Source organism: Felis catus, chromosome B2 (assembly GCF_018350175.1).
Source record: "Felis catus isolate Fca126 chromosome B2, F.catus_Fca126_mat1.0, whole genome shotgun sequence".
NCBI lineage: Eukaryota > Metazoa > Chordata > Mammalia > Carnivora > Felidae > Felis > Felis catus.
In genome coordinates, this window is record NC_058372.1 from 131,710,970 (window position 1) to 131,855,148 (window position 144,179).

The following is a 144,179-nucleotide window of genomic DNA, read 5'->3' on the forward strand; positions in this document are numbered from 1 at the left end:
TGCCCTCCCCTACTTGGGTTGACCAGGGGAGTGGACCTAAGAATAGAGTTTGTCTCTTTCCTACCTCCTGAAAACTAGTAGGGGGTCCTATCCAACATGAACAGTCTTTCACAATGGCATCCATTTCTGACACCACTCCTGCCTCCCAAAAGCCTGACTTTCCTTGGACCTATGAGAAACAGCGTACCAAAGTGGTTAATAATGCAGGTTACTGCCTGGGTTCCAATCCCCGCTCCATCATCTACTAAAGCTGTTTAGTTTTAGTTATTCAACCTATCTGAAATCTCAGTTTTCTAACCAGGAACATAGAAGTAATAATATACTTAACCCTTTGAGTTGGAAAGAAAATCAACTGAGAACATAGTAAATTCTTGGGAAGAATGAGTGACAGTTATGTTGACGGTTTGCTATCCCCATATTCAGTATGTCTGATCAAATCCCCCATTTTGAATGTCTGTGATTATTTGGACCGGCATAGAACTAAGGAAGTACAACAAGGGCCATATTACTGTATTGCCCAGCTGCCTCTTCGGGTGCACAAGGAGATTACTAGAGATAATAGCAATTTGGGGAAGAAATGCTTTAATATATATATTTTTTACTTTCGAAAGTGACCTTTTAGAAAATTTGAAATAACATTAGACACAAGAGGCAAAAAGATTGCTACACAGAAATACCAATATACCCTTTATCCAGAGATCCTTTCAAGTTTTGCTCATTGTCCCAGCCATGTCCAAGGATATGACAACATGGACAATAGCACCATTCCCAGATTCCATTTGGCACCCAGCTGTCATGTGTCTCTAGGCTCCTTCAACTGGGGGCAATTTCTTAGTCACATTTTGACCTTCATGACCTTGACATTTCTGAAGTTGCTGGGCATTTCTTTCGTAGAGTTTTTCTTATTGTAGTATTGCTTACTGTTTCCTCCAGAAGAGAACCACATTATGCATTTTTGGTGAGTATATTGCAGAAGGGAGGTAGGTAGTGTTCTCATTGAATTCTACCAGGTGGCACATGTCCCATTACTGAGGGCACTAATTTGATTCCCTGATAAATACAACGTCTGTGAGGATTCTCCTCTGGAACATTACTTTGGAGTTACTAAGCATTTTTCTGTGGAGAGACTTTTGTTTCATGCAAATGCCCCATTCTTCAGCACACTTTCACCGCTAGATGCAGTAGCTATTGAATTTATTATCAGCACAATGCATAGAAGTGGTGGTTTTCAAATTGCAATACTTTTCCTGTATTTATTATTTGATAGTAAAGAATAGTTTCTTTAATCTCTACTTATTTGTATTAGTTCAGTGGCTTAGTTTCTTTAATCTCTACTCATTTTTATTAGTTCAATGGTTTATAACCCACCAATATGATTATTTATTTTGATGCTTAAATTTTTAGGAACCCCTTCGAACTAGATAATTTCTCCTAACGTGTTTCCTTCATTCTTTCAGGACTTCCTTTGTTTTTGGCACAAGATGTTCCAAGTTCATTTTCTACTTTCCTTGACCCCAATTGGGATAAGCTACTTCTCCATGAAGGCTTGGTTCTTTTAGTGGAGAATAGTATGTAGAAATAGAAACAGAAATAATAGAAACCAGGGTCTAGATGTAAGGTATGTTCATTGATACTGGGGCCTTGATGTCTGACGTGTGCCTTTCACTTACATTTTCTATTAAATCTCTTATTTCATTCTACACTACAGAATTTATAATTCATTTGAATCTTCCTCTGTTCCATATTCGTATTTACTTCTTCATCAGTGAGAAACCAAGCCCCGTCATCCTCAATATATTTCTTATTTGCTCAATCCCCTTATGTAGGCAAGTTCCCAGCTTACCAAGTTTCCTCACCCCCACCCCCACCCCTGATACTCCATCGTGGCACAACCACCATTACTGGACCTGCCTGATGTCAGGAAGGAAGGAAGGGAGAGAGGGAGGAAAGAAGGAGGAAGGGAAGAAAACAGAAGATTAACAGAATTGTCTTAATTTGGTCATGGTTTCAATGCGTGCTTATATTACTTAAAACATTCCTAAAACTACCGTTAAGTTTTACTTTTGTTGATCATTCCGTTCCTATGAAATTGCTGTTGGTTTTGTCTTTTGATTATTATTTAGTTCCTCTCACATTCTTTGTCATGACTAGGTTCTCAGACACTGAAAGTAATAATGGGAGGGAGAGGTAATCAGTATGGTAGGTCATGCACACAAACCTTGGACCTTTCATTGTGCCTGGATGATAGAGTACTGAGTGACAACTCTTAAGGAAATCCTATGCTGTGTGTGTGTGTGTGTGTGTGTGTGTGTGTGTGTGTGTGTGTGAGCGTGTGTGTCTGGGGAAGGAAGCAGAGAATAGCTTGTCAAAGGAATAGTAAGGTCTATTTCTAAAAGAAGGAAGAAAAAAATGTGTATCTTCTTTTCAATCCACATCTCTCTCCTGATTCATTGTGACAGTCTCCAAACTCATCTTTACCTTTGATCTTCTTAGCTTTTTTAGTGGAGGCCATTCATTATTCTCCACCAAGCTGACAACACTTCTTTATCCTCTACCACTCTGGGTCCGATTTTGCCTGGTGGGCATCTCCATTGTATCATTAATGGCACTAATTTGAATTTTGTCGTTATCAAGAAACTCTGAAGTTCTCCGGAACAGGAATCTTTTGATTCACTTTCAATCCCAAGCCTGAAAGTACCTCGAATTTAATAAGTGCACAATAAACATTTGCTGAATGGATAAATTAATGGATGTATGAGAGTGACCTAAGGAAGCTAGAGTTAGATACTGTCATCTCTTCCTTTGCAAGTTAGTATTTACAGTTGATTATTTTGGAGCAAGGTTCAGGAGTCTGCACTTTTAACTAGAGTCCCCAAGTGATTCTACTTAGGTCACACTTCAGGAAAAATTGAGATATGCTTCCATGTTCTTGATTTCAAATTTTAAAAACTAACTTCATTCTCCAGTGCCACCATTAGAGCACTTTCTTGAGTGCTGAAGACACTAAATGATTATATGTTTTAAGAGGCATTGGGATGCAACCCTGATTACCTATTAGCCTTCCGGGATGCACATTAACACAGCATTATTTTCCTTCTACTATATCATGTAGGCCACTTAAATATTTCTTTACATTCTTCCAAATAGCTCTTCGCTACCTATGCATTTCACAGCTGAATCTAAAGTGAAACTTCCCATTTCTAAGAAATACGGACATACAGTTACTCTCGATTTGTAAAATGCAATAAGCAACCTTTTAGGATTACAAAATTGTTAATGCATGAGAACAAAGGCAATGGGCTTAAAAGTATTGACACCTAAAGGACATTTACAGATAACCTGGTCTCATAGACTATGCACAGGACTAGATAAGTGGCAAATGTGTTTTTTTTTAAATTTTATTCATTTATTTTGAGAGAGAGAGAGAGAGAGCACAGAAGGGGCAGAGAAAGAGAGGGAGAGAGAAAGAATCCAAAGCAGGCTCTGTTCCATCAGTGTGGAGCCCTATGAGGGGCTCAAACCCAAGAGAACTGTGAGATCATGACCTGAGCTTAAGTCAGACACTTAACCAACTAAGCCACCCTGGTGTCCCAACATGTTTTGTTATCATGGCATATTTTTTTTCCTTTCTAAGTATTCAGGCTCATATTAATAGATTATATAGTTTTCTGAATGACTGGATTGCTTTATATACTTTCTAACTAAATGATCCCATAAGGAAAACCAAGATTTATTCCCACTTATATCCACATTTTGTTCAATAAAAAAACAGAGAGTTGTGAAAGTTATGTATGAATTGCATGTTCTCTTTGCCTAATAAGACGGACAGTGTTTGTGTTTGAAGAAACATAATAAGAAAAAGCAGGCTTGTTTATGTCTGTGATGTCTATAGGTATGAGCATGTCAACTGGTGAGAGAAGAAAGAGTCTGCACTCGTTCCTGTGGGAGGATTCACTCTGGAGAGTGGGAATCTTCAGTGACAAGGTTTTACCCCAGGTCAGATCAGCCAGGCACTTGGCTTCTTGCCATTCTACTTAAGTGGCTGAAGTAGGGAGGTCAAGGCCATGGCCACCACTTCAAAGCCCCAGAGCCAGGCTCTGGGCCTCTCACTGAACCAGTCACATCCCATTTTCACATCTGATGCAAAGAGTTGTCTGTTCCATTCACCTGCTGGCCTTTGCATTTTATCATTGTATTTTATAGCCTCTATTCTTCCCATGTCTCCTCTTTCCCTCTGCACATGGAAGTTTACAACAGAGCCCCAGGTCCCTCAATAAGTGGATCATACGCTCAAAGTATGATGCCTATTTGGCAAGAGGAGTTTGAATGGCACTCCTCCTACACCGATTTACAGAAAGGAAAGAAAGGACATTATCACAGATAAAATCTGTGGATTAATCTTTCTCTCTCTCTTTCATTCTTATTTGAGAGGGGAAAAGCGGGCCACATTTTAGAGAAATGGAGTCAGAGAAAGCATTTTTTAAAGTCTATCACAATAGAAAAAGTGGAAATAAACCACTTGTACACAGTAATAGCTACTGCAGAAGTGACTAATATAGTATATCTCTATCATTGCTCAAACAATGACACAAAAATTCTACCACAGCCACAATATTTATAGAATTTTGAGTGTCAAGCAATGCCAAAGCAAAGTGAAATTGAGTCACAAGCAGCTATTAGTCAATAAAGGTTACTCTCTGGATGGTGCATTCTCCTAAGGGGATCTCTGCATTAGAAGCTACGGTTTCAGAGTCCGGTTATCCCTGAAATTCTCTGCCTGTGTTAATAGATGTTTATCCTCAGTCACCAGTTTATTCAGTAGACTGTTGTGTGCATGTGGTTACTGAGTGAGTGTTTAATCAGTGCTCACTAAACTGGCAGAATTTGGCTCCAGTAACAGTAATGCTCTCAAGAGAGAATGTACTATTAAGACAGTTCATTAAGAACAACAGGGACCAACTACATTTCTTTCATCCTTGAGTATACCTATTCAACCATGACGAACCAGCTGGGCTGGTAGTCAATGAAAAAAAGAGAAAAAGCCTAGCTTATGTTAGTCTTTATTCTGCTAACTTGTTTTCCGCAGATCAGGCTATGCCACTGACATTCCTCAGGAGAATTAGCAATGTAATTGCCACTTAATTACAGTGCTCTATCATAGATCAATTTTTACTTTAGAGAATTATGCTGGGAAATGTGCCTTAGGAGTCTTATTTCTCTGTACATATCGAGAGAGTTTCTCTTTGCTATCTTAAAATAAACATTTCACAGGAAAGATAGACTAAGGCTGTTTGTATCAGAAAAGCCAGAGCTGTCAAAGCTCCCTTAAATTTGATTTCTCTAGAAATGGAAGCATTCACAGAACCACAGGACTGGGAGAAATTTAGAGGAAGCTGCTCACCATGAAAGAGAGGGAGAGGAAATGCTCAAAGCTTGTCTTCAGTGAGCAAGGAAAGAAAAGACAGGCATGTTTTGGAGAAAGGGAGAGAGGGAGTTTTTTGCTTCTTCCTACCTCGGATCCCAGATCAGATTATTCCCCAGAATGCATCAAAATCCATTAAGAGACCATCTCTCATAGCAGATTTGGGCAAGATTTCATAATGAATGGAAGCGTAGTTAAAGCCATCCTCACCACTAACTTGCTCTGTAACCTTGGACAAATTTCTTAGTATCCTGGTACGTCAGGTTCCTCATCTATAAAATGGGAATAATACTAGTATATACTTACAACAGAAAAGTTTGTTATAAATATCAAAGAAACGAATGTGCATAAAGCTTAGCCTCTTGGTCAGACTCTTATTGTTTGGTTGATTTTTTTTTTAGTAGAAGTTAACATAAATTAACTTTTTAAAGGTGAAATGTATTTGACATATGACATTATGTACATTTAAGGTATACATGTTAATTTGCTACATTTATATATTTAATATGTTTGCCATTGTAGCAATAGTTAGCACCTGTATCACATCACATAATTAACATTTCTCATTTTAATAACCTCTTTTAATGTTTAGGCTTAGCGTTGCAACTCTCAATTATATTACTAAACTGTAATTCTGTCATTCTTTTGTTCCTCTTCAATGGTAATTTTTGCCAGCAGTTTGAATTTTTCTATCAGTTCTTCCTCTAGTAATTTATTTAAAAAATCAGAGGGGCGCCTGGGTGGCGCAGTCGGTTAAGCGTCCGACTTCAGCCAGGTCACGATCTCGCGGTCCGTGAGTTCGAGCCCCGCGTCGGGCTCTGGGCTGATGGCTCAGAACCTGGAGCCTGCTTCCGATTCTGTGTCTCCCTCTCTCTCTGCCCCTTCCCCGTTCGTGCTCTGTCTCTCTCTGTCTCAAAAATAAATAAACGTTAAAAAAATTAAAAAAAAAATCAGAATTGTGAAAAAAATTGAGAACTGATAAATTTAATTTTAACCGGACAATTTATCTTACAGAGCAAAACCATGTTTTTGGTACAAGTAGGTAAGGGCAAGTAAAGAAATTAATATTTACTAAGTTCCCTCAACATCTACCACATTTCCATATGGTAGATGATAAAATTTCTTTCCATAGTGAAAAAAAAAATCAGGCTCAGGGAGGTAAAATGGCATTTTTAATGCATCAATAATTTTCTAAGCTTTTCAATGATAAGGACCTTTCCAAAGACGTAAAAATATCACAGATCACTTTGTCACGATAGTCATAAGCATTGTTATTGTTGAATGAGAATAAACATAGTGATAACAGTTGAGTATAATTGTATATTATATGAATTATAATTGTAGCAAAATAAAAATGAAAAAAGCAGCTTATATTTTTATTCAGCCTATAAATTATGGTGTACACATTAGTCCAAACCTAGACTTCTTGCAATAACTCTGCGTGGACCTCCAGGGCTTTTTAATCAACAGTTTTAGGAACCTCACCCTATATAATTATGTATAATTATAATTATTAATTATTATAATCATTGATTATATAATCATACTATTGATTATATATTATTATATTGCTTATTATGTAATTGATTATATGATCTAATCATATAATCATTGACTATGTAACATGTTTCACAGCAGTTTTGAAGCATTTTTAAATATTTGGTTTTTTCACAATTTCATTTAGATTACGTTTACTAACAATACAATATTTATATAAATGAGATTTAATAAATATCAACTTGAATGGATGTCTTTCATTGCTATTAAAATAAGCATTTACTCACGTAGAGTATGTGTGTTTTAGGGAATATTTTTGTGGGGCCTCACGTTAACAAGAAAAACAGTTTTATAAGGCAGGGAGTAACAATTTTAGATCCAACCATTAGTCAGAAAGCTTTTTTGTAAACAAATCTGCTTTATATTCTAGTCACAGTAACATTATGAAATGAGTAGTTATCATAAACATTGATTTAAAAAATCACCAGCTTGGGGTGCCTGGGTGGCTCAGTTGGTTAAACATCCAACTCTTGATTTTGGCTCAGGTCGTGATCTCACGGTTCATGAGTTCGAGCCCCCTATCGGGCTCTGTGCTGACAGTGCAAAGCCTGCTTGGGATTTTCTCTCTCCCTCTCTCTCTGTTCTTCCCCCATTTGCATGCTCTCTCTCTCTCTCAAAATAAATAAAAAATAAATTAAAAAAAAATCACCAGCTGATGAATTCCTTTTGTTTGATCTGCTTTAAAGTTCTGAGAAGAACTGGAAATTTCATCCCCTCTGACTCTATCTTATCTTATCTTTTATCTTATCTTATCTTACATCTTATCTATCTATCTTATCTATCTTTTAAGTAGGCTTTGAGCCCAGCCCAGAGCCCAGCTCGGAGCCCCGCATGGTGTCTAAACTCATGACCCTGAGATCAAGACCTGAGCTGAGATCAAGAGTCAGACACTTAACGGACCGTGCCTGTCTTTATTACCTGATATGACTGACAGTGTTGACTTTCAGATACCACTTCTTCTTCTCTTTTTTTTTTTGAAGCAAGAAGGCAAAACACAGTAAAATACATACTCTAGCACTTCCTTTACTTTTGTTCTTTCCATTTGTATAATTTATGTAGATAGACCATAAGAAACAGAATATAATAAGACTACTGTACCATACCTTCCTAAAAGCAGTTGACAAAATCCATACATTAAGAGAACAAAGCAGTATTGTCTCATGACAAATGACTATCCTGACATGTATAAAGCAGAGTAAGCTACTAAACTTGTATAATTTACTCAGTTAACAACTAATGGCTTCTTTTTTGTTAGGAGTTTGCCACCAGAACACAGGTCTTAGGAAAACATCACTAAATTGGAGCCAAAATGGAAAAGGAAAAGACTCATATCATATTGCTATCATTGGACATGTAAATTCAAGCAAGTCTATTACTACCAGCCATCTGTTCTACGAATGTGGTGGAATCAACAGAATAACCATCAACATTTTTGAGAATGAGACTGCTAAGATGGGAAAGTCCGCTTTAGATATGCCTGGGTCTTGGAAAAACTTAAAGCTGAGTGTGAATATGGTATCACCACGGGTCTCTTCTTATGGAAATTTGAGACCAGCAAGTATGTGGCCATCACTAATGCTCCAGGACACAGAGACTTTATCAAAAACATGATCACAGGCCTATCCCAGGCTGACAGTGTTGTTCTGACAGTTGCTGCTGGTATTTGTAAATTTGAAACTGGTGTTTCCAAGATTGAGAAGACCAATTAGCATGCCCTACTGGCTTACGTATTCGGTTTGAAACAACTAACTGTCGGCCTTAACACCATGGATTCTACTGAGCCACTCTACAGTTAGAAGAGAAATGAAGAAGTCAGGCTCTACATCAAGAAAAGTTTCTATAACGTTAGCATGGTAGCATTTGTGCCCATTTCTGGTTGCAATGGTGGAACATGCTGGAAATAAGTGCTCAAGATGTTGGTTCAAAAAATGGAAATTCACTACAAAGATGGAAGTGCCAGTGGTGCTACACTGCTTCAAGTTCTGGAAATATCCTGCCACCAACTCATACAATTGACAAGTCCTTCATCTGTCCCTTCGGGTTGTTTATAAAATTGGTAGTATTAGTATAGCTGCTGTGGGCTGCATGGAGACTAGTGTTCTAAACCAAGCATAATGGGGCACCTGGCTGGCTCAGTGGGGTGGAACATGCAAATCTTGATCTCAGGGTCGTGAGTTCAAGCCCCAGCATAGAGCTTACTTAATAAAAGAAAAATAAACCAGGCATAACAACCATCTTCACTTCGGTTAACATTACAACTGAAGTAAAGTCAATTGAAATGCATTTTGAAACTTTGTGCGAAGCTCTGCCTAGGAACACCACGGACTTCAATGTCAAGAACACGTCTATCACAGAGGCCTGTTGTGACCATGTGGCTGATAACAGCGAAAATGACTCCACTGATGCAAGCAGCTGTCTTCACTGTTCAGGTGATTATCCTGAACCATTCAGGCCAGATCAGTGGGGACTATCCATGTGAGCTGGAGTGTCACATTGTTCACATTTCTCGTAAGTTTGCCAAGCAGTGAAAGAAGATTGATAGCTGCTCTGGTAAAAAAGATGAAAGTTGGCCCTAATTCTTGAAATCTAGTGGTGCTACTAACATTGAAATGGTTCCTGACAAAATTGTGTGTGTTGAAAATTTCTGACTATTATCCTCTGGGTCATTTTGCTGTTCCTGATATGATGGAGACAGTTATTATGGGTATCATCATGGCAGTGGACACCAGAGGCTGCAAAGTCACCAACTCTGTTCAGAAAACCCAGATTGGCTGAATGAATATTATTTAGAACATGGCACTCTGTCTTGGTTGCTTGTGGAAGAATGTCTCAGAGCCGTTTGTCTCGCTTGGCCATTTCAGTTTAATACCTAAAGACTGGTCAATGATAGAAGTGCTACGTAAAACATACAGAAAGGAAGGAATGTTTTCCCGACCATTTTTTGTGGCAATTTTAAGTTGTTAGATTTTAAAATCAGTACTTTTAAAATAGAAATATCTTGACCAAAATCGGTCAGAGAATTTTGAGACCAATTAAAACAAAGTGTGATAAACCTGTGTATTCTTTTGGTCAGCACCAAAGCTTCCCATAGAATTTCCTGGGCAAAGATGTAAGGAGAAAATAATGTTGTCCATGATCTATTTCTGGTATTCCATTTGCCAGAACTTGATGAATTGGATATTTTAGAGTTAAATGATTATTCTCAGGGCAGTGATTAAAGTGTTTTTTCTTCACTTACATCTAATAAAGAGGATCATCTCTTGATTTAGATACTCCACGAAAAGTTATGGGAGGGATCTGTCATTTTTGATTTTCACATTTCTTAGGATAGAAGAACTAAGAGTAACTTGTTATGTTATGTATAACTTCATAAGAGGGCCAAAATTCTGCAGTATTAGAGCCATGTATGTGACATAGAGAATTTAATTTTATGTATTCTATAAATATTTAGTTAACTTGTTGGTACAATCTCTTACACTTAGTTTCCCGGTTCTTAAATGCATTGTCACATTTCCAAATAATGCAGGCAAGTTTATTAAAACAAAAGAGTCTGAATTATAAGGTTAAGTATTTTGGATTGGCCTACTTCTAAGAGTTAATGCTGTCCAGTTTCTAGGAAAATAAAGATACTAAAAGTTGAAAAGTAAAAAGAATAAAAGAATAAAAAGAATAAAAAAGAATAAAATAATTCTTTTTCTTCTAAGGGTGGAATAGCTTGTTGCATATTAGTACCTTTACCATAAACCAATAGAAAAGCTGGAAAAAAAAATCTGTTTGATACCACTGAAGAGATATCAAGGCAACTAAGATTTCAAGAGTTAGGATCCTGGAATAAAGAAACAAAAATTAGGGTAAACCCCACATTATAACTAGTCTAAAAATTTTACAACTGCTTTTAAAATGCCCTTAAGGCGTTTTAAGCACTTTAAGATAGGCTAAAAGGACAAGCAGAATGTGGTAATAAGAAATTAGCAAGCTGAATAGAGATTCCGGCAACTATGTGGGACCATGAAAACAAAAATTACAATTAGGGCCAGTGAAGGACATTCTGACTTCCAGTTTATATCTAAAAGGTATACATTCTAAAAATAAGATCAATCACTGAGAAACTTAACAGAAACCCATGGGGGAGGGGAAGGAAAAAAAAAAAAAGAGGTTAGAGTGGGAGAGAGCCAAAGCATAAGAGACTGTTAAAAACTGAGAACAAACTGAGGGTTGATGGGGGGTGGGAGGGAGGAGAGGGTGGGTGATGGGTATTGAGGAGGGCACCTTTTGGGATGAGCACTGGGTGTTGTATGGAAACCAATTTGACAATAAATTTCATATATTAAAATAAATAAAAAAATAAAAAATAAAAATAAAAATAAGATCAGTCAAAAATAGACTAACCTTCATAAAAGAGTGAAATCCAGCTTTGAATCCTATTTAAACTGCCTCTATTTTAATAGCTTTCCTGAAAGCAAAATTACATACTCTATGAAAAAAGATAATGTCAGTAAGGGCCTCAAATTATGTTTGCAATTATATATATAAGTTATCTGAAATTCGACAAAAAATGATCAAGTATGCCACAGGAATAACTAGCCAAAGAAAAACAAAAGCACAAGAGTTAAAAACAATTAAGAGTGGATCCATCAGTGATTATAGGTATTGGAGTTATCAGTTGTGAACATTCATATAATTGATTGATATAGTCAATAAAATAGATGACAAAATGAAGAAATTCAATATGATATAACTGGAATGTATGAAAATATTCTAATGGAAAACACAAAATTTAAAAATATACAAATGGCATAATAAACTTTTTTTTAAAGGGTACACATTTAACAGTAATTTACATGCAGCAGAATTGAGAACTATGAACCAAAAATAAAGTCACTAGAAAATATATAGATTAAAGCATGTCCCCCAAAAAAACAAAACAAAAAAACAAAGAAAAGCGCCCAAAAGATGAAAATACAAAAAAATACCTTAAGCAATCCATAGGTAAGAAAGAAAAAAACCCATTACATGTGAAATTGCAATTTTAGAAGGAGGGGAGAGTGTGAAAAGGCAGAGGCAATTGCTGATGAGATCAGAGCTGAGAATTTTTTTTTAAACTTAGAAACCATAACAATCCACAGATTAGAGAAATTCTATGAATCCCCAGAAGTGTAAATCAAACAAAAGTGTACCTAGGAACCTGGGAAATTTATATTAAAATTTATGAAAACCAAAGGCACAAAACAAAAACCCTGAAAGCAGGCAGAGGGCAACAAATCATATAATACTTTCGGTCCAAAGCCTGACTTTTCCACAGAAATTATGGAGGCAACTAGACAATGAATCACAAATTTTAAAATGTAGAAAGGGATTAACTGCCAGCTTAGCGAAAAGGTCCTTCAAAATAAAGGCACATCAAAGATACTTGCAAAGCAAGAAAAATTTGGGAGAACCATTACCAATAGCCTCACACTAAACCAAAATAAAGCAAAGGAAAAAACACACACAGGGAATTCTTCAAGTAGAAGAAAAATATTACAGTTGGGAAGTAGAAATACACAACGAAGTGATGAGAAATGAGACTCAATAAGTACTGGAAGTATAAAATAATAAAGTATTTAAAATATATGTAGAATTAAAGGGCATCAAAATAATAACACCAAGTTTGGAGGGAAAAATGGAATTAATCTAAGATTCTTATATTGCCTGGAATTTAGTATTTGTATTTAAAAAAAATTTTTTTTTTCAACGTTTATTTATTTTTGGGACAGAGAGAGACAGAGCATGAACGGGGGAGGGGCAGAGAGAGAGGGAGACACAGAATCGGAAACAGGCTCCAGGCTCCGAGCCATCAGCCCAGAGCCTGACGCGGGGCTCGAACCCACGGACCGCGAGATCGTGACCTGGCTGAAGTCGGACGCTTAACGACTGCGCCACCCAGGCGCCCGTAGTATTTGTATTTTTTAAATATTATACCCTATAAGTTAAGGAAGCATGTAATAATATCTAGGATGATAACTCCAAAAGGTGAAATAATTAATAAGCTAAATAAAGCAAAACTGAAATGAAAAAAATGATATCAAGACAGTAAGAAAGTAGAGAAATACATCCATAATGGAGAAACTAGTATTGGCTTATACTCCTATAGTCAACAATTTAAAAAGGTAGAGCAAAAATAAGAGCTATAAAATTACATTAAAAATATAAAAATTATAAAATTATTAAAATTTATGAAACTTATTGGTGGCTTCTGGATAGCAATTAGCCAAATGCTATGATATTTGATAGAAGGAAAGCCTATGAAAAGAACTTCATATCTCTCCTGGCTTTCAACTTGAGGAAATTTGCAAAGTGCAATGTAAGACCCAATAGAAAGGGATGATCTAGGTGGGCAGAAGAAAAGGGAGGTTGAAATTTGGGGCTGACAAGACAGCCGGGATTTCTGGGCCATAATATTGAATGGGTCAAAACTGCATAAAAGTAGCCCTAAGAAAACCTAAACTGAAATTCATCTCAGGCCCCTGAGCATATATATGCTAAAACTCTGGAAGGCATGGCAGAGAAAGGCCACTGGGAAACTGAGGAACTGAGTGAAGACTTCAGATGTCAGTAGGTGTGGAGAAGATATAAGTGTTCAGCATAACCAGAATACAGAGACCATGGAGAACACCATGGGCTTTTAAATGAGACTCAAGAAAGTAAGAGTAAATTTCAGATCCTAGAAAGAGGCATAATTAAAATAGACATGTTCTAACAAAGCCTAAAATCAAGCATCAACAGAGGCATAAAAGATGACCTATGTCACTAGTTAAACTGCCTGAGGTGTAAAACCTAATACTCTTTAGAAGAGTATAACACAATCCATAAACTCTACACTAAATCTTCCACAATCTTTAGCATATAATAATTATTACTGACCTTGCCAGAAAACTGAGGGTAAAGAGATACAAGGAAGTAAGAGCAGACACAGAGGATGATCATAGTATTGGAATCAACAGATAAGATTTCCAAAGTTTCTATGATTAATATGTGAGGGAAATAAAGAAGATGAAGAATTTTAGCACAAAATTAGAGTGTAGAAATTGAGTGTTCTAGAAGTAAAAATATTCTATAGTTGAGAGTCTAGTGGATAGTTTTACATTCAAAGGGCACAGCAGAAAACAGGATTAGTAAACTCAAAAACAAATTAATAGAAAATATGCCAACAGAGAAAGTAGAAAAAAAACCCCAGAAAACATAAAAATCACATGCGTAACTAGAGTCACATAAGGAGAGGAGAGAGAGGGCAAGGCAGAACAAATATCTGAGAAAGTAAAGGAAAAACTTTTTTTTTCCAAATCTGATGAATGACATGGGCCCATTAATCCAAGAAAGTCAGTAATCCCCAAGTAGGATAAAAACAAAGAAAAATACAGCCAGGTATATCATTAGGCAACTGTTAAAGGAAAAAAAATAAGAGATAGAATACATAATAAATAACGAGATAGTGGATTTAATCTCAACTGTATCAGTATCTTGATTACAAATAACTTCTTTAAATATCATAATTAAAGTAGGGCGCCTGGGAGGCTGAGTCGGTTAAGCCTCTGACTTCGGCGCAGGTCATGATCTCGCGGTCCTTGAGTTCGAGCCCCGTGTCGGGCTCTGTGCTGACAGCTCAGAGCCTGGAGCCTGTTTCAGATTCTGTGTCTCCCTCTCTCTCTGCCCCTCCCCCGTTCATGCTCTATCTCTCTCTGTCTCAAAAATAAACGTTAAAAAAAATTTTTTTAAATATCATAATTAAAAGACAAAGACTTTCATACTAGATTAAAGACAGTGTAAACATAAGGCCATCCAAAACTTAAAAATAAAAGACCAGTAAAATATCAAGACATGCAATCACTAACCAAATTAAAGCTTGTTGATATAATCAGATAAAGTACTTTTGGGGTAAAATACACAACTAAGGAAGGGTCTTTGTTAAACATATTTAAACAACTGCAAAAAGCACGCAATTCAGAAAAGAAACAAATAGCAAAAAGTTTCAGCAGACATTGCCCAAAAGTGTCTATCCATTTGGCCGCTAAACATAGAAAAAAGTATCTAACTTTATTAGTCATCACAGAAATGCAAGTTGAAACCACAAAAAACTATCACTACACACTTACCAGAATGCCTAAAATGGAAATGTCTGATGATACTGAGAAATTGGAACTCTCATAAACATGTAAGATTATAAAAGAAGAAAAACCGAAAAGGATCTGGAAGACATATTTACTCTAGTGATGCCTGGTAAAGTCTCTTGGAGGTTCTAAATCAATACTAATGTTATACTAGAGTGTTTCTTTTTTTAAGGATCTGACATTCTTTTTAAGCAACACACACACACATATACACATCCATTTGAATATATTCAAACATACAATCCAAATATATATTCCTATACATATAAATGAATATCGATTCATATATATAAACACACATACATATTTAAGATAAATATTTAGTGACTTTTATTTAGTTCTCGTCATCCTGTGGATATGTTCATTCTCCGATAATGACTTCCTGGTCATCAGACCCCCTCAGTAGTGCTAATTAGTAAGTATACTCATTAGAGATTCAGATGTCCCAAATATGTGCACCAGTAAAGCCTCACACCTTATATATAGTGTGTACTTGAGTAAGACCTGTTCTTCTCTATGACTGTGAGTTATTTTAGAGATGTCAGCCTCCAAAACACAGAAATAGCCTCTCATTCCCTAAGTGAAGAGAAAAATTTCAGTTTGCAAAGCATTATTTTGGCATCGTAAAAAATGGAATTTAATATATTATTTTCTAATTTTAAGGCTAAAGATGCTTAACTTCGTATGATTAGAATCTTCTCCAATCCTCCAACATTCTGGGGTCTTTTCCCTTCATGTTCAACAAAACTATTTGATATCTATCTCAATCGTTGTAAGAACTCTTAGCCCGCTTCTTAAAATCCCCAGAGACTTTCAGGATTCTTCACATCGCCTTGGGCACTTCATACATCCCTCTTACCATCCTTGCTGTACTTTTGGTCATCCCCTTCAGCGTTTCGCTTCATCTCTCCCCCTGTCCTCCATTTGCAGAGCTTTACTCCAAATCAATCTAGCCTTTTCCTCTTTTCCTAAGGCGCCATCAACATAAATTTTAGTGAAGAATTGCTAGTGGCATTGCACGGAAAAATATTCAATAATAAGCATTAGACACCACTGTTCAGAAAAGTAGTGTGACCTCGCTCTCATTCTCCCAAGACTTGATTTCCTGCTGTGTTGTCTTTCGCTTTCTTTCTCCCCAAAACACTCTATGAGCACTCAAACCTCTCTTTAACAGCCAGGGAAACAATCCCAAATACGTGTTACTCTACCATACAGAGAAATGAATCTCTTTTGTCTTCTTATTCCTCCTCATTTTGGCCAGTCCTAGCCAACAAGCATTTCCAAACATCGACCTCTCAAGACACACATACACCCACATGCGTGTTCCCAGACACACATTTGCCAATCTAGCATAGCAATTTTTTCACAGGCAAATACATCAGGGCTTCTATTTTCCAGGATCTCACCTGCCTTGAGAGAGATATGTCAAAAAGTAATTACATGTGTAGGATGAGAAAATAAGGAGATAAAGAAGGCTCACCAGAAATAAATCTTAAAGGAAGGCGAACGTACATTATCAATAAGTAAGTGGGATTCCAGTAAGGGAACTCAGAGAGAGACAACGATGTGGGAAAGTCACCTTGTCGTCAAGGACCATGACATGTGCTGAAAATAACTAGTAATCTGAAGTTATTGGTGAAGAAATGGTGTGTGTGTGACATTTATGGTGAGACAGTCAAGTAAACACATACAATTAGGTATCCCAAAATAAAGGCTAGTGCCCCGGAGACAGATGCAGACTAGATATCATCTTCTGAAAAGAACAAAAACAAAAACAAAAACAAAACCTTTTTAAATTTTTTTATCGTTTATTTTATTTTTGAGAGAGAGAGAGAGAGACAGAGTGTGAGTGGAGGAGGGGCAGAGAGAGAGGGAGACACAGAGTCTGAAGCAGGCCACAGGCTCTGAACTGTCAGCACAGAGCCTGAGGCAGGGCTCCAACCCATGAAAGGTGAGATCATGATCTGAGCCCAAGTGGATGCTCAGCTGACTGAGCCACCCAGGTGCCCCCCAAAAACGTTTTAAAATGCAAAATCAGGGGCGCCCGGGAGTCTCAGTTGGTTAAGCATCCAACTTTGGCTCAGGTCATGATCTCCTGGTTCACGAGTTCAGGCCCCACATCGGGCTCTGTGCTGACAGCTCAGAGCCTGGAGCCTGCTTCAGGTTCTGTGTCTCCCTCTCTCTCTGCCCCTCTCCTGCTTGTGCTCAGTCTCTCTCTCTCTCTCTCTCTCTCTCCCTCTCTCTCAAAAATAAATAAAAACATTAAAAAATTTTTAAAAATAAAATAAAATAAATACACAATCATCTCAGAAGTATGGTAGCAGCACACTATTTAAATGCCTAATCGATATGATTTCTTAGATGATGATAAGACAAATAGACTGATCCTGAAAAGGCAAATTTGCCAGGAGTAGAATTCATCTGTTTGGGTTGATTCTATAAAAGGTGAAAATCATTTCTGCCATCATCAATATTGTGGAGGCAACAAACCTTGAATGTATAAAACCAAAGTCTATGGGGAGTATCTAGGGGACTACTTCCTCCAACTCTTTTAAACAAGAGAATTTGAGTATTGTCTTATATAAAACATGGCTTTTTAAAATGTCTATTTATTTCTGAGAGACGGGGAGAGAGAGAGCCTGAGCAGGGGAGGGGCAGAGACAGAGAGAGAGAATCCCAAGCAGGCTGTGCTGTTAAGGCAGAGCCACACATGGGGATTCAATCTCACAAAGCATGAGATACCGACCTGAGCCAAAATCAAGAGTCAGGGCACTTAACCGACTGAGCCACCCGGACCCTCCCAAATACGGCTTTATTCAAATGAACCATTGACTGCTTCATTATCACACAAATACATTTAATAAAATTGCAAGCATTTATAACATTTTCTGATAGAGTGTGCATGATTTAATTTTCCAAAGTATTAGATTCTTAAGTTTCAGATATAACCTTTAGTAATACAATAGCATTTCCTTTTAGCAGTTGTGATACAGAAAACATTTTAGGATTTCATCCAAGTGTGTTTTGGCAGGGTGGGAGGGAGGCAATAACAAAGTGTTTTTCTTCTTCCCTTTTCCAGTAGTACCTTAACCATTAAGCCTAAATTATGCAACTTGAACTTTTCAGGGATGAATAGCGTAGGGACAGTCTAAAGCCAAGCAGTCATTCTTGTAAATACAGAAAATAAACTGATGGTTCCCAGGGGGGGGGTGGGGGGGTGGGGGGGTGGGGGTGGTGGTGAGCAAAATGGATGAAAGGGAGTTGGAGATCCAGGCTTCTAGTTATGGAATGAACAAACTGTGGTAATAAAGGCACAGCATAAAGAATACAGTCAATGGTATTTAATACTGTTGTATGGTGACAGATGGTAGCTACACTTGTGGTGAACTTAGCATAATGTAGAGAGAAGTTGAGTCACGATCTTGTGCACCTGAAACCAATGTAATTGTCAGACTCCAAGAAAAATTTTTTAAATAAAAATAAAAAAGAAATAAAATCAAGTGTCTATTGTTTACCCTAGTTCATTTGAATCCTTACTATAATAGTCTTTAAAAACCAGAATTCACAAAGGATTTTGGAGCTTTTAATAGTTTCCCTTACATAATAGGAGGAAATAGTTTCATTACCACCATAGAATTTTACCATAATTCATAAGTGGAAAAAAATACAACAAATAAAATGTACTGGAATTCACACTCAGATTGTATTGGGAAAGAGGGGACTTTGGAAGGGGTAAAACAGGGCTTGGATGCTCATGGATTAATTTCTCCCCACTGCCCGAAGCTGCATCTCAGCAGGGCTACTGTTAGAGCAAGTGGATCCAGTGTGAATTTTAAAAAGAAGAGGACATTGACTAAAGAAAAAGCCAAAACAAAGGAAGGGACCTGATGTCTCATGTATGTCCAATATTCTGGGAGCACCGAGTGGCTATACAGGGTACCCATGGCAGAGCAGAATTGATAGCGTTTTGTGTTTGGACCTCTTTTAAAAGTGAGCCACACCCAAGGATGTGGAAAAAGGGGAACACTTACGCACGGTTGGTGGGAATGCCAACTGGTGCAGCCACTCTGGAAAACTGTATGGAGGTTCTTCAAAAAGTTAAAAATAGAACTACCCGGCGACCCAGCAATTGCACTACTAGGTATTTATCCAAAGGCCACAAAAATGTTGATTCTAAGGGGCACATGCACCCCAGTGCTTATAGCAGCACTATCGACAATAGCCAAATTATGGAAAGAGCCCAAATGTCTACCGACTGATGAATAGGTAAAGAAGATATATATATACACACACATACTGTATGTACAATATATATGTATATATAGGTGTGTATATACATGTATATATGTGTGTGTGTGTGTGTGTGTGTGTGTGTATAATGGAATATTACTCAATGATCAAAAAGAATGAAGTCTTGCCATTTGCAACGACATGGATGGAACTAGAGTGTATTTGGCTAAGTGAAATAAGTCAGAGAAAGACAAATCTCATATGATTCACCCATATGTGAAATTTAAGAAATATAACATGAACATAGGGGAAGGGAAGGAGAAATAAGATAAAACACAGAGGGAGGCAGGAAAACCACAAGAGACTCTTAAAAACAGAACAAACTGAGGGTTGCTAGAGGGGAGGCGGGTAGGGGGATGGGCTAAAGGGGTGATGGGCATTCAGGAGGGCACTTGTGGGGATGGGCACTGGGTGTTATATGTAAGTGATGAGTCACTAAGTTCTACTCCTGAAACCAATACTATGTTATATGATAACTGAGTCAAATATAAATAAAAATAAATAAAATAAAAATAGAAATGAGCCACACAATCTTCAGTTAGAAGCCTTTAGCTATAGGGAAGAGATCTGAAAGCAAGCAGGGTGAAAGATTGAATGCCTCTGGCTTAACAGCAGGTTCGGGAGATCAGTAGAGACAGCAGCATGAGGATCAACCCCTCCCATAACATCATGAAGAAATATAACCTGTTTTTCCTAGTCCTTCGGAGGAGGGGGTGTAGGGGGAAGGGGAGGGGGAAAGTGAGGGTAGGGAATTTGAATCTTTTGTTGATTTATTTTTCATTAAAAATCTCATAAAAATAAACTTTACTTTTAGAACAGCTTTAGATTTATAAAAAAAGGGAGATCATACATAAAGTTTGCATGTACCTCATACCCAGTTTCCCTTATTACTAACATGGTACATTAGTGTGATACATTTGTTATAACTGATGAAGAAATATTGGTACATAATTCTGATTGCCTTAGTTTTTACCCAATGTCTTTTTTCTGTCTCAGAACACTCATGATCATTTAGTCATCTTGTCTCTACTCAACTTTTTGAATACATAGAATATATTTGTAGTAATTTGCTTTAATGTCTTTGTCTCCTAATTCTATCATATGTTTCAGTTCTTGGTACATTCATATTATTTAATCCTTACAAGAACCCTATCCAGGTTATTATTATTATTATTATTATTCCCATTTCACAGATAAAGAAACTGGGGCAAAGAGAAATCAAGTAACTTGCCTAAAGTCACACAACAGTAAATGATGGAACCAGGACATGAACCAGGAAATCTGGCTCCATGGGAGTGAATGCAGACCAAAAATGTATTAGTCCAAATTATCTCAAATTTCTTAATGAGACTCTGAAATTTTAGGTTCTCATAGTTCCCAGAGTTCCTGGGCTCCTATAAAGAAATGGCGACAAATGAGCTCCTGGACATCACATCTGACCTATAAGACAAACCAGACTCTTGACCCTCTTCTGTGTACCTACCGCCTCCAGTCTTATCTGTCTAGCGAGGGGAATAGACTAGTGTGTCAAAAACATCACATCTAGCTACGATCTGTTATAAGTCAATGAGAAGATAAAATCCGGTTCTATTGTTCTGAGCATTTCAAGCAAGATCAGCTGAGGCTATGGCAACTCAGAGATTTGTATTGGTTTTCGTCTCTAAAGAATTATTTTATTTCTCAAAGCTCACTTTGTCTATAAAATGTGGTACCATATAATGTATCTTATTGGTTATTATAAGGACCAGAGGAAATACATATAAAATATCTAACATGTTAGTTTCCTTTTCTCCATCATCATTATACATGGAGTAGTCAGAAAACAGAAATGACTCCTTGTAATCCTACAAAATGGTAGTGATTTTTCTAAGAAGTTTAAAATAATAAAGTCATAGTAAGTACAGGGCTACAATCTCCAGGAACTGCAGGTCTGTGACTCATCAGTTTGCATGCCAACGACTTTCCTCAGTCTCCAGAAGCAAAAGAAAGTACCAGCAGACATACCCTACTTAGAAACATCACCCTTCTTGTCTTTTATTGTTTATTAAAAATTGGGGTGCCTGGGTGGCTCAATCAATTGGTTAAGCATCTGACTCTCGATTTTGACTCAGGTTTGGGATTCTGTCTCTCCTTTTTCTCTCTCCACCCCTCTCCTGCTCATGCTCACTCTAAATAAGTAAATACATAAACAAATACATATTTTAAAAATCTTTTATTTATTTTTTAAATTTTTAAAATATTTATTTATTTGAGAGAGAGAGAGATAGGGAGGGAGAGAGAGAGAAAGAAGTGTGAGAGGCAGAGAGGCACAGAGAGAGGGAGACATAGAGTCCTCCGAAGCAGGCTCCAGGCTCTGAGCTGTCAGCTCAAAGCCAACTTGAGGCTTCAACCCATGAACCATGAGATCATGACCTGATCCGAAGTCAGACACTTAACCAACTGAGCCAGCCAGGCACCCCTTAAAAATCTTTTAGATGGCATCTTTTATATTAGATGCCTGATGTGAGTAGTCTGTGGATTTACAGGGAAAGTACAGTTCATTTCAGGGATACCGTTGGAACTTTCTTTAGGTTATAATAACTCCTTTTCTATGCTGCAAACAAACCTAGGCTAGGTTAAATCTTCTAATTCATGACATATTAGCACAGCTGGGTTAATATATCACTGTCTATCCTAGGCAAGTGGCTTTGACTGATGCAGGAAGTGAGGAACTTAGGGCATTTGAAGAAAGGAAAAGCCATGAACCAGCAGACATCTGATTCCACAGTCTCTAGTAACCCCTGCCATTAACATTCCAAATGACCTCCCCATATCTTTATTATAGGTATTGGAAGGTTCACTGACTTTGGAAACTTCTAGAAAATCTTGCCCATGAATTCTGAAGGTGGCTGGCATTTATACACCTGTTTCATATTGCAAACATGGCTTCTTTTCTAGCTTTTCTTATATTCATCATCCAAAATAAAACTACTGTTTCTGTTTTAATAACTGGATGACAGATGTGGGATTTTCTTCCAAGGCTGGTAACAAAAGAGTAGATCTTTTTGACTGCCCTCATGTTGAGATGGCAGCCCTACCCAATCCCCCTTGGAGATTAATTTGAACATACACAAATGAGTTGACTGAGCAGTACAGGAAGTGGGGTTGTATCTGATACATTTCTTTCCCTCTGGGATGTCAGAAGAAGAAATTTCAGAAGATAACTCACTTGGAAATGGAACCACTATTCAAGAATTTGAGAGAAAAAATACCTTGCTTTTTACTATCAAAGAATGTTGATGTCACATAAAAAATTAATGTGATCTTACTAGGTAAAAGTTAGCGATGGTAATTTCGCACCACAGATTGTTTAATTCTGATCATTGATCAGGATAAGGACAGGAGAGAAAGAAGAACGTGAGGCTCAGGGGAAAGTCTATACAACGAAGCTAGGTACTTACTTCCATTCAGATTCAAAACTGCCTTGATTACTTTGCTGTTTCTTGACCTTTCATGAAGCAGAATCCCCCATTCTGATTGAAATAATCAAGCTCTGAATATTTAATACGTATAGATTTCAGATAGCAATCAGATTTATTGAAATTCTAATTATGATCCAGAAGAGATTGCATTTGAAGATATCCAGAAGGTAACATTCGAAGACCTACCGGTGTAAATGACAAGTGACACGTGGAAAGGAAAGAACCAGTCTAATGTTGAAATTGTGCACCTAGTTTATCAGAAGTAAGTAATCTCATGAGACCAGGTAATGAAAATTGTAGCACAGGAAATGGGTAGCATGAAACATTACCATTTTAAAGCCTTTTCATGGTTATGCATAGAACAAGACATGCATAGAAAAAGAAAAAGGGGGAAAAAAAGCCGTAGGCAGAGCAGATGGTTTGATGCACACTACCAGTGATTTGTATACACACAGTTTAAAATGACAGTCTTTATTGTTCCCTGCACATGACTTCTGATGACAGAAGCAGAGTCAACAGGCTTAAAAATATGCAGACGTGTTAATATAATTTTATAAGTGGAGATTGCACTTCATCTATTAAAAAAAACTCAAGGTCACTCCTTACCATATGTCTTAAAGATATTGGTTTTACTGATAGATGAAAAATACAATCTGGAAAGAGCTATGAGACAGCAGTCGCTGACTTCCAAAATAGACTCATGAAAGAAGGAAATACTGAGGGACATTTATCTTTGAAAAATACTGTGGCTACCACTAGAATGCATCAGCCCCAGCAAACCCATTTCAATTTGGAGTGCAAAACCAAAAATATAAAATAAAATACAATTAAAAAAAATTAGAAAACAAAAGCAAAAATACATACAGCACAAGATAGTTTGCAGAATAAGCATCTGTTTCTAAAAAAGATTATTCAATAGAAAATTTTGAGAGTGTTCAGGGGAAAATCTAGGTATAAAACTGAAATAAGAACTTTTTTCTTAATAAGTACTGGGGAAAAAGTTAATCCAAGTTTGCCTATATGTTGAACACACTTTCTTTTTTGGAGGGAAAAATGAGGTAAAGTGAGGGATATAATGCTGGACATTAATATTAATATTAACTTTATATTAACATTCCAAATAGGAATATAAAATGTATTCAGTAAAGATAACAGAAAACCCAAACTACATTTCTCTTTCATATTGTGCTCAGTGAAAGGAAAGAACCAGAAAATTCTGGAATAAAAGAGAAAAGGATAAAAGAAAGCTGGGGAAGGAAAGAAAGATAAGGAAGAGAAAAACCAACAGATTTTTCACTTATGGATGAAGAGTGGACTGGTACTAAACCACAGAGAGGCTGATGTCATAGATGGTGCTGGAAGATCAAAAGGCAATATGTCCTTTGTCTGGTTGCCAAACGGGGCCATGGGAAAATAAATGGAGGAATGTTTTCACACGTTACCTATTCTCATCCTGTACATGTTCACAGAGAACTAGAATATCTACTTCTGTCTTAAATGTAAGAACTCCTGGGCTCTGCTACAGCCTGCGAAACTGGAACAGATTTAAGCTTGGGGCCCCAGAACCAAGGTGATAATAGTGTATATGCAATCTGGATGTCTCACTCTTTCAGATAATGCTATCAAGATGGAACTTATGGATGGATTCTGGGGGTCCACGAGCCCCTTGACATTGCATGCAAATATCTGATTTGCATTCTTCATTTGCATTTTTCTGGAAGGAGAGAGTACACTTGCATCAGATTTTCACAAGGGCTCAATCAAAACAAAATGTTCAGAACCACTGTAAAATAAACTGAACTTGGTACATAAAGCAGGTGGGCGTAAGGTAAGAGCTACGTACAGACCATAATGCTAGATTTATTGACTACCTACCTGTGTTAGCCACTGTTATGATCCTATATTTTATTCTCCAGTTTAAAAATGATAAAACTGAGGTCTGGGTAGATTAAAAAAAAAAATCAACTGTCACACAAGTGATTAACTCTTAAGGCTCTTGATTTAGTCTCCATTGTAATTGTTAGTGTCCCACAGGGCTCTGCCCTAAAGCCTGTCTCATTTTGTCCACTTCTTTGAGCATTTTTTCCTCTGAATTCAATTGCTATGTCCATGTTGTTCGTTACCAAAACTGTACCTTAAGGATACAACTTCCTCCTAAGCTCCAGGACAATAAATACATAAAATTGCATATGAAACTTCTCTTGTTATAAGACCTCAAAGTCTGTGTGTTTTTCATTCAAAATGAGATCATTTTCCACTAATATTCCCCTTCAAAGCATCTGGAACCAACACTATCAACCATCTAGTGGCACCAAGAGAAAAATTAAAAACAGAACTAAAAAAACAGAACTACATTTGATTCTTTATTGTCTGTTAACACATACATCCAGACACTTGTCCTGTTCACTTGCCTTCCTAAATATTTCCAGAACGTATCACTTCTGTGTTCTCCCACTGCTTAGATCTACCCCTTTTTTCCATTTTATTGAGATATCAATAACATAACATTATATAAGTTTGAGGTGTACGATGTATGATTTGATATGTGTATATAGTACAAAATGATTATCACAATAACCATAGTTAACACATCCGTTACCTTACACAGTTATGTATTTTTTTCTTGTGGTGAGAACTTTTAAGGTCTACTCTCTTAGTAACTTTCAAATATACAATACAGTAGTACTAACTATAGTCATCATGCTGTGCACTACATGCTCAGAACTTACTTATCTTGTAACTGGAAGGTTGGACCTTTTTTTACCTCCTTCACTCAATTCTCCCTCACCGCCAACCTACCCCTTGTGGCAACCAACAATCTGTTCCCTATATCTGTGAATTCAGTGTTTTAGATTCCATATACAATTAGGATCCTATAATATTTGTCTTTTTTTGTCTGGCATTTCACCTAGCATAATGTCCTCCAGATGCACCTAAGTTGTCGAAAATGGCAGGAGTTTCTTCTTTTCTAATGATTGAATAATACGTATATTTATAACATTTCCCACATTTTCTTTATCCATTTGTCCATCAGTAGACACTTATCGTTGTTTCCACGTCTTGGCTATTGCAAATAATGCTGCAGTGAACATAAGAGTGTGGGTATCTTTTCAAGAGTGATTTCATTTCCTTAAGATATACACACAGAAGTGAAATTGCTGGATCATATGGTAATACTATTTCAACTTTGTGATTGTTGTAAGGCCCACCTTCACATCTCCATCCCAATCTAATCTCTAATTGTTAAGTCCCTTAGATGCTCCTGTGATCCCTCTGAAAAAAGATTCCAGTGGACCTCCCATGTAGTGTCCCTCTATGCTGGGGGAGCTGGATGTCCACTGTAGACTCTCTTTTTCCCACTGGAGAATCCACAGGCCCAAGGGGCCCTCTCAGTGCAGCTTTGTGCCAGCTGGGGAAAGGGACTATCCAGTTGGAGTGTAGCCATTCCTCTTACCCATCTAATGTGGTCCTTCCTGATCCCCGCAGTGCAGAGAAGGGTGCTTCAGCCTCATCCTGGGTTCTGGAATTTTCACAATGGCGCCTTGTCTATGATAGTTGTTAGTTGGTCTTGTAAGAGGGCACTGAACTCAAGGATGTTCTATGTCACTACCCTGATGACCTACTTATATCTTTTATGCAAATTTGATCACATGATCTCCTCCATATCTATCTTTGGCTTGTTGAGCTTTCTGGAGATTCCCATTTCCTTTAGGATAGCATCCAAATTTCCTGCTTCCAAGGCCCTTCGTAATCTAGTTCCTGCTTCAGACTCGTCTTTTGTAACTCCAAACTCCAGTCTCAGTGAACCATTCGCATCCTCCTGTTCAATCTCATACATTTGTTATTTCCTCTACCGGTAGCACTTACCCTGCTCCTTCCTCTGACTGACTCCTACAAATGCTTCGGATTCGGATTTAGTCAGATGCTCAGGGAAGATGTTTTGACCCCTCTGGAATAAGTTGGATATTCTTACAATGTGCTCGCATAATACTCCGTGTTTCCTCCACCACAGCACTTATATACAATGGTCTTATTCTCCCACTAGGCAGTAAATATATTGAACAGCAAGGTCACATCTGTCTTGGTCACTCTTGTACTCCCAATGTTGAGCAGAGTGTCTGGCAAATGTTAGGTATCCATTAATCCTGTTGAATGAATAAATCTAACTCAGTCCTACGAATGGGTCGCCTTTACACAAGCCTGACTGATGCTAACTTGTTTGGGATTGCCAGATAAAATACAGTTTGCCCCGTTAACTATGAATTTCAGATAAACAATGAAAAAAATTATGGTGTAAGTATGTCTTAAATATTGCATGGGACATACTTATACTAAAAATATACGTGTTGTTTGTCTGAAATTCAAACGTAACTTGGTGACTGGTATTTTTATTTGTTAAATATGACTAGCCCATTAATTTTGGCATTTGCCTGCTCCCTTTTCAAGGGTTTTGCAGGTCTTTTTTTCCCCCCACCAAAAATGCATCTCCCACAGGCTTCAGAGGTGGTCAAAATTATTTGCCAATAACTTTCAAAATGTACTATCTGAACTGCTGAGGCTCTTCCTCTGGCTGACTTCCAACTTTATTACTGACTTACCTTCTGGGTTTTTCCTTACATAGCTCCTGTGCCCACTTATTTTCCCAGTACTGACCATGACCTAATGAATGCATCCTGATGACATTTTTTTCATTCACTCATGTCTACCATTATGCTACTAAGTCTATTTCCTTGGACTCTGCCTCTCCTATACTCTACCCTTGGAAGATCACAGCTAAACTGACGAGAGCTCCCAGATTCCCTGTTACATTTGTGGGTAGTTCTAATTGTTAGGGAATTTTTGCGTTAGACTGAAATTGTCTTCCCTGAAGCTTTGACCTATTTGAGTTTCAATACAGTTTGCTCCTTGAAAGTAGAGAGATATCTTATTCACTTTGGTATCTCCAACATCATTGACAGTGACTGGCACATAGAAGGTTCTTATAAATGTCTGCTGAATAAAAATGAATATTATTGCCTTTGGAACTATACTGTGTACGGTGAATCTCTTATCCACAGTCGGTTTTTCAAATATGGGAACAATGTTATAGAGAGAGGTCTGCGTCAATCTTGTCTGCCATAGGCTGGGTCTTCCCATTTCCTTAAATCATTTTTCATTTAAGAAGTGTGCCTGGAACAGAAGAAGCACTTGAAAAATATTTATCTGTTAAGAATTTATCCATATTTAACTTAAAATGGCAAATATTGATATGAAAACATAATGCTAAATATAGCTTCAAAGAAATAGACTTTACTAGAGAGTATAGGTGAACAAAAAATATTAATGGTCAAAATGATCATTATATTCCCTAACAATGTATATCATGCTAACTGTTCCATGAAAAGGACACTTAACTAAACATATATTGCCTAGATCTTTTGAAAATGCATGTGTGTGTACACATACCCCAAAATGCCCATGATATATTTTAATTTTGAAAACATTTCTCTAATTTTTGTGTTATGTTTTAAAAAATTAACAATGCTCCAGTCTTATTACTTGCCCACATGCAGTGTTCAGGTACAATTGGCCTCAACATTTAACATGTCACAGGAGAGTATCCAGTATTTGTTTTTTATGAAACCCATTTTTTCCCATTTTCTATTGAAATAGTAAGCAAGACGAATGATTATACCATTCATTGTTTTTTTTCCCAAAGAGATCTATAGAGGAATAAATAAAGAAGGAAGAGAAACCAATGATTCAATGCAATAATTGGAACAAAAATCATGCTAGAAAGATGGTAAAGTGCACATCTCGGTGCTAGATACACCTTAATTAGGTTATTAAAAAGGGAGGTAATTATCAACATATCTTCAAAATTGCATACTATCCTTCAGCTCACTTATTAAACTGAACAGCTATATTTGATCATTTATAGCCACTGGAGAAACTAAGATTTTTTATTACTAAATTATTATTTTGAACCAGAAAACTTTGAAGTAGAATGAGACACTTAACACTTTCCTGCCTTTTATTTAGAACCCATGCCAGTTGCTAAGATGGCATATTGACATATTCTTTATTTAAATCTGACTTGAGGTTGTATAATAGTCTGCCATTTCCTTTTTAAAAAAAATAATTTATTTTGAGAGAGAGAGAGAGGAGGAAGGGCAGAGAGAGAGAGAGAGAGAGAGAGAACAGCCTCCAGTGCTGTCACTGAGGAGCCCGACATGGGGCTCGATCCCACCAACTGTGAGATCATGACCTGAGCTGAAATCAGGAATCGGACCCTCAACTGACTGAGACACCTAGGTGCCCCATCATCTATCATTTTTACTGTCTTAGCAATATGAATGGGTTGGGAGGAGGAAGAATCTCATTCCTCAGTAAGATTTTCACGTGGCCACACTACCAAACCATGACTAGAAACTTCGGGCATAATTAAATGGATGGAAAATAAACAGGATTCCTCGCAGCAAGATTCCCTAAAGGAAGCATGTATTCATCACATAAACAGGGGAAACTGCTGAAGAAATTTGGTTGCACCTTACCAATAGTCAAAGGTTAAAGACAACAGTTTCTGAATAGAAAGCCCTGGTATAGAGTGTGAGCATGGGTGTAGATGGGTGGGTGAGTCTACTTACACAGAGAGGGAGAAGGCAAAAGGAGAGGGGGATTTCACCCACCGTCATGCTATAGTATCAAACTATATAGGAGCTTAGCTCTGGGAGTAATAATGAGATTCTGCACCATATGAAGTCATTTCTATCTTAGTCTAAACATTTGCTATCACAAAGTGCCACAGACTGGGTGGCTTATAAACAAAAGAAATTTACTTCTCACACTTCTGCGGGCTGGGAAGTCCAAGATCAAGGTGTCGGCAGATTGGGCATCTGGTGAGAGCCTACTTCCTGGTTCATAAACAAGTAACTTCTCTGAAGTGTCCTCACCTGGTGGAAATAGGTGAGACAGCTCCCCGGGGCCTCTTTCAGAAGGGCACTAATCAGCCCCCAAAGTCCCTGCCTCCCAACTCATCACATTGGGGGTTAGGTTTTAACACATAACTTGTAGGGGAGCCATAAACACTTGCTTCATAACAGTCTTTTCCCCAGCAAACGCAACAGCCAACATGTGTCAGATTGTAGGGGAGGCTCTGTGTTCTGGCTACAGAGCATGTGTTTATCTTCCCTAAGGGACTCAACATCAGTCTCCTTGCCCCTGCCCTCTCTGTCACTCTCATATTGCCTCTGCTCCACTAGTAAGCCCTTTTCTTTTTCTTTTCTGTTTCTTATAAAATGCTTTCCCTTTGCTTTTTCTTATAAAATGCTTTCCCTTTCCCTTTTCTTTTTCTTATAAAATGCTTATTTACTTATTTTGAGAGAGAGAGAGAGAGTGTGTGTGTGTGTGCGTGTGCATGAGCAAGGAAGGGGCAGAGAGAGAGAAGAGAGAGAGAATCCTGTGTGGAATTGATCTCATGAACCAGGGAATCATGACCAGGAAATCAAGAGTTGGATGCTTAACTGATTGAGCCACTCGGGTGCTCCTATCCTTTTTCTTAGATAGAAGATTTGAGGGGCATCCCTGGAATAGATTATAATAGGTTGCCAGAGAAAATGCTTCTATTTTAAAAGAAAAACAAGATTCTGCTGGCTCTATGTTACTCCTTCTGACAAACTGATGCTTAGAAAGCAAATCTATGGCTCCTGCCACCGGCCAGAGTATCTGGAAGACAGTTGTGGGAGAAAACCCCTGTACTGAAGAATTTTCTTTTCTAAGGGTACAGTGTGTGAGGAGTGGTCAACTTCCCATAAAAAAAAGGAGATGAGGGGTCTGTGCCAGAACACTCTTGGGAAGACATACATTGCGGGTCCTGTTTGACAGAAGATAAGAAGCCCTCCAGGCCATATGTCACAAATGATGGTGACATTGAATTGCTTTCCTCTCACCTGACGTTCTCCTGCAGTGTCAGAACCAGGAAGCCTGAGATACTTAGAGTTTTATTTATTTGAATTGTTGCATTTGTTCAAACTGTGTCCCTAAACCCCTGACTGAGCTACTAAAAATAGTATGACTCCCGAGACAAATAATGAATAATACTCAACACAGCCATAGGAGAGGGAGGAGAATGCTTGCAGCTGAGATTTGGAAAAGAAGTATCAGTGAGGGAGAGAGATTCAAAATGACTGCCAGCCCTGAGATACAAGACACTCAGGTCCCGTCCAGTTGTCTTGTTCCGTCTGCTCCCACGGATAAAACAAATGAGCTTCAGAAACACTCAAAGATATTGAAGACATCCTCTGAGAGTTGCCCTTGGGTAGTTCAAGAAAGAGCAATGTGAAATGATTCTTAAAATAAAAACATGATATCCGGGGAGATGTACACGACCTTATTGATTAAACCACAATTTATTCTTGTAAATCAGAAACACATATAAATTGCAAAAGGTTTAGTTCTAATTTGAACAACTTGATAATGTCAGTGCCATAAATATACATACACAAAAGCTTACCCTGGGACCCAGTTTCACTCTTTTGGAGAAAGAGGAACAATCTAATCATACTCCAGCCTAGATTCTTCTTAGCACAGAGCCATGAAACAAAGCCCTTGCCTTTTCATCACATTGGGACAGTTGAAAAACTCTAGTTTTGTACCTTTTGTGTAATTCCAAGTTAAGCTCTAAATAAAGAATAGGAACCATCATTAATCAGGCATACCTCAAATCAATTAAAATAGATGGGATTATTTTGGCAATTAGCATAAGATGTTAGATCCTTAACCCAATGATGCTTTGGTATCAATTCCTAAATTCTTCAACAGCGACTAATTCAGATGATACTTTGTCAATTCAGACAATTTTTTTAATGTTTATTTTTGAGAGAGGGAGAGACAGAGTGCAAATGGGGGAGGGACAGAGAGAGAAGGAGACACAAAATCCGAAGCAGGTTCCAGGCTCCCGTGCGGGGCTTGAACCCACGGACGGGGAGATCATGACTTGAGCCAAAGTTGGACGCCCAACCAACCAAGCCACCCAGGCACCCCTCAAATGATTTTTGAAGTTAATGTGATTCAGATAATTTTGCAAGTTAAATAGTCTTCATAAAAAGTCAATTTAATTTTTATAGTTCAGAAAAGTACAGGAAAAAAGCAGTCTTTTCTACCCAAGTGAACGACAATGACTTTGAGGGCGGTTGTCTTCAGACTTCAAAATAGAAAAGTAAGTGCCTCCCATCCCACCCCATAAATCAATTGTTATTTTATGCTTTAAAGCTTTCACCAAAACCCTACTGTGATTATTGTGGCAGCTATCTCAGAACATTCAATAAGGATTTATTAATTCATTTTTACATTGTATTAAGACATAATTTTGATATAATTGTAGGAACTCTGCCTTCAACTTCAAATGATACTCATGAATCACCTATCCAACACTATTATTATTATTATTACTATTTATAGACAGGGAGAGACCCACATTTCCCCAAACACTGAAGATTGATTTTTAAATCAATGATCTACTGGTAAGGAAGTGATGAATACTTCTCTCCAAGTATCAAGTGAGAGTTTCGGAGATCATCACGGAGCAATAAATAACTGACAGATTTTGATGGCCTCATCCAAATGTAGTCACCTCTACAATCTCATTTCAACAGTAGACTTAGGGGTACAAACAGGTTGAGAAGGCACTCTGTTAAAAGTTAATTTTGGGAAAAAAAACCTATTTTCTATATAGTCCAAGATGACCTTCTCATGAATTCTGGTAACAAGAGAAGGGCTAACTCTGACATAATCTAGAGCACTTGTCTAAAGTAATGATATAAATTCTATTTAATGGTGAATCCAGTGTGATTTTTTTCCATTTAAAAAGAACCTAGTTCTCCCTAAAATTGTGTCCCATGAGATAAGAGTTGTCTTGTTTCACCTAATCTCTAGACTATTTAAGATTTGGAGACTGGCTCCAAACAATTATACCTGCTGTGGGACACAAGCACAAAATCAAAAGGCTAAAAGTTTATCAAAACGCCAGATATTCTGGTAAGGAGATGTGGATCTCTGGAGGATTCTCAGTGCCCCTGAGACACAACAGTGGCTTCTAGTGGATCTGCAGGAGAAGGAATAGGTTATTTTTTGCTTAGGCTGAAATACAAATCACAATAAAAGTTAGACTCTATGATCCATTGTGCCAAAATAGAAAGAAAGAAAGGAAGAAAGAAAGAAAGAAAGAGAGAAAGGAAGAAAGAGAAAGAAAGGAGGGAGGGAGAGAGAGAGAAGGAAGAAAAGAAGGAAGGAAGGAAAGGAGGAAGGAAGGACGGAGGGAGGGAGGGAGAAGAGAGAGAAAGAAATCAGATGGAGCAAATGTAAATTCTAGAATTAATTTCAGCAGCTCTTTAAAAGAGGCTAACCCAATTTTATTCTACAAACCTCTTAAGCACCTGAGCTGTATACTGTGGTAAGCTGAGAAGCAGACAGAGCAAGGGCATGAAAAGAATAATAACTTAATTCTATCAATATTTAACAAGTGGCACATCAGGGAGATGCTGTGGGAAACACCCTATGAGGGGCCTGAGCCCCTGATGGGCCATGTAATGGTGTCCCTTTCACAGGAACACAGGAGGGAAACAGGTACTGCCCACATGCCCCCTCTGGGAGCCAGCCTGCCCATCTGCAGTGAGGAAAGAAAAAGGAATGTCTGCAACGCTATGTAAAGATCTTTTGTTGAGAAATCAGGCCTGCTGGTGTTGAAATTTTTTTTAATATTAAAGAAAAGCTTGTTTCTCTGTAGCTCAGATCAAGCAGTAGGAAATTATAATTGCTTGCCATCAAGGACACCAGACTCTATCCAGGGGAGTGTGAATAGAAGTGAGGAGAACACCCTCTCTCTGCTGGAACTCCTAACGGGTTTCCCTGTGGGATTCAGCTACAGAGCGGGGACAAAACAATGCTGCATTTTCCAAAGCAGCTCCACCCCCCTTGAGGTCCCAGAAGCCTAGGAATCCTGAAGAATGGCAGTGGGGGTGGCAAACATGGTGAGGACTAGCTATGTGGAATATAGCATTGTGGTTAAAGGGGAATAAAGGGAGAGTATAAGCCTTCTATAGTTTGCCTTTCATGTCCTGCAATTTCTGTATTATCAAGATTCAAAAGAATTCAAGGAGGGTCTCACCCACAGGCAGCACTTCCCATGATGAAGCGTCTTCTGGGATCAGGGATTTACAAAATTCAGTCCTTGTCCTTAAGGCTCTTCCTTTCAGGGACAAAGTCAATAAACATCTAACAGTAAGGCTGAGAGATATGTAAGAGCTGAAAATCTAGTAATTAATAATAGCCATATTTGATCACTGTTAAGAAAAGGAAAAAAGGAAAAGAAGTACACCATGTTATTAGAAGAAAAAGAAAAGAGAAATTATTTCGAAGACGTTCGAAGGATGATCAATGATCACCGGATACTGAAATTAAGATTTTTTTTTTGTCAATACTTACATATTACCAAGAGAAGTGCAAAAACTAGGAATGAAGTTCTAAGAGGGAAATAAAAACGATATAAACTAGTCGGGTTATTTTCTACCTACATCTTAGTGAATAACTGAGTAAGCTTTGTTCGCTCATCTGTAAGCCCAACATATGATGGAAAACAAGCTGGAAATAACCATTTCCTTCCTATTTGATGGAGAACCTTATGAGGATGTATGAATTGATCCCAACACGATGTTTTGAGCTCTTCAGCAGAGAAAAGAGACGAATTGTATTATTGTAAACAAGGTGCTTAAGGGGGCACTAACACACACAGAATGCTATATTACACTGGTCTGTGCATCTGAGATGGGAAAAGACATTACTCTGATGTACCCTGTTTCACATGAACAAGTTGGCATTATGTGAGATTCTAGAATCTTTGGAAGTTTAAAATACGCTTTATAGAAGTGATAATACTTAAAGGCTGTTCTCTTAATTTCAATAGACAAAGCGATGAGAAGATATTACACTATGAGAAGACATTAGGTTAGGTGCTGGAGGTATAACAATAATGAAGATATTTCTTATCCTCAAGGAGCCCACAGAAATGAGGTAAAGTCACAAGCTAGTTAATGCAGTCAGGTTCTATAGTAGACATAGGTACAGTGGATACAACAACAGGGAAGAAAAAGCAACTAAAACCTTCAAAGGGTTCAGAAAAGAGTTGACCAAGAAGGCATTATTGGAACTGGATCACACAGACAGATTTGCAGTTAAGGTGACAGAGCAAGGGAAGATCAAGCATATGAAAGGACGTGTAAAGGTTCAGATCTATCAAAGAAGACATAATGGTAAAGTGCTCTTTGTGGCTGGAGCTGAGGTGGGGGTGAGTCGGGTAGTGGTAGCTAAATAAGAGCTCACCGCTCTTATTGCATAATACCTTGTCTTTTATTTACATTATTTTTTTCAGGGCTGCCAACTCACCTTTTTTTTTTTTTTTTTCTGAAAAAGATCTGTATATGGACTCCTTTAAGCCACGATTCCTCAATCATGCCATTTGCAGTAATGTGGATGGGACTGAAGGGTATTATGCTAAGTGAAATAAGCCAGTCAGAGAAATGCAGATATCCTATGTTTTCACTATCATATGTGGCTCTTGAGGGACTTAACAGAAGACCATGGGGGAAAGGGAGGGGGAAAATATTTACAAGCAGAGAGGGAGGGAGGCAAACCATAAGAGACTCTTAAACACAGAGAACCAACTGACGGTGGATGGGGGGTGGGGGAGAGCAGAAAGTGGGTGATGGGCATTGAGGAGGGCACTTGTTGGGATGAGCGGTGGGGATTGTATATAAGCCAATTTGACAATAAATTACATTAAAAAAACCCCACAATTCCTCAACTGCTCTAGCTTTCTGCTGGATTGAAATGGTGTCCTATGAAGTTCACTACCTAAGGATCAACGTACATGTAGTTATTTTCTCTGTACATAGTTCACCTGACTTCATAGTTTATCTACATGCTAACTTTGAGGTGATTAATTTGACACAGAGCCACAAACCACCGAATGCTGAGTCCTTGTCCTACCTCCTGGAGGCCTTGTAACTGTCTATTTCCGGCTCTCTGTTTAACAGTTTAGCAAATATGGAAAACTAGTCACGATGAAGAGACGGGGTACTTAATCTTCAGACTTGAAAGTTTACACTTAATCTGGATAGAACAGAACGTCAATGAGGTCACAGGGAGCTGGGCTTCCCTGCTCTCGAGCCACAAAGGACACACACATCTAGTATTAGCTGGCCCACAAACACAAACCCTTCGTCAAAAGGACTCTATATCAACACACTTGGAAATTAAATTATAGAATTCCAGGACTGAAGATAATTCAGTAAATATTTACTGAGTGCATAATTTTTTCTGGGCACTGCGGTAGGAGACAGAGATACAGCAGCGAGCAAAACGGCGTCCCAGCCTTCGCAGGCTTACCTTTTAGATGGAAGAGACGGGCCAGATGTACATACAGACATGCATGTGTCACACAGGGAAGGGGAACAGAGAGTGACATTGATACCAGTGCTGTTGTATGCTGAACATCAGAGAGGCCCTCCGCAGTCAGGTGATATGCCAAGTCCCAAGAACTAAGGTCGTGTGCGGTGAGCTGTTTAGGGTGTTTGGGCAATAGCAAGGAGGCTGGTGTGGCCACAGCCAAGTCAGAGAGGGCAGGGCGCTAGCGAAGGAATCAGAGCAATAGCAGGGCCCAGACCATAGAGAGCCTTGTAGGTTTGGTTACAGACTCTGGATTTTGCTCACAGTGAGTTGAGACCATCGGAGAGTTATGTGCAGAGAAAAGGTGTGGTCTGAGTTATGTTTTAAAGTGATCACTCTGGGGGTGCCTGGGCGGCTCAGTCGGTTGAGCATCCGACTCTTGATTTGGGCTCAGGTCATGATCCCACAGTTGTGAGATCGAGCCCCTTGAGCCCCACATCAGGCTCCACCTGCTTGGGATTCTCTTTTTCCCTCTCTTCTGCCCCTCTCCTCCACTTGCATTCTCTCTCAAAAGAAATAAATAAACATTTTTAAAAAAATGATCACTCTGGCTGATGTGGACAGAAGAGACTATAGGGGTGCAGAGTGGAAGCCTGAGCTCCTGCACAACCTGGGGAGAGGTGGGTGGCATTGTCTCTCGTGGTAACAGCTGTGATATGTAGGAGATGAAAGGTGACTTGATTGTTGATCTGTTTTTTTAATTTCTTTTAATGTTTATTTATTTTTGAGAGAGAGAGAGAGAATAAGAGAATGAGTGGGGGACGGGCAGAGAGAGAGAGGGAGACACAGAATCCAAAGGAGGCTCCAGGCTCTGTGCTGTGCCCAACACGGGGCTTGAACTCACGAACCATAAGATCACCACCTGAACCAAAGTCAGATGCTTAACCGACTGAGCCACCCAAGTGCCCCGATTGTCAATCTGCTTTAAAGTCTCCAGGACCTGAGCGCAGGACTTTTGTCTGCTTTATTCTCTCTGCATCTACAGCTTTTAGATCAGTACCAGACACACAGTGGTCCATTTGAAATATTTTAAAAACACTGAGTGAAAGTAACGGCTGGTGGATTAGATGGGGAGTGAGAGAAAGAACAGATCAAGGATGGCTCCAAGATTGGGGGGCCTGAACAATAGGAAAGTGGGGATGACACTTGTTGAGATGGTGAAAACATTGAGAGAACATGCTGTGGGTTGGGGATTGAGAGTCTGCTTTAGGCTGTGGTAAGTAGGCGGCAGGTATAAAAGTCTGAAATTCAGAGCACAGATCAGAGGTGGACACTTTGGGAACACCCACATCTCACAGTCTTGAGGATGATGGAGAATCACAGAGAGAGTCCAAGAGAGAGCAGCCAAAGAAGAAGGAGGAGAAGCAGGGGGAAACCAAGAGGTTGTGTGGATAATGGGGCTCCTCCCCTATGGAAATGCAGCCAAGGGGGCCAGTGAGGAATGCTCGGGGCTGACTCTGCACTAGTCCTGGGGAGATTACTGTTATCCCTACAATGGAGAAAGGGAAGAATTGAGTATAGACAACTTCTGTCATTTGGGAGTTGGCGGGGTGGGGGGATGGGGAGGAAGAAGCAAGGTTGTAGCTATAGGAGAATGTGGGGTCAAGGGAATGGTCCAGTCATGAGGAAACACCTGGTGATCTAAGAATGAGCTAGATAAATTCAAGGTCATCTGGCAATGCAATAATTCACGAGCAATAGAAACATTGAAATAATAGTCCTTTGAATCTCATAATCCTTCTTTACTTTCTCATGTTCTTACTGAAACTGAACGGACTTCAAATATATCTGATGACTGGATTCCTCCGGCAATGCTTCTGATTCTGAAGAGTGTTCTTGCCTGTGCAACACCTTCTGTCTCCTTCCTCCCTCTTCCCCTTCATTAATATGTAGGTCAGAACTGAATGATCCAGGTGAGTGCATTTAATGATGCATTTGATGATGACATTGATCACCAGTCTTGCGCTCATTCCTGTTTAGCACCAGCGCATCTTTGGATTGGCTGCCTCTTTTGCTGGGAAGTGACCTGTCCTCTGGACCTCCACCTCCAAGCCCTTTTCCTCAAAGAGGCAGAGAGGCTTTTCTTTGTTGCTACTACTTGACAGAAAGAAACTTCATAATTACCAGCCAGAATGAAAAGGTGGTGGTGGCTAAATTGTTACACAGTTTTACAGAATCTAGTATGCAGGATGAATTATTTAAAGCCAAGAAAATTGCTATGAAAATTTCAAAAGTCATGCTATTATTATTTCTGAAACACTGTCAGCAGAGATACCTAAGCATATTAATTGGAATGGCTCTACAAAATAAACTTATCATGCAAAAAAAGCAATAAACCTTAGGATATTTGGAAAATTAGAATCTAATGAGAGAGCATCTTCAATTTAATTTATTTCACTGAAGCTTACCTTGTGCAAGGCACTATGAAGTCTGTTGAATAAGAAATAGCTCCATCATTAAAAAAGGAAAGACCAAAATCAAGTATCAAGTTATAATTATAGCAACCTGCAACACACATACAGCCCCCAAATTCCTCTCCAAACACATCAAGCATTTTCATATTTAGTCTTTCTGCATAGTTATTCCAACTCCCTAAGGCATCCTTCTTCCAGTTCTCTGCCTTTGAAATCATCACCCTTCAAGATCAGCTTCCTGGGGACTTGTGGGTCTTTATAATAAGAATTAACCCCTTCCTCCCCATTTTGCAACTGGACCATTTTCTTGCCAATATATCTATGTCTGCTCAGTCCTTTCCTCCCCACTTTGCAAATGGACCATTTGCCTACTAATATGTATATGTCTCCTCAGTCCATCAGACTGTGACCACTTTGAAGACAGGACTTATTTTTTATTATTTCTAAGTGCCTTTCCCTCAGCATCTAGACTAGTGCCTTGACCATAATAAGAATATGATAAATTTTTGTGGAAAATAAATTATTTCATAGATCATCACCCTGAGAAAGCTCACTCAAAGACAAAAAGCCAACATACTTGCTGGAGTATTGATAAAATTGGCTAGAATTTATTGGACTTAGTCTATGCCAGAAACTGTGTGTGTGTGTGTGTGTGTGTGTGTGTGTGTGTGTGTGTGTATAATGTCTAATACATTACGTCTAAGCCTCACTTTAGTCCTTATCTCTTTGAAATATATTTTATTAAGCCTCATTTAAAGATGAGAAAACTGAAGGTCATAAAGGTTACCTAGAGTGATTAAGACAGCATGCTTGCAAGGGTCAGGTCTGAATCTAGTCTAGGTTTAAATCAAACTAGACTTGAATCTAGTTTTGTCTGACTCAAAGTCTGGGCTTTTATCTACTACTCAAGCTGTCCCAGCTTCACCCCACAGCCATCGGCACCCCCCGCCCCATCATTCTGACAGACAGGAGGAGCTGGTCAATTACTGAAAACTCCCCTGTGTCAGGCATCACACAATTGCATGTGTTTCATTTCATTAGACTCTCACAAAACTTCCGTGGGAATGACTTAAAGAGGCTTAGAGAATGTAAGTACATTTCCCAAGATAGCATGGCTAGACGCAGCAGAGCTGAGATCTCTGCCCTGGGCTCTGCCCCTAACGAGGACACTGTGATAAACCTTTTAGACACTAAAAGAGTTATGCCAGACTCCCCATTGCTCAGCAAGCCCCTTTGCTTTCCTAGATTATTTTTACTGCTCCTGATGCCACTTCCTGTGCTCTCTTCCCACTTTGCGCTTCTTAGAAAAGCATGTTTTTCCGATCCTATGTCTGTAAGCTGTAGCTCCTTCATCGCCAACTCCTTTTCAGTAGCCCTGGGGTTTCCCTTCTCTGGATGCAGAGGAAACCTGTCTTCCAGTGACTTCCCAGGCACCCATGGATGAACCTCTGGGGGATTCAGCCCAGAGGAGGCTGTCCCTCCCGCACTGCACACCTTCACCCCTCCCTACCCAAGTCACAAAGACACAGAAACTTCCTCCCTGAGCTCTTTCCCATGATTCTCCACCTCTCTTTACACTACTCCCTGCCCATAGACCTCTCCAATTTTTACTCTTGCCAAGGTTTTATCAAAGCGAGTTTACAGAAGCTGTCCCTCCCACTGTCGGTTTTTCCTTGCAGGGAGCACCCGGGGAGATGGGGTGGGGGTGAATCTGAGTGAGGAATTCTTGCCCTCCACTAACACAAGGTCCTGCTTAGAGCTGCCAACAGTGACCCATGCAGAAAGAGCCGAATGCAGAAAGTGAGGACTAATTTTAATGCCCAAGATCAGGAAAAGAGGTGGGACTTCAAACAAGAGGCAGGCAGGACCTGCCCAGAGGGTAAAGTGAGCCTGACATGGTGAGATAATAGTGGCAGAGGAAAAGGAATGAGTCACTCTTTGCTAGTTGTGAAGGCAGGTGACCCAAGGAACACAGCAATATGGGTAAAGGCTAAGAGAGAAGTGAACGGATTCATACTGAAAAGAGCACAGAGGACCTAGATGCTCCTGTGTGGGAAAATAGCCTTGTACCCTCTCTGGTTTTCAAACAAGGAACCTAAAACACGTTTTACTCAATAACAATCCCCAGGATCCCGAGTGAGAGTTTAAAGTGCACGGCCCGTCTGGTACACTTGAGGTAGTGTGCCGTCATGTAATTGACCACATTGTTAAATTACGCATTGACAGATAGTCACCCTTAGCTAATAAATCGCCACAGTTTTGAAATCTTTCTCAAGCTGCAAACTGAGTGAAATATTTAAATATCAGGACATAGTCAACACGAAAGGCAAGACGAGTTTGTTCCAAGTGACCGCAGTTCAACCCTTGGTTAAGTGAACTGTCCGCTGAGCTTCCAGCAGGTCACACTTTCTAGAAATTATAGTGTCTGTCATTTATATGCGAGATCCCTTCTTTTAACCTATTCTTGCTCATTTATTTTTCTTCTACTTCAAAGACATAGAGTTTGAGCTTTTTTTTTTTTAATTTTTAATGCTTTTCTGTAATGCTCAATGGGATTCATTTGAATCAACAAACAGAACAGCTGTGACGTGCTGGGTGTTTGTGTCTCTGGCAACTGTTCAGACGACACCTGCCTGCAGGTTTGGGGCTTAGCATTTTTTCACAATTCTTCCCTCTCACAGCTCAGACTATCATGCTTTCCTTTCTTTTTGATCTGCTCAGGAGTGCTGTCTATTTCAGCTCCTTTTCTCTGCGGTGAGTCAGGAATATAATTCAACATTCTCGTTGTTCCCTTGCGTCCTATTATTCCTTCCTTTCTCCTGCCGTATCTCCACTGCTTGCCTGAGACTCCTGCGGGTGAAGTGCCTCCCTCTGAACCGCTGGAAACCTTTCTATCAGCACTTAATTACCGCCAATGTAATTTTACGTTAATTTACCTCTTTCATCCACTAGACTCGGAGTCTCCTGAGAGCAGGAACCGGACCTTTTATGTATGTATCCTCTATAGCTACAACAATGCCTGTCGTACAGAAGGTATTCAATAGACTTATGACTATTTATGAGTCCAGAGTGAGAGGTTTTAGAATGAGTTGTCTCCCTGCCATTTACTCACCTTCTGAAATGGACAGAGCATTTCACCTTTTCCAGCTTGTTTCCTTGTGTTAAATTAACAATACCATTCTCTTCTAATTATCGTATGAATGGAGATGAAGCCACGTAATGTGTTTTATAGATTGCAAAGTATATACGCATAGCATAAGTTACTGTGTTAACTCAAAGGTTTGGGGTTGACAATTAGAGGGAGGGTATTTCAAACCAGTGGTTCTCAACCTTGAGTGATTTTGCCCTCTGGAGGACATTTGGCAATGTCTGGAGGCATATTCGGTCATCACATCTGGGTGGTGAGGGGTCTTGGTTACTGGCATCTTGTGGATAATGACCAGGAATGTTACTGTACATCATACAGTGCACTGAAAAGCCCCCTACAATAAAGAATTCTCCACCTCAAATTGTCAATAAACCAAGGTTCAACCCTGGTCCAAGCTTAAGCACATATAATGGGCAAAACACTTCCTGTAATATATTTGCCACTAGACAATTGTCTCAGTTGTCTTAGCTTTTTATACTTCAATAGGGATCATTATATAATGCACTTATAACTATTGGAATAACTCCTTGTCTTTCACAATATAAATGCGTTTGCTTATTCTCTGTGTAATCTAGAAACAGTAATCTAACATATGGGAGAAATTTCTGGTGTCTTCTCCTTCCAGCCATATGGTAGACTTCTACTTTTCTAACCCTGTGGATGTAGACAGGCTTTCATGACTAGCACTCACCAATGCCCTGTAAACAGAAGATACGTGTGTCACTTCAGGGTTAAGCGTTTAATAGCTGGTGCAAGACTGTTCAGTCTTCTCTTGCTCTGGTGTAGCGATTTCAGATGCAGAAGTTTATACGGCGATGACACCACCACATGGAAGCACCATGGATCCCAATCATCATGTGGTGGGCAGCTGCCTAAAGCCTGGCCCAGATCCACATAGGATTCCACATGAGCAAAAAATAAACGTGTTCTAGGTTAAGACATGGCAGCTTGAGGGTTTTTGTTAATGAAGTTTAACTTAGACTTACTTGACCACCACACTAATGAAAGTAAAAACAGTATTGGTTGCATTGACATTTCATATTTAACCTGAACAATTCCTAAGATGGAATCAATAAGTACGTTAATGTAGAATTGGTGGGAGATGGGAAAAGGAAATGATTGACCCAGTATCTTGCTTTTCAGAGTATCTCTATGTAATTATGACAACTATGCTGGGTCTGGCTTCACGGTTTTGTTTTCAAAGGGCCAGAGTCTGGAAATTTTGACTAAGTCGTTTTGTTGACAGATCATCCTTCAACCACTAACACGTATTTAATTAATATGTAGCAAATCTTGAAACCCTCTTGATATTCTAACTGACTCAAAATGCCATAACCATATACATCGGACAACACATTGCTGACTGAGACTTCATGGCTTTTGCTTCAGGGAAACTCCTAGGCAAATTAGTCTTGAATTCCAGGACTTTTTCTGTCAATTCAGCCGGATTGAATTTGCAAAGCTTGCCCTCTTGAGGCCAAACAGTTCCAATCGACAAATTATTATACCTGGATGATAGCGAATAGTCTACTTGCTCTTGAAGCTACTAACTGCTGAGTTCTGGAATAGGCAGCAATGCAGAGTGAAGAGTATGGAGTCTGGAACCAGTTGTCCGGCTTTGTGTGTGGGACCTACCACCTCTTATCTGTGACATCTGAGGCCCAATCCTTCATCTGTAAAATACGAATAGTAAAAGTACCCATATTATGGAGATATTCAGTTAAAGGTGTTGACACATGTATAGGACTCAAAATAATATTTACTACAGAGCAAGTGTTTCAAATAAAGTAAATTTACATTGTCTGTAGTGACTCTGAACTAGTATCTGCACACAATTTCCTCAGAGTGTTACATACATGAACTGGACAAGAAGTTACTATTCTTTGAGGGGCACCAACTGAACATTTCAAAATATATTCAAAACAGATACATTCAACAGTTTAGAAATATGACATAATCTATGTTGAAATGTCCTATCTTCAACAAGATCTCCATCAAACCATGAAGACATTCCCATGAAGACATTTGGGTTTTGTTTGAAACATTAAGATTTGTAAATATATCTTCACAAATGATGTTCTTAAATGGTTCTGAGAAAAGAGGTATTTGTTAAGTGTTCTTTCTCTCTTTTTTATTTCCTTTTAAAGTTTCCGGGCAATCGAACCAACATTGCAATGACTAGTTTAGACATGAAAATCATACTGCAGATAAAAAAAGCAGATACATTTACTTTAAAAAATGGCCTTTGGTGGATTCAAAGAGGATTTTCAATTCAATATAGGAATTAGTCATAAAATTGATTACTGTACATTTTCTGGAAGATTGTGTCAATTGGCTCTGTGAAGAAATAGTTAAAAGTATATCCTGCTCCCACACAATAGTGGGACCTCCACACTAAGTCTGCCACACAAAATACAATCTCCTACAAACTAAGATGTTATCATTGTATTTGGCTCTTTGACCTCATGAATATTAGATTATCCTGCACAATGTGAAAACAGAAGGCCATGAAGAGAATTGTCAAAATTGGCTAGAATTTCATTTATGTTTTGCCAAGCTGTTCTGCATCAACTGTTGAAAATTATATAAAAATGAAACATGGAATTAAAATTATAATGGTTAAGTAGGAATACATAACCTATGGAAAAATATTGGGAAATTTAATTGTCTGATACTTTAAAAATTAATACATTTATGATTACTTAAGATTATATTGATAATGGGGCACTTTGTGCTTTTGATCTCAGTCATATAATGTTACTATAGACACTTAAGAAAAGTGAGAGGCTGATAATTTACTCAGAAAGACACACAGAAAATCCACTTCGACATGCATAGCAAAGGACTTGCCAGGGACCACAGTACGAGCTACTCAATAGCCACTTAAAGCATGATTGATTTTTAGCATATTTTATGCATTGATAAAATGAACTGCATATTTATGAATATTATCTATATATCACTTTGTGCGGACAGCAGGGCGTATATTTGAGCTCCATTTAGAGCTGCAAAAACGGAGATTGGAGAGTTGATGATCTCCTGAGGTCACATAAGAAACGGCAGAGGCAGAAATTGACCTAACCGTGCTAGATATGCTCTTTATCTATTCAAAGATCACAGAGTTAGTCAATGGAAGAAACTAGGATGTGAGCTCAGATCTTTGATTAGAGTCTAGTGCTCAATCGATATTCATTCATCAAATTTTTAATGAGTACCTGCTACATAGATATTGAATGTTGATGTTCTTAGAGTGACCAAGCCCAAGTCCCTGATTAGACTTTATAATGCAGAATGAGACACAAAGTACTAAATGTACATTATAATGCAGTGCCAAAGTGAGTGGGGTAACACAGGATGCTATTGCAGAGGAAATAAGGGGCTTCCTTCCTAGACTGGGAGAAGGGAAAAGAGGAAGTGTGGTTTAAGTTGAAAGCTGAAGGCTGTTAGGAACTAGACAAAGGAAGGGAGACGAAGGGGAAGGGGAATTCAGAGTAAGTACCCCAAGAAAAAAGAGAACATGGCATCTTAGGATAAAAGGATGGATTTCAGCAATGACTAGAAGAGACAGACAGTATGAGTGGAAGTTGAGATGTTGAGAAGCAACAAATGTCATCTTACAAACTGAACTTCGTGTGGAAACACTCATGATTTTTTAAAATGTTTTATTTTTGAGACAGAGGGAGACAGAGCGTGAGCAGGAGAGGGGCAGAGAGAGAGTGAGACACAGAATCCGAAGCAGGCTCCAGGCTCAGAGCTGTCAGCACACAGCCCGACTTGGGGATTGAACTCACAAACCGCGAGATCATGACCTGAGCTGAAGTCGGACACTCAACCGACTGAGCCACCCAGGCGCCCCAGAAACACTCATGATTTTTAAACAGGGTTGAGACACAATTTAGTTTGAATTCTGGTTAAACGTGGCATATTGAGTGCATGTATTTACCTCCATTTGCTCCTAAAAGTCCAGTAACATGACAACAGATGAATTAAAAGCTAAGTGGTGCCTGGGTGGCTCAGTCAGTTAAGCATGTGACTTTGGCCTCAGGTCATGATCTCATGGTTCCTTAGTTTGAGCCCTGTGTCAGGCTCTGTGATGACAGCTCAGAGTCTAGAGCCTGCTTTGGATTCTGCATCTCCGTCTATCTCTCTGCCCCTCTCCTGCTCATGCTCTGTCTCCGTCTCAAAGGTAAACAAACATTAAAAAAAAAAAAAAAGTTAAAAAAACCCAAATCAAATAGACTGAAAAAGGAGACAAGAGGAAATGAGAAATGGCTACAAATATTTTGAAAATGGAAAGCATACCAGAAGTGGTAATTGACATAACAGAGCTGAGAATGCAGAAATCTAGGCACTTGTAAGAGAGATGCTTATAAGAAACTATGCAATGTAGAAGGTAGACCTGGAAAGACTTAGGGACCTGCAGGTAAAGATTCTTTTGAGGGCAATGAGGTAAACTCTGAGCAGTTTAAAGTTAGTTTAATATCACTTCAATGTTCAGTTACTTGATGAGATCCTCTCTGCAAGTCTGTACAACATGTTACCATTCACATGCCTATAGAATACATAGGGTTTGCTATCAGGAGGAATTACATGGAAGGGGATACCAAGCATGGTGTAATGAAGGGCAAAGTGACGAGGTGGGTGGGTGAACATCTGCAGGCTGAACATAGAGACTTCTGTGCTTTCTAACTAGCAATGAGGCTTATAGCTCTCAGAAAGGAGACTGAGAAATTATTTTCTGGAAAATGTGAGCAACCAAAGAGAAAAGCACTGCAGACACTGAGTTGGAGAGGGTCAACAAAGTAGTAGCTGGGTCTCCCACCCAATCATCCAATGGTGAAACTCACCAGTCAATAATCCCTATTCATGCTCAATGAATTCCACTAATGATGGTGTCTCACTCTTGAATCAATGAAATATCAGGAGACATTGAAATATAGCCTCCAATATGTAAGCCAGAGACATAATAAAGATTAAAAACCCTCCAAGAGAAATGTAGAAAATTTAGAAAAAATTTGGGAGAAAAATAGAGAAAAAAAAAGATCAATTTTTCAGGCAGGTATGAGAAAATATTTTTTTGTTTAAAATAAAATGGTGCTATTAGAAAAAAAAATGGTGCTATTAGAAAAAAAGAATAAAGAACCAGAAGGATTCTTGGAGGTAACATATATAATTACAAAAAAATCAATAGGAAATCATTGAGAAAGAATAACCTCACTAAAAAATGAAATATAAGTGTGAGAAGTTGGATTATTTTTCAGAAAATATCTCCTCCTTTCCCCCACAGAGTAGAGGATATTCTCCCACTCTATTGATGTTGAGTTACAACCACAAGGCCGAAAGATGTACGTAGAAGTGACAGTGTGCTGTTTCTAAATGAAAGTCTTAAGTGGCACATGAGTTTCTATTTGGCTTCTTGAACATCTGCCTGTTGAGAAGCCACGGGTCCAAGGAAGATGAAAAATACACATGGCAAATAACCCTGATCTGCCAAGCCCAAGTGACTCTAGCCAAACCTTGCAGAGCCCCAGTCAACTAGAGACCAGTGAGCAATAAACAAACAAACAAACAAATAAATGCTTTTTTGTGACACTGAACTCTAGAGAATTTGTTACACAGCATTATTGCAGTAATAACTAAAATAATATAAGACAAAAATATAAAAGTCAAAACAAACAAACATGACTCAATCCAAGAGTTTAAATAGCCAGATAATAGATATTTCACAAAGAGAGAACCAAAAACATTTTAGGGGAGAACATAGGAAAGAAACAATACATGAAAAATTCCCAGGATTGAATGACATAAATTTCTATATTCAAAGAGCCCAATGGGGACTCCTGGCTGGCTCAATCGGTTAAGCGTGGGACTTGGGCTCAGGTCATGATCTCACGGTTTGTGAGTTCAAGCTCTGCATCAGGCTCTGCTCTTACAGCTGAGAGCCTGGAATCTGCATTAGATTCTGTGCTCCCTCTCTCTTCCCCTCCCCCATTTGCACTCTTTCTCTCTCAAAAATATATAATAAACATTTAATTTTTTTAAAAAAATAAAATAAAAGAACCCAATGAATACAAACAGATCTACACCAAGGAAGATCTGATGAAATTTCAGAATATCATGGATAAAGAGAAGGATTAAAACTTCCAGACAAAATAAATAGGCTACATATGAAAAACAGTCAACCACAATGGAATTGGTCTTAATAAGGTAATACTGAAAGCAAAAACTCAATAAACAAATGCTTTTGAAATTAAAATTGAGAAGGTAAAGATTCTAAGCTAGAATCATGGAACTATTCAAACATTAAATCAAATATGAGGGTAAAGTAATAGTATTTTCAGTCATGTAAGCACTCAAAATTACTTACTTTCAAAACCTTTTTTCCAGAAAGTTATTAAAGAATATGAGAATAAGATGAGGTAGACTTGAGATCAAAGAAGTGAGAGCTCCAACATATTAGAAGAAAAAATTCAGAATTATGGCAAGAGAAAGTTCTAGAACAACAGCTGTGCAGCCAGCCCAAGATTTCAGTCCCAATTAGAGAAAGACAATGAAAGGCTTTAGGAGGAATATCTTCATGGAAAATAATATAGTCAACAGCCTAATAGTTTACCTAATATACTTGACAATCTTACTAGAGATTTTATAGATCTTTTTGAGAGCTTGGAGGACATAAAGCAGAAACATAAGGCAGAAAAAGTGAAATGAGACATTACTTTTATAGTAGAACACAAGATCCCTTTGAAGGATTGAAGTTTCCATAAAGTACCTTTGTACGCATACAGTATTTTTTTACTGCATATTTGAATTATATGTACTGCATGCCTTTGTTTGGATTTCCTCAGAAGCTGACTCAAAGATAATGTTTCAAATGTAAGTAGCTTATTTGGGAAGTAAAGGAAACACTGGGAGGAGAAAGGGGAGGTGAGAGGAAGGAAAAGAAGCTCACAAAGTAAGAGGGAAACCAAAGGCAACTGCAAATTGTTCTCCGTACCCATAAAAATAATTTTGAAACCTAGTTTTTTCACTCAACCTTGTATTTTTAAGCTATCTCTACATATCCATGTAGTATTTCGCTTACCTTTATCTCCTGTATGTTATCCCACTATCTAAATAAATCATAGCTGGGGTGCCTGAGTGGCTCAGTGTGTTGATCACCCAACTCTTGGTTTCAGCTCAGGTCATGATCTCATGGTTCCTGAGTTGGAGCCCTGCTGTCAGTGCAGAGCCTGCTTGGGATTCACTCTCTCCCTCTCTCGCTTCCTCTCTCTCTTTCAAAATAAATAAACTTTAAAAATGTTACAAAAAATTAATAAATCATAGCTTATTTACTCATTCTTCTTGTTCCTACCTTTCTCGATTACACTGAATGATGCAATATTTTTGCCCACGACTCCTTGTGAATATTTGTAAAAGATTGGGTTTTGTTTTATGTTTTTAGCACTGATGTTGGGTTATTAGGTGTGATAGGTTAATTTTTTATGTATGTATGTATGTACTTAGGTATGTAGGTAGGCTTCACACCCAGCGCAGAGCCCAACACGGGGCTTGAACTCAAGATCCTGAGATCAAGAGTCAGATGCCCAACTGACTGATCCACCAGGTGCCCCATAGGTGTGATGGTTAATTTTATGAGTCAGCTCATCTAGGATATGATACCCGGATGTCCGGATGCTGCTGTGAAGGTATTTTTTGGATGAGATGGACATTGAAATCAGTAGACTTTGAGTAAAGCAGATTACTCTCCATAAGGTAGTTGAGCCTCATCCAAGCAGTTGAAAACCTTAAGAAAAAGCCCTACTTGCCATCAGCAGCTGGCCTTCAGAGTTGAGCAGCAACCCTTAATTCTTTCCTGGTCTCTATCCTGCTAGCCTACCCTGCATATTTCTGACTTGCTAGTGTTTATAATCATTGTATAAGCCATCTCTTTAAAATAAAGGAATTCCTCTTTAGATCTACAAATTAGAGATTAGAGATATGTGTGTCTTTATATTTATGTAAACACTGTCAGAAAGCAAACATTTCCTGTCCCCTTCAGGTTCCTTTTAGCCAGACTAAGAATCAAATTGACATGAGACATTAGAAAATCAATTTCGCTCTTATGTGTATGGGGAATCCACGAAGATCTGGAAATTCCAAAGACCGTCAAAGACAGTCAGGCAAAATGAGATATATATGTCATTCTGAATGAAGGAGAGTGGGGCAGGGGTCTGGAACTTCAAAGGGAAGGAATGCAACTCACAGGAAGATGAAAAAATAAATGCTCGTTAAACAAATGTTTGCTGGGTCCCTCAGAAACAATGGGACAGAGAGAACTTGAACAAAACTGACCTTGCTAGGTCCCTCTCTGTCTATCCAGACTAGGATAGTTAGTCTGTTTCTTCAGAAGATAGTCTGTTTCTTCAGAGAACTCTTCTAATACGTCTAGTGAGTACACATAGAATTTTACCAGATATTGCCAAAATGTTCTACAAATATTCTAGGGTTTTTACATTCTCATCATCAGTTAGGAGAAGGATCATTTCTTCACATTACTACCAGCATTTAACTTTGTCACACTATAATAGTTTTGACCAATGTGATGATTGTGAAATATTATCTTGTTATTTTATTTTGTATTTTTTTCACTGCTAGTATTTCTTGATTTAGAAGCTTTTCATATATCCCATTTGGTCATTCGTATATAAGCTTCTTTAAAAAAACACATTAATTTTTTTAAATAAACTTTCATTAGTGTTTTGATTTACAAAGAAAAAATTACACAAGTGAAAAGTGTAGAATTCGATGAATTATCACTAAACAATTCCACCACAACTATCATCTAGGATTTAGATTCTAGATTTTAACAAATCAAACACTGCCAAAACCTAGAATGTTCCTTCTAAATACTCCACCCTTTCTTTTCGCCAAATAATAAACACTATCCTGAATGCTAATCTTATTGTTTAGTCTTACTATTTTATAGAAGTGGAACCAGACCACACGAACTAGATTGAGTCTGGTTTCCTTTCCTCAACCTGTCTGTGAGGTCAGTCCATGCTGCAGAACAGAGTGATAGGTGATCATTTTCACTGCTGCTGCATCGTTCATTGCATAACTACACAAAGATGTATTTCTCTAATCTGTTGTTGCTTAACATAGGATGATATCAGAAAAACTTATTGCATGTTTTTTCAGTGCACACAAGTGCGTACCTAGGAGTAGAAATGTGTACCTTTACTTCAGCAGATGAAAGTTCTCCATATGGGGGGTGCCTGGATGGCTCAGTCGGTTCAGTGACTCTTGATTTGGGCTTAGGTCATGATCTCCTGGTCCCTGAGTTTGAGCCCTGAATTGCGCTGTGCACTCACAAGGTGGAGTTTGCTGGGGATCCCCTCTCTTTCTCTTTCTCTTTCTCTTTCTCTTTCTCTTTCTCTTTCTCTTTCTCTTTCTCTTTCTCTTTCTCTTTCTCTTTCTCTTTCTCTTTCTCTTTTTCTCTCTCTCTCTCTGTCCTGCCCTGCTTGCTTTCTCTCTCTCTCTCAAAAATAAATAAATGGACTTAAAAAAAAAACAAGCAAAAAACTTCTCCATATAGTTGTACAAGTTTTCACTCCCAACTGCAATACATGTGAGCTCTGGGGCCTCCATAGTTTTGCCAACAATTGGTACTATCAGCGCTTTTTTTTAATGTTTATTTATTTTTGAGAGAGACAGAGAGAGAGAGAGAGAGAGAGAGAGAGAGAGAACAAGCAGGGGAGGAGCAGAGAGAGGAAGACACAGAATTGGAAGCAGGCTCCAGACTCCAAGCTGTCAGCAAAGAGCCTGATGCGGGGCTTGAACCCATGAACCATGAGATCATGACCTGAGCTGAAGTTGGATGCTTAACTGACTGAGCCACCCAGGTGCCCCGACACTTTTTAATTTTAGCCAATCTATGAAGTGTGAAAAGATTGATTTGTGGTCTAAATGATCACTTCCCTGCTGCCTGATGAGACTGATCACATTTGCATATGTTTGTTGGCTATTTGGATCCTCTTTGTTTCTGTTTATTTATTTTGAAAGAGAAAGAAAGCATGAGCAGCACATGAAGGGGCAGGGGAAGGGGAGAGGCAGAGAGAGGGAGAGCAAGAATCCCAAGCAGGCCCCTCGCTATCAGCACAGAGCCAGATGCTGGGCTCAATCTCACAAACTGTGAGATCATGACCTGAGCAGAAATCAAGAGTGAGAAACTCACCCAATCGAGCCACCCAGGCACCCCTATTTGGAGCCTGTTTTTATGAAGTATCTTTACAAGTCTTGTTCTCCCATTCTTCTATTTTGTCATATGTATGTTCTTAATGAGTTTTATAAATTATTTACATATTTCAAATTTGAGTTTTTTGTTTTTATTGTGTAGTAAATATATTTCCCTACTCTGTTAACTTATGTTTTACTCTCTTACTGGCTTATTTAAGAGAAAAATTTAAATGTTATGTAGTTTAACTTAGCATAATTTCCTTTATAACTGTCAGTTTTGTTATTGTTTAAAAAATCCTAACTTATCCTGAAATCATAAAGATATCCTCTTTTGTCATGTTCTATAATGGTATTGTCTGAAATAGAACTACCATATGATCTAGCAATTCCGTTTCAGGGAATATTTCTAAAGGAAATGAAAAGAAATACCTACATTTATTGTAGTATTATTCAGAATAGCCAAAATGTGGACATAATCTAAGTGTCCATCAATGGATGATCGGATAAAGATAATGTCACACGCACACACACACACACATACACACACATTCAGCCATGAGAAAGAAGGAAATCTTGCCATTTGCGACAATATGGTTGGATCTTGGGGGCATTATGTTAAGTGAAATAAGTCAGTCAGGAAAAGACAAATACTGCTTGGTATCATTTATATGTGAATTCTGAAAAAGCCAAACTCCTAGAAACAGAGTAGAATAGTAGTTATGAGGGAGTATAAAGGTATAAACTCAAAAGGTATAAACTCCCAGCTATAAGAAGAATAAGTCCTGGGGATCTAATGTACAGCATGATGACTATCATTAACAATTCTGTATTATATACTTGCAAGTTGCTAAGAGAGTAAATCCTAAATGTTCTCACCACAGAAAAAGAAATGGTAATTATGTGAAGTGATGGAGATGTTTCCTAATGCTACAGAAGTAATCCTTTTTCAATATATAAGTTTATCAGCTCAGCACGCCATATATCTTAAACCTACACAATGTTATATGGGTTTTTTTTTTTTTTGCCTATTTTTGTTTTAACTGGAGGCTCAGATGCCACAATGTTATATGTTAACTTTATCTCTGTAAAAGTGGGGAATTGCTGCAGTGATAGAAATGATCTTTATCTACGTCAAACCGTTACCATAGCCATTAAACACACGTGGCTGTTGAGCCCTGGAAGTATAGCTAGTGACTGAGGAAATACTTTCAAACCTTAACTTTAATTAATTGAAATTTAAGTTGCTACATGTGGCCAGTGGCTGCCGTATTGAATAGAAATCACTCAGTTACGTCCTCGGACTACAGTAGGATTAAACTAGAAACCAGTAACATAAAGATAGCTGGGAAATCCCAAAATATTTGGAAATTAACATAATTTCTAATAATACATGGGTCAAAGGAGTATCAAGATAAACTTAAAATTTACTTTGAACTAAATTAAAGAAACTCCAGTTTATCAAACTATGGAATGCAATGAAAGGCGGGCTTAGAAGTAAATGTATAGCACTAAATTCATGTTTGAAAAGAAAGTTCTAAAACCTAATCTTCTTAAAAAGCTTCTGCACAGCAAAGTAAACAATCAACAAAACTAAAAGGCAACCAACAGAATGGGAAAAGATATTTGCAAATGACATATCAGACAAAGGGCTAGCATCCAAAATCTATAAAGAGGTCACCAAACTCCACACCCAAAAAACAAATAATCCAGTGGAGAAATGGGCAGAAAACATGAATAGACACTTCTCTAGAGAAGACATCCAGATGGCCAACAGGCACATGAAAAGATGCTCAACATCGCTCCTCATCAGGGAAATACAAATCAAAACCACACTCAGATATCACCTCACGCCAGTCAGAGTGGCCAAAATGAACAAATCAGGAGACTATAGATGCTGGAGAGGATGTGGAGAAACGGGAACCCTCTTGCACTGTTGGTGGAAATGCAAACTGGTGCAGCCGCTCTGGAAAACAGTGTGGAGGTTCCTCAAAAAATTAAAAATAGACCTACCCTATGACCCAGCAGTAGCACTGCTAGGAATTTACCCAAGGGATATAGGAGTACTGATGCATAGGGGCACTTGTACCCCAATGTTTATAGCAGCACTCTCAACAATAGCCAAACTATGGAAAGAGCCTAAATGTCCATCAACTGAAGAATGGATAAAGAAATTGTGGTTTATATACACAAGGGAATACTATATGGCAATGAGAAAGAATGAAATATGGCCCTTTGTAGCAACGTGGATGGAACTGGAGAGTGTTATGCTAAGTGAAATAAGTCATACAGAGAAAGACAGATACCATATGTTTTCACTCTGATGTGGATCCTGAGAAACTTAACAGAAATCCATGGGGGAGGGCAAGGGAAAAAAAAAAAGAGGTTAGAGTGGGAGAGAGCCAAAGCATAAGAGACTCTTAAAGACTGAGAACAAACTGAGGGTTGATGGGGAGGTGGGAGGGAGGGGAGGGTGGGTGATGGGTATTGAGGAGGGCACCTTTTGGGATGAGCACTGGGTGTTGTATGGAAAAAAATTTGACAATAAATTTCATATATTGAAAAAATAAAAAAATAATAATCAAAAAAAAAAATAAAACCTAATCTTCTACCTCAGCAAGCTAGGTAAAGTAAATGAAGCCTAAGGTAAATAAAAAAAACTTAAAAATAAAAATTATAGTGGAAAACAATGAAATCAAAGGAGAAAAGTTAATAAAACCAAGTTGTTTTCTTAAAATGAACAAACAACAAAATCCATACATAGAGCCTCATTAACCAAGGAAAAAGTAGACAAATGGCTAATATGCAAAATGAAAAAGGAGTCATCACTATCACTACAGAGCCCGTGAAAAGAATAAGAAAAGAATATTATAAACAACTTTATGGCTACAAATTTGATAGCTTAAATGAAATGGACCATTTCCTTATACCAACCCTCACAGGGATAATTGGATAACCTGAATATCTGTCTATCTATTAAAGAAATTGAATCAATAGTTCATAAACTTCCAAAAAATAGAGCACCAGACCTATGTAATTTCACTGGTGAATTCCACTAAATGTTTAAAGAAAAAATAATGCAAGGTCTTCACAATCTTTTACAGAAAATAGCAGCAGAAGGAACACTTCCTATCCCTTCCTATAATTTCAGAATTATCCTAATACCAATCCAGATAAACTGATATAAAGAAATAATTGAATAAGGGCACCTGGGCGGCTCAGTCGGTTGAGCATGTGACTTCGGCTCAGGTCATGATCTCATGGTTCGTGGGTTCGAGCCCAGCATCGGGCTTTGTGCTGACAGCTCAGAGCCCAGAACCTGTTTCAGATTCTGTCTCCCTCTCTCTATGCTCCTCTCCCACTCGCGCTCTGTCTCCGTCTCAAAAATAAATAAACGTTAAAAAAAAAAAAGAAATGACTGAATAAATAAATGAGAGAGAAGAGGCAAATCTACCATGTGGAAGAATTCCAAAGGATTTATGTAGCGATTGTACCCTAAAGGCTGTGGCACGGAACTCCCCACTCCCTAAGTGCTGGCTGTTCACAGTGATTTCATTCCAAAAAGAACACTATGGAAAGGGAGGGGGTGGGGAACAAACAGCTTTAGAGTGGAGAAATTTGACATGTTACCTCAGCCAAGTGGTCTAGGTCAACATCGACAGCGTTGACATGTTGATTGTATATACCCTTGACGTGACATGAGAGTGGCACTTCTCTGTGGTCTTCCTCCCCAGACCCATAACTGTTATCATGAGGAACATGTCAGAGAAGCCCAACTGAGGCACAGTCTACAAGATACCTAGCCAGGACTCCTCAAAATTGTCAATCGAGGCCATTAGAAACATGGAAAGTCTGAGAAACTGTCAAAGCTGAAGAAGGCTAAGTGCAATGTGGTACCCTGGCTGGGATCCCAGAACAGAAAAAGGGCATTAGGTCAAAACTAGGACATCTGAATAAAGCAGGGACTTTATTAATTGTATAAATGTTGGTTCATTAATTGTGACAAGCGTACCATAACTAATATACGATATTTGCAACAAGGGAAACCAGATATGAGGTATATAGGAACTCTCTGTACTATCTTTGAACTTTTTTGTAAATCTAATACTATTCTAAAACAAAAAGCCCATTAACCTAAATTAATGGGGATATGCTGAAAACTTTCTCTCAAAAACTGGGTTGCCTACTATCTCCATTTTTATTCAAAATCATATTGGAAGCCCTAGCCTGTGAATTGAAATATGAAAAAGGAATAAAATATATGAGTTGGAAATTCAGAAAAAAACAATATGTTTCTATACATTAAAAAAATGCCAACTCTGTAAGTTAATTTTTAGAATTATCATAGTCATTGAAGCTAAATTCATTGTCCACAAATGTTTTATTTTCATTGTTATAAACCAACTATAAACAATTCAAGAACTTGACATATTATTGTAAGATATTAAGACATACGTTAATGCTAGATATACCACATCAATATTTTTGAAGACTGAGTATTTTCAATTCTTCTCAAATTAATCTATGAGTTCAATGTAATTCCAATAAAAGTCTCAGCAGGTGTGTTTGTGAAAACTGAGATGTCAATGCTAAGATTTATCTGGAAATGTAAAGGAACAAGAATGGCTATAGCAAACTTGAAAAAGAATTACAAAATGAGAGGATTTGACTTGCCTGAAAAGATTTATAATAAAGCTATAATAGTTAACACACGTAAGAATGGGTCCAAGTATAGACACATAGACTGATGGAAGGAGAGAGTGAAAACAGACCTTTTCTTTTTTTTCTTTTTAATGTTTATTTATTTATTTTGAGAGAGACAGGGCAGAGGAAGGACAGAGAGTGAGAGGGAGAGAGAGGATCCCAAGCAGGCTCCGTGATGTCAGCACAGCACGTGGGGCTAGAACTCACAAACTGTGAGATCATGAGCTGAACCCAAACCAAGAGTCAGATGCTTAACCCACTGAGCCACCCGGGAACCCAGAACAGACCCATTCTCATAGGAGCACTTGAATTAAGACCAAGGAGGTGAATATTTCTGCATCAGTTGGTTATTTGTGTGGGGGAAACAAATGACACTTGATATCTGCTTTCAATATTTCCTTTAGAACAGTCCTGCTGATTAGTGTAGCTTTTATTCTTCATTCAATGATCACTCACTACATGGCATTTTTCTCTAGTTTTCTTTGTAAAATCTGCATCTATCTGAAATTATCTCATTTGATTGCTTTTTAATATTCTACCTAGCTTCCACTACAATATAAAGTCCTTGAGAGTAAGAATCTTGTCCGTTCTACTCACTGTTGTACTTGGAGTATCTAGAACATTTCTTGGCACGATCATTAGCTTTCTATATAAAAAGCATTTCTAAACAAACGAATGTGTAAATCTGCCAGGGAAATTTGGAGTGAAAAGAGCAGGTAATCCACTGATCCAGCATTTGAATGATGAGGAGGAGTTTACCTGGGAGAGTCTTGGATGAGGTAATGGTTTGGAACATCTTCCAGATAAAGAGCATAGTAAGGATGAAAGGTACGATGAATGTGTGAGAGCATCACTGGGGGATTTTCCAAGCAGGCCATTCCTCTGTGTAGCAAATGGAAATGTTAAAGAGTCATTTATTCAGTCACAAGTCTCAGATTACTCGTATTATTTTCTTTTCATTTGATAGATGAAAAACACTTGCTTCCACACTGAAATACCAGCCCAGGATTCTGAAGACTTCTCCATTTGCCCAACCCAACTCTCAGCCTTTTCCAGTTTGGGGTTGCATGAGTGGATGTTATTTGGCACTTATTTACGTTACCTGGTATTATTTTTAAGTCAGTAGTTCTGCAAGTCAAGAGCATGCCACGCTCATCTCATTTTGTTTGTTTGTTTGTTTTTAAATATAGCTTCCTGGGCTCTCCTTCTGAAAGATTAAGCCAGAATGTCTGAGTAAGCTCACTAGCCAGCTCCCTAGATGTCTTAGTCTGGGCTGATACAACAAATTACTATCATAATTACTACAACATTAACCTAGAGTGAGTGGCTTAAGCAACAAACATTTCTCACAGTTCTGGAATCTGAGAAGTCCAAGTTCAAGGTGTCAGCAGATTCAGTTTCCGGTGAAATCCACTTCCTGGGTTACAGGCCTGTGTTTTCTTTCTGTGTCCTCACTGGGTGGAAGGGGAGAGAGCTTTCTGAAGCCCCTTTCATAAGGGCACTGATCTCATTCATGAGAGCTCTACCTGCATGACCAAATCACCTTCGGTCCACCTCCTAACACCATTATGTTGGGGGTTAGGATTTCAACATACAAATGTCGGGGATTACATGTAGTCTGTAACTTCAGGAATGCAGAGCAATTCTCATCTAAATCCTGCTAACCAAAGTGTGGTCCACTCAAACCATTCACATCACCTGGGAACTTATTTGAAATTCTGAATCTCGGCCCCCACCCCACATGTACTCAATCAGAATCCGCTTTCGTAAGATCCTAGATGATTCATACGCACTTTTAAGTTTGAGAGGCATGCACCGATCTAAACCACTGTGCTCCTACACTTAAGGCGTCAGCATCACCCGGGAACTTGTTCGAATGCAAATTAGCTGACTGCACCCCAGTTCTGGGGGACCAGAACCCCTCTGGGGGTAGGCATAGTCATTTGTCTTAACAAACTCTTAACACTCAAGTTTGAGAAGCACTGGATTCGAGCCATTTTCCTGCTTTTAGCTGTGACCATTTTTAACTTTAAGCCATTTGCCGCCTATGAGTTTTAGCACCACAATTCTATTTCTAATGTCAGTGGGAACCTAAGAGAGTTAGAGAAGGAGGAACCTGTAAAAATCTATGGTGATATGTATGTATGGAACAATATGCTGCACTTATGGCAATAAATAGAGGATTTCCTCTTTCCTCAAGCTGGAGACATATTGAAAGGACTCTCTAGTTGGGTGAACATACAAGCCATATGCTGGCAGGCCATAAAACTTGTTTAAAGACACATCCATGCTTTTTTCAATAGCTATTTTAGTAAAGGTTTTACTCCCACCTTGATGTCTAAATTTTAAGACGCCTCCACCTCTGAAAAACATTTTTCAAAGATTGTCAGATTATAGCAGAGTGAACAGCTTCTTTAGTTTATTTAAGGACGCTGCCAGAACATTGTCGGCTCCAGGTGTTTCTAAATATTACGGGTGGGGGGCTTCCCTCGCTTTTTTAAACACAGCAAGGCAAAACTTCCTATCTTTGTTCTTTAAATAAAAGCCCTCAAAACTACCTATTACTTCTCAATCTATTCCTGGGGTTTATGTCACAGCCTCTGGTAGCTGAAGGCTTAAATAAGATTGTTTTACAGATCCTCGGTCTTCTTCTTCAGACCCACTCCTTCATTTAAATACTAAAGCGTTATAAGTCCTTTGCCAAGTTCAGAGTCAATCTGCCATTCCCTTTCCCAAAGGGCCGCAAGAGAGAAATCGCAGGCGGGAACTCCAGGTGTTAAACCCTCTCGGGGCCGAGGCTGGAAGGAGGTTTAACCCCCGGCCAGAGCCGCGCCCCCGGACCACTACCCCCGCGCCTGCGCGCCCCGACCCCGGCGTTCGCGAGCCGGCTCCGTGGCCTCCGCACTTTTTCGGGCCCACCTCGAACCGCCCAGGGCCAGCAGGGGGCGGCCGGGCTCCGCGCGCCCCTGCGAGGAGGGGACGCCCCGGGAAAGGAAGTTCCCGGCTCCCGCCCGGCCGCCCGCCCAGAGCGCAGGCGGCGGAGGGAAGCGGCCTCCCCTCCGGGTCCTCCCCCGCCGGCCAGTCCCCGGCCCTTTCCCCGCCCCGCTCGGCTGCCGCCGCTGCAGGTTCCGGGTCCTGTGACCCGTCGGGCGGTGGCGCGGGCGCAGGGCGGCCGGCTTCGGGACGTTGCGACGGCCGACGGGGCTCCGCGGGCGCGCGGGGAAGACGCGGCAGGGCGGCGACCCCGGCGCGGAGCCCGAGCTCGCGGGGGGGCAGCCGGCCGGCTGGAGCGGGGCCGGGGGCGCTCATGGCGGGCGGGGCAGCCGGGGACCCGGTCCTGGGGACGGCGGCGGCCGCCGCGCCCGAGACCCGCGAGCACCTCTTCAAGGTGCTGGTCATCGGCGAGCTCGGCGTGGGCAAGACTAGCATCATCAAGCGCTACGTCCACCAGCTCTTCTCCCAGCACTACCGGGCCACCATCGGGGTGGACTTCGCCCTCAAGGTCCTCAACTGGGACAGCCGGACGCTGGTGCGCCTGCAGCTATGGGACATCGCCGGTAAGTGGCCGGCTGCGGCCTCCGTCGAGAGCCGGCGGCTAACTCAGGTAGCCACACGGAAAGGGACGTGGCTGGGTGGACCCCAGTGGGATCACGACAACGGTAAGGGGCAGTAGTAGTTGAAGGGTTTAAAAGCAGGACAAGATCGAGAAATGCGTAAATAAATAACCCTGGTTAGATGCCTCTTCTAAGTCTGCAGAAAGCATCTCATTTCTAAGAGATGGAAAGGTGGCCCTCTCCACTCCAACGTGCTCTCTCTCTTTCCCTCCCTCCCCTGACCAGAGGTGAAACAGCCATGGGGGCTTTTCCCGGAGTTTTAACTCTGAATGATGACAAGTTATAATACACGAGGAAGAGTGGGAGGAGTGGGGGGGGGGGGAGGCAGGGGCCAGCTCCTCTCAACCAGCTTTAACATTTCACAGAGGAGCACAGAAGTTGAATGATTGCCCCCAAGTGACCCTCCTAGATAGTGACACAACCAAGGCTAGCAACCAGGTGCCTTTTCAGAATGTTTTTCATCACCCACCTTGGATCTGAGACCCTTCTTTCTGAGTGAAATTCTCTTCTTCAGGTAGGGTGATCTCCTAGGTGAGTCCTTAACAACCCCTGCACCCCAGGGAAGATTTGGGAAAGCTACTCTTGAATCTTGCCTCCCTCCTTAAGCCAAGGCCTAACCCCACTCCTGGCCCTGCCCCACTCCACACCACAATAGATTGTTTCCCTGGCATTTGCTTTCAGTTGACAATTTGGGAGCATAATGCCCCTCTTTGAAGGGGGTGCATATTCTCCTTGCTCTAATTTATGAAAATTTGAGCTCTGTCTGGTGGGGTGGGTGGAGTGTGGGCATTTAAAAAGATGGTGACTTTTGGAAAGTTTAAATATGGAAGTGATAGCAAAAGTTACCCTGTTCAGTCATTGCTGGTAAGAAGCTCAGTTGGCAATAGAGAATCTGGATGGGAGAATGTTCAGAGCGAGAGACCATCCTTCACGCTACAGATGCATCAACTGTGGAAGGTATGGTCACCCAGCCGGCAAATGAGTGGGGGGGACACAGGTCTGTCTGCTAGGCAGTGTTGTTTTCACCAACAGCTTATTACATATGAACAAGTATTGAAGAATTAACCTATGTATATTAACCTAAATACTCACTTATTCAAGAACAGACTTTTCTGCCTCAGATATGCAAATAAATTTATGTATGTCAGTCCCTCACAGAAAGGAGGATAATCTGCCCTGGGCTCAGCTTTTTTTTTTTTTTTTTTTTTCTTTTTTTTTTTCTTTTTTCCCTTTTGGTTACAGAAAACCAAAAGTTCGTTTGAAAAGTCATCTTTTGAAGTCAGGCTTCTTTTGAAATACTTCCTGCTGTTTCACAGACACTTACGAATAGTAGTATTGCTCCTTGACAAAGTCATAAATTCTAAAGGTTGCCTTACTATGTGATTGATAGTCATTCTGCAGGAATCTTCATTGTCGCTACAGATTTCCGTGAAGATTTTACACCCCTCACCTAGGAAGGTTGTTGACTTTGCCTTATTCTTCTTGTTAAATAATATCATATTTAGCTATTATGATTGGATTTCACTGCAGGTAAATAAAAGATTTTATTGGCACATTTGTGTTTTTAAGCTTCCAGCAAAAATGCTGGTATTTGGAGGCTTGGGAAAGCAAAGTCATGAGTAATTTTCTCCCTGGGTATCACCTCTTATTTTTTTGTCCAGCTGTAACAGACCTATGCAGCCAGGAAAGAGACATAATCAGTCTTGTCAGACTCTGGTACACATTGGCCTAGATGGAATGTGCTTGCACTTTTCCCTAAATGCAAAGGTTGAGCTGTGCCGGGACAGAAAGCAGAATTTTAAGATCTCTAAAAGGGATTCCTGGATGTTCAGTACCATTCAGCAAGTACACACGAGCTGTTAAAAAGATTAGGGGTAAATTAATGAGGTAGTTGAAAATTACTAGTCTCACCTTATAAATAAGATTTCCAGAGATGGAGTCTTAATATATAAGGGAGTTAACACAGAAATAATTTGGCTTTCACTTGGGGCTTAGGGAGCTACACCATTAACTATGTTTGCTTTGAATATTTGACCTCTTAGTGAATCCTAGCTCATACCATTTGAGTTAAGTGGTCATGATGTCATGAAGCAAACTGAAGGCCACTCCAAAAAGTTCCCCATGGCTAAGCATATTTGCCTTATGTAGTTACAACATTGAATGATCTTTAATTGTGAAAGTTTAGAAATACTCCTTGATTGCAAAACAGTAGGTAGGGCTGGCCAGTTGATATGACTAACTTAAGGTGTGGCCCTGTGACTAGTTTTTTACTGTTGCGTTAGAGATGAGAAAGATGGTCAAGGAATTTTGTTGGGTCTCTATACTTGGAAACTTTGGCAGGGGTAACAGGGAGGAGTTGGCCAAATGTTTTCCATAAATGTGGCCGGGCAGTTTAAGCTAAACTCTTCAGATTAGGAACCACAGTGATTCTTGGGTACAGGCCTTCCAAATGCTTTCTTATTGCATCAAATGAATGTAGCTGCAAAATACCGATGCACCTCAATATAATTTTTGTGTTGGGCAACCGTCTCTTACCCCATACCTGTTTGAAGATGGCTCTTAACACAGGACTGAAATATATACTAAGACACTGAAGTCTTCAGTAAGCTTTTCAAAAAGTTTAATAAATACTACTAAATTAAGAGGTGGCAAGAGATGTCTCTGATCTTCTTTTTGTTGTTGTTACATAAATGAACCCATTTATTATAGGCCAGCAATGTTTTAAATAGTGGTCTCTTGGGGCGCTTGGGTGGCTCAGTCAGTTAAGCATCGAACTCTTGGTTTCGTTCAGGTCATGATCTCATGGTTTGTGAGTTCAGGCCCTACCTGAGGCTCTGTGGAGCCTGCTTGGGATTCTCTCTCTTCCTCTCCCTGCCCCTCCCCTTGCTCCCCCTCAAAATAACTAAATAAACATTAAAAAAAAAAAGTAAAAACAAGTTTGTCCATTTTTTAGTCTTCCCGTATTCACTGAAGTGATTGCTTTTGTAGGGGAGGCAAAACTTTATCTCTGCCTTCTTAGAGTTTTCAGCAAAGCCTGAAAATTAAAAAAAGAAAAAAAAAAAAGAAATCAATCTGAGACAGATTAACAGCAGAAATGTATGTCACCTAAGTTTTACCTGACACAGGAGTCCTCACAAGAAAATGAACACCCAAAGAAGTGACAAAACCTAAGTGCTTTTATACCAGGTTGAACAAAGGGAGGGAATTGTGGGAAAATAACTAAAATATATGGGGAGGCTAAAGGAAAATAAGAGTTATTTTGTATGGTCTGTTTATAGAGAATTCTCCCAGCTTCGATTCCTGTCCGTGGTGATGGGAATGTTTCTTTCCTCCTGGTAGAGAGAGGCTGTCTCTCCTATGGGGGTTTTCTCGTCTGCTTTCAGGAAGAAAAAAGAGAGATTAGAGTACCTTTCGGGCACCTGCTCTTTTTAAAGTCCCTTTAGTTCAAATTAATCCTTATGCCAAAGTGGCATTTTCTGGGGGCCTGGTCTCTTCTGCCACGCTTCACTTTTTAGGATTAGTATTTCTGTATAAAAATCTGAGTAAAAATCTTCTGTAAAAAAAACTTTGGACCAACGGGAACCAATCAGGAACATTCTACTCTGAAGTTCATGTAAATAGTATTTACCGAAGTATAAAATGCATGGTTGGAAGACATTATCAATTATATAAACTATACTTAGATTCACTTTTTATTTTTTTTTTTTTTGATCCCCAGCCTAAATTAGAACGTTGATCCTGCTTTTCTTATCCCATTTTCCACAGTGGCAGTCACTGATCACTGTACCTCGTGGCCTCTTCTTGTCTTTCATAACTCTCCTTTAACCCTCATGAGCAAGAATCTTAAATATTATCTCCAGTGCTTTCTTGACCTTCAAAGTATCTATTAGTCAAAAATTATTAAAATTCAGTTTTTTTCTAAATATGCAGAAGAAGTGCTCTGAGGAATTAGTCTATAGTGATTTGTAGTCTCCCTCTTCAACACTGAATTTACAATGACTTTCCAATTACTTAATAACTCACTTAAAGGGATTTTTAAAATCTTCCTTATATCTGACTTCCGTACAGTCTTCCTGTCCTTAGCCTTATACAGACTAAAATGCTGTGTTGAATTACAAACAAAACCTACTGTTCCATTTTACATCTCTTTTTCAAAAAAATTATTTATTTTAAGAGAGAGAAAGAGAGGGAGGGGAGGAGAGAGAATCCCAAGCAGGCTCCCGGCTGCACGGAGCCCCGATAGGGGGCTCTATCCCATGACCCTGGGATTGTCATGACCTGAGCTGAAATCAAGAGTCAGACACTCAACCCACTGAGCCACCTAGGTGCCCCCACTTTACGTCTTTAAATCTTCCTCAGTTTGTGAATCCGGAGACACTTTGGGTGCTCCAGTCTGGATTTTGTATCCCCAATTGCCCAGGCAGAATGGTCAGTGTAACAACATATGAACATATGCCTATTGCCTTTTTTTTTTTTTTTTTAATATGTTACCATTTTCAGCTGCCTCAATTGGCCCACATAAACTGAAAAGTGCCCAGGTTAGTAGTAGAGGGAGTGGGACATTGATAAAAGTACTAAAGTTTGACTTTTCCCCCATTTTCCTAATCATTCTACTATTTGAGTTGAACTATATAGGCTTTTAGAGATCCCATAGTCTAAATACAGAGAAGTATAATAACTTGACCAAGGAAACACAGATAATCGATGGCACTATACAAAGACATGTCTTCTGATGCTGAAATTTGAAAATAAGCTTTTAATTGTTCACTGGTGTCAAAACACTCCAAAGAATGTCATCTGAGAGTCTAACAGACTCTTGTCTAAATTAGCAAATGTTCTGGTCATCCGTATAGTAGTGCACATGATTCATATGTTAAACCCCTTTGCAATAATTATCATCTCTTTATATTATCAGTCCAGAATTTCCAGTTATTATACTCTTCTTAATTATAAAACACTGAACTTCCAATGTAGATACTCTTTGGTCGGCTCCATCATTTTTGGAGGGCATTTTGAAAGACTTTCCACACTGGACTTTCTGAAGATAACAAAGCTGTTTTATTGATATATGCTTGTAGAGCACACCTGGAAAAGCAAGGTAATAATTATAGATGTTTGCATGGTCTACTCTGTGATCTCACTGATTAAACCTACAAGCCATGCGTTATTTTCTAGAGGCAGTATTACTTTCAGATATATTATAGGAGAAATTTTATCCATTATGAATTTCTTTTCTTGACCTTCTGATTTTCTTAAGCTTCTGATATGGGAATTTCAGTGATTCATTCATATTCTATTTTAAAGTGTACCCAAGATTTTTGTTTTTATCAGGTATGGTAAGGCCAATATACCAGAAGATGATCACCATTGAGAAGATGGTTTGTTACTCATAGATCCCAAGAGGAGGGAGCATCCACCCCATGCAGGACCACATGGGGAAGCCCCAGGGTTGGTCAAGAGGCAGAAGGAGCAAGGGATAAGCATGGGCTAGAGCCTTTATTGTGGTTTTTGCAAGAAGGAATGGCCAAGGCAGTACAGGCAAGCAGAGTAAGCTTAGGATTGGTTAGTTTGACCTATTTCAGTGGGTGTTGGGCTATGGGGGTGGTCCCTATTTGTTTAGTACCTGGCCATGGGTGATTTAGGGCAGGAAGATAGTGACTTAGACTGCAGGAGCCTTAAAAATGCCTGCAAAAAGGGATGGTGAGAATTCCAAATTGGTTGGTTTGCCTATCCAAGATGTGCTTTCAGCAGGTTGTTTGCAGTCTTTCAGAACTAGCTAACCCTGGGAGAGGTAGGCTCTCTGCTGGTCCACAAGGCCCCAAGACATCAAAGAATTATAATATAGAAAAAAAAAACCCCATCATGAATACATACTTCTAGGCATTTGTTAGAAAAGACTGAGAGATAAAGTGCTCTTCCAAAGAAGAAAACTTTGAAGGCCTCAGATTTGTAGTTCAAGAACAGCATATCCCGAAACTAGTGATGATTTCACACTTCATCAACACTTAAGAAGTAGAGAGTGGGCTGGGGCACCTGCATGGCTTAGTTGGTTGAGCATCTGACTCTTGATTTTGGCTCAGGTCATGATCTCATGGTCCTGGGATTGAGTCCCATGTCAGGCTCCGTGCTGAGCATGGCGCTTGCTTGGGATTCATTCTCTCTCTCTCTCTCTCTCTCTCTCTCTCTCTCTCTCTCTCACTGTCTCTCTGTCTCTCAAAAATAAAAAAAAAAAAGGAGAGGGTAGGCTAAGTGAACAAGTTTAGGTTGTGTTTTGGTTGCAGAGATCTGGATGGTGAGAACAGTACAGACATAAATGATAGGGGTTGCAGATTTCTGCAAGATGAGGTAAAAATGCTTTAGAATTCTACTCAGTTGTATTTTCAAAAGTGCTTTTCTCACTTTTTGCAATCAAGGAAGCTAGAAACATGTAATTTCTTCAGTCTTGTTTTGAGAAAGATGAACCACATAAAAATAAATGGACAGTAGGGGTTAGTTTATGGATCTTTGTTGGTCTTTCTAGCTGACACATGGCCTTACATTCTCCTCTTCTACCTTCTTTCCATTCACTTCTGTCCAGATATTTTCCTTAAGCATCCTCTGTAGTGACCTTTTTTGTTGCTTTTTGAAATTAAGCTAAATACATTGTTCTATTTTAGTGTGATTATATGGAGACTCCTCCATCAGGCTCACCTGCGGTGCTTAAAATGCAGATTCGTTAGGATCAACTGTTTCGATAGATCTGCCTTCCTCTGACACCACTATGCATCGTGATTTTAACAAAGAGGTTAATTCTCTCACCTGGTAAGTCCATGCTTGGGCAGTCCACAGCTGCTGAGCAGAACCTTAAAGTCTCCATGGGCCAAAGCTGACACTGCATCACACAACCATTCCTTCGTCATATCGTCATATACTTCGTCTTTGCGCTCTAGTCAAATATGCATGTCTTGCTGCAAGGGCAGCTGGGAAATCTAGGGCTTCACCCTAGATGACTAGCACTGTGTTCATTTTCTTCATTCTCATTGCCAAGATTAGATATCTTTGAGCCTAGATGACTAGCACTGTGTTCATTTTCTTCATTCTCATTGCCAAGATATCTAGTTACAATAAAGATTCCGTCTTCTAGAGAAGGAAGTAACACACTTTTTTAAAAGAAAGCATTTAGAGTCATTTGGAATATTCTGGAAATATGCCTACAGCAATATGGATAAAAGAGGCTGCCACCAGTATTGGGGTCACTAAAGCACTCAGCAGTGGGGCATTTCTCGTAGCTGCTGTGGTAAAGCCCTAAGAGACTATGAGAAAGGGATTACCTTGTGTAATAGGGCTCTGCTATCCTTAAAGAAAGTCACTGTAGGCTGATGGCACTGCCTTGGGTCTATTCGGAAGTATGGGACATGTGGAACAATGTGTCCTCCAGAAAGTATTTGGCTAACAGATTGGACAGCACATCAGATAACAAATCAACCTGGGCAATTTGAGTAATTCTGTCTCCCCGGGATTTTATTTTCTCATCTGTAAAATAGGAGAGGTTGGACTAGGTGATGTGAGGTGGCATCTGGCAGTTACAATGTTGTCCATTTAAGTGTTGGTCAGGAAGGCATGAAAGTGGTCCTTCTCCCCCCCCCCACCCCATTAAGAAATGACTACAACACCAGTTAAGGAAGACGGTGTTGCTGATTCCCCGTCACACTCTTTGAGCTACGTCTACAGATCTCGTGACAGGAAGATCTCTCAGATCGTGCTGAATTTTCTTATTGCCATAAGCTTTAACTCTACACACACACACACACACACACACACACACACACACCCCATGAAACAAAACTCATGCATCTGTCTTTGTATTTAATAACTGCAGACTTCTCTACCCCATCCTCTCCTGTCCTATGATACAACCCAGGGGCACTCAGCATAGTGGGAATTTCCTGCATTTTATTTATGCATTTGTGGAAAGTAGGATCGAGAACAATAAAATTTTCTTGGACTGAACTTAGAATGGTTGATTGACTACTTCCCAGGGAGCATTCTTTATATTTCTTGTCTAAAATTAAGGGAAAAAAAAAAAGTCCAAGATTCTACAGAATTCCAGTGCAATTCTAATGTAAATGTGAAAGTCTTCCCTGTTGGTAGGTTTGCCCCTTACCCCTTTTTTAAACTTAGAAAGGGCTAACTCCTGAAGTGTTGTGAAAGGTAAGTACTAGAATTCATCATTCCCATGAGAAAGACTCAGCACTGCTGGAGATTGTATCTAGAGATTAAATACCTGAATCTGTTTAGTCCCTTGATGGTGAGCCTGGCTCTGACCAGGGTGACCGCTGGTGGGTTTTGGGCATTGCTGCATCTACAGTATAGAGACAAAGGAGTAAAGACCACTGATTTTCATGACAGGTAAGCATTTGAGTGGCATTTCTTGATAATGTGTCTTTCAGAACTACTAAGATTAGCTTACATACCTCAATGAAGACCATCCCTTCGTTTGATACCATGATATACTTTTCATATCTCTGATGACACCTAACACCCTGTGGTGCAGTTTGTCTATTTCCTCAAATAGATTGTGAGCTCCTCAGGAGAGGAAATCATATTGATTGTTCCATGCTGTTCACCAGTATCTAGCACAGTGCCTGATACATGCAAGGAACTTAATGCACGTTTTTTAGTGGAGATCAAATCTAGACACGATTTGGGGGCTGTATTAGTCAGGATAGATTAGGTTATGTTGGAGTTCCAACCACATTAAAAACGTCAATGGCTTAAAATAATTATTCCTCACTCTTTCTTCATGCCCGCAGTGAGGGCAGAGGTTGGGGCAGTGGTAGAGATGTGAAGGCATTTTTCATTGAAACTACCTGAAGACTCAGACTAATGGAGGCTCTACCATCTCATGATAGTCTCCTCTCAAAATTAGGGTTCGAGCCTGCTGCAGCAGGACAGGGACACTGTCAGCCAAGTGATGCTGCTTAAAAGTGACACTTCTGTTCACCTTTCATTGGCCAAGAGGAGTTCGTAGCCACTCCTGACTCAGTGGGGGCAGAAGAGTGTGATCCTTCACACACTTAGAAATGGAGGAGAATGGAATATTCATGAACATTAGTTTTGTTTTCCACTGTGGTTCTTTCTTTTAGACAATAACAAGAGAATAGATAAAATTACCCAAGGAGAAATAATAACGAAGTTATAGGATGCAGCTCTTACTCCAGTGGCAAACTTTATGTTATTTTCCGGTTTAACGACTGGAAGAGCTTGATATATCCATGTATTTAAACCTTTGAAACCAAAATAGTTAAATCTAGGTTTTGCCTTGTTAGGTTTTTTGGGAGAACAACTCTCAATTTCATGCTAAGATTATTATTTTAAATGAATTCATTGTCTCTTTATTCTCTAATTAAAGATTTTTTTTTTTAAGTTCATCTATTTTGAGAGAGAGAGAAGGAGAAAGAGAGAACCCAAGCAGGCTCCATACTGCCAGCGTGGAGCCCAATGTAGGACTCAATGTGGGATTAGAACTCACGAACTGTGAGATCATGACCTGAACGAAAACCGAGTCAGACACTTAACTGAGCCACCCAGGCGCCCCTATTTTCTAATTAAATGTTACATATTTTAGAAATTTATGCTTTTTAGGTTTTTTGACCAGTTCAAGAATATCTCTGAAGCACTAATGGATTACTTCAGAATTTTTCAGAATTATTTCAGAATTAAAAAGATAATGAACTCAGTAAAATAGGAAGTATATTTCACTATTCTGTTGGAAAGTAAGCAATTTCCCTAAATGCATGGCTTGGCCTTTTCATGCTGGATTATTTATATTTGATCCCCATTGCTGTCTCGATTCAGTGATTGAAGAATCTTTAGCAAATCATTATAACATTAAAGTTATCACACAGAAACCTAAAACATCAGAAGGAAGAGCTGGGAGGGCTTAGAAGATCCCTAAAATCCTCTAAAGACACATGACTTACTGAGGCCGACAGAGTTACTTGCCTAGGATTGCTTGACCTTTGGGTGCTTGGTATTTAAATTTTGTTTTTAATGTTTATTCATTTTTTGAGGGACAGAGCATGAGCAGGAGAGGAGCAGAGAGAGAGGGAAACACAGAATCCAAAGCAGGCTCCAGACTCTGAGCTGTCAGCACAGACCCCAGTGTGGAGCTTGAACCTACAAACTGTGAGATCACGACCTGAGCCAAAGTTGGATGTTTACTTAACTGACTGAAGCGTCCCTGGGTGCTTGGTATTTTGATTCTCTAGTACATTTGTACTTTCCTCAAGTTCATTTTCCTCTGCCAACTATTTTCACCACTACAGTTTAAAGCATATAACTAGCTAATAGTTAAAGGTTTTGCTATGTTTAATTGTACCATTTTAAAAAGGATACTTAGGCTTTCATCATGTAATACATTTATTGAGCACTTAACACTAGCTAACATTTACACAGTGCTTACCATGAGCCTGACATTTTACTTTTTTGAACTTAAAGTATAATTTACATACACAGATCTTAAGTCCTTCATGAATTTTTATATACCAGTGTCAGTTCAAGGTATAGACTATCCCCTAACCCTCTAGAATAGAAGTAGCAAATACTTTAGGTTTTATGGGCCATTTACTCTTTGTTGCGACTACTCAACTCTGCCATTGTAGAATGAAAACCGACGAAGAAACCCATAAATGGATGAAGGTGATAGTATTCCAGTAAAACTTTATTTAGCGAGGTTTGACCATGAATTATAGTTTGTTGTACTCTGCCCTAAAAGACTCTCAGGCAGACATTTTGCATTAAACCTTCCCAGTGACCATCTGTAGGTATTATTTTTTTATAGCTTTATTGATACCTAATCGACAATACAACAAACTGTACAATTTGATGTTTGACATGTAAACAGTAGTGAAACATCACTATGATCAAGATTGCAAAAGTATTTCCGAACCTGTCTCGCTGCCTTGCCCAAGATAATCACTGATGGGCTTCCTCTTACTAAGTCACTATAGTTTTTATTTTTAAGGATTTGATATAAATGCATTCATATAGTATTACCTATTCCCTCTCTGGTCTAGTTTCTTTCACTTAGCTTAATTATTTTGAGATTCATCTATTTTGTTGTTTTCATCCATAATCTATTCCTTTCCTTTCTGTTGTTATATTCCATTGTATGAATATACCATATTTTATGGATTACCATTTTCGACTATTAAAAATAAAGCACCTATGAGCATTCATGAACATGACTTTGTGTAGACATGTGCTTTCATTTTGTTTGAGCAAATACCTAGGAGTAGAATGTGTTCATTGTATGGTAGGTATATGTTTAAATTTTGAAGAAACTGTCAAATCGTTTCCCAAATGGATGTACTATTCTAGATTCTTATTCTTACCAGTAGTAAGTAAGAGTTCTGATTGCTCCATTTCTTCACCAATACTTGGTAAAACCAGACTTTTTATTTTAGCCATTCTCATAGGCATGAAGGGGAAGCTGGTTATGATTTAAAAATTTATTTTTCTTTTTAATTTTTTTAGAGAGAGCATGAGCAGAGACGAGGGGTGGGGAGAGAGAGACAGAGAAAATCTTAAGCAGACTATATGTTTAGCACCGAACCTGGTATGGGGCTCAATCCCACAACCCTGAGCTGAAATCAAGAGTCAGATGCTCAATCGACTGAGCCACCCAGGCACCCTAGTTGTGATTGAAATTTGCATTTCTCCAGTAATTAATGATGCTAGGCATCTTTTCCTTTGCTTGTCATTGTATGCATTCTTTGATAAAGCATCTGTTCCAGTCTTTTGCTTACTTTATTAATTAGATTTTTTATCTTCTTACTCTGGAGTTTGGAGGGTATAAGTCCTTTACCAGATAGAGGGTTTGCATTTTTTTTTCTCCCAGTTTGTACTTTTCCTTTTCATTTGCTTAATAGCATAATTGACACTATTTTGAATTGCCATATAGTGTGGTTCTTAGAAAGCACACTCTGATACTATCAGAGGGTTTTGAATACTAACCTTGGAACCTAGGGAACGTAACCTGATTATTTCTTTTTTTTTCTTTTAAAGATTTTTTTTAATGTTTATTTATTTTTGAGAGACAGAACATGAGTGGGGGAGGAGCAGAGAGGGAGACACAGAATCCAAAGCAGGCTTCATCCAGGCTCTGAGCTGTCAGCACAGAGCCCGATGCGGGGCTCGAACTCATGAACCGTGAGATCATGACCTGAGCCAAGTCAGACGCTTAACCGACTGAGCCACCCAGGTGCGCCAGTAACCTGATATTTCTAATCCACAGGTCCATCTCGAAAATTCCTTGTCATATACATTTCTGATTTTCTTATATTTTATCAGAAAGTTTATGTGAATACAAATTTGTATATGACTTAGTATGATTGGTTGAAAGAAATCTTTTTAGGGATTTATAGATGATTCAGTAAACAAAGCAACACTCACTAAAGCTTAATCGTTCTTTATTACTTCTGGATTTCTATACTTTTACTAGTTTGGCACCCTACCCTCTTTTCTAAATTGAAGGGATAGTTCTAAAGAGTACTTTCGTCTAATATGAAATAATCATGTAATCTGGACTATCTTAATGAGGCTAATTTCCTTTTTTGTCATAGTCATTTTATATTTAATAATTAAATTTTATAAAAACAAAAATTGGTAGTATGTGTTCTCTAGTTAAAATTGAACTCAGAACCACTTTAATGCATCTACATAGTCTTTTTGCAGATTAGTGATATTGACTTTGATCAGTTGGTATATCCTCTGTGAACATGCTGTGTGTAGTTATGAAGTATAAGTTTAAGGAAAAGGTACAATGTTAATTTCTTATAATTGTCAGCATTGTGATCCAGTAACTATATAGTTGGCTGGGCAGATTTACATTACGAGTAAAATATAAATATGATAGTGGGGTTTCATATGTGACTGTTATAATAAAGTTCAGACATCTGAACTGTCATAGTACAACTTCAGGTAAGCCCATATGAGGAGTTACGACAAACCACAAATGAACTTCAGGTTTATCCATTTAAGCTTGTCTATTGTGTTCTTTTCCCATTATTTCATTAAGCAATATCTAACATTGTATGATGCTCTAGTAGAATTTGGAGGAGAAAGAAAATATTTTTTGTGGGCAGCTTTGCATTTGTTACTATCAATGAAATGTAGATAGAGTGTTTTTTCATCATATGTTTTAACAGGAAAGTGTCCTGTCAGCTTTGTTTTTATCATTGATCAGAGTTTCACATCTTCGATTTACATTGATTGCCAGTCATATTTCCTTAGTACTCTAGTCAGTAACTCAACAGACAGAAGGTAAATGTCTTAGAAGTCAGGGTAACTGTAAGATAGTTCAGAATGGCTGGCAACAGGGGTGCATGGGACTCAGAAGACCTGGGTTCTAGTGCTGTCTTAGTTAGTCAGTGCCACTGTAATCCTGGCCAAGCAGCTCTTTGCGTGGTTTTTCATCTGTCAGATGAAGATAAGGGTCCTTCCTATGTCAAAGAACAGTGTGATACCAGAAGGAAAGAAAACGCTTTGCAAAGTCCATGTGGTATGCGAAGCAGTAGGATTTTCCCCAAACTATTGAACACGGTAAGTTATTTTAAAAGTATGATATTTGAAGAACTCTGCAGTTGGTCCTTCTTTCAATCACACAGATAATTGTGCCACTTTTTGCTAGTAGGTTTGCACGCGTCTGCCTTCTTAGAAGACAGCAATCTTGCAAGCAGCGTCCAAAGCGGGTACAGCCTAGAGACAGGGACGAAAGATGAACTCCTTTATCTCTTATCCAGTCTTAGTCTTTTCGACTGCGTTTTACCCACCATACTTATCTTCTTCGTGCAAGCTTCATTTTCTTCTGTTCAGTCTCTTCTCCCCTCCGCTCCCGGCTTTCTTTTTCCCTTTAGTACCTTTCTCTTAGACTGGGGAAATGCAGGGGGAAATGCTGGGCTCTGTAGATTCAAGCACCGTCATCTGGATGTTTATGGAGCATATGTTGTACATTCACAGAAGACAACGCTAGTTAGTTCCGTACTGAGACCACACGATCGGCCACATGGTTCTGTGCACCCCACCAGTTTCTTTGCTATGGAATGGGAAACCCGTGTTTACAGCACTGTTCTAGAGTCAGAGGCCTTATATCTAAATATAGACTCAGTCTGAATTATGAGTTCTTAATCTCTTTTTATATTTACTTCTAGGGCAGGAGCGGTTTGGCAACATGACCCGAGTATACTACAAAGAAGCTGTTGGTGCTTTTGTAGTCTTTGATATATCGAGAGGTTCCACGTTTGAGGCCGTCTTAAAATGGAAAAGTGATCTGGATAGTAAAGTCCATCTTCCAAATGGCAGCCCTATTCCTGCTGTCCTCTTAGCTAATAAATGTGACCAGAAAAAGGATGGTGGCCAGAATCCTTCCCAGTTGGACCAGTTCTGCAAAGAACATGGTTTCACTGGATGGTTTGAAACCTCGGCAAAGGTGAGGTCTGCTTCGTGTTTGTATCTGCTCTGCTCTTAAGTCCTAAATCTGAGCTATAGCCATAAAACATTTAGACAGGTTTATGTGAGTGGGTTTTGGGAGCCTAATAAAAAGCAAAACATAGCATGGATATGTTATAGTTTCCTTCAGTGGGCAGCAGAAATGCTTTCAAAATTGGCTAGTGGGGAGGTGACTAGAAGGGCAGGTTTTCCATCGGAGTAAAAATTAGCTGTTATTTAGAATAAAGAACAATGACATTCTCTGAGTTTGAGCCTTTAAATGGAGCACTTCTGCAACTGGAGTTTATGGGGGATTTAGGGATCTTGTCAAGCACAAGGGTTTTTTAATTTTTACTGAAGGCTTGACAAAATATAGGGACAGAGATGACCCTGGCGAATATGTGGGTCACGTGCAGTACTAACAAAAATGGACCAGAAACTGTCAGAGCGACAATGTATTCAGGTGATGTTTGAAGAGTTTCAGATTAATTGTGTATGAAACAATTTGAACAAGAGGCAAGTGTCAACATTTGTGACATGCTTCTTCATGAATAGTGGAGTGAGAATTCTTTCTTTCACTGATTATGGGATAAATATTTTTTGAAGAAAAACAAAAACACTTAAGTCGGCTGTTAAAAATCTTACCAGTCTAGATACACAAGAGAGCAAAGCTGAAATTCACAGGCACAAAGTATTGGTGGGGAGAGAACTTGTTTATGCACATTGGGAATTTCACATTAGAGGTCAAATAACAATTGGACTTACATAAGAATGGTGAAATGTTTGAGAGATTCTCAATGACAAACAAAATCCGAAACCAGAAGACTGGCGTATCTTAACACAGTCCCAGCATTTGGAATGCCTTCTGTGGATTTCTTGCAGACGTTTTTTTTGTTTTTTGTTTTTAAAAGAATTTTTCCTCTTAGGTGACAAATGTGACCGGATTTATCTACTGGTCTGAGTACCTGCTTACCACTAGGTTACTTTTAGCTTTACCAGAAGCCCACCCTCATCGCAGAAGACCATTGGGTGCCACCGACAATCAGAATAATGAAAGGAAAGCTATTGAGTGATGTTGGGGTCATCGGCAGAACTAGTGTCCGCTGGAGGCAGAGGTTTTTACTCCTAAGCTAAAGGCTATCTGTTGAAAGAAAGACATTCCAGAATCTTAAAATTTCGTTTCATGAGTAAAAAGTAGCAGCAGAAGAAAGCTGCAGTGCAGGGATGGGTGCGGCAACAGCACTTAGCCAGGCAGGAAGGAAGAAATGGCAGAAGGGGGAGGCTGCTCCTGGAGGCCCTTGTCCTGGAACCCGTCCCCCTTCCTGCGGCGTGTCCGTCGGGTAATTTGCTTTATTTCCCAGCTTTGCTGGGAAATAATTAGTGGTATGTGTAATGTTTATTAGAGCATGAGATTTGTTGGAAGAGATGGCACGTATTACAGATAAAATTTCTTCTCTAAGTTTTATGTGAATTAATCACTCAGGTAATAAATCCAAATTTGTCCCCAGAGTCTAGATGGGAGATTCACAAATGATAGTGTCATGTGGACTGCAGCTTGAGACTGTGCAAGTCATCAGCTTTGTTAAATTTATAGACAGCGTTACATGTGGAGGTGAGAAGGGACACACTGGTTAGCAGTAGAAGTGTCAGATATGTTCTGTGCTTTCCTACAAATATATTAGCAACACCTTCTGCAGAATTTCCTTAGTAGTAAACCAGGAATGGCCCAAGGGAATAACAGTAGCATAAAATTTAGGTTAAAAATTTTAAGCAAGCCTTAAAAGTACTGCCCACATGTCACTAATGTCTGTATTTCTGAGCCGGCCGGCGCTAACTTCACATCTGATTCCTGCTTGAATCCCAGTGATCTGAATTTTAATGGGAACACAGCCAAAAGACAGTTTTGAATTTGTGAACTTCATCTTTTCACCTTTATGACAAACAATGGATTTGTAGTATGAAAATGTGTGACTAATTACAATATGGGAATTTCTGTTCCTAGTCAATTGCTGCTAAATGCAGTTAGAGAGTGTTGTAGTTCTTTGGGATAATGGGAAGGGTGGGGACCAAGCGACATTTAGACATTCGGAGATCAGTACTTTAATTAAAGAAAACTTGTGTTGATGCTGGAAAAGATACCTGAATAAATAGCACAGGTCTTACAGGTTTCTCACTGTCTGAGAAAATTATAGCAAATAAGGAATGAACCTCATGTTGTTAGACTGAAATTGGAGAGATCAGTATGAACTTAATGTTTCATATGTACATATAAATATATATATATGTTTGTGTATATATGTGTTTGTATATATACACATTTGCATAAACAGAGATAAATGTAGAAATAGATGTCTACAGGTCTGTGGATGCATATATATATATATATATATACACACACACATATATATATATATATATATATATATATATATATATATATATATATTTATTACCTCTCTCTGCTCAGAGGGCTTAGGAGCAGTGATACCACAGATCCAGTGAGCTTACTGGTCCCCAGAATTTGTTTTTTAAGTACTGTTCTCCTGTAAAAAGAACAGGGGTTTTGTGGAGAAATGATTGATTCCAGGACTAGTGGGACAAATAAAGATGCGCCAGAGATATTTTGCGGAGCCAGAAACTAAGGGAGCACAAAATGATGGAGAGGTGTCAAAAAGAAACAGAACCGTACTGACAGAAGCTCCCAAAATGTAACACAGTTTGAGGAATGAAGTAAATAACTATTGTAATGGATCTAATCTGTGGAATAAAATAATAACCCATGACATGAATAAACCAATTAATAAGTAAGGGAGAAGAGAAAACTTTAACTGACAGTAGAATTCTAACTAATATATGTAGAAGGAATGATGGAAATAGAAAGTCACCTTTAATCACCATGGTAGTAAATGTTTCAGGGAGAAATTAATTAATGGTAAAGTTAATGGGTAAAACTGGTAAAAAAAAAAAAAAAAACAGGTGATTTATATATTGGAACTTACTAAGGGCAAAGGATAAATAGTAATTGTTCAGTGGAGAAGCCTGGCAGACGTGACTCTAAGCAAGTGCCTCCTTGTACACTGAGAAGGACACATCCCTTCTTCTGCCAATAATGCATAACTTGAGTTTAATGATACGAAACACCAAACAAGCCCAGACTAAGGGATATTTTCTGGCCAGTACTCTACAAGAGTGTCAAAGTCGTGGAAGGGAAGGTGACTGAAAAACTGTCCCAGGTTAAAGGAGACCAAGGAGACATGAGCACGAAATACAGCTGGTCACCTGGATGGCAAATAGGACATTGGGACGATGGTAAAATTTGAATAAGGCTCATAATTAATGCCCACACTATTATCTAATTTCCTGGTTTTATCTGAAAATTTGGATTTCCAAGCTGTTAATATTTTAGGAAGATGAGTGAAGGGTATGTAGGAATTTTTACTATTTTTGCAATGGTTTTGTAAACCTGAAATTATTTAAAAATGAAGTTAAGTACTTAAATAAAATAAGCCCAGATTTTGCTCTGTGTTGTTACTCGTGTAGTGAGTGACAGCTAATAAATCTGTCGCACAAATGTTGTGATAGCTTGTGACTCATTAGAATATTTTTAATGGCCGTTGCACCCACCACATTGTTTCAGGTTAATTTACACCTGACAATTAAAAGTAATAATCTGCACTCAGAGATGGGGGACGACATAATGCGTTTATCATATTTTAATGTGGTATGAGCCCGTTGACATTCTTCTTTATAATGTGTCCTGAACAATTGACTTAGATGTTCTAGGGCGGAAGGTTTTCATCTTAGTGCCTTCATTTATGTGAGTGGGAACCCACTGTGGGAATGAAGATTCCTTTTCAACCATTGAGATAGTTCATTGAATCTCAGCGGCAAGAAGTTTGAAACAGGAGCATCAGAAAGGGCGATCATTTGTGAAAAGAAAAGAGTTCCCTAGCCACATTATACTCAATGGCATTAAACTCTTAGGGTTTAACCCTTTAGTACGGGAGAAGATGGTAGCTCGTGTGTTAGAATGTCCCCTCTGACAAACTCGGCCAGTCCCGTTAATACTCCTAATGCTTACTTCCAAGCATTAATCTGAAGAATTCATCGTGTTCGTCATTTCTGCATTACAGGATAATATAAACATAGATGAAGCCGCCCGGTTCCTAGTGGAGAATATTCTCGCAAACCACCAAAGCTTTCCTAGTGAAGAAAACAACGAGGACAAAATTAAACTGGATCAGGAGACCTTGAGAGCAGAGGGCAAGTCCCAATGTTGCTGACATGGCTTCTGCTTCTGGCCTGTGTGCAGAGTGCAGCCTGACCGGGCTGGATCCAAGCCCGAGAATGGATAAGGGGGCGGCTGTGCTGCTCTGTGAGTCTTCACAGGGCTGCACTTCAGACGAATGCTCCAGTTTTTCTTCAGGTTGTGTAGATCTTTCTCCTTGTACAGAATGGCCGTGGTGGCACCCCCAGGGAGCCTACGCCGACACGGGGCGTGTGGTAAAGTGGTTCTGCCCGCGACCCCACACTTTAACGCAGGCACACTTAGGCCTCTAGGGTGGTCACCGTGAATTCAGGATAATGTTTACGTCCTCTTTAACATTTTTTTAAAATGATGGTCCTCAGGATTTGGTAAGATTTTCAAGTTGTGCCTTTTAGTGGAAGCACTGGGATGGTCATGAAACCTGACCTGAGGTCTTCCAGTAATTTTATGGGCCTGTGTTTTTATCTCCACATTACGTTCTCTCCAGGGAGGCTGTCATCTCTGTTAGTCACAGAAGGCTGTTTTGCAGTTCTTTCCCTACTTAAAACTTGGATACTTCTATAAAATTGTTACCATCACACGTTATGTCATTAGTCCTGGCCAGCGTGGTGTGTGCCCTTGCTAACAACGCAGGTGCACTGGTGTCCTGGCTTCTGGTTGCTGCCGGTTGGAAACAGTATAAGTGAACATTCCTGCTTTCCTCTTCCTCCCGTGTGTTTATTTTTGTACCTGAGAGCCTGGCTGCTATTGCTGTTGGAGTTCTCTCTAACTGGAGCTAGTCTTTTCAAATCTGTATTAGTAACGGTAACAGAGAAGCTACTTGAAAGCATATACAATTAAATCTGAGATTCTCTGAGTATGAATTGTGAAGGAAACTAGGTCATGCGTAGTTTGTATGTAAAGTTTTGGACATTTAAAGTAAAACACATGAGAAACTTAGGACAGCCTCGTAATATTTGTATTACCATTTAACCCAGTTAAGGAAAAGAATAAATATTATGACTGAAACCTCTTTTGTTTTCTTTAACTAATGTGGTTCTAGAAAGGTAAATGGGGTATACTTTTCCGCCTTAGAAAACTTCATGTCTGCTCACATTTTCCTGTTGTTTTTAAGGGAGTTGATACCTTCTGAAAGGTCCAACTTATTTTTCAAAGGAATTTTAAAGGTGTTTGTGCCATAATCCAGTGCTAATGCAAATGAGGAATTGACCAAATTGTCTTATACATTATTATGAACATGGGATAGGAAAAGATCCATGTATTTATTGAGAGCAGGAAATAAAAAATCAGCAAGAATTGCCTTTGCTCTGACAGGTGTATTCTGGGAATAGTTGACATGGGCCATAAAACATAGCTTGCTCTTCTCATTAAGTCTAAGTTTTGCTTAGGAATCACAAAGGTGTTTATATGTTCTGCACTTAAGTCAATAAGCTCTTTGATCTTTTGAGACATGTATTCTATATAGAATCAGATTTTCCAAAGTTAAGGAATATAAAGAACACCCTTATTTAAATATTACTTCTCATATAGTTAATACAGTCCCTCTTAATTTTTAAAAAGGTATTGCATTAAATCTTTCTAAGAAACCTATGTGTCTAAAATGTTTAAATTTTTTTTTTTTAACGTTTATTTATTTTTGAGACCGAGAGAGAGCATGAATGGGGGAGGGTCAGAGAGAGAGGGAGACACAGAATCGGAAACAGGCTCCAGGCTCTGAGCAGTCAGCACAGAGCCCGACGCGGGGCTCGAACTCACGGACTGCGAGACCGTGACCTGAGCCGAAGTCCGATGCTCAACCGACTGAGCCACCCAGGTGCCCTGTGTCTAAAATGTTTAAACCTATACTCTGTACTCTAAAATGTTTTCTGGTCTCAATACAAAGTACAACTTCTTAATTTTTCTTTAATTCCAAAGTCCAATAATGTAAGTAGTATGAAAAGTTGGTGCCAGACCTAAACATTAGAAATATAAAGCTCACGGGGCACCTGGGTGGCTCAGTCGGTTAAGCGTCCGACTTTGGCTCAGGTCATGATCTTGCGGTTTGTGAGTTCCAGCCCCGGGTCGGGCTCTGTGCTGACAGCTCAGAGCCTGGAGCCTGCTTTGGATTCTGTGTCTCCTCCTCTCTCTGCCCCTCCCCTGTTCATGCTCTGTCTCTCTCTGTCTCTAAATAATAACTAAACGTTAAAAAAAATGTAAAACTCATTCTGGATGATGGCTGAAAGCAACAAGTCTTGGAATTTTCTTTTTTTACATATTGATTTTCATTTGTATAAGGTATTCATCCTGTTTAAATTGAGCAGTGGATTGAAAACCAGGAGTATTGGGCTTTCTTTGTCGTATTTGTTTTCTTAGGATAATTTTAAGGATTGAGAGTACCTTACATAATGGTTTCTTGATAGACACTCAGGGTTCCATATGTTGTGTGTGACAATGTATTCTATTTATCATTTTTTACATTTTAGAAGTAAAACTGAGGATTTCACTTTACTCCTAAATTCTCACTGCAATTTGTTTTTGTAACGTGAACATAAAATTTGAATTTAAGGTTAGCTACATAAATGGCCAAAGGAAAGAAGAGAATATTTTGATTTCCTTATTCACTTAATTGCTTAGTGAAAATTCCTGAACCTTCAGACTTATTTAAATAGTTTTCTATTTAAATAATAAAACGTTATTGAGATTGAAATCTATAGCATTACCTAAAACATGAACATTTTAAAAATACAGCACTTTTATTTCCATTTATACATCAGTATTATTAAAAAGTCTGCACACCTGGAGCACCTGGGTGGCTCAGGAGGTTAAGCATCTGACTTTGGCTCAGGTCATGATCTCAAGGCCAGTGAGTCCGAGCCCCGCATTGGGCTCTGCTGACAGCTCAGAGCCTGGAACCTGCTTCGGATGCTGTGTCTCCCTCTCTCTCTGTCCCTCCCCTGCTCATGCTGTATCTCTCTCAAAAATAAATAAACATTAAAAAAATTTTAAATAAGAAAAATAAATGTATTAAGAATTTAAATGCTGTGTGAGCCATTCAGAAAAGTAAATACCAAGTTCCTAATTGTAATTCCTGATAGTAAGAATTGTGGATGTCAGTTAAGGCTGACTTGAGCTTTTTAGATAATGTCTACATTTTTATGGTGCAATTCATTTTCCTGCAGTCAGTATGTTTCTTACCCTAACACTGAAATCAAGGAACATTCCCATTTGGAACACAATACTTTAAAAGATAATAAGGGCGCCTGGGTAGCTCAGTCAGTTAAGAATCAGACTTTTGATTTCAGCTCAGGTCATGATCTCAGAGTCATGATCTTTTGCTCCACCCTGGCTGTGGAACTTGGTTAAGATTGTCCCTCTCCGGGGCGCCTGGGTGGCTCAGTCGGTTGGGTGTACGACTTCAGCTCAGGTCATAATCTCGCAGTCTTTGGGTTCGAGCCCTGCCTCGGGCTCTGTGCTGACAGATCAGAGCCTGGAGCCTGCTTCGGATAATGTGTCTCCCTCTCTCTGCTCCTCCCCTGCTCTCACTCTGTCTCTCTCTCAAAAATAAACATTAAAAAAAAAAAAAAAAGATTCTTCCTCTCCCTCTCTCTCTTCCCTTCCCCCACTCATACTCCTTCTCTTTCTCAAAAAAAAAAAAAAAAAGAAAAAAGAAAAAGAAAGAAAGAGAAAGAAAAAAAATAAAGTAAAAAAAATGCTTTGGATTATCTTTACTTTTTACTACATTTAATAACCTCATCTATGATGACCTCCCCCTTGTCAGAGCTTGCATGTATTTGTTTACTCCCTAAATCACTTAACTTTCCTAAGATTAATAGCTGGAACTGTTCATCTCAGTTAAAAATGTACATTTGTGATGGGTGGATTTTTGTTGATATTTGTTCTAGCCAGTGTGCAAGAATAGACAAGAACAGGCTTCATAGGCATGTGAAATCATATCAACTACCCATTTCTTTTATCCAGGATTTTGTTCTGAAAGATGAATGTGTGAAGCCACCATTCTTTTTTCTGTTTCTCCAAGTTCTGTGTGTATGGTGGGAAAGGAGGGAGGAATGTGGGTGATAAAGGTTTGAGTTGCATATAAAATACTGCTGGAACTGTGTATATGCTAGTAATTCAATCCACTGCCTCCCCAAAGTCACCCGAATGCCATGTGGTATTGTCCTGAGTCTATCGGCGTTTCCCAAACCAAACCCGTCATCTTTCAATCTTCCCGTTGCCAAACCCGCTCTAGAGGTTTAAGTGTTTACAGATTATAATTTAAATAAGTTTTGTTTATGTTCATTCTAAGTTAACATGAAATGCTACCTTTTAGTGGCATGATTATCTAGCTGGTATTTTTGAACCCCACTAAATTTCTAGCTGCCATTTTCCTCCCTTTATGAAAACTTTGCTTTTGAGTCTTTAATATAGCTTTAGTCATGCAGTTAAATTGTGATTTGAGAGCTTGCAGAACTTTAAAGAAATACAATAATTGCTTTAAGTAAAGTCTTGTAATAACCCGGCTTCAATTTCAATTCAACATACCACTCCTCTCTCCATCTGAGGTTTAAGGATGAAATTTCGTGGATTTCTTTTCTTTTATTGATTGCAAACTGAGGTAATATCGAAAAACTTTTCTCCTATGGAAATGTGGTAAAGTGCTATAGGACTTTCATTCTGGTTTGCTTCAGAATTATTTTAACAGCTGGGAGTGGAATCTAATTTTTCAGAATATAACACTTCTAAAAATCGAATATATTCTTTTACTCTAGACTCCTCTTGTGGTACTATTTGAGCATATGTCCATCCAGTCCTATTTAACAAGAAGATGATTTAATATAAATGCAATACATGTTGCTAATAGCCATTCTTCAGGCATACATAATACTGTGTATCCTGTTCTGAAATAATAGTCACTGCTAACCAGAAATCAGCTTATGTTCAAACATTCAGAGACCTGTCACAGTATAACATGAAGACTGAATGCTAAATTGATGGTAAGTTGAAAATACTGTGTTCTGATAGTTTAAACTTATGTATGAAAATATTCCAATATTTTCTTACCATCCATTTGTATTTATATAGGGAATGTGAAATGAATACTTCACTCTGTAGCAGGCTTTTAAGGCACTTCATAACTCAATGAAAGACTGTAAAGAAGAATTGACTTCATGTAAATTTTAAGATAGATCTAGGCTGAATCAAACTCAGCTGAGAGTATATGAAATCCACTCCCGTACTCTATTCCTTGAACTCATTATGATTTAAGCCTGTCCTGATTTGTGGGTGCCAGACTCTGATGTGATGTGATAACTAACCCTTTACTCAAAATGGTGGCCATGCATAGGCATGAACTACCATTGAAAGGTCAGCACCAAACTCCTGTCCCTACAATTCAAGGGAGACAAGTAAAGGCTTTCTCCCTTCTTTAATTCCCCATGTCATATATTAGTCAACAGATAAAGAAAGCTGAGACTTTATTTCCTCCTTAACCAATTGGAGAAGCTTCCAAATGGTTACTTCTAGTAGTGATATTTATGGAACTCCTTATTATAAGAGAGTGAGTCTGTCTTTTAACCTTTACTCAATAACGTATTTGTAAGTCTATTTTTGAAGCCTTTTTGTTCTTTTCAAACCAAAGTTGATGGTGAACTTGATAAGAGAATGAAGCAGGTCTGTCCAATGGAATTACCTATGAGCTTCTTGGCCCACTCAGTATGCTTAGATTAGAAAAGAAATTTTAGCTAACTCCCACCAGGTCCTTACATGTGATGTTTTATTCTGTTCCCATCCCCAAGTTTAAATAAAATAACCAATATATCATGGTTGGCTAATTCTGTTCTAACATTGGTTTTAGAAGTCACTTTAAAATGTTAGAGTTCATTATTTCTAAGGCAGCATTAGTATTTACCCTAAATATTGCACAATTAACACTACCTCTTAAAAAAAATAAGCCTAAAGTAAAGATGAGGTTTCATACACTGAGTTCAAAATCAGTTTCCTATTGAACAAAAATGACCATTTGCTTCTTAAAAAGCATTTTGGTGTATAATGAGATCTCTTACAATTTTTCTGAGAAATGACATTGTTACCTATATTTCAACTTTATAACCAGATCAGAATGTATACAAAGATAACAGAAAGAAAAAAAAAAAGGAACAGGAACCCAAAGTGACAAACACTTCACAAGAAATGACATTGTTACCTATATTTCAACTTTATAACCAGATCAGAATTTATACAAAGATAACAGAAAAAAAAAAAAGGAACAGGAACCAAAAGTGACAAACACTTCATAAGAGAACTTTTACCAAGGAGCGGCTATATAAACAACCATATTTCCAAGATCTTTGTTTTTAAATGAAACAATTGTTAAAATACAGGAGATAGTCAGAATAAGGAATGTAGGGTGGATGCACCCTGTCATGGGTTGAATGGCGTTCCGAAAAGGCATGTTGAAGTCCTACCTGCCCCCCGCACTTCAGAATGTGACCTTATTTGGAAATAGATTGGTAACAGATGCAATTAGTGAAGATGAGGTCATACCGGATAAGATGGGCTCCTACAACAATAGGACCGATGTCCTTATAAGAAGGTGGCCTTGTGAAGACACAGGGAGAGTGCCATGTGAAGACAAAGGATTGAGTGATGGATCTACAAGTCAAGGAACACCACAGATGGCCAGCAAACCACTGGAAACTAGAAAGAGGGAAGGATTCTTCTACAGTTTTCGGAGGGAGCGTGGCCCTGCTGACCCCTTCTTTGCAGACTTCCGGCCTCCGGACTGTGAAACAATACATTCCTGCTATGTTATGCCACTCCGTTTGGAGTTCTGGTAACTGAAGGAAATGAATACACACCCCAACATCAGCTCTGCTTCTTTTATAGGTCAGGGAAGAAAAATTGTAGGATAAGATTTCAGTTGAGCTTTCCTCAATCAAATGTGAAATAACATAAGATAGACCCTCTCTGGGGAATACGTTTAGGAATTCCCTGAGCTTGCACCGATGGGTTAATAAGGCAAAAAGAAATAGAAAGCCACAGAATGTACGCATCCAAGATTAGGAAAACAGGGCAAAGGCCCCAGTCTAGGACAAAGATACAGGAATAGAAAAGCCTCAGGAAGAAAACATCAAAAATGAGGTAAACTAGATTAGGTGTTGGGGCGGAAATGCCCTCCAATTTAGTACAATAGCAGAAAGCTGCTTTCACAGGAAGGAAGGACAAAAAACAGGAAAATGGGACTTGAGACCTCAGCAGGGTGAAGTTGCCCAGAGCTGAGCTAATTAACAAAAGAAAGGTGCTTATTGACCCTGAGGTAGCATGCTCTGTCTTTCTAGTCCCCTAGGTCAGTTCAGGTAAACAGGTGGTGCCTCATGTTTGCTGTACACAACCTTCTGCCCAGCACCAGAATTTTGTTTCGTATTGACCCAAACCCCTAACACTGCATATCTTTGAAACTCCCTTTCCCTCATGTCCATGAGTTCATGTTCACAGTTTCATTGTCTCTTTGTGCACGCCCATCACGCTTGTAAGCCTTTTGATCCTAATAAAATCGGAGCAAGGACCCATACTTGGGGCTCTTGTCGCCTCCTGGACATTAGCCTCTCTCGCATTTTAATCCTGTATCTGCTCTCTTGCTGGACAAGACAGAACTCCAGACCCAGAGTCTATGACAGCCCTCTGTAAACATGCACAGATTCCTCCCCCCTCCCAAAGGAAATAGCTTGTTTTCCAGAAATCATGGGAAAATCAATCACAAGTCACCTGGCCTAGCCATAAAGAAGCCTCAAATTCCTAAAAAGAAAAAAAAAAAGAGTTGACAACATTTATAACAAAGGAATAAGCTCAAAAAAATAGCAGAAGGCACACAACCAGCCAACTAAAGAAAAACTAACCTGGACGCGTACCTTAGGCCAAAGAGAAAATCGAACCTAAAATTACAGAATGTCTGGAAAATCACTATGAAGAAGATACCATATATAGAAACCACTGAGCTGCACGGGGCGCCTGGGTGGTGCAGTCGGTTAAGCGTCCGACTTCAGCCAGGTCACGATCTCGCGGTCCGTGAGTTTGAGCCCCGCGTCGGGCTCTGGGCTGATGGCTCAGAGCCTGGAGCCTGTTTCAGATTCTGTGTCTCCCTCTCTCTCTGCCCCTCGCCCATTCATGCTCTGTCTCTCTCTTTCCCAAAAATAAATAAACGTTGAAAAAAAATTAAAAAAAAAAAAAAAGAAACCACTGAGCTGCAAATAGCAATGCCAAAATCAAAACACTTACTTCTAAATTATTAAAGAATAAAAGGGATTGGAATAAACCTTCAATATAAGAATTTAAAAGACCAATGAAGGAAAAAAAAATCAATGCTAGCAGAAGTTTGTTTACCAGAAAACATATTAACTATTGTAAATTTTTTGGAGGGAGAAGATGAAACAGATAAACTTGAAAATTATGGTGAAAAGAACATAATCACAGTTACATGAGAAAGTTAAAAAATCCTAATTGAAAACTTCACTCAACACCATGCAAATGAATTCAAAGGAAAACCTAAATTTCTTAAACTGCTCCAGGGAGAAAAATCATCTAATTGTTATATTTGGGAAATAAGTGGTCAAAAAATCTCACCTTTACCGAGCTCAGCCCTCTTTGTAACCACAACCATCAAAAACACACGAGATCTAGAATAGATTACAGGGAACTCAATAAAAATATTTAAGGAGTTGATCTTCCCAATACTATTTAAATGGTTTCAAACGTGGAGAATAGGAAGGTCTCTGTTTCAAGGAAGTTAGCTTGAAGTATAACAGACACCTCCTTGCTTGGCAAGTCGCACAGCTGATGACAGTGACTTACCAGCCAGTTCATGGATAGGGTCTGTCATACTGTCTAAAGGTAGGCTAGTTACTCACAATTAGGGATCTGAGAAGTGCTGTGGAGTCATTTGGGGAACGCAAAGAAGGTGAGTCCCAAGGCCTCCAGGGAACAATGATCTGTGCACACCCACACTGTATCACCATGTTGGGGGCATAAGAAGGGAGTGGACTTTCCATAATGAGGGGAAAAAGAAGCAAACGGAATTCCATGACCTCTGTCTAGCTGGTGTCTCATCATCATCCCAGGCTTACTATCAAGAATGAAACAACACACTGTTGTGAGTCAATGATTGCATTGAAATTCTTAACCATAAAAGAAACGCTATTTGCTGGGGGAAAAAAGAAACTTTATAATAAAAATGACCAAATGGTAAGGTTCTTCTAGGATTTAAAAACATGCTAAAGGAAGTTAGCATGATATTTATATTGTAACCTGGCAAGGCTGCATAAAAATAGTAAACTAGCCCCCGACCTTATAGCTATGCAAAAACCCCATATAAATAATTAGCAGATGAAGCCAATAGCACAATAAAGATCAATGTAAGATGCCCAATAGGGGCTTCTAAAGTTGTTTACTATTAAGATTTGTTAGGAAAGCCAAGAAAAATGTGGCATGAAAACAAATCAAGAGGACCACGTAATTTTTCCATAAATGCTGAACAAAACAATTTCACAAAAATTGATTGTGACTTGCAAACTTTGGGATAAGTGGCTATTATTTCCTGAATATGATTTTTTTTTAAGTTAATCCATTGTGCCCAAAAGTTAACATCCAAGGAAAATACTAACATTTGTGAGGATCCAGTATACCTGAGCTGCAGATACAAATTGAGACAATCTTATTATTTTGAAAAACGGTATTTTTCCTGGAGTTAAGAGATAAATAATTGTTAAATATCATAAACAAAATATAGGCACTCTGGTATATTTGCTTACTTTTTCAGAAGGTTCCAGCAAACTAATTATATTCTCTGCAAGCAAGCTTTGGCTATTAATACAAAATAGGTTACTTAATACTTAAGGATTTTTTGTGATTTCATTGATTCCTTCTTAGCGTGTACTAGCTTCCATTTTATCTTGTTTAAACATCTCATAGATAGTGTATAAAAAACCGTAAGAACAATTTTATGTGGAAAAACAATTATTAATAAATGTCTTTAAATACAGAAATACATTGACAGCTAATACCAATATTAAGAGGGTATGTTTAGATAGCAGGGTTGTGTCCTTTTAAAGTAATGAGTATTTATAGAAATGTAAGGCGGAAAAATTATTAATGTAACTTTTATACAAATTTAGTATAAAACTGAGCAGATTATTGGAAGGAAAGCGTTAACCCCTGGTTTGGTAGTTTTTTGTCTAGCCTCGGTGACGGTGACGCCTGATTTTACTCTTGGTCATTTCCTTCTTGAAACATTAACTCAAAAAATTGTTAGAATGTGTGCCTATACTGGATCCAAGATAAACCAGACTCAGACTGAGAACCATGTAGGAGGCCGAGCAACCAGACTTCATTGTCAATACTCTTTGTAAAGAGTAACCAGTATTGATCAAGCAGCCACAGGGAAGCATGGGGTCTAGTAAAGTAGCTCTGGAGAGGGCCATATGACTAGGTAGCAATCAAGGCTGAAGGGCTTTCTGAGATAAGATGGAGTAGATTCACCTAACCTCCTCTCTTACGATCCTATGAGTGCTGAGTGACCGGGATAGCAAAGACTTCCTGGGAGTTACACGACCATGGTCTTGACCTTACAAGCACTCTGTGTGCTTACTTATCCTACATCCTTTTTAATGCTACAGAAACTTAACGTTATTCAAAACCTATTCTGTCTCGCAATTTCTCTATTTGGACCCAAGAACATTGCTGTTAATAATAGAGGGGGTTTCTCAACTGTAGATTTCTGGTCATTGTGGAATTGTTTAACCAACTGGTTAGTGTTCATAACATTAACCAACTATCCTGTAAAGGTTGAATTTTACTTTTAGTTGTTTAATTCCCTTTAGGACAAGGGTCCTTCAAGAAAGAGTTCCTCTTGAGAAATCTTCAAATCTGGTTAAGATAAATTAAAAACAAGAAGGTTAATTTTGCTTCTCCTGTAATCGAGGTGACAAAAACTTCAAAATCATGTACAAGATCTGTGACAAATTACCCTCTAGCCAGACATAATGACCCATCTAGGCAACAATAAGAAAAAATAAATCTTAGAGAAAAGCAAAGTATTCAAAACATATTTCCTTCCATTGCTCAAACTTCAAAACAAAAGACTTGGTTAGGGTATTCTAATGAGACAATTTTCTGTTTGAGTGTCTATGGAAACTAGGAATTTAAAGGACAATGTCAATGAGAAGAAGATTGCTATGGGCTTATAGTAATTTTTAATAGATGAAGAGAATTTTTTAGATTTTTCCCAAGTTATGAATTGTAGTAAAAATTCCTTTTAGAAGTTGAAAAACATTTTTTTTCCTGAATTACATTTTGCTGTTCAAACAATATATATTTTTAATGTTAGTGATGTTAAGTGTACCCTTCTGAGTCTTATTTCAGGCATTTGGACATGCGGGAATAGTAAGTTTGCATGACAGATTAATAATACATTTAATAATGCTTGTTTTGTTTTACTTAATTGCAGAGAGATTTCTTTACTTAATTGAGAAATCATCACAGTGGGAGGGAATGAAGATATGTTTAGACAATGGAAAACTATAAGGAAAAGTGCCATAAAATCATCATTGACAACAACAGAACAAGTATGTTGGAGACTATGAGAGCTTTAGTACTGTTAACACTCTTCATTTTGGAACTGTCTGTTCCAAACATGGATGTTTAAACATGTAGAACAGAAGCCATTCTATATAAAAGAGACTCTAAATAAAAACTACAAAAATCTTTCATTATTAAATAATGTAAGTTCTTTTGATCATCTATATAAAAGATGACTATTCTTTTATAAAAGAATTTATAAAATATTTATAAAAATATTCTATATAAAAGATGACCATTCTATATAAAAGAGACTCTAAATAAAAACTACAAAAATCTTTCATTATTAAATAATGTAAGTTCTTTTGATCATCAGTCATTGCTTGTATAGGATGTAATTAGTTTGCTGGAACCTGTTAATGAAGTAACCAATGAATACATCCCAGAGTGCATATATTTCTTAAGCAATATTTGCTATAATAGAATTTCATCGTTCAATTCCAGGGACTTTGACAGGGAACGTATATAAACTTCTACATTAAACTTCTAAATTTGGATACTAAAATATTTTTTAATAATTTAATTGTGACCTTGGGGCCTGGGTGGCTCAGTCAGTTGAGCATCCAACTTCGGCTCACGTCATGATCTGTGGTTTGTGCGTCTGAACCCTACATCGGCTCTGTGTTGACAGCTCAGAGCCTGGACCCTGCTTCGGGTTCTATGTCTCCCTCTCTCCACTCCTCCCCCACTCACGCGCTGTCTCTCTCTGTCTCTCAAAAATAAAATAAACATTACAATTTTTTTAGGAAAATAATAATTTAATTGTGACCAGTAAATTTTTGATGCAGCTTTCTATTTGCTTCTGTAAAGCAAAAAATTCCTTCTGTGATGATTAAATAGGCTTAAGTCATTCAACATTCTGCTGAGGTAAGTATTTGTGTACCTCTACGTGTAAAACAATTTCGTATTAGCTTAAGAATAGCTAGACAGATTAAAGAATCAAAAAATCAAAAATTGAATGTGAGGGAATTTGGAAGTGTAGAATATGAAGAGGTTTTATTTCAAATCAGCAAACAAAATTTGATTATCTAATAAGACATGTTGAGAAAAGTGAATAGTTATACAGGGAAAGATGTTGACTCCCTACCTTTCGTTATTTATTCAAACTAATTTCAGATGAGTAATAATTTATATTTAGCAATTATTATGGTAAAGCATGGGATTTTTAAAAAAATTTTTAAACATTTTTATTTATTTTTGAGACAGAGTGAGACAGAGCACGAACGGGGAAGGGGCAGAGAGAGAGGCAGACACAGATTCAGAAGCAGGTTCCAGGCTCTGAGCCATCAGCCCAGAGCCCGACGCGGGGCTCAAACTCACGGACGGCGAGATCGTGACCTGAGCTAAAGTCAGACGCTTAACCGACTGAGCCACCCAGGCGCCCCAAGCATGGGATTTTTAAAAGAACCTTAAAATTGGGGAAATCTCTCTAAGGATGACACAAAAACCATAAACTCTGATACACTCAACTACGGAAAAGTAAATAAATACATTGCCAAAACCCACCATAAATAAACTCAAAAGATAATTCTGGAAAAGTAACCCATATTATCATTAAACTGCTATTGTCCTTGATTTTTAAAGAACTCTTACAAGTCAAAAAACAAACAAAACAACAGCCAAATAGAAAAATGAGCAAAGAACAAACAGAAACAGTTCACCGAGAAGGAAATACAAATGATTATTATCCAGATGAAAAGATGCTCAAACACACTCACAAAAATGTGAATTCAAAGCCACACTGAGAAACCATTTTTCATCTATTAGGTTGACCAAAAATGTATTTGCTACAATGATTAGTTACAGTTTGGTGAAACAGGGTCTCGTGTTGCTGAAAAGGGTGGAACATGACAAAATGTATACAAAGGACAAATGGACAATACCTATTAAAATTATAAATGTTATTTTACATCACCTTTTCTCATTGACATTCATTCTACAGGTATGCCTGCACATTTGTAAATATAATTCACGTGGGAAGGATGTTCAGTCCAGCAATGCTTAGAAGAGAGAAACTACTAGAAAGAACAGATTAGAAGCAGAACAGTGCTGTGGCTTTCCTTTCATAATCAAATCAAATGTGAATATAGAAAGGGTACAAATCCTTTATATAGGAACATAACCATTTCATAAGTTATCCAAAGCCCTTTGAAAATTAAGTGCTAAAACTCCAGTCTGTTTGGCATGGGTAGAAATAAGTCATCGTATGCAATGTGTGTCCTCGATTTAGCAATGAGGGCTCAGTGATCATTATGGTCATTGTTGTGACTATATGCCAAACACTGTGCTGAGCATTTTTTTTTTTTAATTTTTTTTTCAACGTTTATTTATTTTTGGGACAGAGAGAGACAGAGCATGAACGGGGGAGGGGCAGAGAGAGAGGGAGACACAGAATCGGAAACAGGCTCCAGGCTCTAAGCCGTCAGCCCAGAGCCCGACGCGGGGCTCGAACTCACGGACCGCGAGATCGTGACCTGGTTGAAGTCAGACGCTTAACCGACTGCGCCACCCAGGCGCCCCTGTGCTGAGCATTTTAAAAGATTTATTTAACCTGCTTTTAATAATATGTTCCCACAAGATGACTTTTTAAATGCCAGTGCCTCTCCATACTTTTTTTTTTTTTTTTCAAGAAATCCTTTAAGATACACAGACCTTCGGATAACTGCTTTCTAGATTATGATCTTGTTACTAAAGTGCTAACCTACCTTCTACTCTATTGGGTAAAAATAGTTTCCTCTGCTCCGAAAAGATGGTTGACGTTTTCTCTGCCAGTTCTCATTCAAGTGGAACAAACAACCGCATCCTAACGTTGGCAAAGCAACAGACAAGGACAGTCAAGTGCTACCCTGTAGCTGTCATGGCTCTACCCAAACCACACTATAAAGATGAACAAACAATTTCCTGCTTCTGAAAAAACTTATAAGACAGACACTTGCAAATGACTAAAACAGAATTAAGCATCCTCCCCTTTCATTTGTGTGATATAGCTCTTAATAATTTAGAAATTCTCTCAGATGTCAGCTAAATTTTCATGCATTTTAAAACAACATATAGGTACATAGGTCAATAATTCACCACTGGTGAATGAACTGGTGACATCACTCAGGCATGATTACATTGCACAGGCTTCCTGCATAGGCAGAAGGAAGGAAACAAACACACTTAGCACTTAACTACATAGCAGGCACCCTATTTATTTTTTAAGTGTGTGTATTTGTATGTATTTAATCCTTACTAGGTAATAAGATATGTAACATCAAACATCCTTACAGGTGAGAAGGCAGAGGCTCAAATAGTTTCAGGCATTTGTCAAAAGCAACTCAGTATGTGACAGTTCTGATGAACTCACTCATTTACAAATCCCATAAAGGATTGCAGCTAGTGTAATTGTGGTAAAACAATTGTAGCTGTTGTAGTATTTCGTGAAATGTGAAATATAAAACACATCACTGTGTGATGTTCCTCTGAAAAAATATTACTTTGCAAATCATACCATAACATACACATTATACCATATTATCCTCTACCAAATTGCATGTGAATAAAAGGATAACAATGTTTTTGACAAATTGATGTTTGATGTCTTGATGACAATCCTTCAAAATTTGATCACACCAGCTTCTTACTGTCTTAGAGTTTCTACTATTCTGAGGCTTCAATTATATAAGCAATCATTTTTTATTTATTTTAGTTACATCATACCACACAGTTTCAACTCCTTATGAGTGTCTTCCTTTCTTAGGTACAATGATAAAAAGAAAAGAAAGAAAGTAAAAGAAATGAAAAGGAAAAGGAGACAAAGGAATTATTAGTCTTCAAATGACATATTTTGCTTCATCAATACCAATCTTATGCCCTGTTGTTTTTGCAATGCATTTTTTACATACAGAGTAAACTTTTATTTCAAAGCTAATTATGTTATAATCTTTCTGAAGACATATTAAGTAGAGGTTAAATTCAGCACACTTAGTAGCAATGACCCATACAACTTGGATATAAGTGAGAAAATCATGGAAAGCTGTGATCATATTCTCCTATGTTTAGGCAATGACCATGACGATCACATTGTGTGATTACAATTACATTAATTATAAGACTTCATAAATTATAAGATACATCTTGATTTCAGGGATCTTAAAATGTAAAAAAAAAAAAAAATTACAATACATGAAAAAAGTTTGTGTCCACCACAGTGCTAGGAACTGAAATACCAAGAAGTAATAGAGTCTTATCCCTCGTGCCACTCACAGTCTAGTGTGGGTAGACAAGTAAGCCAACAGTTAGGATTCAGTGTGATGACAAAAATTATATATATTATTTATATATACACTTTATGTGTGTTAACCTATTTGATCTTTATAATAATTCCACAAGCTAGATACATGATAGAGGTATGAACCTGTATGGATATCCAGGAAGGGTATCTAAATTATCCTGTGTGTGTCAGAAGCCTTTGATGGGAGGTATGCATAGGTGTGAGCAGTATAGGAGAAGGACAGAATTGAAAGTAGGCAATAGCACTCCATTAGCACAGCTATAGAGGTAGAAGAGTGGGACACCTGGGGAATACTCAGAGTTGAGTACTGAAGGCACTGTGACTCATGGGATGATGGGGAAGAGTCAGAAGGAAGGCATCCCCACCCTTCCTGTCCCCCCACCACCATATTAAGAAGTTTAGACACTATCTTACAGATTGAGGAGTGCTACAGTTGGATCAGAGGGAGTTGTAATTGGGACGAAAGAGGCCAATTAAGAAAACTATTTTAAAAATCCAAGTAAAGGGGTGCCTGTGTGGCTCAGTCGGTTGAGCGTCCCACTTCGGCTCAGGTCATGATCTTGCAGTTCGTGAGTTCAAGACCCACGTAGGGCTCTGTGCTGACAGCTCGGAGCTTGGGGCCTGCTTCCGATTCTGTGTCTGCCTCTCTCTGCCCCTTCCCCGATCATGCTCTGTCTCTCAAAGATGAATAAACATTAATTTTTTTTTAATCCAAGTAAAAATAATAAGGATTTAGATTAGACCAAGTAGTAATTTGTAATACTAGTAGTAATTTGTGAAATACTAACTACTAACATTAAAAAGTTACAGTCAGCCAAAACAACCTAGTAAGGAACTCCAAAGTTCCACCTCTCCACAAAAGGAACAAAAACCTGGCAAAACTATGAGAATTTACCTTTTTTGGAACCCTGAAAACTAAGCAAAGACTTGTAGCAAACAGAGAATCTTGAAAGCAGCAAGAGAGAAGTGATCTCACTTATAAGGGAACTTCAGTAGGTTGCACGAGTAGTGAATACTTTAACCAAGAATTCTACATCTGACAAAATTATCCTTCAAAAATAAGGAAGAAATTTACACATTCCCAGATAAACAAAACCTCAAGAGTTTGTCACCAGCAGACTTAGCCTATAGCAAGTGCTGGTCATTTGTTTGCTAGAGCCATTCAGGCTGAAATAAAAAGATATCACACAGTAATACAAATCCACATGAAGAAATAAAGAACACTATTGAGATAACTGACTACCTAGGTAAACATAAACACAGTATAAATGTATTTCTTGTTTGATTCATTTCTTTCGGTCTGATTTTAAAGATAGTTGAACAAATCAATTATTACAAATCTGTGTTAACTGACACACAGTATATAAAGGTGTAATTTCTGATGATATCAGCATGAAAGTGGGGGGGGGGCAGAGGTATACAGGAGCATTTTTACATATTATTGAAATCAAGTTGGCATTATTCTCAACTAAAGGAGAAATATAAAATCTGAGCAGACTTTAAAACAAGTGTAGAGAGATTGAATTAGTAATCAACTTAAAAAAAAAAAAAAAAAAGTAAAGGACCAGATGGCTTCCCTGGTGAATTCTACCAAACATTTAAAAAAGAATTAATGCCAATTTTCACTAACCCTTCTGAAAAACAGAGGAAAGGGAACACTTCTCAATTTACTCTATGCAGCCAATGTTACATGAATGTTAAAGGCAGTAAAATGTAGCACAAGAAGTGAAAACTACAAATCACTATCCTTTATGGTATCCTTTATATAAATGCAAAGATTCTCAAGAAAATACTAGCCAACCAAGTCCAGCAGTATATAAAAATAATTAGACACCATGAAAAGTGGAATTTTCCCTAGGAATACAAGACTGGTTCAACCTACACAAAAAATCAATATAATGCACAATATTAATAGACTACAAGAACAAGATACACAATCATCTAAATATATGCAGAAAAAGCATTTGACAAAATTCAACACCGTTTCTTAATAAATATACTCAACAAAGTGTATCTGGGAACAGAAGGTCATCTGTTGAAAATCCACAGTGGGGCACCTGGGTGGCTCAGTTGGTTAAGCATACAACTCTTTATTTTGGCTCAGGTCATGATCTCGAGGTTTGTAAGTTTGAGCCCTGCATAGGTCTCAGCCCTGACAGTGTGGAGCGTACTTGGGATTCTCTCTCTCCCTCTCTCTCTGCCCCTTCCCTGCTGGCAGGCTCTCTCTCTCTCTCAAAATAAATAAGCATTAAAAAATTAAAAAAAGAAAGAAAATCCATAGCAAACAAGCATCATGTTTTTTTTCTTGTACAGTATTACTTTGATACATTTATACATTGCAATATGGTTGCCACTGTAACAATATTGATCACATTACATACTTAAGGTATTTTCACATACATTTAATATACTATACATTAGCTCTCTGTGGCTTATTAGTACTCATTACAAGTCTGTACCCTTAAACATCATCAATCTTAATTCCCTACCCCATCCCCAGGTAACCACCATTTTACTCTGCATTGTTGTTGTTGTTGTTGTTTTTTATAAGTTTAACTTTTTAGATTACACATACAGGTGATATCATACAGTACTTACCTTTCACTGTCTGGCTTCCTTTGCTTAGCATAATGTGCTCAAGGTCCATTCATGGAAGGTCCATTCTGCAAATGGCTGGATATCCTCCTTTCTCCTGGCTGAATAATATTCCATTAGATGTATGTACCACAACTTTTCTATCCATTAATCTCTTGTTGGACATTTGGATTGTTTCCATATCTTGGCTATTGGGAATAATGCTGCGATAAACATGAGGGATGCATATACCTCATTGAACTCCTGTGTTCGTTTCCTGTGGGCAAATATCCAGATGTGGAACTGCTGAATCATATGATAGATCTATTTTTAGCTTTTTGGGGAACCTCCATATTGTTTTCCAAAGCGGTTAGAGCAAATGTCGTATTTAATGGTGAAAGCTAAAAGCTTTTAGGAAACAAGACAAGGATGTCTGCTCTTGCCACTTCTCCTCAACACTATACTGGAAGATCTAGCCAGGGCAATTAGTCAAGAAAAAGACCGAAAGGTATCAGATTGGAAAAATAAAAGAAGTAAAATTATCTCTGTTTGTAAAACACCTTATCTTATACATAGAAAATGCTAAGGAACCCAGTAAAAACTAGTAGCTTTAGTTTTTAACCAACTAGCTCAGCAAAATGGCAATATAGAAGATCAATGTACAATATACAAAAATTAGTTGTATTTCTATGTAGCAGTGATGAGCAATCTGGAATTAACAAAGCAATTCCATTTGTAGTACTCTCAAAAAAAAAATACTTAGGGCTAGATGTAATCAAGAAAGTATAAGATTGCTACAGTGAAACCACACAACATTATTGAAGGAAATGAAAGATCTAAATAAATGAGAAGAAATCCTGATTGGAAGACCTAACAATGTTAAAATGACAATAGTCCTCAAAATGATTTACAGATAAAATGCAATCCCTATCAGAGCCCAGTTGCTTTTTTTTTTTTTTTTTTAGCAGAAAAGGATAAACTGATCCTAAATTTCTTGTGGAAAGGCAAGGGGCACCAAATAGCCAAAATAATCTTGAAGAAGGATCTACCTGATTTTGAAACTTGCTACATTACACACTCATGGAATAGGTGGTGTGTAATGTACAATAAGCAAATTCCTATATGCTAAACACATTAACATGTTTGATGGGACATTTAGAAAATGAATTTTCCAAGAAGAGGTAAATGTTAATGAAAGGAAAAACACTATATCTCAATAAATAAATTTGCAATTTATAACTTCGTATATAGAGGGCTTGCTTATATAGGAACATACCTGTTCTGACACTTGAATGGCTCATCTTTATGAAGAAGAAAAAAGAACCTGTGCAATTCGCCAAGCTCAGTATTGTACTGCACGTATGACATTGTGGCTCTTTCTGTTACTGTGGGCAAGCTACTTTACTGATTTCAACAGATTCTTGAACTGAACAGAAATTGCTTCCCACTCAGTTATAATTTTACCGTGCAGAGGCTAGAAGTTGGGAATAAATAATGAAAGAAGTCATGCAGGTTCACACGTGATGCTCTGTGTGGGATGTAGGTGGTGATTGAAGAGGGGAAACGTGACCTTGTGATAGAAAGATACCGCGTTATGATATGAAAGACATTCTGGCAGCTGTGACTTTTATTTCACATAAGTTAATGGGGAAAAATCCCTATCAGGAAGGAACAAATATGGTTATTAAAGTTATGCCTTTAACGTTGTACCCTACAGAAAGAAGTAAACAGTTTCCAGTAAAGAAAAGCACAGAATGCAGACTGCAATTTGATTATGACCGTGGCATTATTTGCCACATGGCTCCCATATCATTGAGATGAACATGGTAGAGATGAAAAGACACATAAAGTGTTTTAAAAAAAACTTTTATGTAATCCTAGATTTATTTTTTGATAAGGGACCTGGTGGCTTAAAGATGGCCACAATTTCTTTATGACCCCCTCCTCAGAGAAGGAGGTTTCTTTTCCCCCAGCCTCATTCTACTTTGGCCCTGTGACTTCTTAAGCAATAGATTATGGTAGAAGTGACACCACGCTAGTCCTAAACTTTTGAGGACTGACGGACAGCTTTTGTGTCTGACCTCTGGGAACACTGACCCCTAAAATTCTGCCTCTCAGAACCTAACCGCCATCTTGTGAAAAACCCAAGCCACATGGAGGGGCATGTGAGGTGCTGTGGTCAGTCTGTCCAGCCGAGCGCCCAGCTTCCAGTAAGCATCAACTGGAAGCTGTGTGAGTGAGCTATCCTGGATGTCTAGAGCCACCCAATAACTGTGGTCCCAAGTGACATCCTCAAGACTAGAGCCACTCAGGTGATCCCAATCAACACAGGGAATTGTGAAGAGTAATGAAATGATTGTCTTAAAGTATTACCTTTTAGCTGTTTTTTATGCAGCAATAGATCATTAGAGCAATCACTTGCATAAAGATGTATGTTAAGGGGTGCCTGGGTGGCTCAGTCGGTTGAGCAACCAACTTCGGCTCAGGTCATGATCTCGCAGTTCGTGAGTTGAAGCCCCGCGTCAGGCTCTGTGCTGACAGCTCGGAGCCTGGAGCTTGCTTCGGATTCTGTGTCTCCTCTCTCTGTTCCTCTCTTGCTCACGCTCTCTCTCTCTCAAAAATAAATAAAGATTAAAAAAAAAATTAAAAAACAAGATGTATGTTAAGCTGTGTTAACACTAAGGTTTATAGATGGCAGAGTAAAAAATTAGTATATTTGAGCTCTATCAACAATTGTGCCTGCAATCTAATGGTCTCCTCAGAACTTCTGCAAGGGAGTTTTCCCAACTCAATTGAGTACCTTCAGATTTGATCTCTTTTCTCAAAGCAAATTTATATTCCACTGGGTCCTCGATAAAAAGTCTGTGAAAGAATCTCTAAGTACCTCCCGTTGAACACATCGAAAGTGCTCTCTCTTCTCTAAAGTTCGAGCATGTAGACAGTTTTACTCAGAACTTTCCCTTATTTAAAGATGGTTCACTTGTTTGTTTTTAACACGATGAAAGAAGAAGAATGTTAAATTCTATATTGAACTTTTATGTTGTCATTGATATGTTTTTAAAAGAGATTAAAATAAAACAAAACAAAAGCAGATCACCTCAAGAGACAATCAACCTACTTCTCCTAAAAGAAAACTTCAGAGTCAGTAAACTGTGAATAGAAATCTCAATGCGTTGAGTTAATTTTTGAGTTTGGTTTCTATCATCTGAATTTGGTCAGAATAAATTAGTGGTATAAAATTAGTGGTATATAGTTTTTGCTTTTAGGCTGTTATATTTTTACCTCAGATCCAAGAGTTGAGTTAAATGTCAACACATGCTCTCCTGGATTAATAAAACACATTTTCCAATATAGTCCACCAAGAAACACAGTGCACTTGGAGTTAAACCTGTCTTCTTGGATGGCTTTGAGGAAAAACTACTAGCTGCATAATTCTGAGCAAGTGGCCAACACACCCTCCCCTCAATATCTGAATCAGGAAAAAAATAATAACCATCTTTTTCCTGTTTCCCTGGAAGGATAGTTCTTCAAAATCAAGTGATCATACATGCATATTTAAGTAGTAAAAAAATTTTTTTAACTAAAATTGTTTTATTGTTATTCTTGATAATCATATTTCTAGTAATTGTGTGTTTTTTTTTCCCCTGTCTATTCTGGAAACTATTTTACTATACTTTTCTGAGTGCCAAAGTTGAACATTTTATGCAGATTGAGGTGTCTTTGCCTGCTTTGCGTACAAAGGCCTCTGAAGTTAACTGATATTTAGCTGGAACATAAACCATGGCAGAAATACTGGGGAAAGGGGCACCTGGGTGGCTCAGTTGGTTTAGCATCCAGCTTTGGCTCAGCTTGTGATCTTACAGGTTCATGAGTTTCATCCCCACATCGGGCTCTGTACTGACCTCTCAGAGCCTGAAGCGTGCTTTGGATTCTGTGTGTCTCTCTCTCTCTCTCTCTCTGTCCTTCCTCTGCTCACTGTCTCTGTCTTTCTCTCAAAATAAATGAATAAACATTTTTTTAAAAAGAAATACTGGGGAGAGAAGAGAAAAAATAGTAGAAAATAAGAACTAAGATGACAATTTCAAGAATTTAACCTTCTACCTGAACCTTCTTTCTTTCTATCTCATTTTGACCCATCCAGTACCTGTACTTGGTAATCCTACCTGAGATTTATTGACCATCAACTTCTCCTGTCCTGTTTCTCTCCACGCCTAGTTTAGATTCCATGATTTGTCATTATAACCATGCCTTTGGATATACTATTACTCCCTTGCTCTTCTTTTCTTATATATGTCTCTTGGAATTTTGTGTACATGGAATTACATAGTAAAAACACTGTTGTATGTTGCTTAATTCTTGAACCTAATTTTTTTTATGATTTATCCATGTATTTATCTGTAGTTCAATGTTTTTTAATCCTGAATGGTATTACTGAATACATCGCATTTTGTTTATTCCCCTGTTGACAGACATTTAGATTATTTCCAACTTTTGCAATCACAAATAAAGCCACCATGGCTTTCTTGAACAAATCTTTGTGTGAAGATGTGTTTTCATTTCTCTTAGGTAAATACCTGAGACTGGAATTGTTGGATATTAAAGTAGGCGTGTGTTTATAAGAAACTGTCAAACAGTTCTCTAGAGTCATTTCTCATCATCAGTGACTTAAATTTGTAGTTGCCTGGTCAGCCTCTCATTTGATATGGGTATTAGTTAATTTTGCTTCATAACAAATGTCTACATAACTTAGGTCTATAAAACAACACTGATCTGAGCCAGCTCTTTGGAACTTGATGGCCTAGCCTCACTTGGATATTTGATGGTTACCTCATTGTCAACTGGGATGATGGGCATATTTGGCCATGGGTGTTTCAGAAACTAGCCAGGACTCATCTACATGGTAACTGGGTTACAGAATCAGTAAGAGAAGGCAAGCTCCAGTATACATTCATTTTTCAATCTTCTGCTTGGTCGATGTTTGCTAACATCCGAGTAGCCAAAGTAAGTCATGGCTGAGAACATATTAAGGGGCACAGATATAGACTACAACTTTAATGGAAAGTCAAAAAGTCACATTGGAAAAAAGTATTGCTACATGGATAAGAAGTATTTGAGGCCTTTTTGCTGTCTTCCACCATCTTCCCTTTGACCACAAATCATTTCTACTCTCTTCACGTGAAAAATGTAATCACTCTCATTCCAGAAATCCCCAAAGTTTATTTCAATAATGACATCAGACTCAGAGTTTAGGATCTAGCTCTCTAAATCAGATCCACGTGCAGATGAAGTGCCAAGAACCATAGCAATCAAGGATTAGTCAGGGAAGCAGAGCTAACATGAGTCTTACTGGAATAAGGGATTGATTATAGAAATTAGACCTTATACAATATGTGAGTAAATGGTGTAAATGGAAGAATTTTGGAGGATCCGAAGGAGTTACTACTGAGTCCACCTAAAGTCTTGGTGCAGAGAGAGAAGTTAGAGCTTGCAGGGAAATCTGAGAAACTGAGCATATCCAGCCATAGCAGAAGGATCAAGAAGAGGAAGTTCATGGCGAGATTTATGGGAAGTTTTTGGCTTTGTGAGGCTGCCATCTTTGCACAACCAGAGTCAAGCATTTCCACCCCCCACCCCCCACCGCCCCAAGCATCTGATAGTAGAACTGGGGCTGCTGTTGATCAGCCTAGAAGAAGAGTTAAGCAACTTGGCAAAATAAGATCATACTGTGACCCCGTGGACACACCTGCAGACATTTGACACTAAATCTAACACCGATGGAGAGTAACGACAATGACAGCCACTATTTCCTTATATGCTTTAAATCACAAGCAAGTTCCTCTTTGGGCCAAATCTAAAAACAGAACATGAAATTCTGAGTAATGTAGTCCTCCGTTTAACTACGTTGACATGGAATAGTCCAATATGTTATTATTAGTTGCATTTTTAAATCTCAGCATTACAGGAGATCTGTATCTGCTCATCCTCTCTCTTTGAGTTTTAATGTATATTACACTAATGATTGTGCTTATGAGCCCTTCATATACCCTACTTCGTGAATGTCCAAGTTTTGTGCTGATTTCTATTGTTTGTTGTCTTTCTGTTACTGAAATTTAGAAATTTATATATTCTAAGTGCAAATTCTTTGTTGTATAAATATATGACAATGATATTATCCCATTGAGGCTTGCATCTGAATTTTCTTAGTAGCGACTATTTTGAGCTGAAGTTTTTAATAAAGTTCAGTTCATAAAACTTTTTATTATGGTTTTGGGTGTTCTAAGAAATATTTGAATACCCCAAGCTTGCAAAGCTATTCTCTGATATTTTTTTAATGAGCCTTTTAGAATGATTTTTAAAACTTTAATTCCAATATAATTAACATGCAGTGTTATATTAGTTTCAGGTGCACAGTATAGTGATTCAACAATTCTGCACATTACTCAGTGCTCATCAGGATCAGTGTACCCCTAATCCCCTTCACCTGTTTTTACCCATCCCCCATCCACTTCCACTCTGGTAACCACCAGTTTGTTCTCTATATTTAAGTGTTTGGTTTTTTGTTTGTTTGTCTCTTTTTTTCTTCATCCATTTGTTTTATTTCTTCAATTCCACACACAAGGGAAATCATATGATATTTGTTTCTCTCTGACTGACTTATTTCACTTAGCATTATATTCTCCAGGTCCACCCATGTCATTGCAAATGTCAAGGTTTCTTTATGTTTAGATCTACATTCCATCCTGAGCTAATTGTTGTATCTGGGGTGAGGTATTGGTTGAGCTGCATGTTTTCCGTGAGGACATCCAGTTCTTCTGGTACTATATGTTGAAAAGCACATATTATCTTCTTTTTCCACATTCAATTTCACCAGTGCCCTTATAAAAAGAAATTTATCACATTTCATTGTATGTGTATCTATTTCGAGGCTTCCTGTTTTGATTATGTTTTTCTATTCCATGTCAATAATTATGGCTTCATAACAGTTCTTAAAGTGATACAAATCTTCCACATTTGTTTTATTTAAAATTGGTTTTAATTTTTTTAACATTTATTTATTTTTGAGAGAGAGAGACAGAGTATGAGTGGGAGAGGGGCAGAGAGAGAGGGAGACCCAGAATCTGAAGCAGGCTCCAAGCTCTGAGCTGTCAGTACACAGCCTGAGGTGGAGCTGGAACTCACGGACTGTGAGATCATGACCTGAGCTGAAGTAGGACACCAACTGACTGAGCCACCCAGGCACCCCTAAAATTGGTTTTAATTATTCTATGTCATCGGCATTTCCTTCTGTTTTTTCACATGTGTTTATTTTTGAGAGAGCACAAGCAAGAGACGGGCAGAGAGAGACAGAGGATCTGAAGAAGGCTCCGCGCTGACAGCAGCGAGCAGGATGTGGGGCTTGAACTCACAAACTGCAAGATCATGACCTGAGCCAAAGTCAGATGCTCATTCGACTGAGCCACCCAGGCACCCCAGTCATTGGCATTTTTATATTAATATCAGTACCAGATTATCAATTTATACCAAAAAAATAAACTGCTTGAGTTTTGGTTGGAAATGCACTGAATCTATAGAATTTTGGGAAATTGACATGTTTGTAATACTGAGCCTTCTAACCTATGAATATGATGCATTTCTCCATTTATATAGGTCTTCTTTAATCTTAGCAATAAAATCTTCAGGTAACAGCCTTGGATGGCTCTTGTTAAATTTATTACTGAGTAATTTTTTTTTTGGTGGCATTATAAATGGTATTATTTTTAATCTCCTGTCCCCACTTCAATCTATTGTCAATAGAGCAGCCAGATTGTTTTATTAAAATGAAAATTCGATATTACTCCCCATTTCATAACTAACGAAGGTGACTTCTATCAAACATCATAAACACCAAAATTATTTTAATAACTAAACATTTCTACATCATCCAGCCTCAATGCCTACCATTTGTTTTCTTGTTCCCTCTCTAGCAACTATACTGACCCCCTTGCTGTTTCTCCAGACACCTCTCTCCTCCAGAGACTTTTCATTGTTGTTTCTTTTGCCAGCAATAGTCTACTCCAAATACATCCATGTCTTTCTCCCTCACTGTTTTCAATCTCTCCTTAGATGCCACCATATCACCTGACTCCCGACTACTTTGTAATTTTTTTTAAGTTTATTTATTTATTTTGAGAGAGAGAAAGCACAAGCAGGTGAGGAGCAAAGAGAAGGAGAGACAGAATCCCAAGCAGGCTCTGTGCTCACAGCTGTTCCATGCAGGGCTTGAACTCACGAACCATGAGATCACAACCTGAGCGGAGAGCAAGAGTCGGACCCCCAACTGACTGAGCCACTGAGGCGCCCTTGACTCCTGACTACTTTGTATGAAATAAACCTGACTCACTCCTTCTGCACCCCCTATCCAATTTATCTGGGTGACTCACATTTTCATTTGTCAAGGCTGGACACTCCAGCTTATGCCTTTTGACATGGCATCCTGCTTAGTTTTCAACTGCTCTTATTATAAGAAGTGTCCCAATTTGGACAATAAATTGCTTGTCACCCTGCCATTATCATGATTTGTTTTTCTTCACTTGTTTTTCTTCGATTGTGTCATATAGTAGATTTGCATATTTGTTTGTTTCCAGCTCCCCAAAGAGACTGTAAATTCCATGTGATAGAGTCTCTACTTGTGTTGTTGACTGTTTCACCTCAACCATTGGACCGTCACCAGCACCTAGTCTCAGTAAATATTTGTTGTATTAAGTAAATAATTAATAAGGACACAAGCAGAATGACTTTGCTTTTGAACTTTTTTTCTTCTTTCTATAAAATGAAGTCCTACATTAAATGAGGTCATTAAGATCATTCTGGCTGTAAAATATAATGATTGCTCGTGAAACCTGACACAAATTTCATTTAAGTCAACAGCTGCTCTGTGTAGAGGGAGAACATGTTTTTCATAAGCTAGAGTAGTCATCTAAAGACATTGTTCTAACGTGGAATTTTGTCTAAGTAGCACAGATTGATTTATAAATAATAACCAGAGTGACTTTATATCCAGAAAGATTCAAGCATAAAACCTTATTGATCATTTTCTGACCTGATTTTTTCCCCATATATTCTTGTAACACTAAAATATATTTTTATGGTATGGGTGAAGTTATTTAGGGAATTCATTTTGTGATTATGACCCCCAAGTTTCTAACCCTAACCCAGACCTGTCCCCTAAACTCCAGCCTCATACCCAGCTCCTTCTGTGAACTCTCCGCTTAAGCTTCCAGTGGCATCTAAAACCGAACATGTTCAAACCTGAACTCCAGATTTTCTCCCCCAAACCTTCTGTTCCTCAAATCTTTCCCTTGGTCCCTTTTCAGTGAAAGGCAGTGCCATTCTTTTATTTTTTAAAACATTTTTAAAAATGTTTTATTTTTATTTTTGAGAGAAAGAGAGGGAGAAAAAGAGAGTGCTAGGGAGGAGCAGAGAGAGAGGGGAACAGAGGATCTGAAGCAGGCTTTGGCACTGAGAGCCTGATGCAGGGCTCAAACTCAGGAACCTTGAGATCAATGACCCTGAGCTGAAGTTAGACGCTTAACTGACTGAGCCACCCAGGTACCTCAGTTCTATTCTTTAAGTCACTCAGGCCAACATCCTTGCTGCCATCCTTGATTTCTCTTTTATCCCATAGCCTACATACCTTCTTGCCTATAGATGGAAACGCACCAAGGACCAGACCAGTCTCACCCTCCTACACATTTACCCAGGCATGGACAATATTGCATTTCTCTAAATCTCCACAGTAGCATTTTAACTTGTTTTCCCTAGCTTTTTCCCTCCTCATCCCTCCATACTCACCCATGCCTATTTTCCACAAAGCACCTAAAAAGATCACCTTAAAACCTAAATTGTCAGATCATGTAACTTCTCTGTTCCACATCCTCAGATTGTTTCCATCTGACTCAGCGTAAATGCCACATACCTGACAGGGGCCTGTTGGATCTGCCACTCTACTGTCTCTCTGACTTTGTCTTTTTGTAAGTGGAAATCTGATGAATTGTTTTTATGATTGAAGCATAATTGACAGGCAATATTAGTTTCAGGCGTAAAACGTACTGATCCGACAACTCCATACATTACTCACCACTCGCCACGTTAAGTGGAGTCACCATCTGACTTCATCTTTTACTACGTTTCTCCTTGTTCTGCTCGTTCTACTCATTGGTGGCAATATAGCACAACACATACCCTCCCGCCTCAAAAAATTAGTAGCTGTTGACCTTGCCTGGAATCATCTTTCCCCCAGAGCTCCGAATGGCTTCATCTCTTACGTCCGTCCGTTCTCTCTTTAGATGCACAGCGTGGCCATTTCTGTGCCCTGGATGTGATATAGCAACTTCCTCCTAGTTCTCACATTTCCCATTTTCTTTATCCTGATTCCTTTTTCCTGCTTAGTAATTAACCTCATCTGACATACGGTAACAACATTATATATTTTGCACATGTAAAGTTCAAGAGATCTTGTACCCTCCCTATATCTCTATATCTCTATATCCCTATATCTCTATATCTCTATATCCTTATATCTCTCCATCCCCAGCAACTGGGACTGGAACAGAGTAGATGTTCAATATATATCTGTTAAATGAAAGAATGAGTCAATATTTATTTGACAGAACTTTTATTACCCAATGCTCTTCTTCCTCTTCCATTTTTGAATTTTAGCTCCATTAAGCAAACAAACCAAAAGACTCCTTGTTCAAACAAACAATTTAAATGAGTTACCTTTAACACATACTTTTAGACCATGTTTTTCAAAAATGTGTTTAGGAAGCTGAAAATATACACAAATGCAAAACACTGTAAAATGCCCAATCACACCTGGAAGCTTCATCCTCCAACAGACCCCTAGATTCCGTGTGTGCTTGGAATCTAGAAGAGAAGGCAAGTTTGGATGTCAATCCTCCTTGGTCCTCAGAGGAAAGGAAAGAGCTAGCAGAAGCAGGGGTATTTCGAGGCTTTCTTGCTGTTTTAGTTCGGCAAACCACACACAAATTGTAGGCTGTTCTCCTACCTTCCCGTGGTTGAGAGTTCTCCACCAGAGCACCCAACTCAAAACCTTTCCCACCAAGGTGTTCTTCCATCCCGGAAGTGCTGGCATCTGTGTCCAGCCAGGAAGTTTTCTAAGTGAGAAACCTGGAACTCAGAGAGGTAAAATGACTTTTCCCAAACCCCTCAGAGCTGACCTTGGATGAGCAGGCCTCATGCCTGCTCACCTTTACTCTACTGTGTTTCATTAGCTTGTTACTCACATTAATTACATATAAGAAACGACTTAAAAGTCCAACAATAGGGCAGTGGTTAAGTGTCCTCATATGATGGTTTACTACACAGCTATGAAAAATTGTGAGGTAGAAAATTATTAAATGGCAAGGGTAAATATTGGCAATGTGGCTAAGTGAAAAAGTCAAGTAGTAAAATTGCAATTTTGTGTATGTGATTTGTGTACATAAGGGAAGGGTCTGTACATCAAAATGGTATCAGTTGACATTTCTGGAAGATGAGGCTGGATGTATTTTTATTTGTCTTCATACTTTATAATTCCAAAATCGATCTTTTGTGACAAAAGTGTAGTTTAAATTTCTCCCCTGTACCACACTTCTGATTAATTTTAAGGTCTGTATTTTTTTTCTAACGTTTTATTTATTTTTGAGACAGGGAGAGACAGAACATGAACAGGGGAGGGGCAGAGAGAGAGGGAGACACAGAATCGGAAGCAGGCGCCAGGCTCCGAGACATCAGCCCAGAGCCGGACACGGGGCTCGATCCCACGGACCGCAAGATCATGACCTGAGCCGAAGTCGGCCGCTTAACCGACTGAGCCACCCAGGCGCCCCAAGGTCTATATTTTTAAACACGACAGTACATTTATAAATGTTAACTTTTTTTGTATAAATAGCATTCCTACGATAAGCATGAGATATAAATGTGTGGAAAACGGAACAAGCTTCGTGAATGTAAAGAATCACTAGAAATTAAACTGAAAGAGGGAAGGACTTTTAACTGTCTTAACCAGGTATCTAAGGTGAGGCCTTTTTGTTTTGTTTTGTTTTGTTTTGTTTTGTTTTGTTTTGTTTTGTTTTGTGGAAATACACACACCATTACAATCAGAAAGCCTTGCCTTTTTCCTTGTAATTATCACATTCTAAAGTTATACTTCAAACTAATTTCTTTTTTTACCTTTCCCCTAATTTGTAAAGTTTTTTTAAAGCTCCTTAAAGCTCTCATAGATCACTCTAACCCAGAATCGTTACTTCCTTTTTGCAACTGCAGTTTTTGTCAAATTATTTTAAAACTGTCATAGGTACAAGTGACAGTGCTTCAGGAGAACGATGGCACTAAACTTTGTTTTGTTGTTGTCACATGAGCATCTCGATCAGTCATCACAATTATCCATTTATAACCTTTTTTTTTTTTTTGGACAAATACAATGAGGTTCAGAGTCTAAATAGTTCGCCTAACTCATACTTTCTAGTATGTGATGGAGTTTGGTCGACGCTTAAGTCTACACATCAATAAACTTGGTCTGCTGTCTGTCTTAAATTAATTTGATGGCATTTGTCAGCACAAGGGTCCTTTCATCTCCTCGTGCACTCTTCCCAGGCCCTCAAAGCACCACCTCTCACCATCCAGAACTTCTGGCCGCAGCAAGTTACCCAGGGCTGTTCCGTGATCCAGATCTGAATTGTCACTCCCGCTGTCACACTGTATCTCTTCTGTGCCTGCGCCCACATGCTGCCGGCTTTCTCTAGATGCTTGTTTCCAGTCACGTGTGCTGAGGACATCCCTTTGGATAACCACACTCGGGGCTTCCACTGTGCCTGACTCACATCTTTCCTGTAGAATTCATTGCATCATTTTGTAATTATCTGTTCTGGTTTCTGCTTGTTCCACAAGATTGTGAATTCTTCGCTGACAGGAACAACATCTTATTCACCTATTTGGAAATATCTGATGCATAAAATTAAATCTCTAGGCAAGCTAAATCTCTAGATAAGCACAATTAAGTTAAAATTACAAAAGAGATAAATATTATTATTTGTAGTAGATGGTGCCAGCACCCAAAAGGTAAAATTCACTAGGTCTTGGAGCTAATGAAAAAATGTAGCAAGTAAGGAGGAAAATACATATCCCATTAGGAGGGGGAAATCAAATCAACTAAAATTGGCCCAGAAATGACATAGGTGACAATTTAATAGATTGATATATTAAAACAGTTATTATTATAACTGTACTTCATATTTTAATATGGAAAAAAGCCTTCCAGGTTTTTAGTTCTTTTTTAAAAAATTTTTTTATGTTTTTATTTTTGAGAGAGAGACACAGTGAGAGCAGGGGAGGGGCAGAGAGAGACGGAGACAGAATCTGAAGCAGGCTCCAGGCTCTGAGCTGTCAGCACAGAGCCCGATGTGGGGCTCAAACTCACAGACTGCAAGATCATGACCTGAGCCGAAGTCAGACACCCAACCGACTGAGCCACTCAGGCACCCCTTTAGTTCTTATAATAACTATTTCTGGAACCTCTCATAAGCCTGGGAAATACCTGTTGGTGCACTCTCTTCCATGAACACCTGTCCCAGTTTCCCACAGCAGCACTGCATTCCCATGTCAGGGCTGCAGAGGCTCCCTCTGTCACCTGTGATGGGCTCCTCATTACCTGTTGGTCAGCTCTGAATTTCCAATTCAAGATCTTCCCTTTAACTGTGTTTCTGATCCATCCAATTATGATGTCCCTGGGTGTAGTATTTTCATGTTTATTGGGCTTTGGGTTTATTAAGTCCCTGGGATTTATGGATTTTACAAAATTTGGAAATTTTTCAATCATTATGTTTCCATTCAAGTTTTTCTGTATTTTCTTCTCGCACCTGCCCACCCTCCCTGCCCATTCAGAGTTCCAACTGCACATGTACTAGTCCATTTGAGGTTGTTTTCCATCTCCCTAATGATCTCCTCTTCATTTTTTTTTTTTAAGTCTCTTTTTCTCCTTTTCATTTTGGATTGTTTCTATTGTTTTGTCTTCAAATCCACTAATCTGCTCTTCTGCAGTATCTAATATGCCTCGATCCCATCCCATATGCATGTTTTTCAATATTAACATTGTGTTTGCAGTTTTAGATATTCTTAAGTTGTGCTTAACATATTCAATTTTTTTGCTAGCTTCTTGAACACATGGCATTCAGTTATAATAACTATTTTAATAATACCTGTCTAATTCCATCATCCATGTGTTTTTTTGTTTTTTTGTTTTTTTTTTTTCCTGAGTCCTGTTCAAGTGGCTGGGTTTTTTTTTTGTTTGTTTTTTTTTTTTTTCTCCTTTTAATGGGGCATACTTTCATGCCTGGTAATCTTTATTGGATACCAGTCATTTTGAAATTTACCTGTTGGGTGCTCGTTATATTTGTATTCCTATGAATATTCTTAAGGTTTGTTCAGGGAAGCTGTTAACTTACATGGAAACAGTTTATTTCAGCTTCTGCTTTTAAGGTTGTTGGAAAGGACAATGAAGCATATGTAGATGGTGAAACTTTCACCCTTACTGAGGGAGGAAAATGCCACAAGCGGTTCCCTTTGAATTATGAGATTTTTCCAATCATGCCAGTTGGAACAGACACTATTTTCCTGGTGGGAACAGGCCCCATGTAAGCTCAGAGAACGTTTCAGTCTCCTGGTTTTTCCATGGCCTCGGGACATTTCTTCACATGCTCCTACAGATCAGCACTCAGACACTGAGGGCCTACCCTCCAAGGGTCTCCTCCTGCACAGGCCTTCCCCCTCATACTCTGCGCTGGGAACCTTAGCCACAAAGCTTCCCTGGACTCCAGCTCTGTCTCCCCAACTCAAGGGCACCATCAGGCTCTGCCTGGGTTCCCCGCCCTATGTCAGAGCCTCACAGTAAGCTAGGACAGTTATAAAGCCTGTCTTTTTTTGTTTTCTACCTCTTGGGGAATACTGCCTTTCAATATTGATGTCTTCATCTATTCTATTCAGTTTATTAGTTATTGCATGTGAGAAGGTAAATTCATGTCCTGTTGCTGCACCTTGCTTCAGAGCAGTAACCTTTCTAAATCTCACTTGAAAGGCCACTCACTAGAATCATGCCTGAAATCAATGATCCTGGGCCGACGTTCAGGAAATCGACTCTAACACTTGGAGGTTTGCATGCATGATGTTTATTACTGAGTGTTCTGGGTAACTTCTCTGAGTGTAAAGCAAGCAAGTTTGGGCAGAATAAAATAAACTGCAATGTCGTTGTAACGGAGGCTTCAAGAAGCTTCCAGAATTGTCCCAGTTATACCCACTCCCTCACATACATGAGTGAGGTGCAGGTAGCCTTTAGGGAGAAGCTCTTCTTGGGGCGAGTGACACAGTGTCTTCCAGTAGCAGAGGGAGCGCCTCTATCCAGAAGGGGTATCTGGATTAGTAGCATTATTCAGCGGCAGGTTATTATGCTGCCTGATGAAGTGTTTTAGTATACTCAGGAAAACTATTGCTTATTAATTATACAGCTAATCAAAATGGGAATAATTTTTCAGCGAGTGTCATGAAAATATCGTGTTTCCTTCATCTCCCATTTTTAAAGAAACTCTACCAGAAATTTCTTCTCAAAGATAATTAAAACTCTAAGTTACGGTTTATCCAAAATAATGAGGCTCTCTCTGGCAGGGACATTTGGCACCATATCTGCAGGATTCAAATCCTCCATAACTAGTGGGCTCTGAAGAGACAGAACGTTAGGGGACAAAACTGCACCGAAGCTGCAACTTTTAATAATATTTTCGATGAGGGGCGCCTGGGTGGCGCAGTCGGTTAAGCGTCCGACTTCAGCCAGGTCACGATCTCGCGGTCCGTGAGTTCGAGCCCCGCGTCGGGCTCTGGGCTGATGGCTCAGAGCCTGGAGCCTGTTTCCGATTCTGTGTCTCCCTCTCTCTCTGCCCCTCCCCCGTTCATGCTCTGTCTCTCTCTGTCCCAAAAATAAATAAACGTTGAAAAAAAAATTTAAAAAAAAAAATAATATTTTCGATGACAGAATAACCATTTCTCTGTAGGCCCTCTGTTCAAAGGGGGCAGTGTAGCAGAGAGCTGAAGAGTGACCACCGGTATAAAGCTTTAATTTTGCAAGATGAATAAATTCTGGGGATTGTGCCTATAATTAACAATACTGTCTAGTACACTCACAAATATGTCAGGAGGGTAGATCTCGTACTAAGTGTTCTTGCCACAATCAAGAAATACAATATAATACAATGCAATGCAATACAGAATGATGTAATAGTGTGCAGTCTGAAGCCAGGGTGCTCACATTTACATTATGGCTCCACTCCCTCTGTGCCTTGGACTTTGGGCAAAAGCTCACCTTTCTTCTCTATAAAATGGGCTGATTGTATCCATCACAGAGTCGTGACCTCTAAGTGAGTCAGAGGCAGAATAATGTGGTTGTAAAAAGAGGAAGACTCTGGCACCAGACTGCATGGGCTAGAATCCTGCCTGACACTAATTTATTTTCACTTTTCTGCCTATTTCCGTGTTTACAAAAAAGAGAGAGAGATTGTATTATTAACAAATTCCTAGGGTGTTTATACGAATTATGTGCATTAATGCAGGAAAAGAGCTTAACAGAGTGCCAAGCATACAGCAAGCTCTCAGCCGGCCTGAGCTCTGATGATGAGATGCCCAGGGGGCTTGCGAATTTCAACCGAATTTGGTGAAGAAGATTAACACTAGAACATGCCCTGCTCTCATGCCCTTGAAGGCTAGCGGATGAGAAGGGCCAGGGCGTAAGTAAGGATAAAAATAGGGCAGGGTATGCTGAGAATTTTAACACACATAAAAGCTCTGTGGCAAATTGAGGAAACTGATATGAGTGTCAAAGAGAGATGATAATTAAAGAGCAGGGTATGAAAGGACAGCTAACCTGAGCCATCAGCGGAACGTGGAGAATTTACACCTTCTCACTTGATTGGTTAAATTCTAGGCAACTTATAACTGACCCGACTGCAAAGAGGTGGCTGAGCACCTTTGACGTTATTGTCTCTGACTGTGGGACCGAGTGTCCGAAGCCACCCTGAGCTACGAGCTAGGACTTGAAGAAACAGAAATGCTTCCCCTCTCTCTGCAATAGCCCGCCCTGCCTCAGTCCTCTGGGACCCCCTATGCTGGGCGGCAGAATGTTTACCACAGTTCACTTCCTCATTTCAGCAGATCCCCAAGTAGACCAGAGAGCCCTGCCTGTTCTGTTTGTGCAGGCATGGGGAAGTGAGTATTTCTAACCACTTCCCTATGGAGCAGGGTAGCATTCCTGCCGCCTGAAGCCAAATAACTCTTCCTCGAAAAAGAAAAACATAGATTGGAGAGAGGCTCTACCCTGGGTAGTTCTAATAAAATACAAGCCCTGTTTCTCAGCCTTTGGAGTTTATTAAACAGTCAGAGAACTTGGAAATCCATAAGCTGAGTTGCGGGGCAACTATTTGGATTTGTGACCCTGGAAGGTTGTAGCAAGGGTGGTTAGCCTGGAGTAGGGTGGAGAGCGAAGCCTGGGGTGTGTGGCTAATCGTGCTCTGCCAACCGCCCCACGTCAGGCGAGTAAGTCTCTTTACTTCTCTGCACTTCAGTTTCTTTACCTGTAAAAGGCGATGTTAGCTATCATTATCCGAGTGCTTATGATGTTCCAAACATAACATCTGAGCTAGAGTATTATTCTTCTCCTTTCACAAATGAAGAAAATGGAATTCAGAGAGTATAAATAACCTATCCAGGGTAACTCAGTCAGTATTAAAATTCAAGTTTGTTTCTAAAGCCTATTCCCTAAGGAGCTAGCATGCCTCCCTAAGCCTGGGGTGTACCGGGAATGTAATAAATCACTGCTATTACATAATGGCATTGACCATGATTACCACCTGCCCATAATACGGACAAAAAAATATATATATATATATAGATGTAGGGTCAATTGTCCTTTTTGCACTGGCACATATGAATACCATCTTATGGTTTCACAAAGAGCATATTTATCTCTTGGAATCATGGCCTGACCAGAGTTTAGTTGCAGAAAGAAGAGAAATTCTGTTTATGCATGCTGCATACATAGCATAATAAAGGAGAAAGAACACTGGACTAAGAATGAATAAGCATTTCATATTAAAAAAAATATTACCTCATTCCATCCTTATGTCAACTCCTTTATTTTTATCCTAATTTAATAGATGAGAAAGTAGTCTCTGAGTGGGTGTAGTGATATGTTTGGCTTCAACCAGTGCTCTTTCCTTTAACGCCTCTGGTCTAGACTACACCAGCAGCCAGAAACTCTTGGCAAGACACTTCTCTCTTCTTGGTCTGGGGGTTTTCATCTATAAACTATGGGTGGGCTGAAGATTACTTAATTGCTAAGACTTTTCTTCTCCAAGGGTCTTGGCATCTTGCAACCATTAACAAATGGCTTCAGGGATGGCCTTGGCTCAAGATGAAACTCACCCGTTAATGGGTTGATTGCTTAAAATTGTGCTATTTTTAGCCACTCATCTTCGTATGTGCTTCTGGTTATGCATTTGATTCCTTTGATAAGATTTGGTGTTAAATAATATTTTCTCAAAGTTTGGTCCTCTGCTTTCATTCAGGAGAGTTCTCTGGAAATTTCAACCTTGGGATACATGAGGCAGGGTATTCAAAATGTCTTCATTTTTTTCCCCACGTATAAAGGGGATGTTTGTAGGGCACTTTTTCAATCATAAAATGGGCTGAAGTTATTTATCTTGCATATAGAAATATAATGAAATTGCTGTCTGATTGTTATATGTGCAACCCCCAATAACAATAAAGCATAAAGGCTATGCTGAGTAGACAGGGCTGGGCATTCATTTGTCAGGAGAGTCGAACGATTTGCTTTAGAGGAAGCTGGTTTTCCCCTGCAGAGCTGGGCTTCTGAGCATTGCCTAGTCCCAAGAGCAGAGGGGATTATTTAAAAATAGTTAATTATGGGGTGCCTGGGTGGTTCAGTTGGTTGAGCCTCTGACTTCGGCTCAGGTCATGATCTCACGGTTCCTGGGTTCGAGCCCCGCTTCGGACTCTATGCTGACAGCTCAGAGCCTGGAGACTGCTTCGGATTCTGTGTCTCCCTCTCTCTCTCTGCCCCTCCCCTACTCGCACTCTGTCTCTCTCTCTTTCTCTCTCTCTCTCTCTCAAAATAAATAAACACTAAACAAAAATTTAAAAATAGTTAATTATTTCTAGGCTCATGAGAGAGCCCAAAGAGTGATCGGGGTTCTAAACCTCAGGTCTGTGCACGATCAAATTTCTCTATGGTGAAATTGCATCGGGCCTGCACAATATTTTGCTTCGTTAAAATAAGTTTTCAAGTGTTTCCAGTCTAAGCATTTTCCAACTTCATTTATTCACATTATCTGCCCACTCTTTGATGACATTTGGGCTGTCATCTCTGGAACAGGGGCTCCTATATGCTGTGCTTTCATGGTGTGCTAAACATTTTACACACATACTTATTTTCAAGACAGAATTGTGAGTTAGATGTTAGCATCTCCTGATTGCAAATGAGTAAATTGAGGCTCACAAGGAAGAACTTGCCAAGGCAGGATGACTAATAAATACCGCCAGGGACTGGCTGAGCATTAGGCTTGAGTCTTAATAGGTCTTGGTTTTCTTGGATCTGTTTCTTCTGTCTCCAGCGCCTTCTCAAGTGAGTGTATCAAGGGCCACTGGATTCTATGACTTGAATGTTTTCTTTCACACGAACAACAGGGACACTGGACTTTTTCGTCACAGACTTCATTCATTATTAGCTAAACTTGAGCGACTTGGGTGCCCTGATCTTGCCTTCCCTGCAGGGATCTCCCCCCCCCGCACTGCCCTGTATTCATTTCTGGCCCCGCCCCTTTCAAGCCATTAGCAAATTCAGTTCGTCCATAATGTCTCCTTAGTTATAATTGAAAGAACTTGTTCAGCGGGGAGAAGACCTGGAGAGAGGCGACATCGCATAATAATCCATCTTCAAACAACTGAAAATCCGAGAGAATAAATAGTGTGTATGGCTCTGAAGAGTACAGCCAGGTAGAGCGGACCTGATACGGCTGCAATTTTTCAGAGCTGCCCATCAATCCTAGCGTCAAATCCAGTCCCTCCGAGTTCCTCCCCGGACACCCAACTGCTAGGTTCCCACCTGGATTTGGAGACCTGAACTCACCGCGTCAGCGGCCCCACCCGCGGCCGCAGAGTCGCTGTGGAGGAGCCGGGGATCTGCCCCCTCCCGGCAGCAGACGCTTGGCCGCCGTCTCCTGGCAACAGCAGACGCGGAGCCGGGCCGGGCCGAGGCCGGCAGCTGGCTCCGAGCTCAGTCCGCGCAGGGTCCTGGGGCCTGAGTCCGCCTCTGCCATGGCCTCCAAACAAGCCAAAAAGAGAGAAGTGCATCGTATCAATTCGGCGCACGGATCGGATAAATCTAAAGAGTAAGGGACCTTTGCCTGCCCATCCCACCCCTGGCCTAACCTCTTGGCCTGACCCCTCCTCCCCGGGCTGCTTCCCTGCAGCAGGCTCTGCCAGGGCGGGAGTGGGGCTGGCCTGCTCGCTGCTTCTCTATCCTCGCTGGGAACCCCATGCCTGTCTTGGTCCGTCCCCTTCCCAGAGCCCCTGGTTTCCCTGACCCAGCTGCCCAGCTGCACTTCCGGTTTCCATCCGTGAACCCCCCTCTCTACCCGCCCCCCCTCACTTCCTTCATAGGCCACCCTGGCTCTTAGAAGGGTTGCAGCTGCCTTAAGGAAGAGGCATAGCTCAAAGGCTGTCCAGTTATGGTCATGTCTGGCCCCAGTGATGACAGACAGAGACAGAGATAGAGAGACAGAAAGAGAACTTTGACCTTAATGCTTAATGGTGATTCCCTATTTTGTATCTGCCTCAGTAGGACAAGTAAAGGCCTTTAATCAGATGCCACCAGATGTAAAATGGTTTTAAAAAGTTAAAACTATATCAATATGTAGGTCACGTTACTAATATAACTCCTCTTCCGCACTCATTCCCATGTTCCTGATTCCCTAGTCCCCAGTTCTGTCTTTGCTCGTAAGCAGGCTTCCAACTACCTGGCAGATAACCCATTCATTTTATTAACTTAAATTTCAGGTACTATATTACATACACAAGTGATTTTAACAAGATCGCTCTCCTGCTAAATACCAATGTAGGTCAGGTCATTTCAACATTTACTAAAGGTACAAGGCCTATGAGGTCGTATAAGATCAGGCTCTTATTGCATTTCTAACTTTACCACCTCCTTGTTCACATACTAGTCTCCTCTCCACTCCCTGGAATACCCCTGTGCTGTTCCTACCTCGGGGCCTTTGCACTTGCTATTTCTGCTGCTTGAAAGCGCTTCCCCCAGATTTTTGTATGGTTTTCTCCCTCATCTCCTTTAAGTGTGTACCTAAATGTCATTTTCTCGTGTCAGCTTCTTTGGCCAACTGTTTTAAAATCACAACACCCATTTTTCTGCTAAGACCAAAAACCAAAACAAGCAAAACAAACAAACAAACAAACAAACAAAGCCCTCCATATTTTCCTTTCCTGCTTTATTTTTCTTAAAATTTTTGTTCATTTAAATACTACATATTTTACTTTTTAAAAATTATGTTTATTTATATGTCTTCAGGATAGAATGTAAGTTCCATGACGGTAGAGCTTTTTCTTTTTCTATGTGATACGCTGTTGACTCCTTAGTACCTAAAGTGATTCCTGGATCATAAGTAGCAGACACTCAAAAATGCTTATTTAATGAATGAATGACAGTGATTAAGTAAGAGGTTATGAAATGGTTGCAAAAGAATTATTGAATATATTAAAAAAAAAACCCTAGTCAATGATGGTTATAATTAATGCACGTTGAAGGCTTATAACTCTTAAGGAGTTTGGGGGAAATCTTTGACTTGAAAGAGTTTATTTATATCCTGGGAGAGATGAGATTGTTAAGGAAAAAAATAAAATGATCAAACGAGATACCATAAAACACAGTACAGGGCCTGGTCCTATGATGGGTGTGTCACATGAGAGAGAGAAGGTGCTTACTGATAAGATGCTAACTCTCTCCTCCCCAGCACTTCCCATTTCTTTTTGAGATGATAATGTTATTTCTAACATGTTAATTTTTTTCCAGAAAACATCTGAGTTGAATTATGTCAATAAAACTGAACATGTATATTTGTGAAAATAGAAGAGCAAAGGCAAATAGGTACACAAAATCTAGGCTTTGCCAGAAACTATCTATTGAGGATTAAACATCAAACCATTAGATTTTACTGTAGCATTATGTGACAGAATGTGAAGTTTGTTATAAATCAAGTCGGCCCTCTAAGTTTAACTGAAAATCCAATCATAGCTACCAGGCTTAGTCGTCATTAAAAGATAAGGTACCACCCAGCATGGGGCCTAGAGATCGAAGTCTGTCAAGGCTCCAGTGTAATTGTCGTTTGAAATGTGCTGGGGGCATTTATACTAAGTTTTACATATTATTTTACCACACCTTGCAGTTACACAGCCAGTAGTTGCAACCAACTCTACTGTGGTGCTAGATCTGGAAATGAGAGAAAAGGTCTGCAGAGCCTTGAAAATACCAATCGCCAGCCTACCTCTTTTATTCCCTAAAATTATGTGTCATAATGGGGACACGTCTGGCTTTTGCCTAGCATGCTGGCTAGTACTGAGCATTGCCACTTGCTGATTAAATGAGCTCATAGGTTAGGGACCTAGCTTGATTTCCATCCCTTCTGGGTTGGATTAAAGCCTGGTTCTCCCTCCCTTTCTAATCCGATCTGCTGTTGGCAAAGTGCAAAAAATGAGATGTTACAACTGAGAAAGCAGAGGCATCTATGTCCAGCTCTGACCAAATTCAGAAGTAAATGTGACTTTGAGTCATTAATACAAGTTATGCCAGAGAGCTGAATTGTCAGTCTTGACATTAGGTGAACTTATTATCATTTGCTCTGTTTCCCTGTATCAGGAAGAATGGCATCTCTGTTACATGGTTCATTCTGACACTAATTTTTTTTGTGACATTGGACTTGTCATTTTTCTATTCTGACATTCAGTGTTTTTCTTATTTAAATGAAGAACCATCTAATTAAAATTGCTCCCAATGCACTCTGTCCTTCCTTCTCTGCTTTATTTTTCCCTCCAGCAACAAACTTACATGACTTCATCAGATTTTTTAAAAACTCCAGTGTCTCCGTAATGACTGAGGGATTTTGTTAGAGTTAAGCATTTCAAACTTTGATTTAATTTATGGTTTCTAATAGAAGTTGTCTTTTTAGGGGCGCCTGGGTGGCTCAGTCGGCTGAGCGTCTGACTTGGGCTCAGGTCATGATCTCACGGTTCGTGGGTTCAAGCCCCGCGTTGGGCTCTGTGCTGACAGCTCAGAGTCTGGAGCCTGCTTAGGATTCTGTGTCTCCCTCTCTTTCTGCCCCTCCCCTGCTCATGCTCTGTCTGTTTCTGTCTCTCAACAATAAATGTTAAAAAAAAAAAAAGAAGTTATCTTTTTAAAATTCCATCTTCAGGAAAAATCGTTGCCGTAGCAAATGTCACAAGTTGCAGCTCTCCTTATCAAGTAGCTAATGATAAATAGAAATTATGAACCAATCTAACCAATTTGAAAACCAACTGGCATGGTGAAGACGCTTTCATTGCTAGATGCTATGAGAAAGATATGTAGTGACACCAAGTCAAAAATTTGATTTTCTTGGAAGTACTAAATATAAGCCTTTGGTAGGTCATGGATAACTTAAAAGAGAGAAAAGGAAGCATGAATTTTAAGTATTCATAGTTATTAGAAATGTTCAAGCTTATACTTTTTAACACTAAATTCTTTGGAACTTTAATGGACAGTATGAGAAAGGGAAATAATTGAGTGTTTACGGTCAACAAAATTTTGTTTCACTTCCAACAGCACAAACCAAGTCAAGTGAACAGACAACCTCTTAAACTAACAAAAATTATGCCACCTTGTAGATTCTTAGTGATGATGAAATATCATTAAACCTCTTTCCAAAACAGAATGAGATGTATTTCATAATGCCCAAGTTAATGTATCCTTAGTGCCTTAAGTGCCTATCTAAATTTTGTAGACTTCTCAAAAAAGATCACCACATCAGCCTGTGTGAAAATTTGAAAACGGGACTATTAGAAAAGCCCAATTGTGATGGGTATTATGAAAGCAACATAAAATAGAAGATACATATCTTACTGAGGATTAAATTAAGTGGGTTCTTGGTTACCAGAGGTTCACGAGGGAGAGCTGGTTAAATGAAAACATGCATATGTTCCTCCACCTTCAGAGATCAGGAAAGAAATTCCTCACCAGAGAGTAGAAAGCTTCCCTCTAGCCCCATGTCCAGTCCTCACAGCTCCACAGAGAAAGGCAGAAATAAAAAGACCAGGAGAGGAGGAAACAACCCAGGGCTCACACTGAGTTTTGGGATTTCCCCAGGTGACCTCTGTGGACCCCAACAACTAAAGTCAATTAACAAATTTGAAAGGTCAGCTCCTGTGACAGATGCTTCCCTAGGGGGAAGCTTGTTCTTTATGTTCGTTTCTGAACTGTTCAATGAGCACTGCTCATGCCCAAGTCACCGGTACGTCTGGGAGGACAAGGAGTTGTGAAACATGGTATCTTCTCTCCAGGGTTATGTAATCGGGGAGCACAAAAAAAGCCCTTAAGATTCACACAGAAGTAACTAAGAAGCATATGGTGATGCCACACTGGTCAGGAGGTACTTGTTAGAAATCAGGGAAGGAGCCATATGTTGGCTTGGGGTTAGATTAGAGACATCGTGAGATTCCTAAAATGAGGGCTCTACGAGGCAGAGGAGAGGAAGATCATTTCCAACTAGAGCTGATCTGTCCTCACTCCTCTAACAGCCAATGCCCAAATCAGAAGGCACAGGTTAGCGAGATGGTCAGTGCAGCCAACAGGAACGTTTAGGTCCCAGAAAGCCATCCGGATGGCTGGTATAGACAGTCTGTGTATGAATGGACTGGCACATTAGGCACCCAGAATGACTATGCAGCAGAATGAGAGGGACAGACCAAGGGATTTAAACTATATTAAGGGATTGAAACTATGAGGGAAAACATAGATATTTTTCTATATTAAAATGATGCTTTGTGAGGAATAATTCAACAATCGTCTGCATGGACTTTATGCTGGATTAAGAGTCATAGCAAGAAATAAGTGGTGGTCTGAGATGATGGAGGATGCCTAATTTGGGGAACTCTTGATGGTAGTGAGGAACGTTTTTAAAGGGGGAGTGGATGGGTACAGAGCTTAGCTATAAGGTGATTGAAGTCAAAGACTACAAAACCCGAATTTCTGATCTTCTATTGCCATGGTAATATTTGTTGTGATGTCCAGCTATGACACCACTCTGTCTGAAAAGACAAGGGGAAAAAAAATGAATAAAATTCAGTGACACATTTCTAAAGGCCTTGTCTGGTCTATCTTTGCATTCTCTCAGGACCTGGCACAATGCGTGTTTAATAAATGTGTGTATGATTTAACTGAGTTGAACCGGAAACCTGATGTGGCAGCTTGGCCATAAAACCCTCTAAGTCAGAACCAGAGAAAGACTTCAGAGAGCCAGAGGGGAGGGGGCCTGTCAGTCATCCCCAGAATGCAGGGTGACACTTGGCATAGGTTAGGGCACTACATAAATGTCCGTTGCATAGCTTTAAATATAATATCTCAGCCCAAAGTCCTGCTTCATGAGGATAGAAGTATCACGTTCATCTTGGTCGGGTCTGCCATCAATTCTCCCTTTAAAATAAACCTCATCTAAGCACTTTTTAAATAATTTATTCAGATTTGACATGGCTTAAGAATCATCTCTGACAGTGAAATCTTTTTTTTTTTTTAAACACCCAATTTTTAGTTTAGTTTTGGAGAAGAAATAGTTCCCTCTAAAGTTGACTCAGTAACATTACTAAGGAAGTAGAAGTTACCTTAAAAAGATTTAAATTTATAAACTCCTATAGAATTTGTACTTTATTGTTACCTAAAAACATAATCAAATGTGTACTTTGAAACTAGTAATGTTGTTGCCAGTGCTTCTCAGATGAGCAAACTAATATTGCCTCCATCAAAAGTGATTATTTAAAAGTAGTTTAATGGACTTTAACATTTCCTTGACATTTCCAGGTCACAGTTTATTTAATTCAAGGGATTAAATAATTTACAAACTGATTATGCTACTTAATGTGAGATAAAATGACTAAAACCTGTATCTAAGACAGATTTGTATAATTTGATATAATATGTGGAATGTGAAAGATTGGATAGAAATATTACTAATCTTTCTCACTTTCATCCCAACAAAGAACATATGCATACGTTGTGATAAAAGGTATCCAACTAGGTGTTTTGAAGCTGTACTAACAATCCTCCAGGAATAGGTCCAGGCTGATTAATTACAAGTTCTGGGGCTATAACTCTGTTGAGTCATATGGCTGAATTAACACAAGCCACATGTTTAAAGTAAACAACTTTTATTTTGAATGGTTATTTTGTTTGTTTTTTGTTTTTGCTGGTGGCAATATGAATGTGATGGTCCAAATATTTTGTGATTATTTTTATTCCGTCTGTCTGATACGATGAATATTAGACTTACATATATGACTTCCGTTGAAGTTCTTAAAAACCCAGTGTGCCCTTTCTGCCCTCATTTCTTCACCTCTCAGTATTCACTCCAGGCTCTGTGGTTTCCATCCACAGCCTCCATGGAGACTCTCAGAGGCCGGGTCAGCTCAGAGCTTCTCTGTTCTCTACATCTTCAGACTTTCCTACAGTGTTTGTTTCCGAGTAGAACTGCAAACTGGGGTATGCAGAAGAGCTACCTACCGAATCTGAGGGAAGGAGAGGTACCCAGGGTAGTTATAAATTAGTGAGAATGTGTCTACGGCTCATCAAACCTTGTAGAATCAGAGGCAAAAGGAGTGGAAGCAGGAAGAACTCTGGACTTTTGTGCCTGTGTTAGTCTGGGTCAGAAACACAGTGAGAGTTTAACCAGGTAAGGTCAAGGTCAAAGGTGAAGTCTGTCCCGCATGCAGTCCCAAGAGGGCCCATTCTGCGTACTATTATAATGAATTGGAAATTAGAGACAAAGCCTCACGTTTGTGCCACCTTGGGTCAAAGTCCAGTAGGAAGTTAGGACTGGTTTCCACCATAGACAGAGAATGAGGTTATGAGGATAGCAGCTGGAGTTGCAGTTAAAAAAAAGTCAGTTGGAACCTGTGCACGTACAAGCCTGTGGGTCCTGTTGTTTCTTCAGTGGATTTTGCTTAAGGTCATTGTAGACACTGATTCATGTATTTGCACACCATGTTTTATGTTTGTGCTTTATAAATACCAGCTTTGCGGCTGGAGGGTAGGGTGTCAGATCCTGGCACATGGGAAGCTTAAGATCCCAGTGGCCTGCGTACTTGGGCTTTTGAGTGAGAAACTTCTTGTTCTACTCCCCCAGTTCCTCCTGTCCTCCAGAGGGTTCAGCTGCCTAACATGTGTCACTACAGCTGAATCTCACCTTTCTTGCCCTCTCCTAGAGGCCTCCTTTGTCTCCGGCCTACCTGTCTTGTTTTCTTTCTTCTACCCCCCAAATCAAGTCATTCTGGAATGGTCTTACTTCCCTCTCCTCTCATTGCCTCTCTTATCTCTCCTTTGATCATCTAAAACAGTCATTCCTGATCAAAGTCGACTAAATTAGCATCAGTGGTACTTACTGTGTAATTGAGCTCAAGTTCAAGTGGACAAATCTGCTTGGATGTGCTCTACTATTCGAAGTTAAATATATCCACAATGGAGGTAATGGTTTTTTTTTGTTTGTTTTCTCCCAAGTGTACATATTTCCCATGTCTTTCATTTTAATTTTTTTTAAATTTTTTTTAACGTTTTTATTTTTGAGACAGAGAGAGACAGAGCATGAACGGGGGAGGGGCAGAGAGAGAGGGAGACACAGAACCGGAAGCAGGCTCCAGGCTCTGAGCCATCAGCCCAGAGCCCGACGCGGGGCTCGAACTCACGGACCTCGTGATCGTGACCTGAGCTGAAATCGGATGCTTAACCGACTGAGCCACCCAGGCGCCCCCCATGTCTCTCATTTTAAAGAATCTTGTTACTATCCTCGCTGACACTCTGACTCCACAGTTCAGTCCTACTTGACTTTTCCCTCCTCTTTGCCCATTGCGCCTAGGTGGTCTCTACGTTCTTTTGATTTTACCTTCAAATTTCTTCTCTAGCCTGGCTTAGCCTTCATTTTCTTCCTTGTCATTTTCTAGTTTGGGCCTTTAATAACTCCAGGTGGAACCACTGAAAAAGCATTCTAATTTCCTTGTCCTTCAGTCTAATTTCCAATCTTCTTTATATGCAATACTGTTAGTAATCTTAACACCCTATTCCACCAGTAGGTTGTTCCTGCTTTGAAAAAAAAAAAGAGAAAAAAAGAAAGAAAGAGAGAAAGAAAGAAAGAAAGCTAGAAAGAAAGAAAAGGAAAGAAAAAAAGGAAAGAAAGAAAGAAGGAAGAAGGGAGAAAGTAAAAGAGAGATTGAGAGAGAGAGCAAGCAAGCTGGTTGATAGGGCCACAACCAGCTTCAACTCCCTCCTATTTTCTGTTACCAACCAAATACTAACATACTATTTACATTTTCCCACTTTTCGGTCTCTGTGCCTCTCCCCATTCTCTTTTCTCTGCTTACAGTTGCTTTCACCCTACCCTATAATTCTATGCATGTCTTAAGACCTGCTTTTCTTCGCAGCCATCATTGATTTGCTAACTCGGAAGCCACTATCCCCTCTTCTGTGCTGATGAAGCACTGAGTTTTTAACTTTTCTTGAGCTCTTTCCGCTTTTGCCTTTGCAGTTCCCTTACTGTGCGTATTTATTCTCACTACTTTTAAGTTATTTGAGAATAAAACCGAGTCTTACTGATCTTCATATTCACTCAAGCACAATGTATTGAAAAAAAGAGATAAATGTTGAACTTTTACAATTAAGTGCCCAATTAAATAATTTGAACGAAACCAAGGGAATAAAAGGTCAACACGACAACCTGGCTTTATTTTTAATTTAACTTTTTTTTTTTTTTTTAATTTTTTTTTTCAACGTTTATTTATTTTGGGGACAGAGAGAGACAGAGCATGAACAGGGGAGGGACAGAGAGAGAGGGAGACACAGAATCGGAAACAGGCTCCAGGCTCCGAGCCATCAGCCCAGAGCCCGACGCGGGGCTCGAACTCACGGACCGCGAGATCGTGACCTGGCTGAAGTCGGACGCTTAACCGACTGCACCACCCAGGCGCCCCTAATTTAACTTTTTTTTAAGATTGCAGTTTATTTCCTTACCTATTGGATACTTCTGAAGATCGCGGCTGGCTCAGAATGCCCCAACGCGAATTAAGTCGATTGTGCAATTCCGTTCATGTTCTAATTCCTTCAGGATGCTTACTGACACTACTTCAGAAGGCATGCTGATTGCACGTCGCACAAATAAACTGCCTCCCACTATGAATAAAATCATGTCTTTACACTGAACAGCGTGCTCGAAGGAAACAATGGCAAAATTCCAGACCCTCATTTTCTTGAAGTTTTAATCCCTACAGTGAAAATAAAATCATTAAAGCACGTATAGGACTGTGTGTGTGTAAATCGGGTTCTGATTTTTTTTTTTTTTTTTTTTTTGCTCAAAAGTCTCTAATGACTTTGTATCAGCTAAAGTTTTCTTTGAAGGTTTTCAACTCTTATACATTTTCTACTGTATTATATAATCTTAATCGATGTAAGAATTTTTAAAAACCATTTTGTCATCTTTGCAAGGTATGTAATTAATGTGTTTTTAACTTTTAAAAGGTTATTTTATTCATGTTCTATTGAAAATTGGATTGTAAAATACAATTCAATACAATTATTTATCTATCATTATTTATATAGTTTTGACTTCTTCCCATTTCCAAATTATGGAGGGCATTTAATTTACCAGGAATAGGTATACATGAAAGACAGAAATGTAGACGAAATATGTTTTACTGCATATGACTCAGTAATCAAATATATCATAAAATGTGGATTTAATTTTACTGTGTATTATGACTCTAGGAACATATAACATTGCTATCATAGTATGTTATTTGGAGTTTCCTTAATTTGCCTCTTATTACTCCCAGTCTCGTTTTTTTTTCTTCTTTCTTTTTAAAAGTAGGTTTACTGATATAAATCTGATATGTAGTAAATCACAGATATTTAAAGGATATGTTTTGATAAGTTCTGAAGTGCATGTACACATGTGAAAATGTCAACATGATTAAGGTAATGAACAGGTCTACCATTCAAAAAGGCTTCTGTGATTTATTGGTGATCCCTACCTTCTGTCCCTTCCTGACTACAGTCTCCAGGCAACCACTATTCTGTGTTCTGTCACTATGGATTAGTTTTCATTTTCTAGAGTTTTATATAAATGGAATCATAAACTATGTATCTTTTTTGTATGACTTCTTTCACTCATTATAATTATTTTGATATTCTTCCGTGTTGTTGCTAGCAGTTGGTGTAGAAGTGGTATTATTTTTCCCTTGAATATGTAGTAGACTTCACCAGTGAAACCATTGGGGCCTGAAGTTTTCTTCGTTGGGCAAGTTTTTAATGATAAATTCACTTTTTAAAATAGACACATGGATATTCAGTATGTCCAACCCAATCTATCTGTTCTTTAGTGAGTATTCTTAGTTTATATCCTTCAAGGAATTGATCCATTTCATCTAGGTTATCGACTATATAAGCAGAGTTGTTTGTAATATTTCTTTATTATCTTTTTTTATTTTAGAGACAGGGTGTGTGGGGGGGGGGGGAGGAGAGAGAAAGAGAGAGAGAGAGAGAGAGAGAGAGAGAGAGAGAGAGGATCCTAAGCAGGTTCCACACTCAGCATGGAGCCCAGTGCAGGCCTCTATCCTAGAACCCTGGGATCATGACCTGAGCCAAAATCAAGAGTTGGGTGCTCAACTGACTGAACCACTCAGTTACCCCATTTGTTATCCTTTTAATATCTAGAATCTGTAGTGATGACCCCACGTTAGCTTCTGATATTGGTTGTTTGTGTCTTCTCTCTTATATTCCTGATCAGTCTGACTAGAGTTTGATTAATTTTGATGATCTCAAAAACTGGATTTTGGGTTCATTGATGTCTCTCTATAATTTTTCTGTTTTTTGTTTTTGTTGATTTGATCTAATCTTAACTTCCTCATTTGATTTACTTTATAATTTTCTAGTTTAAGGTAGAAACTGAATATATTGTTTTGAGACTTGTATTCTTTCCTAATACAGATATTTTTTCTATAAAATTTCCTTTATGTATTGCTTTAGTGGCATCCTGTAAATCATAATATGTTTTTTTTTTCATTTTCATTCAACTCAAATACTGCCTAACTTCCTTTTTGATTTCTTCTTTAACATATTGGTTAATCATAATTGTTTTGCTTAGATTCTAAATATCTTTGAATTTTTCAGATTTTTTCTTAGTGATTTTTAGTATAACTCCATTGGTCAGAGAAGATACTTTTTATAACTTGAATTATTTAAAATGTTTTTACTCTTTATTTATTTTTGAGAGAGAGAGACAGAGACAGAGCATGAGCAGGGAAGGGGCAGAGAGAGAGGGAGACACAGAATGTGAAGCAGGCTCTAGTCTCTGAACTGTTAGCACGGAGCCTGATGTGGGGCTTGAAGTCACGAACCATGAAATCATGACCTGAGCTGAAATCAGACACTGAACCAACCGAGCCACCCAGGTGCCCCATAACTTGGATTATTTTAAATTTGCTGAGACATCCTATGTCTCAGATTATGGTCTATTTGGATAAATATAATGTATATTCTCGAAAAGGATGTACATTCTGTTGTGATGAAATGTTCTCTAGCTGCCTTGGTCTCCCCCAAACTCTCATCTGCCCCTCTACTCAAGGAATCTGCTGAGATATGCCTGGATTACCTCTCTCTGCACTGCAGTCCAAACTTCTCTCACAATCATAAGCTAAGGCAACGATAGGGCTCCCCTCATGTGCTGCCCATGTTTTCAGAATCACCATCCCTCAACACTTGATGACTGTCCTGAAAATCAGTTTCAGATGTTTTGCTCAGGTGTTTGGTTGTCTGAGGTGGAAGGATAAATCCAGTCCCTGTTATTTTAATTGACGTGAACATAATATCACTTAGGTTTATTACTTAAATTTTACATTTGATGTCTAAATATTAAGATGGGAGGTGTTAAAGCAGCATTTACACATATATATCCACAAGTCACATATTGTAAGTATGGATATAATTCTTTCCTTAAAACTGAAATCCCAGATTATATGTAATTGCCCTGTATATCATCTTCTACAAGATTGTTTTTTGTTGTAGTAGAGACGTCTCATTATAAGAATTTTAACTAAAAGAATGCAACTTACATATGTGATAAGGATGATCTTAAATCACATCTTCATAATTATTATCACCGTGCTCCCTTTTGGGTTGTATTGCAACTTCACTCTTCCTCAAGCTTCCTATTTTAAACCGATGGTCCATTCTGGGTAAACACTAAGTAATATATATCTAATAATAAAATGTTCATCTCTGTGCAATGGGCCAAGTCAACACTATCTAGAAAACAAAGTCCAAGCTCATCAGCAAGGCCCTCGGTGGGGAGCTGCCTGCCTGCTGACCTAGTGTTTCTCTCCAACCTAATTTCCCCACTGCTTTTTATTCATGCTCATGCAGTGCTGAAAAGCTCCTAGTTCTCTGCACCCACTCGGTTGCTTGTGTCCTTCTCTTTCCTTGCTGATGCCCTTTCTGCTTTTACCACCTGGAAAATTTCTCGTTGCCTTTCAAAACAGCTCAGATGCTATTTATCGCAGGACGTTTTTCCTAATTGCCTCACATGAGGCACAATGCCCCCCTCTTTGCCATCTGTGAATACTTCCATCTCTGCGTCTACCACATTATATTGAGATAATCTGTTTACCTGTTTGAATTCCAAAATAAACTCAAGAGCAGAGATATATATATATTTACGGGTCTGTGACCCTATCATCTAGCACAGTGCTTGTCACAGTACAGGTGTTCAATAAATGTTAGTTAAAAATAAGTGACCTGTCAGTTGATTGAGATTCCTGTCTCATTCTGAAACGGTATTCTTCTAAAATGTTTTAGTCTCCAGACAGATCTTCGTTAAAACAATTTGATCTTCGTGAAAATAATTCTGCATTCTCAGTTTCTTGTCTACCGATGGCACAGCTTACAGTGAGTTGTTCCCTAATGTAAGGGCCACTCTTTCTGTTCCTTCTCAGTTTGGGACTTTTAAAGTTTGTTTCTTGATGTATCCTTGCAAGGGACTGAATGTTTGTGTACTCTGAAATTTGTATATGGAAACCCTAATCCAAATGTGATGGTGTTGAATATGGGGCATTTGAGAGGTAATGAGGTCATGAGGGTGACGCTCTCATGAATGGGATTCGTGTCTTTTAGCTCTTTCCACCATGTGACGACACAATGAGGACACAGTGAGGACACAGTGCGAGCCAGAGGACAGCTCTTCTCAGACCCTGACCATGCTGGCACCTTGATGTTAGATTTCTGGCCTCCAGAACTATTGAGGAATAAATTTCCATTGTTTATAAGCCACACAGTCTATGGTAGTCTGTTACAGCAGCCCAAGCTGACTAAGGCAATCCGTATTTTCTTAAATACATTTATCTCCAAATACTTTCCTACAAAGTCTACAGTTGCTCAGCATTATTCCTGAAGAAAAAACAGGCACACCAGTGTCCAGCAGAATTCCCTTTTTTAGTTCTCTCATTTATTTTTGAGAGTTTTTAAAAACACAAAGCTACTGTTATCATTATGTGTTAGTAGGAAATACGTTCCAGAATTCTACCAAAATGTATTGACTTGTTTGTTTGCCATTAGTACTTGTAGCCCCCAGTTTCAATCTGGGTTCATTTCCCGTTTTCCTGAGATAAATCCTTCAGGAAATATTTTTGTAGGAATCTATGCTGGTAAACTCATAATTTTAAATGTTTTTATTTAATTTTAGAGAAGTGTTTCTGCTTCACTTTTAAATAGGAGTGTAATTGGATCTTAATTCCAAGATTGACAGTTATTTTCCCTCAGCTCTAAAGATATCACTTCATTGCTTTACAGTGTCTGTTACTGCTGTCAATTTGATTGTTTTTATATTAAGGTAACTTGTCATTTTTTAATGTAGATAGATTTGCACTTTCATCAGTTACCTACAATTTCAGTCGAATTATCTGGATGCAGATTTCCTTTCCCTGACCTCCCATTTATCCTTTATTATTCCCTGATGTACTTTTTCCCATCTGAGGACATGTCTTCCATCAATTCTGAACATTTTTCAGCAGTCAAATCTTCTAATATTTCTCTCCACCCCCATTTTAACGATTTATCTGCCTGAGTCTTCTATTAGGCATACGCTGGAGGTTTTTTTCTTTTTAAAAATTTTTTTTTTTTTTTCAACGTTTATTTATTTTTGGGACCGAGAGAGACAGAGCATGAACGGGGGAGGGGCAGAGAGAGAGGGAGACACAGAATCGAAACAGGCTCCAGGCTCCGAGCCATCAGCCCAGAGCCCGACGCGGGGCTCGAACTCACGGACCGCGAGATCGTGACCTGGCTGAAGTCGGACGCTTAACCGACTGCGCCACCCAGGCGCCCCATCTTTTTAAAAATTTTTAATGTTTTCATTATTTATTTATATTGAGAGAGAGAGGGAGAGAGCATGCACGTGTGAGTAGGGGAAGGGCAGAGAGAGGGGGGGAAAGAGAATCCCAAGCAGGCTCTGTGCTGTCTGCCTGGAGCCCTATGCCAGCTCAGTCCCATGAACCATAAGATTGTGACCTGAGGCAAAATCAAGAGGTGGAAACTCAACCAACTGAGCCACCCAGGCGCCCCTGGAGTTTTTCAATCTATCCACCTGTTCAGTTCACTGTTTCTATCTCTTTATCTATCTATGCAAACACTGGATTTTTTAAACATTTTTATTTAAATTTCAGTTAGTTAGCATACAGTCTCCTGTTAGTTTCAGGTGTACAATATAGTGATCCAACACTTCCATACATCACCCGGTGCTCATCACAAGTGAACTCTTTAATCCCTATCACCTGTTTCACCCATACACCCACCCACCTCCCTTCTGGTAGCCATCAGTTTGTTCTCTCTAGTTAAGAATCTGTTTCACAGTACCTGGGTGGCTCAGGTGGTTAAGCATCCAACGTCAACTCAGGTCATGGTCTCACAGTTTGTGGTTTGAGCCCCACATCAGGCTCTGTGCTAACAGCTTGGAGTCTGGAGCCTGCTTCAGATTCTGTGTCTCCCTCTCTCTCTCTCTCTGCCCCTCCCCAACTTGTGCTCTGTCCCTCTCTCAAAAAGAAATAAACAAAAAACAATAAAAACATTTTTTTAATTAACAAAAAGAGTCTGTTTCACAAAACAGATGAACATAGGGGAGGGGAAGAAAAAATGAGATAAAAGCAGAGAGGAGACGAACCATAAGAGACTCTTAAATATGGAGAACAAACTGAGGGTTGCCGGTGGGGTGTTGGGTAGAGGGATGGGAGAAATGCGTGATGGGTACTAAGGAGGGCACTTGTTGGATGAGCACTGGGTGTTACATGTAAGTGATGAATCACTAAATTCTACTCCTGAAATCATTATTACACTATATTTTAACTAACTTGGATTTGAATTTTAAATTTTTTTTAAAAAAGAGTGTGTTTCAGGGATACCTGTGTGGCTCAGTCAGTTAAGCATCTGACTTTGGCTCAGGTCATGATCTCATGGTTTGTGAGTTTGAGTCCCACATCAGGCTCTCTACTGTTAGCATGGAACCCTCTTGAAATCCTCTGTCCCCCATCTTCTCTGCCTCTCCTCCACTCATTCTCTCTCTCTCTCTCTCTCTCTCTCTTTCTCTCTCTCAAAAATAAATAAATATTTTTAAAAGGGGTCTGTTTCAAATACTTGATTAAAAAAATTACCTTCTTTTATTTTAACTTGTTTTATTTTTTAAAATTTACATCCAAATTTGTTAGCATATAGTGCACCAATGATTTCAGGAGCAGATTCCTTAATGCCCCTTCCCCATTTAGCCCATCCCCCCTCCCACAACCCCTCCAGTAACCCTCAGTTTGTTCTCCATATTTATGAATCTCTTCTGTTTTATCCTCCTCCCTGTTTTTTTATTATTTTTATTTTCCTTCCGTTATGTTCATCTATTTTGTCTCTTAAAGTCCTCATATAAGTGAAGACATATGATTTTTGTCTTTCTCTGACTAATTTCACTTAGCATAATACCCTTCAGTTCCGTCCACGTGGTTGCAAATGGCAAGATTTCATTCTTTTTGATTGCCGAATAATACTCCACTGTATATATACCACATCTTCTTTATCCATTTATCCATTGATGGACATTTGGGCTCTTTCCATTCTTTGGCTATTGTTGATAGTGCTGCTATAAACATGGGGGTGCATGAGTCCCTTCGAAACAGCACACCTGTATGCCGTGGATAAATGCCTAGTAGGGTAGTTCTATTTTTAATTTTTTGAGGAACCTCCATACTGTTTTCCAGAGTGGCTGCACCAGCTTGCATTGCCACCAACAATGCAAAAGAGATCCTCTTTCTCTGCATCCTCGCCAACATCTGTTGTTGCCTGAGTTGTTAATGTTAGCCATTCTGACAGGTGTGAGGTGGTATCTCATTGTGGTTTTGATTTGTATTTCCCTGATGATGAGTGGTGTTGAGCATTTTTTCATGTGTCATTTGGCCATCTGGTTGTCTTCTTTGGAGAAGTGTCTATTCATGTCTTGTGTCCATCTCTTCACTAGATTATTTGTTTTTGGGGTGTTGAGTTCGCTAAGTTCTTTATAGATTTTGGATACCAGCCCTTTATCTGATATGTCATTTGCAAATATCTTCTCCCATTCTGTCAGTTGCCTTTTAGTTTTGTTGATTGTTTCCTTTGCTGTGCAAAAGCTTTTTATTTTGATAAGGTCCCAGTAGTTCATTTTTGCTTTTGTTTTCCTTGCCTCCAGAGACGTGTTGAGTAAGAAGTTGCTGTGGCCAAGATCAAAGAGGTTTTTGCCTGCTTTCTCCTCGAGGATTTTGATGGCTTCCTGTCTTATGTTTAGGTCTTTCATCCATTTTGAGTTTATTTTTGTGTCTGGTGTAAGAAAATGGTCCAGGTTCATTCTTCTGTGTGTCGTGGTCCAGTTTCCCCAGCACCATTTCTGGAGAAACTGTCTTTATTCCATTGGATATTCTTTCCATTTTTGTCAAAGATTAGTTGGCCATACGTTTGTGGGTCCATTTCTGAGTTCTCTATTCTGTTCCATTGATCTGAGTGTCTGTTCTTGTGCCATTACCATACTGTCTTGATGGTTACAGCTTTGTAATATAGGTTGAAGTCTGGGATTGTGATGCCTCCTGCTTTGGTTTTCTTTTTCAAGATGCTTTGGCTATTCAGGGTCTCTTCTGGTTCCATACAAATTTTAGGATTATTTGTTCTAGCTCTGTGAAGAATGCTGGTGTTATTTTGATAGGGATTGCATTGAATATGCAGATTGCTTTAGGTAATATGAACATTTTAACAATATTTGTTCTTCCTATCCAGGAGCATGGAATCGTTTTCCTTTGTGTGTGTGTGTGTGTGTGTGTGTGTGTGTGTGTGTGTGTGTCTTCTTCAATTTCTTTCATAAGCCTTCTATAGTTTTCAGTGTATAGATTTTTCACCTCTTTGGGTGAAATATGCCATTTATTTCTTTGTGTTGTCTGATTGCAGAGGCTAAGACTTCCAATATTATGCTGAATAACAGTGGCTAGAGTGGACATCCCTGTCTTGTTCCTGACCTTGGGGGAAAAGCTCTCAGTTTTTCCACATTGACGATGATATTAGCATTGGGTCGTTCATATGTGGCTTTTGTGATCTCAAGGTGTGCTCCTTCTATCCCTACTTTCTTGAGGGTTTTTATCAAGAAAGGATGCTGTGTTTTGTCAGATGCTTTCTCTGCATCTATTGAAAGGATCATATGTTTCTTGTCCTTTCTTTTATTGATGTGATGAATCACGTTAATTGTTTTGTGGATATTGAACCAGCCCTGCATCCCAGGTATAAATCCTGCTTGATCGTGGTGAATAATATTTTTAATGTATTGTTGGATCCAGTTGGCTAATGTCTTGTTGAGGATTTTTGCATCCATGTTCATCAGGGAAATTAGTCTATAGTTCTCCTTTTTAGGGGGGATCTCTGGTTCTGGAATCAAGGTAATGCTGGCTTCATAGAAAGAACTTGGAAGTTTTCCTTCCATTTCTACTTTTTGGAACAGCTTCAAGAGAATAGGTGTTAACTCTTCCTTAAATGTTTGGTAGAATTCTCCTGGAAAGCCATCTGGCCCTAGGCTCTTGTTTTATGGCAGATTTTTGATTAGTAATTCGATTTCTTTACTGGTTATGAGTCTGTTCAAATTTTCTATTTCTTCCTCTTTCAGTTTTGGTAGGGTATATGTTTCGAGGAATTTGTCCATTTCTTCCAGATTGGTCATTTTATTGGCATATAATTGCTCATAATATTCTCTTATTATTGTTTTTATTTCTGCTGTGTTGGTTGTGGTCTCTCCTCTTTCATTCTTGATTTTATTTATTTGGGTCCTTTCCTTTTTCTTCTTGATCAAACTGGCTAGTGGTTTATCAATTTTATTAATTCTTTCAAAGAACCAGCTTCTGGTTTCATTGATCTGTTCTACTATTTTTGTTTGTTTGTTTGTTTTTTGTTTTTGTTTTTGTTTCAATAGCATTAATTTCTTCTCTAATCTTTATTATTTCCTGTCTTCTGCAGGTTTTGAGTTTTATTTGCTGTTCTTTTTCCAGCTCCTTAAGGCATAAGGTTAGGTTGTGCATCTGAGATGTTTTTTCCTTCTTTAGGAAGGCCTGGATTGCTATATACTTTTCTCTAATGACCACCTTTGCTGTTTCCCAGATGTTTGGGGTTGTGGTGTTATCGTTTTCATTGACTTCCATATACTTTTTAATTTGCTCTTTAACTTCTTGGTTAGCCCATTCATTCTTTAGTAGGATGTTCTTCAGTCTCCAAGTATTTTCTACCTTTCCAAATTATTTCTTGTGGGTGACTTGGAGTTTCATAGCGTTGTGGTCTGAAAATATGCACAGTATGATCTCGATCTTTTTGTACTTACTTAGGGCTGATTTGTGTCCCAGGATATGGTCTATTCTGGAGAACGTTCCATGTGCACTGGAGAAGAATGTATATTCTGCTTCTTTAGGATGAAATGTTCTGAATATATCTGTTAAGTCCATCTAGTCCAGTGTGTCATTCAAAGCCATTGTTTCCTTGTTGATTTTTTGATTAGATGATCTGTCCATTGCTGTGAGTGGGGTGAAGTCTCTTACTATTATGGTATTACTATCAGTGAGTTTCTTTATGCTTGTGATTAATTAATATATTTGGGTGCTTCCACAATTGGCGCATAGTTTACAATTGTTAGGTCTTCTTGGTGGATAGACCCCTTGATTATGAAATAACGCCCTTCTGCATATCTTGATACAGTCTTTATTTTAAAGTCTAGATTGTCTGATATACGTATGGCTACTCCGGCTTTCTTTTGTTGACCATTAGCATGATAGATGGCTCTCCATCTCCTTATTTTCAATCTGAAGGTGTTTTTAGGTCTAAAGTGGGTAAACAGCATATAGAAGGATCTTGTTTTCTTATCCATTCTGTTACCCTATGTCTTTTGATTGGAGCATTGACTCCATTGACGTTTAGAGTGAGTACTGAAAGATATGAATTTATTGCCATTATGTTGCTTGTAGAGTTGGATTTTCTGGTGGTGTTCTCTTGTCCTTTCTAATCTTTGTTGCTTTTGGTATTTATTTATTTATTTATTTATTTATTTATTTATTTATTTATATTTTCATCTTTTTTCCCCTTAGAGAGTCCCCCTTAAAATTTCTTGCAGGGCTGGTTTAGTGGTCACAAACTCCTTTAATTTTTGTTTGTCTGGGAAACTTTTTATCTCTCCTTCTATTTTGAAAGGCTGGGTAGAGAATTCATGGCTGCATATTTTTCTGATTCAGCACATTGAATATATCCTTCCACTCCTTTCTGGCCTGCCAAATTTCTGTATATAGGTCTGCTGCAAACCTGATCTGTCTTCCCTTGTAGGTTAGGGACTTTTTTTCCCTTGCTGCTTTCATGATTCTCTCCTTGCCTGAGTATTTTGTGAATTTGACTATGATATGCCTTGTTGATGGTTGGTTTTTGTTGAATCTAATGGGGGTCCTCTGTGCTTCCTGGATTTTGATGTCTGTGTCTTTCCCCAGGTTAGGAAAGTTTTCTGCTATGATTTGCTCACATAACCCTTCTACCCCTATTTCTCTCTCTTCCTCTTCTGGGACCCCTATGATTCTGATGTTCCTTTTTAAAATAAACTTTGTTTTTTAACGTTTATTTTTATTTTTATTTTTTTAAATTTTTTAATGTTTATTTATTTTTGAGACAGAGAGAGACAGAGCATGAACGGGGGAGGGGCAGAGAGAGAGGGAGACACAGAATCGGAAGTGTGCTCCAGGCTCTGAGCCATCAGCCCAGAGCCCGATGCGGGGCTCGAACCCACAGACTGTGAGATCGTGACCTGAGCTGAAGTTGGACGCTCAACCGACTGAGCCACCCAGGCGCCCCTATTTTTATTTTTGAGACAGAGAGAGACAGAGCGTGAACGGGGGAAGGTCAAAGAGAGGGAGACACAGAATCTGAAACAGGCTCCAGGCTCTGAGCTGTCAGCACAGACCCTGATGCGGGGCTCAAATCCATGGACCGCGAAATCATGACCTGAGCTGAAGTTGTCCGCTTAACCGACTGAGCCACTCAGGCACCCCATGATGTTCCTTTTTAATGAGTCACTGATTTCTCTAATTCTTAAATCATGCCCTTTTGCCTTAATCTCCCTCTTTTTTTCTGCTTCATTATTCTCTATAAGTTTGTCCTCTATATCGCTGATTCTCTGTTCTGCCTCGTCCTTCCTTGCCACCACTGCATCCATCCGTGATTGCAGCTCAGTTATAGCATTATTAATTTCATTCTGACTAGTTTTTACTTCTTTTATCTCTGCAGAAAGGGATTCTAATCTATTTTCGACTCCGGCTAGTATTCTTATTATCATGATTCTAAATTCTGGTTCAGACATCTTGCTTGTATCTATGTTGGTTAAATCCCTGGCTGTTGTTTCTTCGTGCTCTTTCTTTTGGGGTGAATTCCTTCGTTTTGTCATTTTGAAGGGAGAAAAGGAATTAATGAGGTAGAAAAATTAAAATAAAAAATTAGAATTAAAAAAATATTAAAATTAAAAAATTAAAAACACACAGACACACACACACAAATCTAATAACTGTGCTAGATCCTAGGTTTGTTCTGGTCTGGGTGTTGAAAGTGGTTTGGCAGATTAGAGAAAAAAAAGGGAGAAAAAAAGGAAATCATTTGAGAATTTGAAAAAATGAATGCACTGAAGTAGACTAAAATGAGATGATGGGAGTAAAATAGAATTTGAAAAAATGTACACAAAAGTAAAGAATATAGTAGGAAAAAAATAAAGAAAAATATTTTTAATAAAAATTGAAAATAAAAATGAATTTTTTTCTCTTTCTCTATTCAAGAAAAAGAAAAGAAAGGAAAAAGAAAAAAGATATCATTTGAAAATTTGAAAGGGTGAATACACTGTAGTAGACTAAAATAAAGTGATGGAAGTAAAATAGAATTTGAAAAAAATTACATAAAAGCAAAAAATATGTTAAAAAATTAAAGAAAAATATTTTTAATAGAAATTGAAAGTAAAAATGAAGTTCTTCACTTTCTGCATTTAAAAAAAAGAAAAGAAATGAAAAAGAGAAAAAAGAAAACAAGGAAATCGTTTGAACATTTGAAAAAGTGAATACACTGAAGTAGACTAAAATAGAATGATGGAAGTAAGATAGAATTTGAAAAAAAATACACAAAAGTAAGAAATAGAGTAAAAAAATTAAAGAAAAATATTTTTAAGAAAAATTGAAAATAAAAATGAATTTTTTCTCTTTCTGTATTCAAGAAAAAGTATAGTGTAAAAGAGAGGAAAAAAAAGAAAGAAAATTGAATAGAGGGACCTGCTAATAGATGGAAATAGCACTGAAATGACTTCGTTTTTCCCATAGAAGTCAGACTATGAAGCGCTTTATAGTCCATAAACTAAGTAGGCGGTGAAACTTGTGTTCTTGAAGAGCAAGGTTGGCCCAGTTGGGTGAGCTCAGTGTAACAGCTCTGTTCTCCACTAGATGGCGCTGCTAGCCTACTGGGGTGGATTGTTGCATAGGTTCATCTATGCGTGCATGCGGGCAGGGAAAATGGCGTCACCCGGTCTCCAGTGTGGGAACTCTGTTCTCTCCGATCAGCAATCGCGCACCCGTCCTCTGTCTTCAGCTTTGGTCCACTCCCCGCTTTTTCACTGTCCGTGACCAAGCCCCCGGCAGTACCTCTCTCCTGAGTTTTGTCTCAGATGCGGCTGTTTGCCCCGGCCCCTTACTTCCGAAGGACTGCGGCTTTGACCCGTCCCGCCCTCTGTGGGAGGGTCTCACCGAGCAATGGCCGGAATGCCGGCTGCACCCAGGAGCGCCTGCTGGTGCCCCAAGACTGTGGCCAGGTGCCAGCTCACCCCAGAGAAAGTTCTCGAGATAGTGTAGCGGCAGCTTTTCAGGGATCGTGGAAAATCACAACACACATCTGGCACCAGGCTTCACCCTTAACGACCTTGTTCCAGCACCAGCGAATGTGGCCGCCTTCTGGGGTCTGCTGGGACCAGGTGGCTTCAACCACCAAATGTGCTTCCAGCAGTGGAGCCGCTTTTCTATGTGTGGCCCGAGAACCTCCCGGACCCCACTCTGTTCCTGGGGATTCGCCCTTCCCACCAGAGCACCGCCAGGTATGGAGCTGCGGAGTTGCAGCCTTTGCGCTCCCCTTGTTTACAGTCTTAATGGAATTTAAACCCTCTCCTTTTCTCTCTTTTTAGTTTAGGCCCTGTGGCTGTTTCCAGTTTTCCACTTGCTCTCCAGCTGCTTTTGGGGAGGGGTGCTTTTCCCGTATTCTCCCCCTCCCCCACCCTGTCCTTTCTCCGCCTGCAAAGGCGGTTCCCTGCCTGCCGCTGGCTTCTCTCCTCCCAAGTTCACCTCTCTGTGCCACATACCTGCCGAATTCTGTGGTTCAGGTTGTGCAGATTGTTGTGTTAATCCTCCAATCAGTTTTCTAGGTGTGTATGATGGTTTAGTGTTGGTCTGGCTGTATTTCATGGACATGAGACACAAAAAACTTCCATGCTGTTCTGCCATCTTGGCTCCTCCAAAAAAAATTACCTTCTAAATCACTAGTCTTCTCCTTTCTTTGGCTTTATTTGGTCTATTCTTTCAACAGCTGAAGTTGTCATTGCTAAAATTTTCCAGTATCTCTCTGTTCACATTGATCTTCTTTGTCATATGTTTGCTTAATACCTTTTTGCACTCATTGCAAAGCAGAACTTTCCCTCCTTTATTTTTTTGGCAATTCTAAACATATTTAAATATCTTTTAAGTTTGCTACATTATTTCTCTTGGGTGGATTTCTTTCTTTTGATTTATTTACCGACTGTCCTTCATAATTTTCCATTTCTTTTTTTTTGCTTTTTAATGTTAGTTTTTTAGTTCATATTTTATACCTATTTTAGACTCATGTATACTGTTCTTTGTCATGTGGTTTGGATGGTTTTCCAGAATGATTCACTCCTTACCCATTGCCATCATCCAGTCGTGATACACTATTGAAAAAGAGAGGACAGTTGTTCCAAAATTGAAATACTTCCTTATCAGTTGATAAATAGTTGCTTTTTTGAGATTTATGAGGAATATCTCCCTCCTTTTGAATGTTGATCCTCTCTAAAATCTCTAAAAACCCCAGGACCTGTCCACACTAAGTGGCTAAAGGACCACTAGGAGGTCTCTAGCACGCTGCTCCAGTGTAGATTAGGAGGTGCATTTTTATATTACTCTGCCCCCACCCAAACCTTAAGTTTGGGAGGTGGAAGTCTTTTCTCCCGTGTGGGAAGTGCTATCCCTGATACCACACCCACTGTGGTAGAGGCCACCTCCTATTCCCATTTTTTAATTTGTTTTGGCCAACCTATTTCCTCACATCATCACAGGACATTGGCACGTTGCCTGTTGTGCCATAAACTATAGGGGGAATATACCACATATAAAGCCATATATCTGGCTTTAGTTCAAAGCCAGGAGCTCATTAGTAGCTGTAGCCACTCACTCATTCATGAAGCCTATTACTGGCCTCTTGACATTTACAGGGTAAATAGCTTCTTTTCCGAAGCAGACTTACAGATTTTTTTTTTTTTTTCAACGTTTATTTATTTTTGGGACAGAGAGAGACAGAGCATGAATGGGCGAGGGTCAGAGAGAGAGGGAGACACAGAATCGGAAACAGGCTCCAGGCTCTGAGCCGTCAGCCCAGAGCCCGACGCGGGGCTCGAACTCACAGACCGCGAGATCGTGACCTGGCTGAAGTCGGACGCTTAACCGACTGCGCCACCCAGGCGCCCCGACTTACAGATTTTTTAAGCTTGGACTACCACAGCTCAAATCAAATTCCAGTACCTACTTGTAGATTATGCTATCTCAACCCCCTACCCACCACTACAGTTTCTTTCTGTATTGAGTCCATTGACTTCTTTTTTCACTTGAGATGTAATTTACATACAACATTATATTAGCTCAGGTGTACAACATAATGATTTGATATTTGCATGTATTGAGAAATGATCACCACAATAAGTCTAGTTAACATCGGTCACCACATACAGTTACAAAATTTTTTCTTGTGATGAGACCTTTAAAGACCTACTCCCTTAGCAACTTTCAAATATGCAGTAAAGTATTATTAACTGTAGTTATCATGCTGTACATTACAACCTCATGACTCCCTTATTTTATAACTGGAAATTTATACCTTTTGACAACCTTCACCCATTTGGCCCACCTCCTGCCTCTGGCTCGAACCCACCAACTGTGAGATCATGACCTGAGCCAAAGTCAGACGCTTAACCATCTGAACCACCCACGAGCCCCTCCATGGCTTTTGATCATGAAATTCTAGCCTCTCCTAAAATCTCCAGTGACACTTACCCTATTTCAATAGCATACTTAGACTCACTGTGTAGAAGGAAGTATTTAGCCATATATGTAGAGGATATACTTATCTTTCAAATCTGTTTTACAAATTGTAATTTTAATGGATTGAATCATCTAGTACGTGGGTGTACTGCTATGTGATTTAGATAACTCTGTATCCCCCTGATTTTTCAGTATGTCAGGTTTGATTTCTTTGCATATTTGATTTTTCTGGAACTTGGCCACATTTATTTCCCAGTATTACCAGTTCCTAAATCTTCAAAAGTCCTGAGTTACTTCTGTGTTTAAAGATTAGCTTGTTCTCAGAATTGATGAGACCAGGAATAAGATGCTTTGAATATTTAAGGATCTCAACTATACTAGAGCAGTACGTACATTCTGGCAGTGAACGTCAAAGGCATATTGTGCTGAGAGTTTCAAAAGCCACATATTTGTGCATGATCTTTTGAAGTCTACAACATGTTTGACATTGGGCTATATTTGACCACTGTTTATATTGTGCATGTAGCAATATAGGTGAGCTATTGAGCTAGTATAAGATACCTCAAATAAACGTCTTTTTAAGCGATCTTCGATATAGATGGAATCAAATTTGACATGTTACAAAGAAAGTAGGCCAATTAGTGATAAAGCTTAATAGCTTAAGGGAGGGAGACAGAACATTTACTTACACTTGACAGAATGAAGAGGAAAGCAAAACATAATCTTAGCAAAGCCTTTATTTATTTTTTTAAAGAAATTAGATCTTCCTTTTACAAAAATAACTTTTAAAATTCTGAGCTTCCTGAATGAGGTAAATTTTATCATGGTTTTGATGGATACAAAATCACCAATTTCTTTTTATCTGTACAGTTTGTCCCAACACTCAATAAAACAGATGTACTATGATGTATTATTTCGTATCTTGATTTTTAATTAATATTATGAAAATTTTCCCTCTCTCCCTATTTTCATCCTTCTCTCCTATTTTCTTACATGCTATTTAGAAACACTGCTTTACAATACATATATTTTCAGCCTCTCTTTTTCAGCAAAATGGTGGATTAAGGTAAAAAAATGATACCTACAAATGCCTACGTAAAGAAATAAAAATCTTCGGGGGGGGGGGCCCGGGTGGCTCAGTCAAACATCTGACTTCAGTTCAGGTCATGATCTCGCAGTTTGTGAGTTTGAGTTCCACGTCGGGCTCTGTGCTGACAGCTAAGGGCCTGGAGCCTGCTTGG

The 144,179-nt window shown here is 39.0% G+C and overlaps 2 protein-coding genes and 2 long non-coding RNA genes across 14 annotated transcripts in view; 2 read left to right on the plus strand and 2 right to left on the minus strand.

The window, feature by feature from the left end:
• Nucleotides 1–24,130: 24,130 nt before the first annotated feature.
• LOC102900866 lies at nt 24,131–59,720 on the minus strand. 3 transcript variants are annotated; one of them, XR_006598362.1, is made up of 6 exons: nt 59,165–59,713; nt 58,185–58,288; nt 57,937–58,041; nt 57,594–57,716; nt 43,427–43,591; nt 24,131–28,046 (listed from the first exon to the last, which is right to left on the minus strand). It is a non-coding gene; the product is annotated as an uncharacterized LOC102900866 (long non-coding RNA). The 3 variants fall into 3 exon arrangements; XR_006598361.1 differs by having other exon boundaries at nt 24,143–28,046; nt 42,610–43,591; nt 59,165–59,720; XR_440364.4 differs by lacking the exons at nt 24,131–28,046; nt 58,185–58,288 and having other exon boundaries at nt 42,643–43,591; nt 59,165–59,709.
• Nucleotides 59,721–59,992: 272 nt separating this feature from the next.
• On the plus strand, nt 59,993–80,192 carry RAB32 (RAB32, member RAS oncogene family). Of its 2 annotated transcripts, none has more exons than XM_045058173.1 (3): nt 59,993–60,493; nt 74,641–74,918; nt 79,051–80,192. In XM_045058173.1, exons 1-3 carry the CDS (start codon nt 60,142–60,144, stop codon nt 79,198–79,200), a joined length of 780 nt encoding a protein of 259 aa, XP_044914108.1. In that variant the 5' UTR covers nt 59,993–60,141; the 3' UTR covers nt 79,201–80,192. The 2 variants fall into 2 exon arrangements, with proteins under 2 accessions (XP_044914108.1, XP_003986676.1); XM_003986627.6 differs by having other exon boundaries at nt 59,993–60,391.
• On the minus strand, nt 68,034–98,576 carry LOC123385568. Its single transcript, XR_006598363.1, has 2 exons — nt 97,666–98,576; nt 68,034–68,789 (listed from the first exon to the last, which is right to left on the minus strand). It is a non-coding gene; the product is annotated as an uncharacterized LOC123385568 (long non-coding RNA).
• Nucleotides 98,577–118,002: 19,426 nt separating this feature from the next.
• Nucleotides 118,003–144,179, plus strand: part of ADGB (androglobin) — a 162,343-nt gene continuing 136,166 nt past the window's right edge. For 7 of the 8 annotated variants that reach the window (XM_045058174.1, XM_006932082.4, XM_045058180.1 and 4 more), the window contains exon 1: nt 118,003–118,127. In XM_045058174.1, coding sequence (XP_044914109.1) covers nt 118,054–118,127 — 74 coding nt within the window. In that variant the 5' untranslated portion in view covers nt 118,003–118,053. Of the gene's footprint in view, nt 118,128–127,546; nt 128,412–144,179 lie in introns of those variants that run through there. The other variant, XM_045058175.1, reaches the window with a different exon arrangement.

Bases quoted from the DNA above. Each gene is read 5' to 3' on its own strand.
- RAB32 (XM_045058173.1), top strand. From the start codon at position 60,142: ATGGCGGGCGGGGCAGCCGGGGACCCGGTCCTGGGGACGGCGGCGGCC. The intron at 60,494-74,640 runs GTAAGGGGCAGT...ATTTACTTCTAG, and splicing joins CCAGTGGGATCACGACAACG to GGCAGGAGCGGTTTGGCAAC. The intron at 74,919-79,050 runs GTGAGGTCTGCT...TCTGCATTACAG, and splicing joins GGTTTGAAACCTCGGCAAAG to GATAATATAAACATAGATGA.